The sequence below is a fragment of the Solanum lycopersicum genome, chromosome 6, assembly GCF_036512215.1.
Source record: "Solanum lycopersicum chromosome 6, SLM_r2.1".
In the NCBI taxonomy this organism is placed as follows: Eukaryota; Viridiplantae; Streptophyta; class Magnoliopsida; order Solanales; family Solanaceae; genus Solanum; species Solanum lycopersicum.
In genome coordinates, this window is record NC_090805.1 from 3,112,945 (window position 1) to 3,240,787 (window position 127,843).

General features: G+C 33.1%; 10 protein-coding genes and 1 pseudogene across 12 annotated transcripts; 6 read left to right on the forward strand and 5 right to left on the reverse strand.

Annotated features, from left to right (window-relative positions):
* Positions 1 to 2,286: 2,286 nt before the first annotated feature.
* On the reverse strand, positions 2,287 to 2,766 carry LOC101259638 (uncharacterized protein At5g01610-like). Its single transcript, XM_069298908.1, has one exon. It carries the CDS (start codon positions 2,764 to 2,766, stop codon positions 2,287 to 2,289), a length of 480 nt encoding a protein of 159 aa, XP_069155009.1.
* Positions 2,767 to 4,037: 1,271 nt separating this feature from the next.
* Positions 4,038 to 14,190, reverse strand: LOC101259939 (glyoxysomal fatty acid beta-oxidation multifunctional protein MFP-a-like). Of its 3 annotated transcripts, XM_026031411.2 has the most exons (19): positions 13,493 to 13,651; positions 12,493 to 13,402; positions 12,333 to 12,404; positions 12,188 to 12,253; positions 12,046 to 12,099; positions 11,603 to 11,670; positions 11,221 to 11,302; positions 10,220 to 10,275; positions 9,472 to 9,774; positions 9,309 to 9,395; positions 8,582 to 8,756; positions 8,371 to 8,492; positions 7,272 to 7,435; positions 6,942 to 7,196; positions 6,446 to 6,567; positions 6,235 to 6,356; positions 5,397 to 5,545; positions 5,185 to 5,323; positions 4,038 to 4,603 (listed from the first exon to the last, which is right to left on the reverse strand). In XM_026031411.2, the coding sequence occupies exons 5-19, from the start codon at positions 12,077 to 12,079 to the stop codon at positions 4,568 to 4,570; spliced, it is 1,914 nt and encodes a 637-aa protein (XP_025887196.1). In that variant the 5' UTR covers positions 12,080 to 12,099; positions 12,188 to 12,253; positions 12,333 to 12,404; positions 12,493 to 13,402; positions 13,493 to 13,651; the 3' UTR covers positions 4,038 to 4,567. The 3 variants fall into 3 exon arrangements, 2 of the variants coding, with proteins under 2 accessions (XP_025887196.1, XP_004240549.1); XR_011221905.1 differs by lacking the exon at positions 12,493 to 13,402 and having other exon boundaries at positions 6,717 to 7,196; positions 13,493 to 14,190; XM_004240501.5 differs by lacking the exon at positions 12,493 to 13,402 and having other exon boundaries at positions 13,493 to 14,190.
* Positions 14,191 to 15,794: 1,604 nt separating this feature from the next.
* LOC101260234 (uncharacterized) lies at positions 15,795 to 20,637 on the forward strand. Its single transcript, XM_004240502.5, has 4 exons — positions 15,795 to 16,244; positions 17,509 to 17,691; positions 19,256 to 19,497; positions 20,129 to 20,637. Exons 1-4 carry the CDS (start codon positions 15,960 to 15,962, stop codon positions 20,373 to 20,375), a joined length of 957 nt encoding a protein of 318 aa, XP_004240550.1. The 5' UTR covers positions 15,795 to 15,959; the 3' UTR covers positions 20,376 to 20,637.
* Positions 20,638 to 21,230: 593 nt separating this feature from the next.
* Positions 21,231 to 26,891, reverse strand: LOC101244490 (probable pectinesterase/pectinesterase inhibitor 7; annotated as a pseudogene).
* Positions 26,892 to 29,820: 2,929 nt separating this feature from the next.
* LOC138349069 (uncharacterized) lies at positions 29,821 to 32,978 on the forward strand. The gene is made up of 4 exons (XM_069298909.1): positions 29,821 to 30,272; positions 30,446 to 31,178; positions 31,326 to 31,467; positions 32,461 to 32,978. The coding sequence occupies exons 1-4, from the start codon at positions 29,821 to 29,823 to the stop codon at positions 32,976 to 32,978; spliced, it is 1,845 nt and encodes a 614-aa protein (XP_069155010.1).
* A 4,322-nt stretch (positions 32,979 to 37,300) lies between these two features.
* On the forward strand, positions 37,301 to 43,273 carry LOC101260941 (pectinesterase). The gene is made up of 4 exons (XM_010323554.3): positions 37,301 to 38,072; positions 38,952 to 39,319; positions 41,701 to 41,913; positions 42,399 to 43,273. Exons 1-4 carry the CDS (start codon positions 37,447 to 37,449, stop codon positions 42,884 to 42,886), a joined length of 1,695 nt encoding a protein of 564 aa, XP_010321856.2. The 5' UTR covers positions 37,301 to 37,446; the 3' UTR covers positions 42,887 to 43,273.
* A 1,573-nt stretch (positions 43,274 to 44,846) lies between these two features.
* On the reverse strand, positions 44,847 to 46,278 carry LOC101245064 (uncharacterized). Its single transcript, XM_026031367.2, has 2 exons — positions 46,267 to 46,278; positions 44,847 to 46,037 (listed from the first exon to the last, which is right to left on the reverse strand). The coding sequence occupies exons 1-2, from the start codon at positions 46,276 to 46,278 to the stop codon at positions 44,847 to 44,849; spliced, it is 1,203 nt and encodes a 400-aa protein (XP_025887152.2).
* Positions 46,279 to 52,694: 6,416 nt separating this feature from the next.
* Positions 52,695 to 55,518, forward strand: LOC101260647 (polygalacturonase). Its single transcript, XM_004240503.5, has 5 exons — positions 52,695 to 52,973; positions 53,081 to 53,389; positions 53,474 to 53,763; positions 53,902 to 54,121; positions 55,177 to 55,518. Exons 1-5 carry the CDS (start codon positions 52,788 to 52,790, stop codon positions 55,402 to 55,404), a joined length of 1,233 nt encoding a protein of 410 aa, XP_004240551.1. The 5' UTR covers positions 52,695 to 52,787; the 3' UTR covers positions 55,405 to 55,518.
* A 2,694-nt stretch (positions 55,519 to 58,212) lies between these two features.
* Positions 58,213 to 61,061, forward strand: LOC101261236 (large ribosomal subunit protein eL19y). The gene is made up of 5 exons (XM_004240505.5): positions 58,213 to 58,442; positions 59,601 to 59,723; positions 60,215 to 60,528; positions 60,707 to 60,774; positions 60,855 to 61,061. Exons 1-5 carry the CDS (start codon positions 58,331 to 58,333, stop codon positions 60,877 to 60,879), a joined length of 642 nt encoding a protein of 213 aa, XP_004240553.1. The 5' UTR covers positions 58,213 to 58,330; the 3' UTR covers positions 60,880 to 61,061.
* Positions 61,062 to 62,861: 1,800 nt separating this feature from the next.
* On the forward strand, positions 62,862 to 105,417 carry LOC101261524 (isoamylase 3, chloroplastic). Its single transcript, XM_004240506.5, has 22 exons — positions 62,862 to 63,156; positions 64,750 to 64,907; positions 66,342 to 66,420; positions 68,264 to 68,500; positions 69,209 to 69,313; positions 69,613 to 69,717; positions 75,080 to 75,214; positions 75,339 to 75,425; positions 76,075 to 76,132; positions 77,501 to 77,564; positions 78,458 to 78,557; positions 78,900 to 79,000; positions 80,833 to 80,884; positions 81,885 to 81,947; positions 83,052 to 83,141; positions 83,225 to 83,297; positions 85,249 to 85,328; positions 85,822 to 85,926; positions 86,001 to 86,099; positions 86,932 to 86,993; positions 87,991 to 88,099; positions 105,013 to 105,417. Exons 1-22 carry the CDS (start codon positions 62,941 to 62,943, stop codon positions 105,121 to 105,123), a joined length of 2,289 nt encoding a protein of 762 aa, XP_004240554.2. The 5' UTR covers positions 62,862 to 62,940; the 3' UTR covers positions 105,124 to 105,417.
* A 4,189-nt stretch (positions 105,418 to 109,606) lies between these two features.
* LOC101261822 (cation/H(+) antiporter 15-like) lies at positions 109,607 to 112,478 on the reverse strand. The gene is made up of 3 exons (XM_004240507.4): positions 112,124 to 112,478; positions 111,044 to 112,045; positions 109,607 to 110,954 (listed from the first exon to the last, which is right to left on the reverse strand). Exons 1-3 carry the CDS (start codon positions 112,382 to 112,384, stop codon positions 109,800 to 109,802), a joined length of 2,418 nt encoding a protein of 805 aa, XP_004240555.1. The 5' UTR covers positions 112,385 to 112,478; the 3' UTR covers positions 109,607 to 109,799.
* Positions 112,479 to 127,843: the final 15,365 nt, after the last annotated feature.

Here is a 127,843-nt window from a genome sequence, read left to right on the forward strand (position 1 = left end):
CTATGTTAATTTTTTTTTATATTTCATTATAACAATTAGAATTCTACATGTACATGCATGTAACGAATAACAAAATTCAACAATTACAAATAAAATTATAAAATTATGACAAAAACAATCAGGTGAGGATTCTTATTTTAATGTATAAAATTTATCGAACAAACTGTAAATTTAGAACTTTAGATAGTAACAAAAGATTAACTTTAGCCTAAATAAAAATACAATTAAAGCAATCAAAAATTTATGGAAAATCAAATTAAAGAAGTTTAATCACAATAACATCAAACGGGGAATCTTATTTTAATGTATAAAATTTATCAACAACTGTAAATTTAAAACTTTAGATAGTAATTAGTCAATTTGCATTATATATAGTCACAAAAGATTAACTTTAGCCTAAATAAAAATACAATTAAAACAATAAGAAATTTATGGAAAATCAAATTAAAGAAGTTTATAGAGAAAAAACACATACAAAATAAACAAAGAAAAAAACATGCGACAACATACACATTCTTTTGAAGACTTTAATCATATAACAATGCAAATCTTTAGTGGGCATCTGGGCATTGATTATGGTCTTTATATATTGATTTAACTCAATGATCTCATAATAACCAATATTTTTAATATTTAGTGTGGCATGTAGAATGATTACTATTTATAAATAAATATTTTATAATATTTTAATTTAACACAAAATAAAATGATAATCTAATTTTATACTTTATTATTTAAATAATTTTTTACCCTTCAACCAAAAACAACCTTCATATGGAAAAAAAATATACAAATACAATGACAACTTATCAAACAGTGTAATATAACACCAAAAGATTGAAGAGAAGACACCATATCAGAAAGAAAATTTATGCATTAGGATTGTATCATATATAACCAAAAAGAACATATACAATAAAATTAATTTTATACAGTGACTATTAATCAAAGAAATATAATTTTTTTTATGAACAACATATCTCAAAATTGTAGTCCACCTTACTTTTTTTTTCCTATTAATATATCAACATATTATCTAAATATAACAAAAAATCATTTAATATATAAGGAAGAATCATAATTAACAAAACTAAAACGGGAAAAACAAGGAAAAAATTGTAATCTAAATCGTGACTTACTCTTTCAATAGATTTATTGTAAGTTCATCTAAATGTTAGCATAGCATTTTCAAATGTATTAGAACCATACTGTGTCATCATATAGTTTCATGCAATAGAGAAGACCAAGAAAATTTTCAAAAAAAGGGTTAGAATATGAATTCTTGTGCTTTTGAGTGTTCTTGATTTCTGTTGTTATTTTCTTTCTCTATGTCTTAAATATCTATACATTTCAATAATATGTGAAAGATAAAAATAATTCAAGTTAATTAAAAAGAGTAAAGTAACATATGAAAGTTCAAAAGAGTGATCTTTCATTTACAATACTCATTGTAATTAATGTAAGTTAAGTAGTGCCTTCAAAATTTAAAACTGAAAAAACCTTTCAATTTCAGTAATTAAGTGATGCATGAATAAATAGGAGTAATAGAAAGATTTTAGGAATCTTATCATTGTTTTTCTAATTAAAAGTCATTGACTGAATAAATTTAAACTTTCTTCCTAACTTTAAATACTTATGAAAATTAAATAGATATATATATATATCATTGTGTAATTAAAATATTTATATTTAATTAAATCTTAATTTAGTAAAAGGGCAAAATGTTATATATAAATTATATAAGTTTTAATTTATTAGAGGGGCAAAATGGTAATTCAACTTTTAAGTTTTGAATTTCATGCTTATAATAATATATGATGATGTATGTAATATGAAGAAAAATAGATGATGCACGTTACGTTTAGATTTAGGTATACTATGAAACAAAAAATACAAACATTCTCATTTATATAAAGCTTTGCTTATTCTCAGAATTTAAAAAGAAATATGGTGCATATGCCAATGGAGATGGGTAACCTCTCTGGCATGCTGTGTTTTACCTTTTACAAGTGAAATTTTTCAACACGAATATATTTCGTTTTTCGAGCCTAATAGCCCCACAACTATCTCCGTGACTAGAGGAGTTATAACATTAAATGATACTGCTTACACTGTATACGCCACTATTAAACTCTACAAGGAAGACACAAGAAGCTTTTGCCCAACGAAAACACAATACAATCCACATTTACAACGAGGGTATTTCTCAAAGCAACATCAATTTTGAATAGAACAACACACAGTACTATATGCATAAAATTATGTGTACGCCACTGGTAGAGTAGTCTACGAGGAAGACACGAGGAGCTTTTGCCTTAACTCCCCATTACCCTCGTTAACACAATGCAATCCACATTCACAACTAGGGCATTTGTCAAACCTCTTAATAGGAAAATTTGCAGAAGTAAATCCAACAGAGAATTGGAGATTGTCATCTTTTCTCCTAACCTCAACGATGTTAACCCATAGAAATACAACTTTAACAGTAACACCAGTCAATTTCATTAGCCTTCCTTTTGATATAACGCCTTTTATCACAGGTTTATAAGATAGTTCATATGAACTCAACATGAACTTACATGAGCCATTGAGATATGCCGAGAACTCACCTGTTTTCGAGTTCAACTCATAGTCTATCACCCCTGTAGGAAGAATGCCAATTGGGAAGTCATACTGTTGAAGCTCTTCATAGGCTGATGTCTTCTCATTGGATGAAACAACAGTAGAAAAGAAGAGAAAGAACAAGAAAATGGTAGCTAAAGACATTTGTATTTCTTGAATTTGAAAGGAAAAAAAGTTAATGGTTTATAGATGATTAATTCATGAGTAATGGCTTGTTAGTGTTAATTGCTTTGGCTAGTTGCCCACATGAAAATTGATTCTCTACCAATTTAACAATTCTTTCTAATCAGGAAGTTGCTAGAATAATGCCAATTGTTGTAAGAAATTCATGACTAAAGGACAAGACAAGTAAGCACATAAAACATACTTAACATAACTCATAAGCTTCCTCAATTATAATTTTTTTGAAAAACAGCTATCCATCACCAGACCCCACTTGTAGAATTATATGGAGTATGTTGTTGTTGTTGTTGTTGTTGTTGTTTCATAACGATCAATGTCATGTTCATCTATTTCACCAAGTACCTGCTATTTCCACCAGCACGAGTATTGAATAACTGGTTTTAATCTACCTCAAATTCATCTTTTTCAAACCCTTATCCACAAGGTTTTTTCATATCGTTCCTTCTACCTAGATATATGTATCCAGAGAAGGTATGAATGTATTCTAAAAATTCAGAGATGGTTGCAGCATGAATCATTTAGCAACACAACTCCTAGAGAAGCGGTTGAACAACAGTGAGCCGAGCCACTATTTCCTGGAGAACAGCAGGAGACACAGATTCCATATAGTAGCTAAAGTTTTCTATGAAAACTTAAAGCAAATAGAAAAAAATACTTAACATTTTGTCTCTGTACAGATTTGAACTCTTCCTTGAGGGATCAACCACAAACCAAAAAATGTGACCTAAACCCTGGACCTATCAGCAGAAAATGGAGGTGACTTTTGCATTAAGCCAACTTTTCTCATCCTCGATTATTCTTCTTTACAAAACCAGCAATAATCATTTTGTTTTTGAATAATGAAGCAAGTGATGTGCCAACAACTATTGAAAGAACAGGGATGGGAAGATTTATATAGATGCAGATGAAATTGCAAATAACACCAAATTTTGGAGATAACTACAAATCCTGCAAATAGTAAACAAGTTACAAATCTAGAAATATTATTGCCTTTACCACTCAATCAAGATTTCACAGTATTTAGAGAAGAAATTTCAAGGAAAAGGGGATGATAGTGAAAGTGATCATTGAGCTTAAAAGTGAATGTGCAAGTATGGCGTTTGTTAATTTACCAAGTCAATTTAATCTATATTGGTCCCCTCCCATACTTCACTTTTGTTAAGAGTTAAGACCAAAAAACACACGGTCGAAGTCAGAATTCTTCAATGAGGGGGTGTCAAAATATAAAGAAGTAAACACACAAAGAAGTCCATGGGATTGAGCATATAGCATATTACAACAGCAACATACTCACCTAACCTCAAAGCTAGAGAGGATGTTTCCATGAACATATAGTATACTGTACTTTAAAAAATAAATTGACACCCCTTGAACAAGAGTGGCTCCGCCACTAAACACAATAGTATGCGTCTAAAAGCAGATACTGTTTGACTCCGACAAAGAAGAAAACCAAAAAATGAAAACTGTTGATTGACATGTAAAAACACAAACTTCACCTGAATTACATGTATATTTAATACAGCGATCAGCACCATCTTCCTTTTCATCTTTATCCATTTCAAGCCAACTCTATCCATAGACTTTATACAACACATAACTGCAGTCTCAGTCACTATGATCCCGTTAGGTGAATGATACATAAAGATCAAGCAACTACAGTGTGTGGGTAAATTCCAACTAGCATGAGTATTTACAACATTGCACAAATATCTGACATATGAACTGGGTATTAGAATGATATGTTGTTGTCATCATGACAATCTTACAAAAGCGACTTGGCCTGCTTAACCTGCGCCCCCTGCAGACATACGGAACTCCTCGGTTAGCAAAAGACCAATCTTCATTTATGTGTCACAACACTGACATTAAAAAAAAAATGGAACCCATTTTTGTGATCGAACTTAGCTCTAAAAGAAAGCAATCAACGGATGTTGGTCCACTAACACGCATGCAGTTTTCTGATTGTATAGTTAGGACCAACTAGCATATAGGTCTTATTTATTACTCCCTCAGTTTCAATTTGATTGTCCTGTTTTGACTTGGCATGGAGTTTAAGAAAGTATAGAAGGTTTCTGTACCTTGTGGTCTTAAATTAAAGATACGAAAAATGTACCAAAATGCCTTCTAATCTTGTGGTCTTAAGCATGTCATGTGGAAAGTTAAAATTAAAGAATTGTCAAACAGGAATAGGCATTCTTTTTTATATGGGTAAAAAAAAGGAAAGTAGGACAAATAATTCGAAACAGAGAGAGTATCAAATTGATCCCGTTGTCAGTTGTCAGCAACACGCAATGCAATTTGTCAAACAAAAAGTGTTTATGAATCCACTTTTTCGGAGTTGTTACATTTCAGTAATTCAAGAAAATTAACATTTCTCACCAAAGAACTTCTCTTGGAAGCTTGTTCGACTAAGTATGCACAAGGCTTGAAAAACTCTCCATACTCCTTCGACCATTCTTCCAGTTTTGAACAAATATATTTGGAGCCAACAGAGTGAGACCAAAAAATTATGCCTCCCCTGATTTTCATCAACATATACAATAAGTGTATGAATCACTGCCAAGGCAAAGATGATTTCTAAGCAAAAATACCTGTATCCAGGGAATCCCATACCCAAAACTGAAGCAACATCAAGATCAGAGGATTTCACTATAATTGCCTCTGATATCATGCGACATGCTTCATTCAGTACAGGGAAAAGAATCATCTCAACAATTTCTCCATCGGACAACGTTGCCAACTGTACCAAGTTGATTGTTCAGACGTGCACCAAGTCATAAATTGATAGATAGAAAGGAAACATTCAAAGACCTTTCCAAAAATTTATTTTGTTCAAATGATTGGTAAATGCATTATATTCATTCCAACTACAATTTGGCATTCAAACAATCTGAATCATTTATCAAAATCTACAATCATGAAAGAACGGATAGACAACAAATAAACACAGGTTGAACTGTTTGCAAGTGACCAATTAGAGGAAGAATCTATTTGCCTATATAAAGAGGGGACATAAGCCCGGTGATGTGCACGTCTCTTACATTAGAATGATCAGTTTATCTAGTTACTCTTCTTTTTGTTTTCTTTGTACAAATTAAGAATCCTGTATATGATTACAAAAACAAACATCAAAAGACACTTCCCTTCTCAAAAGTCATGCCATTTTGAGAATTAACTGAACGATAAATAGTCTTAGTGTCATTATCGTTCTTTTTATATTCTTGTTGATTACCATATCTTGGTGTTCCGCTTTATGGTTATATCATGAACATTATTTATGTTTTCTATTTTTTCCCAAAGCCAAATAGTACATAGCAATAAGCCTCATACTTTCTTCAAGATAAGTGCAGTCGGAAGATTACTAGAGAACTTTCAATAGAAGGACCAAAAGACAGTTAACTGAGAGACAGAGAGAGAGAGAGAGAAGACCTTTGATCTAATGGTGATACCAGACATACTTCTCGCCATTTCTATATATTTTGATATTTCGGGATCTGGGCTTGCCTCTTCCTTGTCATTGTATGTGTAGAAGCCCTGGCAAGAGTATTTACCTAGTACACATTCCATTTGTGAGAAATTCAAGAAAATCTGATGACAAAAACAATTCAGGTCCTGATGACAAGAAGGAAGTGCACATTACCTTCACCGTTATTTTTCCTCATGATTGGAATCAAATTCGATTTGTAAGATCTATCTGGAAAAGTCTCAAGGAATTTCACATCATGCACAGCTGCAGACAGGAATCCATCTTGATCAAGCATTCTGCAGTTGACATTGCCAACATCAACCAAAAGAAATGGAAGCAACGACAGAAGATGTCTTGCACTCCAAGTGGAGCGATATAAAAAAAATGCTGAAGATCACATTCATCATTGGTGGATTATCCACATGAGAAATGTGTGTCATATAACCTTTATTTAGTATTTAAATGAATAAGCTTCTCCTTCTGTATGATCAGATTTTGAATCAACATCCATTAGTGCTGGAACATTTTGGTAGCTTTATGTTAAACCATAAGGAAACTCATATTTCTTTTATTATGAGTTCGACTGTATGGAGAAACTGAGGGTTCTATTGAAGAGCACAACTCGATCAAATCGATTTCACATTCATAGGATGTTAAATGGAATATGCACCTAAATGGACCCAGTTTCAACCCAAAGCTGGTAAGCGCCTTATCAATCTGATACACATCAGCACCATGTTCAACAAGAAGCATCGCTGCCTGCAAGTAGGGGAAGCACATATGTCTGACTGCAAAACCTGTACAATTCTGAACTACAATAGGAGTCTTTTGAATCCTCCTTCCAAAGTTTAACAGATCAACAAGCGTTTGAGGGGATGTCCTCTTTGTTCGGACAATTTCCAGGAGATCAGTGACAGAGGGTGAGCTGCAGCCAAGTAACAAGCAAGCCTTAACTCATATGTATCAGCAGATATACTACGCTTGCTTGATTCACCTTTACCTAAAAAAGTGGATCCCAACAATCTCCCTACATGGTTTCATCCTTTCTCCAATCAAATCTAAGTTGACTATACAAGTAGTTGAAGCAAAAATGCAGTGATGAGGGCAACATTCATCAAGATCAGCAAAAAATTGCTGCTTCAAGGACACAATGTCAGGCATGTCCTATTAATCAAGAAGAAGAAACAAATGAGAAGTCTGCATCTGAGTCAATCTGATAAGTATCATTGTCATTTCTACAAGTAATCTGCAACAAACATGTAGGTTCCATTTTCTACTCAGTCTTGTGTATCTATACAACTCTTCTGTTTCAGCCTTTCGTGACTCATGATAGATACTCTTGGAACGGCCATTTTCATGATAAAACATTAACATGACTACTAGATAAAGATTAACACAAAGTTAACACCCGAAAGGACTGGATAAAAGACTGCTTCTCAATACAAAGTTAACACCCGATTTTCCACGTGCTTGGCCCATAAAAAAATCAAGCCCGCACGTGAGGGGGCGCGTTGAGAATATAATTAAATAATAAAAGTGTGCTCTTCTCGCTAACAGCTTAAGCTTTTAGATTAGATGGTTAAACACTTCAATAGATTACTCATCTGAGACTTCTCTGGCATGCCTTTTACTCTCTACCATATCAATGAGAATAATACAGTTTAAAATATTTATTAATTTATATTTATGCAAAGTACTTCTGAGAAACTTCCTGTTTTACATTTATATTACATACCAGCATATAAAAGTTCAATATTTTACCATTGGAAATTTGTCTATGAAGCGGTTACTGGTTAGTAACAAAAACTATCTTGAGAAGTTTTGAACTTCTCTTTCAAATCAAAGAGCCCCTGAACTTTTACATGGATTTGGGTCATTAAAACTTTTACATGGATATGGATAAATTTTTGATCGGTTGATGATTATTACTATCTCCAAGAATACGAATCCATACAAAAAAATAACATATATGCTCGTTACGCAGCAGCACACTAGCAAAAACTGTAGCTTCAACTTAGAAAGAAAGGATAGACTAGAATATCTTTGAATTGATCAAGTGATTCAGTGTAATGCTTTTCAAAAATCCTACAACAACCTACCTCTATGACTAGATCCACATCTTTGAAGTTATCATAGCTCAAAACACCCTTTAAAAGCGTGCACGCTTTTTTATAATGCTCTTGAGTCATTCTTCCTTCCTTAACACGTCCTTCCAAATTGGCTGGAAAGGAAACAAACATTTTTCAAATGGTGAAACCTTCCTTGAACTAATCTAAGAGTAATTAAGGGGACTACTCAATTACTTCTCACCATTAACTCTGCCAATGCCACTCTGCAGAGAATTCTGATCTATATACTTCATGATTACATAATAGTTTGCAAGTACCAGCACTGTTGCTATTTCAGAACTCATCAAGCTCCCACCAAGTATAGCAACCTTGTTAATCTTCCTTGGTACCAGTCCTATATCAGTAATCCCAGGAATCTGAAACAGTAAATGTATAGAACGATCAACAAAGAACACATAGAACAAGAGAATAGCAGCCACCGTAGCAATTTTAAATCATATGGTACAAACGTCAGGAATTGAGCCACAAGAATAGAGAAGAATTAACTGTTATTTGACCTCAAGAATCTCCAAAGCTAGAAAATTGGAAAGACACATTAATTCTGATATGAAAGTGCAATATATAGCTCAATCTTGATAAATTCTCTCAACAACTTTTCTCCTTTTGAATTAGAGCATGATGCAGATTATGTTCATTCGAACCAACAAGAAGATTTCTGTTGAGGTTATAACAGTTTTTCATCAAAATAAGGAAATTTAATTTTCTTTTTTTCTAAATAAGAGATAAAAGAAGTTTCACTTTCCAATTTAAACAATCCCAGATACATTTACTATATAAATACTCAAGAACACATTACATCTTTTTGAACCTTTGGAGTGCATAGAGAAGAAGTTTCACTTTCCAATTACAAACAATCCCAGATACTTCGATTATATAGACATTCAAGACCAGGTTAGATCTTTTTGAACCTTTGAAGTGTTTTGTTTTGCAAAGAATACATGCACTAAGCTCCTGCAACTATCAGATTGTCGAAGTTCATGTAAAGCTTCAGCTTCCTGTCAATATAAGACAAGTCATTGTTAATTCCATTTAGCCAACCATAGCAAAGAGAGATCACAAAGAGTATATCACCTTCCATAGTCCATTACGAGGGCCACAAAGAATACCATGTTCAATGACATCAATACAAACCAAGGGATGGATAACATTTGGATTTTGTTTCTGAATCTGAGCTCTGACAGAATTGAGCAATGTCCTAGCTTCTGCCAGAGGTGCTAATCTATCGGTTCTGAAAAGACTGATAGACCATGGTCTTTGACATTCTAATATATCCAAAGCCCATTGACAAGCTGATCCAAGCAACTGATCTGATGGAGATATAGCATCCACTAGGCACATATTGCAAGCTTCGTCTCCACTTATCCGCTTTGACGTCTGGAAACATTTATAAGGGAACCTACTTAGAAAAATCAGGAAAAGAAAGCTCAAAATGATAACTAGCATTCATCTGAGGGAAGTGATGGCTAATATTGGTTAGGTGAGATCTGCTTGCTTATGAAAAGTGTCGACTGTCTGGTACCTCACTTCACTATAGTCACACTGCTATTTTAAGCATGGATATGTTAAATCCTATCTGTTCTCTTGCTACTTTTCACACTGACAAAGAAATGATAGAAAAGGCAAAGAAGTCAAGGTAACTTGTTATTCTGCTCAATTTACCCAATTTTTAGCACTATGACAACCCATGACAGAGACTCTGTTACAAGGAAAGACGTAAAGATGTTGAGGCAACTCAACCATATATTGTATTACTAGATATGTTAAGCGTGAAAAAGTCACCCTAAGACCAAAAATAAAAAGAGGAATCCAAATAAGGTACCAGAATCATTTCAAGAGCCTTTGGAAGGCCAACCAGCCGAGGAAGCCGTTGTGTTCCTGAGATAAATTAAACTTTAGAATAATAATCACGTATAACTGTTGGCAAAAGTATCATCATTCTGCCTTAGCAACACAAGTTTCAATATGGTCTACAGTATACAACGCATATTTCACATGAAAGATTCTTTTTAAAAGAACGCAATAACAGAAAAAGACAGTTGTAGTTCACATAAATATTTTCTGTGCCAGAGAGAAGGCAAAATAAGGCAGTGTCCAGAAAATAGACTGCGCAATTTGTTTCACATGATTAGAGTGTTCCAATATTTTAAAATTGGTCCATGATGTCTCTAAGCATTTAGACATGGTTTAAGGTTACCCAACTATCTTTTGCCAGGAAACAGAGGTTTGAGTATTCTTTTACGGATTCTGCATCTTGGATCATGCTTACTGTTTAAATACCAAGTGTGTGTGATATCGTATTAATATCTTACTTCTTTTTTTGCAGTAAAGTGTACAAAATTTTGGGAATTTTTTTATTAAGTTAAGAGCAACAATCATTATTTTGACAAGGGATATGAACTCCCATACAATGCATCATGTGTAGCCAGTAAATACCATCTCGATGCAGAGAGATCTCATCCTTCTCAGATTCATTCGGCATGAGAAGACTTTAAACAATAATGTCTGTCATATACATGTCAACCAAAAGTTTTACAGTTTCTTGTTCATATGAAGTACGAAATGCAACATTTGAAACTAAATACTCAAAAAGATGGCATTACCTAAATAATGTTAACTAATTTCCAAAATGATTGGGTAATAACTGACTTAACACAGTAATATGCAATCACAAACATGAGAACAACAATACAAGATATCTCAGTTTTTTTTAAGAATGAACTGGACATAAGATTTGCACAATAACCTTTGAATGACACCAAGTCATAATGGAAAAGTAAATAAGTTAATTAAAAAAAAACAGAAATCTTCTCCTTATGTTACCTCCAAACCCAGGAAGAATCCCATACTGAAGTTCGGGAAGACCTAATTTTGAGGTAGATGTTGATATGCGAGCATGACAAGCCTAACAAATGCATTAGAACATTCGGTCAGATTCAATCATAGTTAGTACAATTGAGGGAACTCATTACACCTCAAAAGTTGTTTATTTCTATCAATATTTTATCCACATTATTTCTAATAAATAAGTCGCCTAGTCAGTCACATGCTAAATTTAACAAAATTAAGAGCCTAAAATCTGAGTCTAGAGATACACCAGTGGCCAACCAATTCTGTTGTTTCTGCAGAAAAGACAGAGCAGAACAGAATAGAAGAACACAAAAAAAAGCATACATTAGCTTAAAATAAACTATAACACACTCACTAGTGCAATTTCAAATCCCCCTCCCAAACAAAAACCTTCAACAGCAGCAACAATGGGTTTCCTTGAAGCTGAGATGCAAAAGAAATGTGGATTACTACGGAACCACAAGTTCATGAATAAAACAGAATAAAGGTTATCATAAGACATATACTCTGGGGACTACTAGTAACAGAGGTTTTTCCCACCGCGAATTAGTGGGAAGTTTGTGCTAATAGAAAATGATTTTCCCACTCATTCTCCACTGAACAAGCTCACAGGAAAATGCATGGTGGGAAACATATTCTCACTGTAATAATGGGAAACTTCCTATTTTTTCTGTATGAAAATATTACTATTTTTTCTTTTCTCACATATAAAATCAAAAAATATTTGTGGGAATAGCCCCCGAACATTTTTGGAAATTTCAATGGGAAAGTAGAGATGTTTTAGTAGTGAGGGAATACCTTCCAATGTGTCAGTGATAAAGTCAATTGACATAAAGCCAAGTTCTCTATGTGCTGCATAAAAACAGGGCTTCAAATGAGACGAAACTCATAACCGAGCACTCTGGAGAGAAACAACTAATCAGATGATGATCTTTCTTACTCTTTCTCTGTTGACTTCCACCAAAAGCTGTTACAACAAATCCTGCTGAGAAGTTTCCTCTTGAACCTGATACATTACAAGTATATTAATTTTCAACCATTAGAACAAGCTGATCTCAAAAAAATGAGAAAAGCCTTAAACATACCAGTAATGACAATTGCCTTCACACTATCTTTACGTATAGCTTCCTCAATCTTCTCTTTCAAGCTCAATACCACTAAGAATAACAAAATACAGCATATGAATAATCTAAAAAACCACGGCAACATCATTTTTCACAAGTAAATTTGCCAACAACAACATACCCTATGTAATCCCACAAGTGGCGTCCAGGAAGAGTAGAGTATATGCAGACCTTACCCCTACTTCATGAAGGTAGAGAGGTTGTTTCAAAATAACCCTCGGCTCAAGTGCAGCACATCAAAGTAGTTATGAGAAGGAAAAGACAATGAAGAAGACATAGCAACTAATAAGGAAAGCACTAGAGAGCATTCCACAAGTAAATTTGTCAACGCTAAACAAAGGAGCAGCACTTGATCACTCAACTACGACTCAATCCCAAAATAGTTCCCCTTAACCACATAAATCATCTATGTTTATTCTGCTCCATTGAGAATTGATGATAAATATGAACAGTTGAAGTTCATTTATTTACATCTTACAATTCAACTAATGAATGCTCGTTCCAATTCAGTCACTGAGTAAAGCTAATTAATGCAAAAGGAGTCCACTTCTACTCCAAAGCAGCTTCAAATCTTCTACAAATATGAAAAGAAAAATCTGCGGATGCAATGAACTTGCAGTGTGCCCACTACTTTCCGCTTGAACTACACATATACAATTAAATAATGACACAAAACATAAACAAACACTCAAAATCAGCCTCAGCTAACATGTAAGCACTCCAACTTCGAGAGTGCACATCTAGACACCTTAAATAGTCTCATTTGGCAACTACACACCCCAACTAGTCTCCTGAAACTTAAGTAACACATAAAAATTTTGAAGATGTTTTAGATGATCATTTTGCAAGTTGTAGAGTTCAACTGACACTATGAAGATGAGTTGAAGTGTGCAGATGTGTGTACTTAACATGGGAGTGTTCAATTCTGCTTTTTCGGACAAATTTGAGCATTTGTTTATCTATACGCCTCAAATAATTCCCCAAAAAAAAGTACTATTTTGCACTGATTGGCTCAAAATTCTGATACGCCGCTGCCAGCATCGACGTGAATTGATGAATTAGAAGGTAAGCAGATTAAAAATTAAAGTGATTGGAAGTATTGTTTGAAGAAAAAGAAGTACCGTCAACAGAAAGCAGATTGAGAGGTGGACGATTGATAGTGATAATAGCTACGCCATGTTCCCCGACCTCCGACAGAATTTTCCGGTCCGTCGATTTGCCGTCGTTTGCTCTCTGTTGCTTCTCCATGGACTGCTACAGTTGTAATGACAGAAGCTGATATTTTTGTGATTATGTAGTGTTTAATGAAATATACAGTAAAAGAATGACTAAAATATGAAAAAAGACAAACAAGTTAAAGTTTGTCAAAGCTTCGGACTCATGTGGGCTTCATTTATCGTAAACTGTGGTAATATATTTTCACATGTGTAGGGGTGGGCATAAAAACCGGAAAACCGAAACACTGAATCGAATTGAAATTTTTCAGAATTTTGGTTTCGGTATTTCGGTTTTCGGTTTGGTATTCGGTTTAATTTTTTGTATTTTCGGCATTTCGGTTTGGTTTTCGGTACATGTTACTTTGGAATTCGGTATTTCGGTTTAAACCGAAATATTAAATTATAATTTATAAATTATATTATATTTAATAATTATTAATATTAAATAATCTTTTTTTAAAAAATAAGAAACCCTAAGTTGAAATATCAAAGCCCATTAAGTTGAAATATCAAAGCCCATTAAGTTGAAAAATCAAACAAAAAATTGAAAAAATTGTTAAGTTTAAAAAGCCCACTAAACAGGCCCATTAAAAAACCGAAATAAAAAACCGAACCGAATTAACAAAAACCGAACCGAACCGAAATATTTCGGTTCGATATTCGGTACGCAATTTACAAAAACCGAAAAAACCGAAAAAAAAAACCGAACCGAACCGAACCGAAATACCGAATGCCCACCCCTACATGTGTGGTTGGAAATATGAAAGTGAACTCTTTCATATATGCTTATATATTGCATGTGTGCTTCTAACTTTCTAAATCTGTGTTTCGCTTCGTAAATAATGTTATTGAAATAGAAAGATTTTTTGACTTGTTTGAAATTGTTCCTATGTGTTGATGATGCAAAACTCCTTTCTTGTTTTGGATTCTTTTTGCTTTTATGATAGTATACCATCTCTGAGAGGTATAACATGATAGCGTTGATCTTGTTCTCCTCTCTTTTTACTCCATTGGACTTGAATTAGTTCTCCCTATGTCAAAGGAAATTATCCAAATCTTACGCATCACGAGCACCATTGAACATTGGTGGCTTGGGAGCCTCAACCTTGGCCCTCCTATCTCCATTGGACGATGTAGATCTTCTAGCTTCAATTCCTTCCTTAAGCACTTTCATCTCGGCCTTCGAGGTTTCAATTGTGTTTAATGCATACATGAGCCAACACTCCACGAGGTGATTGTTTCCTTCATCTCGTAATTTGCATGCTTACGTGTCTTCAACTTTTTGCGGTTATTGTCATTTTTCTCAAGGGTAAAGTCTTCAAGTGTCTTAAATCTGTCATTAACCCTATTCAAGCGTCTGCATAAAATCTTTATAGTTTGTCTTGTTGTATCAACCCTCTTAATCCATTTCATTCCAAGTGTAATGTTTACGAATTTTTTCTCATGTGCATCATCACTCGGCTCAGTAATCGGAAGTGAGTGGGATATTAGCACTTCACTTGGTGTAGGGGCGTGTTACAATTTCTCATTATTTATAAGATTCTTTCTCCCTTTTTTGAGTTTCATTCCACCATCCTACTCGGCGTTAGTAGTCCTAGCAACATTGATGTCTCTCTCATTAGCCATGCTCTTAATATATCGTGCAACACTTGATAACTTGCTCATGAATTTTTTAGGATCTTTTAAGCTTAAGTTAAGATTTTAATAACAAATCGTTGAGGAATGAAGAAAGACACAAAAGAATTATTTAAAGAAGTTTTTGTATTACTCAAGATTTGGAAGATTTGTCTTGTTTGATTATATTACAAAATACTAATAACTTAGGAGATAATATATAAATAATAATCATCATTCAAGTGCCTACATATTTACAAAAGAACTTTTCATGTAATCCATGAAATATTAACGTCTTCAAAGAAAATACTCCACATATCTCAAGAATATTTAAGTAAGAGCTATTTTCTTTTTTTCTTCTTCTTTATGTAAACCCTTCGCATGAACTTTATGACATATGATATTTATGTAATACTTATGTAACATAATAATTCGAGGAATCATCGTACTTGATTAAATTTATTATGTAAATGACAATAAATGGCTTAGCCAAGTCCTAGTCACTCAAAACCATCTACCCTTAGTCAAATTCGAACCACTCAAACTATCTAATTGTATTATATTTTATACTAATCTAAATTAGTCAATTTTCAATACAAGCAAAACGACTAATCAACTAGCGAGAAATAAAAAATAAAGTGCTCATAAGAAACATCATTTTGTTGAACAATTCAAAAAAGGCAATTACTAGTATATATCTTTTTGTTGATCATCTCTACCACAAAACAAAAAGAAAGCGCAATACACAGAACCAGCCATGGAGAATATACAGCACAAAAATCTCACTGTAAACGGCATAAATATGCACATAGCTGAAATTGGTGAAGGCCCATCAACAATACTATTCCTTCATGGTTTCCCTGAACTCTGGTATTCATGGCGTCACCAACTGATTTCACTTTCATCCAAAGGTTACCGCGCAATAGCACCAGATCTACGTGGTTATGGCGATACAGATTCTCCCCCTTCTCCTTCTAGCTATACCGTTTTTCATATTGTTGGTGACCTTATTGCCCTTCTAGATGCTCTGGGTCTCGATCAGGTTTGAGGCGAATCTAGAGTTTAAATTTCTAATATATTTGATAGTGAGTTTACGAAGTTAGTGATATGTATATTTGAGTAATTACAGGGAAATATAGGATTTAGTGAAAGTTAGTGTACTACTTAGTTCTCGTTAAGCAATAGAAACTTGAAGTTTGAGTTTTTGATGTTGTGATTTTTTGAACATGTATTTAAATGTAGTACACTTCATTCTACATGACGTCCTACATGTATCCTGTCACATGGAACATAGAACATGTATATGTATGTGTGTTCGTTCAATTTTATACAAGTTTAAGTGTTTACTCCTGTGATTCCAAAGTTGGAGGACATAGACATCACTTGAGACCAAGTTAAATGTCATATTTATGTACCATGTCTAAAAATAAGGTTCCCCTTTAGTAGAGTTCTGTATATCTAAGTGTATAGTATAGTTCGAGTAATTACAGGACGATCTAGGATTTACATACTGTGGTGCACAAGTCAACTAATTATATATGGAGGACACATCAATTAATGGATGTACTGTATGGATGATTTTGTATTTTTTGTTTTAACTTTTTTATGTAATAGGAAGTTAACCTTTTATAGTAGGTTAGCCAGCATTTTTTCTAGGTTATTAATTGATGTTTATTATTGCTTATCACTCTGAAAAAAAATGCTTATTCCATTTCTTTGATGAACACAAACTTTTTCACAGATTCTGCTTTCACATTTGCTTGAGCGTCAAATACCCTGGATATAATTCATCTTCAAATATGATTCTGTCTATTTGCCACCTAAAGTGAGTGTTTTGTGGCGTTGTAGAAATGATTGTACAGGAAGGAACTAGATACATTAGAGAGAGAAAAAAGATGATAATGATAAATTATTAAAGTTAGGGTATAAGCAGGGGCTTCTAGCGGGGTGGCTTTTCTAGATGTTCCAGATTTAAGCCTCCAACTCTATGTTATAGCCTTCAGGAGTCACATAGGCGCTCCTACCAAGTAGAATAGTTATGATATTTCCATCAAGATCAAAGTCTAAGAAGACATTATGTTGAACGATTCGCACCGACTTGACTGGCATGATAGATGGATTGGTAGTTTCTGTTATTTTCAGTTAGGACCTTGTCTCCTTTTTTATCTTCCACTCTCTTTGTAATTTGCCCGTAATTATGTTAATACTTGACCTGATTGTATAATGATTAGTGCATAGTTGGAGTTCCAAACAGTGGTTGCACATGCATTTTTTATATAAATATTTTATTTGCCTCTTTGAATTAGGTGTTCCTTGTTGGACATGATTGGGGTGCTGTTATAGCTTGGCATGTATGCCTTTTGCGACCTGATAGGATCAAAGCACTGGTTAATATGAGCGTTGTCTTCCACCCCAGGAACCCCAAGAGAAAGCCTATTGAATCTATGCGTGCTGTCCTCGGGGATGATTACTATATTTGCAGATTTCAGGTTTCTTGCAGCATCCTTCTCTCCTTTGTTTTTCTTCTATCAACTGTTACATTATTTTCCGTTAGCTCCATTAATTTCAGCTTGGATAAAGGAGGGGATGTTAAGTTGACCGGAGACTCGAAATAGTCTAATGGAGGAAAATATATGTAGTTCATTCACATAGGGGACCTCAATTAAAAATTGTCTGAAAAAGTTTAAGCTAGTGTTTGACCAGAGATTTTGGGAGTAGCTATTAAAAAAATTATCTTTAAATATCTGACCGTGAAAATGTGATCTTCATATATTTTCTAGTTTTGGGACTTCCACTTATATACTTATAAAAATTCAAGTAATATGCATGTTCAAATATAACTTCAATTTTCAAAATCACAACTTCGAAAATTCAAATTTTCAAGTTTCAACTTCAAAAACAGGAGCTAAGGATTCATATAGCTGCCTGCAACTAATTACGGATTGAAGAGATTTTTTTATGATCTTCCTTACTGCATGCACTTACGGATAAAGTGAAGATTTTGGTGATATCATTGCTTCCAATTATTTTATGTCAAATAACTTTTGTGGAAATTCAATGTTCGAATTGTTTTGAGTGCTCATATAGGTTCTGCTATTCTGGGACTTCAAATATGTGATATCTGGCATAAGGTTTCTGAATTTGCTGTCTGCCTTTCGTAAGCTATGTTATTACTCCTTCGGTTTCAATTTGTTTGTATAGTATTGACTTGATATGAAGTTTAAGAAAGTATGGAAGACTTTTAAATTTTGTGGTCTTAAACTAAAGATATTAGAATGTACCAAAATGTTCTTTAATCTTGTGGTGTTAAATATGTCATTTGGAAAATTGGAATTAAAGAGTTGCCTAGAAGGAAGGAAGCATTGTTTTTTTAAACGAACTGAAAAAGGAAAGTAAGAGTCCATGCTTATGATTATTGTCCAGAAGTAGCTGTTGATGCAATTTTCCACTGCACTGCGCACAAAATTTAAGCATTGTTCTGGTCAAGACGTAAAAGACACTCATCTTACTCTGTTTCTTGAATTGTAACTTAGGATCCACACCATGATAAAATACTATCCTCATGATTAGACCGAGTCCCTTTAGATTTTATAAAGTACTCATTAGTGTCCCCATTCTCACCATTCAGCTTTGTTCTAAAAATTTGTTAAATATTTTTTCAATTACTATGCTATCGTGATTTTGATTGCTTAATCCAAGTAAAGTATTTTCTTTTTTTGTATGCTTATATAGGAAACTGAGGAGAACAGAAACTTTTTTCACTTGTATTTGTGTAAAAAGAACATGCTATTTGCATAGGTAGTTCGCAAATTTTTTGGGAAGCTCTGTGTTAAGAACTTATACTTCTTTAGCACCATCTTGTTATATAGAATTTTTATGACCTTTTGATTTATCATTTGAAGAAAAGGGTCTTATGTTAGAGTTAAATCATAAAAACAAAAGAAAAACCTAGCTGTTACAAATTTGATGAATTCCGGTGGTTCTCCCTCATCGCTGAAGACGTTATTTAATCATCGCTGCTGAAATCACCCTTTCAAATGTGTTGTTTCTTAGGAATATGGAGAGGCAGAAGAGGAGTTTGCTCGTGTTGATACCGCTAGACTAATCGCGAAATTTTTAACATCACGCAATCCAGCTCCTCTTCGTGTGCCTAAAGAGAAAGGATTTGGGGGTTCACCACATACTCCCATTACATTGCCATCTTGGTTGTCAGAAGAGGATGTCAACTACTATGCCAACAAGTTCAGACAGTCAGGTTTTACTGGTGGATTAAACTACTATCGAGCTATGGACCTGTGAGTTGCCTAATCATTTTTTTAACCAAATGACCTATTTGTTCAAGAACTCTTAATTTTATTTTTTGCTCAAATTTTTTGTGGTATTGTTTCTAAATGAGAACTATGAATGGTTCGGGGTAAAATTTATTAACTGAGAACTAATCCTCGTCGTCTTGGTAAATAACTCAACATTTAACCAAGTGCAACATTTAACCTTTTTGTAGCATGAGTGTTAACAAACAATAGCAGACAATATTATGCTGATTTTAGAATATATATACATTAAATACCTAGTTTTATGAAGAGATCACGGGTTCACAGGCCCCATATTTTCGCCTATAAATTCACCCGGGATATCATGGATCAACCTAATAGTTTTATGTTCTGATACCTGCTTATAAGCAAATGTTACTTTACGAAGCTGATGCAACCTAATATACTCACTTCAACTGAACCCGGTATCTTCAACATGCAACATAGAGATACATGTGTATAAGAGACTAACCAACCTCATATTTATCATAGGATTGTTATCTTTTATCCCATCAAACAAACAACCCCGTAAGTCTTTTATGTATACAATTATATACAATGCATGATAGCTGTTTGTGTGGCCATTTTATTATTGTTTTATTTTTAAATGTTTCAGAAACTGGGAGCTGACCGCGCCATGGACCGGTGTACAAATTAAGGTCCCTGTTAAGTTCATCGTAGGGGATGTGGACCTAACTTACAATACACCTGGTGTTAAGGAATATATCCACAAAGGTGGTTTCCAAAAAGTGGTGCCATTCTTGCAAGAAGTAGTTATCATGGAAGGAGTTGCACACTTCATCAACCAAGAAAGACCAGAAGAAATTAATGACCACATATATGACTTTTTTCAAAAGTTCTAAGGTGTCTGTAATTTTAACTTTTTATCATGGATTGCTTTGTTGCTTTGAATCTTTTTTCAAGTCTTTTTATGTGTGTGGGATAAAGGGCACATGGTCTATCGGAAATAGCCTCTCTATCCCAAAAGGTAGAGATAGGTTTGCATTACCATCCTCATACCCCACTTGTGAATTACACTAGATATGTTGTTATTAGAATATAAGACCAGTTTATGTATCTTAAAACTTCAAAGCTTTTACTAAAGAATTCAGCTTTTCTGGACTATTTTTAATTTGGTAACTATGGACAGAATCAGACTTGTTGGACTGGAAATGGAAACTTCTAAGAAATTAAAAGAAAGGAAAATCCGAATGGGATGGTTATTCGGTCATTGAATGAACTAACATTCAATCAGATATTAGTTAGTTGGGTTTTTTTTGTATCTATCTTGTTCTATTCAACATTCAAGTGTGCATGCTTAAGTGAGCATGTTCAGAAGAATTATGTATAATGTGGTGATTCTTGACATAAGATTGAAAAGGAAGAAGAAAAGCAACGGGCATTTTTTTCAAAGTTGCTGCACTCGGAGTTGTAGTGGGGTGATACGTATTTTTTCATTATTAATTAGAGGTCTCAAATTCAAGCAATTTTGTCAAGTAACTCATTCATTTCAATTTGTATCAATCAACTACACTTCGACACCAAGCTAGCTGGGATCAAGGTAATCCATACAAGGTGGGGTACATCGACTGCTTTTTGAACTTTTGATGAAATTTCATATAGACACTCAGATTATGATATGTTCCGATTGAGCAACCAAACAGCCGAACACATGATAAAAGTATTCCTATAGACACTTTCGGCATAGAATGAAAGAACCTTTTCCTGTGTTCTCAAGTCTTATTACGTAGATTAGTTAACTAAATAAAATATGTCACCTTGTTTTATACACATTAACCTCGATTTGAACAGACATGAGGCTTTACAGCTTATCGAGGTCACGTTTATAACAGACCACTAAAATATGGCACTCCAGTTTGTGGCAACCAATAATCTCCTAGTAAGAAGCTAGAAACTGTGATATTAGCAGCATCAGCAGCATCAATAACATGAAAACCAGGCCAAGTGACTCTGGCACTGGTGTTAGAACCTGGCCCTGTATTATTAAACTCTGCATAATAACTCGTATTGAGTGCAAAATCCCCTGACCATTCTCTCCATCCTAACGAATTCACAAATCCATCGATGAAACTTTGTGCATAGATAGTCCTTGAGTACTCCTTCCAAGGCCTACCAAGGTACGTTTGTGTGCTACTGTTGCTGAATTTTAAGTCATCTGCTGGTTTTACAGTGCAATTTTGAATTGAAATTCCAGTATTTTGATTCGGATCTGTTCTGCCTTGTGCTGTGATTGCATTGAACTGATTTTGTAAAGGGAGTTTTGGGTATATGTTGGAATTCTGGAAAACTGCAGCAGCGTTTCCAAATATGAAATCGACTGTGCCATAAATGTCACATTCTCTGTAAAATTGTCTGAGTGAATGTACATATAATGTGTCTTGGTACCCTTGGAAGCTGCAGCTATAAAATGTGGATAAATCTGCACCATTTCTAACTGCAACTGCTTGGTGATTTATTGCTCCTGCTGTGTTTTGGAATGTTATGTTAACTGCAACAAATCCTTGACCAACCACAGCTGTTGATAAAGAAGAAACATGTTAAGAAATATGGATCTAAGTTTTCTTTGGTTTCTCACCCATTGTCTAGTATGACAATACCCCTTTCAGGCCCCGACTAATCTAGATATGCACTGCGTAAATAGCATTGAAGGAAAGGTGGGGTTAAGGTTTGCATACACTCAGCCTCTCTTGAGCCACTTGTAGGTATGTATTTGGTATATTGTTATTGTTGTTTGTATCATTCGAATCTGAGACCTGTGGTGAAAGGATCTTATGCATCCCACGACAATCCTTTGTATGGACTTCAGTCGTTTGTAGTATATAGGAGTGAATTTTAACTCATCATAACAAGTTAATTACTCATTTCGTCCATCTCTACTTGTCCACCATATTATTTTGAGATGTTAACAATACTTGTGAAGTTCATAAAAGCAATGAATAGTTTACTACGTTGTGTCTATTTTACCCTTGCTATTAAATACTTCTTCCTCCGTCCCATTTTATAATGTTAGATGATTTATACTTAATAAGGGTGAATTGGTAAAATTACTCTTATCATTTATAGTTTTTAATTTATGTGTCAAGTCAATAATGGCAACTATTGTTGGACAGTGGGAGTAAGTACTAGTTTACTCATGTTACTGATTAGTGCTTAGTTATTATGAGATTGTACTTCAACTACATAATGAGTGACTTGATTGTATAAATATTTATTACGTTGTTGGTGTATAAAATTTAAACTCCAAGAAAATAGAATTTAAGTTATATGCATTGATAATATAAAGAATCTTTACAACATCAGTTCTTTTAGTTCAATTTAACATGATACAAAGATTATTGCTTCGTTTTAGGTTATTACATTAGCTTTGCTTATAACGAGTTGCCTACCATTGTACATCATTTTAACCTGTAGGTTGCAATTTTCACATATAGCAAATACAAAATTTATATTTGTATATTATAACAAAATTTGCATAATTGTGCTCCATAACAAACATAAATATGTATAATTCGTTATACATATACAAAGAAACCAATTGTATAATTCGCTATACATATACAAAAGAAAGCAGTTGTATACAAATTAATTATATAACTTGTGTATGTATAAAACGAGAAAGAGAGAAAGACAAAATAAAATTGGGTAGAGGAATGTTTGTATTGTATAGTTATAAGTGTATAAGACGAAGATATTTGTATTTGCAAGTGTATATACATTTTTTTTCTCACTTTATATAAACAGAAACACAATTTATATATTTCATTTTTGTTTTTATAAGTGATAGAGGCGAGCGAGATATGGATATGTATATATACAATTTTTTCTCGCTTTATACAAACAGAAACACATTTTATATACTTTTATTTGTATAAAAGTGAGAGGAAACGAGCGAGAGAGGGAAAGTGGCGAGCGAGAGTTTGAGGGAGAGAGGTGACTAAAAAGCAGTTTGCTATAGGATACAATTAAATTAAAGTATGATTATAACATTTAATTTGATTTATTAGTTTGCTATTATATACAATTTTTCCTTATATATATGAGTTTATGTTTTGCTTGTATTGTATATAATATATACATTATCAATTCTTGTTTAATGTAATTTCACAAGCGGAGTGTACGTAGATCTTTTCATGCTCAATATGTTATAACTTGAAAAATAGAGTAATTATGGAGGTACTTACCAAAAGTAGAAGAATTAAATGTAGTATATCCATCAACATTGTAGCTATGGTTGCCTGTAATAATAGTTTGGTTGATACCATCACCAATCATCATCAAATACTTCTTGTTTTTGGCAATTGAAACATATTCCTCATACACACCAGCAGTAATATATATGAGAAAATAGCCTTTGGAACCATCTGTATTATTTGGAGCAATTGCCACAGCATCATTTATGGTACTATAATTCCCACTTCCATCTTGGCTTACAATTACAACATTACTCACCTTAACATGGTCATCATATTCCTATGTCAAAGTTTCAAAAAGTTAAAAAAAAATATTAGGAATATTTTTTTGGAAAAATCACATAAATATGCTACATCAAAAAAATATTTACTATTTATGTCAATATAATTTTTCTAACTAAATATAACAATTTTTTGGAATGAAACAATTGTACAGGCGCTTGCCTCTTTCTCTGCATTTTTCCGCTTACTTCTCTTCTTTTGTTTCTTCTTTTTCTTTGTCGTCTCTTTCTTTGTCTCTTTATCTTTCTCCTTTTTGATTCTTCTTCTTTAAAAATTTATTCAAATATTCGTTTTTGTACACATTTTTTCATTTTTATCCAAAAATACGATAAAAATAGTAACAGAATGATAAAAAATTTGCACAAAATTATGTTCTCAAGCAGAAATTTCAAATCTAGAAAATTAAAGCAGCAAGAACTCATCAATGATGGTTATTATAAAACTTCTAATTTTAAATTTATTATTTGAATTTTATGAATTTGTAATTAATTTTGATAGATTGTTCTAACCAAATAATTGAAAATGTCGTTTGGGGATTATATATCAATTTTAAGTGGGTTTGATTAAGTTTATAAGTGATTTTAGGAGAAATATTAGATTGAAGGTCAAAAAAGGTTAATTTTATGAAACTAAATCACAATTGTATTAAAGTTGTATTATATATGAATTTAAATTAAATTAAAATCATAAACAGTGAATTATATTCAAGAATAAAAGTTTAATTCAGTTTATAGATTATTTTTATGTGTTTCATTTTCATTTATTCTTAAGTTTATCTTCAAATTCAATTTTAATATCGTGTAATACATTTTTAATGCAAATTTCATTCATTTTGTAGTTTGTTATTTGTCACTGTTAGATTACTTATTTAATTTATTATTAATATAAGTTTAATTCACTCTATAGATCATTGTCTTGTCTTCTTTAGTTACATTTTTCATTCATGCTTAATTACCTCTTCTAATTCAATTTTAGTATTTGTATAATACACTTTTAATGCAAATTTCATTCAATCTGAAGTTTATTGGTTGATTTGATACTATTGAATTTCTTGCTTAATTCATTATTGATACAAGTTTAATTCACTTTATAGATTAATGTTTGGTCTTTCATTAGTTACGTTTTTTATTCATGATTAATTCTCTCTTCCAATTCAACTTTAATATTTGTTTATACACTTTTTATATAAGTTTAATTCATTTTACAGTTTATTGGTTAATTTGTTACTATTAAATTATTTGTTTAATTAATTATTGATATAAATTTTATTCAATTTACAAATAATAAGATGCTCTTTTGTTTACCATATTTTGCATTTAATTTAGTTGCTTCTCTTTTTTTTGGGAGATTAAAAAAGAGCTAATAAAAGAAGTGGGTATAGAGAAGAGAGGAAAAAGAGTGCAAGAGAGACAGGAAAAAAAAAGAGCGAAAAGGAGAGAAAAAAAAAGAGCGACAGAAAAGAAAAAGAGCGAGAGTTACAATTTAATAAAATATACAATATTGTCATATATTGCTATAAATGGTAATAATTAATAAATATATTTAAAATAAGTAATTATTTTTTAAAAGAAATTCACTCAAGTAATTAATCCTATTTTTTTCCATACGTAAACGTACACTTAAATTCACATTAAAAGATTGTGATGCAGGCAATTTACCCTAATGCATTTACCGATGGCTATTTTTACAACTTGAAATTCGTGACCAATAGGTTGCACGTGTATAACATTATCATTGTTCTAGCGCTCCTTTCAATGTAGCAAGTATAATGCTTTTTAGAAATTACGATTGGCTAGGAAGTTTTTTTCCCCCATAGCTTGGAACTTAGACCTAAGATCACTTAGAAGGAAGTTATCGTTGAAGACCTAAAATTTATTACAACTAACGCAAACTTAGCTAAAGATAGGGCACAATGAAGGGAAAAAATTTATTACAGTGATATCTTCTAGTCGGGAATAAATTTCAGTCTTGTTAGAGGACTTCTAATATTATTATTAGTATTATTATATATATTTACATATACTTCCACATTTATATTTATTTGTCATTTTGAGCTTAAATGCAACGGAAATTCATATAGCCGATCACAATTTTGATATATATATATATAATGGTATGGGTTACTCACCAAGATTTGGTCAGCAGCTTGTTGCAAGAGCTTTCTCCTGCTAATTGTTTCAAATATAGCCCTATTTCTTTCTGACATTTTCAAAGGCAAGTGGCCATTTCTGAAAACTAACTTCTTTTGAGTAATTTTTGTTCCTTTTTTGTCCTTAGGAACCCAACCTTTTGTGAACAAGGCTAAAGAGATACTATGAAGTTTTGTGTCATTAATAAGAGGGGTTAAAATGTCATTTCTCAAACTCCAAGGATCAAAAGAGGTACTATTAATTTCTTGGAGACCATCTAAACAAGTTTGTGTATTTGTCAAAATGGCACTTAACAAAGTTTACAAATCCTCTGCTTCCAAAATTGGCAAAATCTTTGAAGTTTTATTAACTGTTTTGAATGTTGTTGAGAGATAATCTTTGTTTAAATCAGCTAAAAAATAACAATCTTGGAGGGCGTGAATTGTGGAAATCGATAGATTTTTTGATCGTCTAAGGTATTTTTGAACAATCGAAATAAATTTACGAACGTTAGATAAAGATTTGTGAACTGAATATCGACCATAGTCATAGATATTACTATAATTCCCAGTTGTTGGTAGAATTGATTTGCAGAAATTAGGGAAATGGGTATTTTTGCAAATGATGGAAGGAGAATTATCATCATTAGCAGAAGATTGAGAAAATGATAAAAACAGAAAAAATATCATAAAATGAGCCATGATGAAAATCTTAGGATTATGATAATTGGACATGATATATTGATCTCTAAATTAAATGGTGATTATTGTACATAAAAGTGTACTAGTGAACTTACTATATATATAACAAATAATTGAGATTTGGAATAATTTATTAGTGTTAATTTGTTTATGGGGCAATGGAGAGTCATTCAATACGGATAATTTATAACCTTATATAATGTACATCTAAATTTTGAATTTGTGACTAATGGATAGATTTTAATAAACATAATAGAAAAAAATATAGTTGACTCATATGACTTGAAACTTCTTAATCTTTCAAAACAAGGTTCATTAGGGGAAGGGGTGCATCGATTTCTTGTATGCGTTGATGTATAATTACATCCAACATATAAATATTAACATGGTATCAGAATCGGTAAAAGTTTTGATATCGAATTTCACTGTTATTTATTATCAAAAAGAATTTTCACGTGCTTGCTCATAAAAGAAAATCAATCATGTAGGTAAGGGGACGTGTTGTATATAATAAATATGTGTTATTTCTAGCAACTTAAATTTTTAGATGAGACATCAACACTAGGGGTGTACAAAATCGAATCAAATCGCAACTCGAGTCATAAAAAAAATTCGACTAGTGATTTGGTTTGACTTGGTTTGGTGTTGGAAAAAAAATCCGACTATATTTGGGGTGGTTTGGTTTCAACTAAAAATAACCAATCCGAGACCAAACCAACCCAATAGTATATATATAAATTCAATATTTTATATGTAAAAATATTTATTTTGATATAATTTTTAAATATCTCTTATACTTTTGCATAGTTTTTATCTTTTATTATATTTATTTCATGTTTGGAAGTTAGAATTCTTAATGATCTAAAAATTATAGTTCATATATGTTGGTGATAATTAATAAAGTTTAAATAAAATCAAATTAATACTAATGCAAAAAGTAAATAAATTCAACACTAAGAATGACAATAATATTGAATATTTGTTTTTTTAGTTTTACATAGATTTATACATGATCTAATTTTACTTTCTTTTAATATTTAGTCATGTAACTAATACTTTCTAAACTTATTTTAGCATCACTTCGTACTTTAAATTATGATCAATTTCATTATGACTTATTAATTTGCAATATTTTTTTACGCGATTTTATTATTTTGTTGTTGGATATTTAAGAAGCATCAATCATATCATATTTTTGTTATTTTCTTCAGAAATAACTTAGATAGTTGCATTTTGGTAGGACTAAAGAAATATTTGAAGTACAGGTAAATTATATGTTTGTATGAAAACTTTATCGAAAAAACTTGAAGTTGAAATATCCGAGTTCTATTGGTTTGATTTATAAATTCTAAAATCCAACACAAATGATTTGTTTTTATATTTGAAAAACCCTGAACCAATTCGATCATGTACACCCCTACGTCACACACATCTAACATATATATAGTTCGTATGAATAAATAATTATAATAAATTAATAAAAAAGAATTACTATAATTGAACTACACTATTCCTAGTTGGATACTTAAAATACTAATGTGTATCACAAGACAAGAACATGAAATTTGCCTCCCTTTTTTTAGCCTAAATAAATGCCTTTAAATTTGCCTTGAAATATTAATAGCTCATGATTTTGTAACGTAGAGATCAAATATACGACATGTTATAACAAACTAAAATAAATTGATCATATAAAAATAATTCCACAGTCACAACATATAATTTAAAGAGATGTTTACATTTTAACTTATAACGTAACCAAAATTAATTTTGTTTTTTCCGTTTTTACTCAAATTGACTTAGATTGTATTTAATTTGAAAGGTAGAACACTTCCCATAAATTTCTTCTTCAATCCATTCACAAAGATTGTTGCTTGACAAAGTCGATTTGTTGTTAGCACATGAAGTTCAAATTGTGATTATAGTATTGATTTTAATATTAGAAAGTTAAGCTATCATTATTTGAAAAAAAAAACTTAGAAAAATGGGCTTGAATGTGAAATTATTTGATTTTAACATATTATAATATATAAGTAATATCAAAATTAAGTATATACTTTTAATATATGAATTATCCAACAACTTCTAATTCATACTAATAAATATTGTTTAACATGATCAAATAAGTACGTAGTTTAATTGATTAATTGATCTAAAATTAAATGGACTATACTCATTGAGATGCTAATAATGTCGTAAATCTCATTGAGTAATTCTTTATATGCTTACATTTTAACATTTTATATTTTTTAAGTAAAAGTTCTGATCATAACAAGTTTACAACTTTATGCCTAAAAATATACATATCCACGAGAGTGGTTTATTGACTACTTTTTTTTTTGTTAGTTAGTTTAGTAAATGATCCATCATTATCTTTTTCGTTTTCTATTTACATATTATAACCATTTTATATCACGATCTAAAGATTTTTTTGAGCAAATTAAAAATCTTATGAGAAAATGCTAGCTCACCTTCTAAAATGTTGCAAGTTATTGTAAATTTTTAGATAAAAGACTAATGTATTGTTCGTAAATTTAAGCAATATATGAGTAAATGTAAGATTTTATCAGTCTAACATTATATGAAAAGATAATTTTTCGAGGCCTAAATTTGCACAACTTTTTTTAAAAAAATTAAGGATACCATTGAGGTTAAGTTAGTAATTACACTTAGCTGTTAGTGTAGTTAGTTAGTTATCATTTTTAATTAATTAGTTAGGGTCAGAAGTTAGTTACATTTTTTGTTGGTTATATAACCACTGTGCAGTTTTTCAATTTTGGCATTCAATGAGAAAATAACACACACGTTTTCAATGCTTCTTCTAATCAAGCTTTCATCCATGGAGGTTTTCAGCTTCCTTCAACATTGACATGGTATCAGAGCAGGAACGTTTCTGATTTTCTTGCTTCTTTCTTCTTCAATCTGCGCATCAGATCTTCACATTTCATCTTCTGCAAATTTTTGAATTTTTCCTTTGAGACATAAATGACAAATTCTGCCTCTACGGGCACTGGATTAGACAGTGTTCCTCCTTCTGGGATTGATGCAGGGAGTCCCTTCTACATTCATCCCTCAGATAATCCTGGAGCCGTACTTGTACCAATTCCTTTTAATGGTACTGGTTTTCATTCATGGCGCCGTAGTGTACTTCGTTCCTTGTCACTGAAGAACAAGCTAGTGTTCATCAATGGTGAGTGTAAGAGACCAGAGGTGAATCATTCCAGTTATCATCAATGGGTGAGGTGTGATGATATGGTCACTTCATGGATTCTCAATTCTCTAGATCGAGATATTGCTGGTAGTGTTGAATATGTCAATGATGCTTTGGAATTGTGGACAGAACTGGAGGATCGATATGATCAGGCAAATGGAGCAAAATTGTACCAAACTCAAAAGGAGATAAATGACCTTAATCAAGGTATTCTCGACATCACAACGTATTACACTTGTATGAAGAGATTTTGGGAGGAATTAAACAGTTTATGTGTTTCAAGTCAGTGTAGTTGTGTGTGTGTGTGTGTGGAGCTAAAGCCAACGTTCAGAAGGTAGAGCAAGACAGACGTTTGATTCAATTTCTGATGGGTTTGAATGTGGTATATACTACGATTAGGGGAAGTATTTTTATGATGAATCCATTACCATCCTTGGCACAAGCTTTTGCCTTACTGGTACAAGAGGAAAAACAACGAGAGTTTAAACCAAATAATCAAATGTTTACTGAGAATAGTTCTCTAGCTGCAGTTTCATCAAGTTCAGGAGGTAGGAGTTTTCAAACAAATTATTCTACCTCCAACACAACACCAAGAGGAAGGCCTTTTTGTGATTTTTGTAAAAGTCCAAGACATGTTAGAGCAAAGTGTTACAAGTTGCATGGCTATTCATCTAATGACACAAATGGTCCTGTTCGTGATCAGCACAATCCAAGGCATAACAATAAAGGAAGAGGTGCATCAGCAAACTCTGTAAGACTATCTTGTGATGGAGATGCTAGTGAGCAGACAAAGGAATCAAGTTCAACCTCTTGTAATGATCATCCTCAAGGAAATGAGAATATCAGTATCACCAAGGAACAATATGATCAAGTTTCTCATCTGCTGAATCAGTTTCAAAATGATGGAGTATGTGGTTCTATGAACTTTGCAGGTGCTTTTGCTTGTTCTTTTTCTCCTGCTTATATTAAACTTTCATGTGAGTGTTTCAAAACAAAGACTGACCTATGGATTCTAGACTCGGGAGCTTCTCATCACATGACTTTTAACAAAAATAACCTTGTGAATACAGTAAATCTTCCTTATCCTATGTTAGTTAGATTACCAAATGGATATAGAGTCAAAATCACAATGGTTGGTAATGTACATCTTACACCTCAAATCATCCTGTCAGGAGTATTGTATGCTCCCTCTTTCAAGTACAATTTAATCTCCATCAACTCTCTTGTAAACCATCTTTAATGCACTGTCTCTTTTTCTAACACTTCTTGTCTGTTGCAGGCCCCTTCACTGAAGAGGCCTCTGGAAATTGGTAAGATGCATGATGGCCTTTACTTCCTCTGCTCAGACTGCCTACAAAAGAATTCACATGCTCAACATCATTCCTCTTCTCTTTACCCTCTATCCAGTGATAAAGTACAATGTAAATCTCTCTCATGTAATTCTCATTCAAATGCGATAAATTCTTCTCTTGTTGGTAATAAAGACAATGTTGCTGACAACTCTTTTAGTTCTAATTCCTTTCCTAATGATAGTGTGGATTTGTTGTAGCATTATAGACTTGGACATGTACCTTTTGTGAAGATGAAAAATATATCCTCCATACCAGTAAACTTCTCATCAAAACAACCTTTCTTCTGTCCTATATGTCCCATGGCAAGACAATCCAGATTACCCTTTCCACCAAAAACTCACACCACTACTGGTATTTTTGAACTATTACATGTTGATATTTGGGGCCCATATCAAACACCAACTCATGACAACTTCAAGTATTTCATTACCTTAGTAGATGATTTTAGTAAATCTACCTGGACACATCTTCTAAGTAGTAAAAGCAATGCTTTTCATATCCTTAAAGCTTTTATACTCATGGTTGAGAACCAGTTCAACACCACTGTTAAAACCATCATATCAGATAATGGTTTAGAGTTCACTAGCAACGAAACCATTTTGTTTTTCCAATCCAAAGGAATCATTCATCAGAAATCTTGTCCTTATACTCCTCAACAAAATGATGTGGTCGAAAGAAAGCACAAATATATCCTTGAAACAACAAGGGCTCTTCTTTTCCAGTCTAAACTCCCAGTGAAATATTGGGGTGAATGTACACTTGCTTCCACATATCTTATAAATAGACTACCTTCTTTTCATCTCCAAAATAAAACTCCTTATGAAATTTTATATAAACACAAACCTACCTACTCACACTTAAAGAGTTCTGGATGTTTATGTTATCCTACTAGTCCAAAAGCTCACAGAACTAAATTTGATCCCAAAACCATACCACATGTGTTTGTTGGATATCCTTATGCTACAAAGGGTTATAAAGTCTTGAACTTATCCACTAAGAAAATCCATGTCTCAAGAGATGTAATTTTTCATGAAACTATCTTTCCTTTTGTCATGTCTAAAGATCCTACTCACTTTCCAAAATTTCCTTTTCATTGTGTGTCTCTTCATGATTATCCAATATCATATGATGATCAAAATCATTCCAGTAATGAAGCAACCACTGAGGCTCCTAACACATCACCTCCTCCCTCCATATCACCTGCTCATATCACACCTGAAAATCCACTACCCATACCACAGCTTAGAAGATCCCAAAGACTACATAAGACTCCTGTATATTTGTCTGACTATGTTCACAATGTACCATCCCCAACTGTTTCAAATTCACAACCACCTTTTCCATCCTTGAGTGCCCTTTTTACTCTTAAACATCATGTGTCTCCTGATGTCTTTAATTCTGATAGTCAGTCTTTTGTAATGAATGTCTCTCATGATTGTGAACCTAATTCATATGATGAAGCATCTATCGATCCTGCATGGCAAAAGGCTATGACACAAGAGTTTCTTGCCCTGCATGACAACAATACTTGGACTCTCATAAACCTTCCAAAGGATAAGAAACCTGTTGGTTGTAGATGAGTTTATAAGGTCAAACACAAGGCTGATGGAAGTGTAGAAAGGTATAAAGCAAGGCTTGTATTAAAGGTATATACTCAACATCATGGCATAGACTATACAGAAACTTTCTCACCTGTGGTCAAGATGACTACTGTAAGAACACTTATTGTTGTTGCTGCAAAGAAACAGTGGAACATACATCAGCTTGATGTTAACAATGCCTTCCTACATGGAGATTTACATGAAGAAGTGTACATGGACATACCACCAGGTATAGTCACTCCTCACAAGATTTTGGTTTGCAAACTTAACAAGTCATTATATGGTCTAAAGCAGACTAGTAGGCAGTGGTATGAAAAACTGACTGAAGCACTACACACAAGAGGATATGAACATTCTCTTCATGACTATTCACTGTTTTACAGGAAAAGAGGTGCATCTAATGTCTTTCGAGGTGTTTATGTAGATGATATTTTACTTACAGGAACAAACACTGATGAAATTGATGAGCTCAAAAGGTTCCTTGACAATCAGTTCAAGATCAAAGATCTTGGCAGATTACATTATTTTCTAGGCCTAGAAGTCTTGTACAAAGATGATGGAATTTTGATTTCTCAGAGAAAGTTTGTATTGGATCTTCTCAAAGAGTTCAATTGTGATCACATGGCTCCTTTATCTTCTCCACTAGATCCAAATATCAAGCTAAGATCTCATGAAGGGAAAGTTCTGGATGATCCTACTTACTATAGAAAACTAATTGGCAAGTTGAATTTCCTTACACATACTAGGCTTGATCTTGCTTATGGTGTACAACTTCTCAGTCAATACATGCAAGATCCTAGGGAGCCTCATCTACATGCTGCTTTTCACATGTTAAGATACCTCAAGAAAGATCCCACTCTAGGTGTTTTCATGTCATCTGCTGCAAATTTTGAAGTACAAGCATATTGTGATTCTGATTGGGCCGCCTGTCCTGATTCAAGGAAATTTTTGTTAGTGGTTATATTGTATTGTTAGGAGACAGCCCTATCAGCTAGAAGTCCAAGAAACAAGAAACCATTTCACTTTGTTCAGCCGAAGCAGAGTACAGATCCTTGAGGAAGGTAGTAGGTGAATTAACTTAGCTGCAAAGATTGTTTAAGGAGCTGAATATACATCATACTGCACCATTTCCTGTGTTTTGTGATAGCCAAGCAGCCATACATATTGCTAAGAATCCTGTTTTCCATGAACGTACAAAGCATATAGAAGTGGATTGCCATTTTGTGAGATCAAAACTCCAAGAAGGGCTTGTTACACTACATCATGTTGACACTACTGATCAGTTGGCAGATGTCCTTACCAAAGCACTTACTGGGATTAAGCATTCTACGCTTCTGGACAAATTGGTTTCGATCACCTCTGCTCCGATTTGAGGGGGGTATTGAGGTTAAGTTAGTAATTACACTTAGCTGTTAGTGTAGTTAGTTAGTTTTCATTTTTAATTAGTTAGTTAGGGTCAGAAGTTAGTTACATTTTCTGTTGGTTATATAACCACTGTGCAGTTTTTCAGTTTTGGCATTCAATGAGAAAATAACATACACGTTTTCAATGCTTTTTCTAATCAAGCTTTTATCCATGGAGGTTTTCAGCTTCCTTCAACATTGACAGATACAATTTAAATGGTAACCCTAAGACAAAGATATATTTGTATATATCAACCATTCTGCTCTTCTTAATAAGTAATTTGCTAAGTCAAGAGAGAAAACTCTGTTAGGAGCGTAATGACAATGTTCGCGCAATTCAAATTTAATTAAAATTTTAATATGAATTTCGATCATCGAAGAAAAAAACCGAGAAGACGTGTAAGAGAGTGATAAATAGAAAAGAAGGGGCCAGTCTTTTAAAATTTAAATCCCAACATATACTGGTCCCTCTATTAATGTTTGGCCAGTTTATGTTACTCTTGAAGTCCTAGATTAAAATCTAGATCTAAAAAAAATGGTATGTTTATTGATTTTTCAAAATAATTTTAAATATGAGGTGTTTGAAGTTAAAATTGAGTGCATTTCAATGCATAGACAAAGATGACTTAATTTAGCTATATATGACTCGAATTTAAATAAAAATTAATGATTGAATTTTAGTTATATGTATATGCTTGAGATTCAAACAAAAATAACTTTATTCAGACACTTATATGTGAAATTGATTAAAAGTAAAATAAATTTTAATTTACTTATAATTAAAGTCGATACAAAAATAAATAAACTTTAATTTAATTATATATGCTTAAACTTTAATCACATAAAACTTTAAATATTTTATTTAACAATAGCTTACAAATTTTTTACACGAATACAACTTAAATAATGGTACCAAAATCAAGTAGTTGTGGACTTTAGCCCCTTAGACAAATGCTTTTGGCTAAAAGCTTAATATGGACCACCATCCTTTTCACTATTCTTGTGAGTTTAAGTTTTTTCTTACCCAAAAGAACACAAGTAGCTCCTCAATTTATGTCTGAAATTTTAGAGACACGTTTATATTATACTAAGATCCTATTATTTTTCTGAACTTATTTCATAAGTAATTTTTTATTCCTTTTCGGCCTACGTGGCACTAGTTTGAAAAAAAAAAGTCAACTAGCATTGGACCCACAAGATAGAGTCATGTAGGTCGAAAAAGGATAGAAAATTATTAATAAAATAATTTCAAGAGGTAATAGGACCTTAGTATAATATAAGTGTGTCTTTAAGATTTCGAGCATAAGTTTAGATATATATATATATTATCGAGCAACCCAACACCCCATTCAATTCAGTGGCACTCCATACTAATTTTCTGAAGTACATACATGCTCCTTGGATAATATTTTTTATTTACATTACTAAATGCCCAAGACATTAACATTACTCATTTTTGACATATATTTTCCTAGCCAATTGCCAAACACACCCTCTGTTCCTCCTTGTTCCAAGTGAAAAATAGGCTTGAAAATGAACATTCAAAAATATAGATATATGTCTAGATGATTTATTTAAATCTGAACTTCTTACGAATAGATCAGATCTTATGCTATCCTTCATCATTGTACTGACGTAGTTAATGAGGTTGCTTTTCGATCGCATGATCAAAAGTTACGGTTGAAATTTTAATATGAAAAAGTTCTTAAAAGGGAGAACTACCCCTTGATTGGGGCTCGACGTTATATGAATTTAAAATGATTGAGCTTCAACATAAATATCAATATCTCTTAAATGAGACTTTATTCACTATAAATTTAAAATAATTAAAATTTCAATATGAATATCAAACTTCGAACGAAAAAAATAAAATCCTTGATTTAAGGTTTTGCAGTGTCGGTAGTATGTGCATACATGTGATTTTAATTAGATTCCTACACAAAATATTATTGTTCTTGGCACCTAACCACCATTACTTCTTTTCGTTTATCTTTTACAATTTTCTAATCGATATTTGATAAATATATATTAAAATCTGATTGACTGATTTTTTAATTTAATTTAATTTTTATTTTTTTATTTAATTTTATTTTTATTTGTTATGTTATTTCATTTTTGAGTTCTTAACCTTCTTTCTTATCAATAATATTGACACTGTTTTTGTAGTTTTTCGGTCTTCAATTTCTATTTTTCATCTAATATTCTCCGTTTCTTATTTAATTTGTTATTTTTCCCATATGTATATCCCTCTTTTCAAATTGTTTGACAAGCTTTATTTGTGTTGAGGATTTATCAGAAATAGTCTCCCTATCTCTACGAGGTAGAAATAAAGTATGTATACATTCTACTCTTCCAGACTCAACTTGGAGAAATAAACTCAAATAATGTTGTCATTCTTGTTATTGTACTTCTAAACATTGTCTAAATATAACATATATAATTGTATAGAAATAAAACTTGAACCTAACTTAATTTCATAAGTTAGTCCAAGAGCAAGGATGAAATTTCAAAAGTTAGTCCAAGAGCGAGGATGGAGATCATTCGTCCAATAATTGAGTAAAGTGAGAATTCTTTTTTTAAAAAAAAGAAAAACTCACAATGAGGGCTGAATATCTGGAGTGTGAATAATTTTAATATGAATGTACAATATGAGTCTTGCTCTAACACCATGTAAAGAAATAAATTAAATCCTTGATCTAATTCGACTCCATATTCTAGCTCAATCCCATAATTAACCAATTTTTGAGATAGTATCTTTTACTTATTTATCAAACATCAGAAAATAAGTTTAAAAAAAATCACACATATTTTTTAAGAATATTTGAAGCGGAGAATATTTTCTTCAGACCTAAACGTGTACAAATATAAATTTTGAACAAAATAATTCGAATAATTACTAGATATCTCAATTTATATATTCATAAAATTTTAAATTCTGACTTGATTTAGTGCATCCATTCAAAATATCTTTTAGTGAAACTTCTTGAATTTTCCTATAAAAGAAGCACAACTTTACTACTCATTTCCACCACAAAGTTCCCAAAATGTATATCCAAAAAGAGAAACCTTCACTTTCTCTTGCTCTTTCATTCATTTTCTTGCTCACATTCTTCTTTCCCCCAAAATCATTATTAGTATCAAGTACTCAACAAATTCATGTTCACAAAAACATCCAAATTGCAAATTCACATTGCCAAGACACACTTTACCCTAAGCTTTGCATTTCCACTCTTTCATTAATCCCAAATCTTCATAAAAAATCAATTCCAGAAATCATATCTTCCAATGTCAATGTCACAATGAATGAAGTCAAATCCTCTGCTGAAAATTGCTCTAACATACTTCACCATATGTCCAAATTGGACCCTATTGAGAAAAGGGCATTAGATGATTGTATTGAACTTTTAGGTGATACAACTATTGATGAGTTACAAACAACTCTTAATGATCTTTCTACTAAAAATAGTAGTAATTCACCTTTAAAGCACTATAATGATCTACAAACACTTCTTAGTGGTGCAATGACAAATCAAGATACTTGTCTTGAAGGAATTCACAAAAGTAAACACAAATTGAGTCAATACATTGAGAAGAACTTGCATACAATATCTCATCATATGAGCAACTCTCTTGCCATGCTTAAGAAGTTAAAGACAGGGTCGTCTCAAGGGTAAGGCCACTAAAACCTCTATTTTCGGCCCTCAAAATATTGAATTGATTCAAAAAAAATAGTATATTCCTTCTGTTTCATTTTATTTGACATATTTATTATAACATATTTTTGAAGCCATAACACATTTTTTACTCTAGAAAACACTTTTTAACTTTAAATTTTTCGTCTTTTTCTATATTATCACACAAGAGATGCTTTAGACAAGTATCTAAATTAAACTCGATCTTTTTTTAATTCTTAAACTTTATTTTTTGACATCATACAAAATGAAACTAGTGGAGTTTTCTCATATACAACAAGTATAATTTAACTTGACAACCATAAGATTTAAATGTTTTTTTGTTTTTTTTTAAAATTATGTATCTTGTCAAACTAATACACATGAATTAAAACAAATATGGTATAAGTTTTTTCTTTTTCTTTTAAGGAAAAATGTATAAGTATCTCCTCAACTTGTGCCCGAAATCTCAGAGACACACTTATACTATAGTAAGGTTTTATTACCCCCTAAACTTATTTTATAAGTAATTTTCTACCCCTTTTTGGCGCACTAGCTTGAAAAAAAATTAATGGTATAAAATTATTAATAAAATAAGTTCAGGGGTAATAGGCTTTAGTATAGTATAAGTGTGTCTTTAAAATTTCGGGCATAGATTGAGGGGGTACTTGTGCATTATCCCCTTTTTTTTAAAAGAATTTGTTGAAGTTTAATTTCGTAGCGATGAGTGAGTAAATTACTTTAAATTTCTCTACATAATTAAATAGTTTATCTTTCTCCTTTATGTACAATCATTTTAAATAAGTTACTTTTTTTTTGTCTTCATTTATTTAATCATGAATAAATTTAAAAGGCCTCTTATTATAATATAATTTTAGGTCGTCATCAAACTCTAATGAAGTCTTCCCCGAGTACGGCACCATGAAGAATGGGTACCCAAAATGGTTGCAAAAAAAGGACCGGACCCTTTTACAAGCTCCGTTGAACCAAATTAAGTTCAATTTGGTTGTGGCTAAAGATGGTAGTGGTAATTTTACTACTATTAATGCAGCGTTAAGTGCTGCACCAAATTCTTCTAGTACAAGATTTGTGATTTACATCAAGGCGGGAACGTATTTCGAATATATTGACGTAGAAAGAAAGAAAAGTATGATAATGTTCATCGGAGATGGGATCGGAAAAACAGTAATAAAGGGTAATCGGAACGTCGTAGATGGATGGACTACTTTCCGATCAGCTACCGTTGGTAAGTCCAGAACTCTCCTATTTTAATAAGAGTTTAACTTTTATACGTTGATATAGCTAGCATATGAAATTTAATTTTACGTTAACAATACTCATATTGGAGAAATATTAGTTGAGGTTAATAATTTTAAAATAAGATAGATAATTATTTGGACGAAGGCCACGTTTTATATAGTATCATGAGTTGTTGAAGTTAATTCAATGATTTAGACCTTAATTAATTTCATATTATTGGTGTGAAATAATTTTTTAATCATGGGTCATGTACATACATGACTATGATTAATAGGTTGATAGAATTATTCTAATATTCTTTTAGTAATCTAATTATGTTACATAGTATTTTCTCGATCATTTTTATTTATTCGCTATACTAAAAATAATTGTCTAATAATACTTATTTAATCTAAAAATCAAGAGATTATTAATTATTTTAAGGTGTGTGTCAGGTAAATAGCTAGTGGACAATAATTATTGAAATTTGAACATAGGAAGTAGTTTTTTGTAAAAGTAAAGATCATTGGTACCATCATGAAGGGATGAATGAATATATAAGATTTTGTTCATATATTTAATTAAAAATTTCAAATTCAAATTAAAAGACTGGAAAATAATCATAATTAAGACGCATTTCGCTTTTAATAAGTTAGTCATCCTTTTGGATATTATTGTGTAGATATTTGTGTTAGGCAAAAGTTCAAAAGTATGAATTATTAAAAAGAAGATAGTGAAAGATCTTGACATGAAATATTAGCATTGAACATGTAGGGTTATGAAAAAAATATGGATTCTGTCGGTGAGGAAAAACAAAACTAATATATACTCTGTTTACGATTGAGACAATTTTGAAAAATTTAAATTTTATCATGCATAATGGAGGAATCGAAATATTCATATACTATATATTTTTAAAAAATAAATAATTGATTAATCGTACAAAGTACCTTAAAATAGGAAGGGACGGAGCAGGAAAAATGTCGATATATTCATACAATTTGAATAATTTATAAAATTAAATATCAATATTATTGATCAATTAAAAAATTGTCGTGTACCACAATATTATTAACAAATTTATAAAAAAATTCAATAAATTTTATTTATATTTTACTAAATAAAAATTCATAAACTTTAAATATTAAATTTATCTCTGATTTATAACTAGGGAATTTGTAACTAGGGAATGATTGATATATTTATCTCATTAATTACATCTAATAGATAAAGGACCCCACAAAAACTACCTCAACATTAATTTGGTCCTATCTAATAAGTCTATCATATGAGCTATCATAAAAGTTATAAATTCAATAAATTTAATACGTTGATCTAAATTTTATATTTATATTTAATAAAAAAATATTTTAATTGAATTCACTTCAACAGTGCAACTAAATTTATTTTACAGTACGACTCCTATAATCAATGATCCCATGTCTTCTTGTCTGGTTAGTTCATCCCTCCAATAATTTTTGAATCCACGTCAAAAATTAATTAAATAGCTCGACTTGAAGCAATATGTAGCTTTAGCCTTTAATTTAATTAGGACCACCTAGAGTTATTATACGATAGATATGATAGCTTATATTCGATTAAATATTTTAAATTTTAAATATGAAATATTATGATAAAGTATAACTTTAAGTATAGCCAGGAGTAGAGTCAGATAAGATCAAGAAGTTATTAAAAAAAAAAATTTTGACAAAAAATGACATTGTCTGTAAATAAGTAATTTTTTTATAAATGTTGAACCCCGATGATTTTTGAATAATAATAATAATAATTGAATCCACAACTAAATATTTATGAATACTTACTAGTTAGTTTTCTAATTAAAACCTAGGGTCTACATAAGTTACTTTTTCCGTTCAGAATTATTTGTCATGTTACGCTTATCGAAAGTCAATTTGACTCATTTTCAAAGATAAATTGGATCACATTAATTCGATATTTTTTTTAAAAAATAGATATTCTAAAACTATATGAAAAGTACTATAAATTACAATTTTTTGCATATTAATATGATGAAAAAATATATCTTAAAATGTTAATCAAAGTTTTTATAATTTGACTCTAAAAATAGAAACCATGAAAATAATAATGGACGGAGGGAGTACTGTGTTTACATTACTAATATATATAACTAATGCATTAGATCTAAGTAATTTTTAAAAATAAATAGTGTTAGAGTCAAAATTATTAATTTTGATGATTCAGATCATAAATAATATATCCATGCATCCCTAATAAATTGTTTTCCACTAGCTTTAAGCAGAATCCAAAGAAATTTAAGTCTAGTTTTATATAAAAAGTCAAATTCAATTATCGAATATGATATTATTATTATAAAACTTATTATCTTTGAATTTTTTTAAATTGCAGCTGTGGTGGGAAATGGATTCTTAGCTAGAGGCATTACGTTTGAGAACTATGCCGGACCAAGCAAGCACCAAGCGGTGGCGCTGCGGAGCGGCTCCGACCTATCGGCGTTCTACCAATGTAGCTTTATTGCCTATCAAGACACCCTCTACGTCCACTCACTTCGACAATTCTATCGCGATTGCGATGTCTATGGGACGGTTGACTTCATTTTTGGTAACATTATAGTTATCTCGTTTAAATATTTTAGTTGTTATACAATATTTAATAAATTTACTAAAAATATTTATAAGTCAAAATTTTCAGTTTAACCTGCTCTCTTTCTTGGCCATTAAGTTAATACCTCAGATGGTCATATATTTAAATATGTTATCTTGTCATTAAGTTAATACCTCAGATGGTCATATATCCAAATATGTTATCTTATATAAACTTTTCTCTCATACATTCTTTTATATATAATTGATTACTTATTTTTGCTAATAGAGATACGTAGATTCACTACAAAAATATTGTGAATTACATAGGAATTAGTACAAAAATTTATATTAATTCTCAAATAAAATTTCCATTTAATTCACAGTTTTCCTGTAGTGATCGAGTCATCAAACAAGGTTAACTTCTCTTTCAATATATTAGTATGTTATTAGCTTCTATACGAGACATCTGATTACTTCGATCCTAACAGTTTCTTCAAACAGGTAATGCAGCTGTTGTTCTCCAGAATTGTAACTTGTATGCTCGTAAACCTAACCCGAATCAGAAGAACATGTTCACGGCACAAGGAAGAGAAGATCCAAATCAAAACACTGGAATTTCAATCTTGAATTGTAAAGTGGAAGCTGCATCGGATTTAGTTCCTGTTGTATCGTCATTCAAAAATTACTTAGGACGACCATGGAAACAATATTCAAGAACTGTAATTCTCATATCCAATATTGGAAGCTTAATTGATCCTGCTGGTTGGTTAGAATGGAGTGGTGATTTTGCATTGAACACACTTTATTATGGAGAGTATTTGAACCGGGGACCCGGTTCAAATACTAGTGCTAGAGTAAAATGGCCCGGTTATCGGGTCATTAATAGCTCTAGTGAGGCCAGTCAATTCACTGTTGGAAATTTTATTCAAGGGAGTGAGTGGATACCTGCTACCGGGGTGCCATTTTATTCTGGTTTGACTTCCTCTTGAATACATTATTTTAAATCAGCGACCGCTGAGGGTTTATCTTATAGGGTATTTATTAATATAATTTTTATCAAAAATATCAACAACTTATGGGGTATTTATTAATATATATACCTTGGAGATAACAACCACAATAGTTACTAGTCTGGTTCATTGCTTGCATATGTTCATGTGTTAAGATTTTTCTTAGCATATGTTGTTTTAGCTTGTTTTCCTATTGAGAATATATATATATATATATATATATATATATTATAATATTTCTTTTTGTGAGAAATTTGATGTCAGAGCTTCATTTCTTGAGGAATTGTTAATGTCAATGAATGTAGTGCCAATATAAGTTTGATCTTTATCATGAATAAATTTTGAATGTATTTATTTATATAACTATATTCCCTCTGTCCATTTTTATTTATTGTGTTGCGTTTTTCGTAAGTTAATTTTGGCTAATTTTTAAAGTTGAATTAAATTATATTAATTTAATATTTTAAATAAAATTTAGATATTCAAAAACTATGCGAAGAGTACTATAAATTGCAATTTTTATATATTAATATGATGAAAAAATACATTATAAAATGTTTGTCAAAATTTTTGTAAATTATATTATGTTGTAACCTATATTCAAGGCAATCTATTTGTATTTCCAACATAAATATAACTTTTCTTTGTGCCAATATTGATTTTTTACATACTCCTGCTAACATATTTTGTTCAAGTCTATTTTTTCTATGTTCTAACTCTTGCTCTAATTCAGTTATCTTTTCTATTAGTCTTTGTCTATGTTCTATTTCTTTATCCATTTATATTTTTCTGTACAAAATTTTTAAAAGTTTACTTAATTTGCTTGGATCTTTAATAAATTTTATCTTATAAATATTATTACTTCATTTTTGCCAAATTTCAAACCTTTTTGGTTCAATCATGCTTTTATAATTCTAATTCTATTTCATCATATAGATCTATATCATCTGGTATGATTAATTCTGCCCAACTTTGGGTTGTTTCTTCTATTATCTCTAATATTAATAATTTTTCATAAATTATTCTCTTTATGTCAGAATCAAGGTCTTTTAATAAATAAAGTACTAATATCGTGTAATTAACATCATCATTTAACAAATAGGTATTCATTGGAATGGAGAAGATAACTATGTCCCAGACGTACAGCTGGAATGAACTAAGAAGAAGAAAATAAAAGAAAAAATAGACATAAAGATATATGTACAAATTAGTCAATTTGTATAGTTTTGCGCTTTTAAGTCATGTAAATTGTCGGCCAAGAAGGCCGTTATTATTTTTTTTTAAAAAATTATGTGTCCTATTCATGAATAGTTGAGGACAAAAAGTCACATTCATGAATAGTAGGAGTCAAGTTACTGTGTAAATAGTAAAGGTTAGTAACTGTGTATATAGTAAAGGCCAATCGTCTTTTAGTAAGGATGAAAGGTCATTAGGAACGTGTATATAAGTGGCATTTGCCTTTGTAAATAAATCATCAATCACTAACCATTCATACATCTCTCTTATCTTACAATTCTGCAATATAGTGTGTGTCCTATTCATGAATAGTTGAAGACAAAAAGTCACATTCATGAATAGTAGGAGTCAAGTTACTGTGTAAATAGTAAAGGTTAGTAACTGTGTAAATAGTAAAGGTTAGTAACTGTGTAAATAGTAAAGGTCAATCGTCTTTTGGTAAGGATGAAAGGTCATTAGGAACTTGTATATAAGTGGCATTTGCCTTTGTAAATAAATCATCAATCACTAACCATCCATACATCTCTCTTATCTTACAATTCTGCAATATAGTCGATCACCCCCCCCCCCTCCCCCAAATTGGTATCAGAGCGGCCTTCTTGGCCGACAATTTACATGACTCAAAAAAGCAAAACTATACAAATTGACTAATTTGTACATATATCTTTATGTCTATTTTTTCTTTTATTTTCTTCTTCTTAGTTCATTCCAGCTGTACGTCTGGGACATAGTTATCTTCTCCATTGCATTTTGAACATATATGTTCCTGATACTTATGTCCAATCAGTTTGCAATATCTGGTTAATAATTCTTTCAAAATAAATCCTTGCTTCAAAGCTCTAGTTGTTGGTGGTAATTCTGGCTTTAACAAAGATAATATCCATCTCTGTACTTTTGCCATATCTGTTGTCCTAACTTCTTTGGAATTTGCATATATCGTTAAATGATCTCTGGAATAATAACTCCAACTAGCAATTCCTTGTAGATAATTTGTAGCTAGTTCTTGGATTATAGTTGATAGCCCAATTGTTCTTTTATTTGCATAAAAAATAGGTATCTCAACTTTAGGTATTTCTGGCTGTGCCGATATATCCTCTGGTATTATCATTTCCCGTGTCAATCCCATTTTGACAACTTGGATAGTTGGTTTTATTTCGTCAAAAAGTATTTCTGCTGGTGCTGTATAAAATTTTATAAAAAATAGGTTGCCTTTTGTAATTCTTTTGTATGTTAAAAAGGTTTTGTGGATCTCAGGAATTCCACTTATTTCTGTACCATCATATGTATATACCGTACTAAGTAGTCCATAACTGTAACAAGTTCTAACCAAGTTTGGGTTAGTTTTAGGTTGTGCGATTAGTTTATTGTAGCCTTGCAAATGTTGGGTTACATAATCCTTTGTTTTTTCTGTAGTGGTAGTAGATCTTGGCTTGAGGTTTAAAAAAGTTTGGATTGTATATATGTTTTTGATATATGATTGGGTAATATGGTTATATATCTTCTTTTCTCTGTTTAGGCTTTCTGCGTAGGTAGAAGTTTGTGGACTTGGTGTTATATCTATAATTTGTTTTCTGTGAATGAATGGTTTTTCAAATAGATTGTTTAAATTGATATTTTTTCCCTTACTTGTACTTGCTTCATTTGTACCTGCAGTTGATAATTTGTTAGTATTTTGAGTTTTTAGGTGTTTCTCAACGTCACCTTTTAGTTCTGACCTTTTATCGTCTGCCGGACGACGTAGCTCCGCATATTTAGAGTCATGCTGCTGACCATTATATGCTTTCTTCAATAGTTGCACTTCACTGTCAAGACTTTCCACTTTTTGGCAAAGTGTAGTTATGGCAGCTAGTATTTTTTCTTGTATATTTGGACTAGTTTCCTCGTGAGAGGTAATCTGCAATAATATTTTTGTCAGTTTTTATCACTTCAATTGTAAATGTAAAGTTTAATATATTTAATACTAATCTCCTTATTTCTTTTGTTGTAACTGAGTCTGTTACCTTTTTAGTTATCCACCATTTTACTTGTGTATTATCTGTTCTCACAATAAATTTGTTATAAACAATATATGGTTCAAATGTTAATAAACATTTATATAATGCGAATAATTCTTTTCTATTTACTTTCCATTTCATTTGTGCTTCTGCATAAGATCCTGAATAATATCTGCAATGGTATTCTATTTTTTCTTTTTCATATTTATATTTTAAAACTCCTCCATAACTATGATTACTTGAATCTGTTTCAACAATATAAGTAAATGATCTATTTTCAACATAACTATGATTACTTGAATCGTTAACTCTAAAAAAAGAAATCATAACAAATATAAGTAGACGGAGGGGATATAATATTGTCTGGAATTCTTAAGATCAAAATGAACGTGTTGGTGGACAATTGTCATCGAGTTGTTGGGGTGTCACATACCCTAGTACTAGATTTAGGTTAGAACCTTAAGAATGGAAAATTTTCTATAAACCAACTTTATATTTGAATTTGGGTTAAATTCAAGATGTAATTTGACATAATAATAAAGTTATACCCGATCCACCTAAGATTTGCGGGGGTAAAAGTACCCTTGACCCACAAACGCACACGCACTAGACCAAGCATTAAAACTTCATATAAAAATATATGGATTTAAGCTGACAGGGTAATGAATGGTATGAATCCCACGTAAGTTACTTAAAGACAAGAACTATGAGCTATCCTCCTCCTTTTTTGAGTGTGAATTAGATATATGTCACAAAAGTTGTTGTGACTGTTAAACAAATGAAGTTTAGATTATGATATTTAAGTCCATTAGGTATTTGAGTTGTTAATTTTAGTATTTACTTTCCTAGTCCTTAACAATAGTTATTTTATTTACTTTCCTAGTCCTTAACAATAGTTATTTTATTTATTTTCCAGTCCTATATTTTGTTTTGGAATGAGGACAACTGTCATACTATTGTACTGATCCTAAAAGATTATATATCCTTGTATTACTTTGAGGAAGACATTCAGAAAATTATCAAAACTTCTTTCTTCTTCTTTCCTTTTCTCTTACTGCTTATTCTTAGTCTTAGTAGCAAGAATCACCTCTTGTTACAATGGTATCAGAGCCTCCTGGTCCTTCAACACTTACCGTAATGGAGTTGCCTTTAGAGCTGCCAAGCTTGCAAGACGATATCCGCATGGTGCGCAGTCAACTGTCGATTTTTGTAGAGGATGTGGGCAAACATTTCGAAACCCTCGAACTGAATCAATCCCAGTTTCAGGTTCAGTTGGGTGAGATTTGTGAGACGAACAAGAAGCTTGAGTACATCATTTCGAATATGGCGTTGCAGAACAGTCCGAGCTCTCCCCTCACCACCCCGCCTGATTTGACTCCACGAGCAACACCAACAGGGGCCCATGAAACTCGGGTTCGGTTGGAGATTGGCCAAACTTCGACCAGAAAATCACCAATCGTAAGTTCTTCACCTGAAATTGTAGGTTCTCAACCTCCATTTACCCCATCTATTTTTGAAGTAGGTCGGAGTTTCTCTTTTCCTCCAGCTCCCATTTTCTCTAGTCCTCCCTTATTCAGGAATCCCATGTATTCCTCAGCCCCTACTATACTTCCCACCCCGATTATGCACACAGCGTCCACAGCCCAGCACAGGACAGTTAAACCAAAAATTAATTTCCCTGAATTTGATGGTTGTAATCCCAGAAGTTGGCTCAGAAAGTGTGAAAAGTTTTTTGAACTGTACAACATTTCAGAACATGAAAAACTTGGGTATGCTTCTGTACATTTGAGGGATCGAGTGGATATCTGGTTTGATAGTTACATTGTCAATCAGAGAGAGAGGATGAACTGGCAGAGATTCTGCACGGAAGTGTGTAGAAGGTTTGGGAATATAAGACCCCAAGATATCGTAGATGAATTTAATAAACTGATGCAAGTGGGTTACTGTAGATCAGTATCAAGAGAAGTTTGAAGAACTTACCAGTTATATGACTGTTATTAATCTACTCTTGAATGAAACTCATTATGTAGCTAGTTTTATCAGTGGCCTTAGACCTGAATTAAAGCAATTGGTGAAGTTAGCTAACCCTAACAGTTTTAGATGCTTATGAAGTAGCCAAACTGTATGAAGAGTCATTCAAGACCTTGATTCCCTTTGTCCCTAATAGACAACCTCAAACCACCAACCAAAGACCCTTCGCCATCACATATCCCAGAAATCCTCAAAACCCTCTAAATAGACCAGCTGTCGGAATCCACAATCATCAACAACCATTGAGAATAACCTATCCAAACCATAAAACACAAGGTCGAGCTCCTTTCAAACCAAATACTTTACCACAACACCTTGAGGCATTAAGGGAGAAAGAGTTTTGTTACAAATGCAAGGAGAAATATCACCCGGGTCATCAGTGCAAACAAAGAGCATTACATGCTATGGAAGGTGAGGAAATGGAAGGAGAAGGAGATCAACTTAAAGAGTTTGTAGATGTCCCTGAGACACTAGAGGAAGAAGTAGAAGAACAAGCTGAAGTGTCTCTCAATGCCTTGCTAGGCTTGAGTTCTGCCAGTAGCAATGTGTCTACTATTAAAATCATAGGCCATACCAAGAAACTACCTATTGTAATTTTAATTGATAGTGGATCTACCCACTCCTTTATTGATCCCCACATTGTGAAAATATTAAGATTACCGGTAGAACCCTTGAGGAAGCCTATGAGGATATTAGTAGCTAATGGTGAGCTAATGAGCTGTCAATTTATGAGTTTTGGCTGGAAAATGCAAGATGAATAGTTCAATTTTCAGCTTAAACTAATGAAAGTGGGAGGCTGTGACATGATCTTAGGAATGGACTGGATAGATATGGTGGCACCAGTCATTTTGCATACCAGGCCCCATAGCCTAAGCTTCATGACTGATGGAAGAATGATAACTTTGTATGGTGTTACTGAGGAGTCTGAATTTACTGCAGTAAACAGTGAAACACTAAAGAGGATGTTACAATCTGGTACTTGTGAAGTAGTAGCTGAGTTAGCTATGATACAAGAAGAGAAGGCGACAAAAGAGCAAAAAGCGGTACATCCCGAAATCAGCAAATTACTTGAACAACATGTAAGTATTTTCCAGGATCCTAAGGAATTACCCCCAAGAAGAACTTGTGATCATATTATTAACCTAGTTCCAAGTGCTCAACCTTTTAATCTTAGACCCAACAGGTACTCATATGATCAAAAGAATGTTATTGAGTCTATTATCAATGATATGCTTCACTGTTGTACCAAGCCATTCACCTTTTGCTTCCCCTGCTCTATTGGTTAAGAAAAAGGATTCTACATGATTACATGAGGTTAAACAACTTAACTGTAAAGAAGAAGTACCCGATTCCCATGATTGATGATCTTTTAAATGAATTGTTTGGGGTAGTGGTGTTTTCCAAGATTGATCTTAGAGCGGGGTATCATCAAGTAAGAATGAGGAGTGGTGAAGAATACAAGACTGCATTAAGAACTCACCATGGCCTATGGGAGTTCAGAGTTATGCCATTCAGATTGACTACTGCTCTGGCCACATTTCAGTCTTTAATGAATGTGGTGTTCAAAGACCAGCTGAGGAAGTTTATATTGGTATTCTTTGATGATATACTAATATATAGTAAGAACATGGAAGAGCACATACGTCATCTAGAGGTTGTGTTGAGGCTACTAAAGGCAAATAATCTCTTTGCTAAGCTCAGCAAATGTGATTTTGGACAACCTCAAGTAGAATACTTGGGACATATCATCCCTAGAAATAGTGTAAGTACTGATCACTCCAAGGTTGCTGCTACGATTGACTGGCCACGCCCCAGAACTATTAAAGAACTAAGAGGTTTTCTAGGGTTAACAGGATACTACAGGAAGTTTATCAGGGGGTATGCACAACTGAGCAAGCCTTTAACAAATTTACTGAAGAAAGGAGAATTTAAATGGAATACGGAAGCTGACAGAGCATTTTATCAAATAAAATTAGCTATGTCTAGCGCTCCAGTGTTAGCACTTCCTGACTTCAGTAAACCATTCATATCAGAGGTGGATGCATGCAACAATGGAGTTGGAGCTGTATTGATGCAGGATAAGAGACCCTTGGCATTCATGAGTCAATCATTGAGCAAAAAACATCAGGTACTATCTACTTATGAAAAGGAACTAATTGCTCTTCTACAAGCTGTAGACAACTGGAGACATTATCTTCTTCCTCACCACTTCATTATTAAAACTGACCATTTTAGTTTGAAGTTTCTACAGGAGCAAAAGATAACAACATCATTGCAGCACAAAGGCTTAACCAAGTTGATGGGGTTAAGCTTTGAAATTCACTACAAGAAAGGAGTTGAGAATGTAGTGGCGGATGCTTTGTCAAGGAAGGTGGATCACCAGACTGAAATTATGTCTTGACAGTGCTTACTAATATCTCAATTGCAACCCAAATGGATTGAAGAGATACTACATAGTTATGAAGGTGATCAAGAAGTACTAAATGCAATCACAACTTTAAGTATTAATGTCGGGAATGATCCAGACAATTCCATACAACAAGGAATACTGAGACATAAAGGGAAGGCATGGATAGGGAATAATGGAGTTTTGAGACAAGAGTTGGTGTCCACAATACACAACTCTGGGTTGGGAGGACATTCTGGAGTTTGGGCAACCTATCAGAGGCTAAAGGCAATCTTCTATTGGCCTACTATGATAGAGCAGGTGAAAGTGGTGGTTCAAGAATGTGACATTTGCCAAAGGTACAAGGATGAACAAGTACTATATCTGGGGTTATTACAACCCCTTCCAGTACCTGATGGAATGTGGGAACACATATCAATGGACTTCATAGAAGGATTACCAAAATCAGAACGGTAAGACACTATTCTGGTAATAGTTGATAGGTACAGCAACTATGCTCATTTTATGTCTCTATCTCATCCTTATACTGCATCTCAAGTAGCTAGAGTGTTCATGGATACCATTTATAAGCTACATGGTTTACCTAAGAGTATTGTATCAGATAGAGACAAGATTTTCTTGAGCAATTTCTGGAAGGAACTTTTTAAGAACCTGAAAGTTCAACTAGTTTATAGTTCTGCTTACCATCCACAAACTGATGGGCAGACTGAAAGATTGAACAAGTGTCTAGAAAATTACCTAAGGTGTATGACGGGACATAAGCCAAAGGATTAGATCAAGTGGCTCTTATTAGCTGAGTATTGGTACAACAGCAACTACCATTCATCACTAAAAATGACTCCCTTCAAGGTAGTCTATGGTTATGACCCTCCACAACTTTCATTCGAGTTAATTATGCACAACCTAAAGTATATGTTATTGATCAAGTATTCAAAGATAGGCAAATTATGGCTAAAGTGTTAAAGGAAAATTTGGCAAAGGCACAAAACAGAATGAAAATGAATGCTTATAAGAAAAGAACATAAAGGGAATTTGAAGAAGGGGACTGGGTGTTTTTGAAACTACAACCATATAGACAAGCTTCAGTAGCTATACGGAAGAACCTCAAGTTAGCTTCAAAATTCTATGGGCTGTATCAAATCGTCAAAAAGATTGGACCTGTGGCCTATAAGCTGAGGTTACCCCCGACAACAAAAATACATCCTGTGTTCCACATTTCACAACTTAAGAAAAAAGTTGGGAAACAAACAATTCCATCCATAGACCCTCCTCTTTGCTCATCTAATGGCCAACCATTGGTGGAACCTGTGGCAGTGTTAGACAGGAGAATGATCAAGAGAGGAAACAAGGCGGCAACACAGATCTTGGTGCAATGGGCGAACCTATTACCTGAAGAAGCCACCTGGGAAGATTTCCAGTTTATCAAGTCCCGATTTCCCAACTTTAAAGAAGCTTAAAAGCAAGATTAATCTTTAAAGGGAATGGATTGTCACAAAAGTTGTTGTGGCCGTTAAACAAATGAAGTTAAGATTATGATATTTAAGTCCATTAGGTATTTGAGTTGTTAATTTTAGTATTTACTTTCCTAGTCCTTAACAATAGTTATTTTATTTACTTTCCAGTCCTGTATTCTGTTTTGGAATGAGGACAGTTGTCGTACTATTGTACTGATCCTAAAGGATTATATATCCTTGTATTACTTTGAGGAAGATATTCTAAAAATTATCAGAACTTCTTTCTTCTTCTTCTTTTTTCTCTTATTGCTTATTCTTAGTCTTAGTAGCAAGAATCACCTCTTGTTACAATATAAGATTTAGTTTGATACTTTCCTCTTATTGGTGCCTTCTTACACAAGAAGAATTTAAATTAGTCGAACCAGTAAGTCAAATACCATACGATTCAACTCAAAAATTGAATTACATTTTACAAGAGGGTCTAACTTCTAAAGGCCACAGAAATTATTTTCTCTTCATGATTTAAGGTGAATTTTTAGAACTTCAATTTAGCTAAAATGTAGGAAATAACATAAACAAGAAATAAAACAAACTAAACATTAGCCAATAATTTTTGTATGGCGTAAGAAGATTGATATAAAAATGGCAAAAAATTTGTTTCATCTCCATTCAAAAGGGTCCCTTTCCTTCTTTAATTTCTCACTTTTTTTCTTCTTTATTTTTATTTTTTTCAATTTCCTATTTAGGCCACAACCACAATGGCTATTCCAAAAGGATTAGAAATCAATAATATTGTAGGATTATTCTTACTTTTGGGTATAGCCATTTTATCATCAAAAGTTGCAGAATGTGCACCTTTTGGTTCGCGTCGTGGCCTTATGGAGACAGTTTTCGATGTTACCAAGCACGGAGCTAGACCAGATCCCACTGCAGATAGCACTCGGGTAAAACCCAAACTTATATTTAAATTTCTAGCTCTGCGCACTCTGCCGTAAAGCCAAAAATAAATTGGAGGCCTAACTTTTTTCTTTTTTGTTGTTGGTTTTAATAGGGATTTATGATGGCATGGAGAGCAGCATGTCAATCAACAGGCCCAGCAAAAGTTGTTATTCCACCAGGAACATTTACTACAGGAGAAACTATTTTTCAAGGCCCATGTACATGTCCAAAGCCCATTATTATTGAAATTCAAGGGACAGTATTGTCAAATACAGACATAAGTTTGTACTCACGTGCCTCATGGATATCCCTCGAACACGTGGACGGTGTCGTTATTACAGGTGGCGGAACTCTAAACGGACAAGGAAATGCCAGCTGGCAGTATGCTGACAAAAGCGGAAACTCTCCTCCTCTCCCTACGGTAAGTACAGATGATCACTCAATTTATAGTTGCTCGCTCTTCACTATTAAAAGTTATTAATTATTATTATATTTGTGTGTGTAGTCTCTTGTATTTCAAACTGTGAAGAGTTCTTCCATCAATGGCATAAATTTTGTGGATTCCAAAGGTGTCCATTTGAAAGTTACTGATAGTAATGACATTACAGTTTCAAAAATCAAGATTACAGCACCAGCAACAAGTCCAAATACTGATGGAATTCATATAAGTGAAACAATTAATATCAATGTTACTGATAGCAACATTGGGACAGGTGATGATTGCATTAGTGTTGGACATGGTACTACCAATATTTTTGTCAATAATATTCATTGTGGCCCTGGACATGGAATAAGGTTAGTTTTTTAATTAATAATGATCTTTTCATAGTGTTAAAATAGAAAATCATCAAGAATTGAGGGATTAAATGTACTACTAGCCTTTTCAAAAAAATGTAGGCATTTAAAGATTCTAAATGTAGTTTTTTTGTGCAGTATTGGAAGCCTTGGAAAGAGACCAGATGAGAAGGATGTTACAAAAGTTTATATAAAAAATTGTACATTCCACAGTACAACAAATGGTGCAAGAATCAAGACTTATATGGATTCATCTCCACTACAAGTTTCTGATGTTGTTTATGAAGATATTGTCTTGGAGGATGTTAAAAATCCAATTCTTATTGATCAACACTATAATTCCAAGAACAAGGTTGAGGTAAAGTTATCATAACTACTTTTTACTAACTAATTACTCGACACTAAGGGGGAAAAGGGTCTGATATACCCCCTCAACTTTGTCATTTAGAGCTGATATACTCCTCGTTATAAAAGTGGCTCATATATAAGTTTTAATCTAAGTTTTTATTATTTTTTTCTAAAAAATATAATTCCATATAAATAAATTTAATCCTCGTCAAACTTATTTTTTTAGACTTTTTTTTGTTTCAATGACTAATTTATAATTATTATTTTGATAATCAAATTTATTTATGTTTCACTAATATTCTTGTAAAACTTATTATAGATGACCAAATTTTTTCTTCGAATACGAAATTAAATTACAATACGCACAAAAAAATAGTTTAAATTTTTTTCCTTTAAACTAAGGAATGAAAGAAAAAAACATAATAAGAATAAGAAACCCAAATAATTATAATAAAAGAAGTCAAAAAATAATTTATGTATGAAAAAAATTAAAATATACCTTGAACTTTGATAGAAGAATCATATATATCTCTAAATAATTTTTAAAAAAAAATTAGAAGTAACAAATATAAATTTAAAACTAATTTTTTAACTTCCGTTAAATGAAGGGTATATGTGAGCCATGTTTGTGACGACAGGGGTATATGTGAGCCGTTTTTATAACGGTAAGGACATATATGAGTCACTTTTATAACGAAGGGTATATCAGCTCCAAATGACAAAATTGAGGGATATATCAGACCCTTTTCCCTTTTTTTAATATTCAGGCCTTGCTCGACAGAGTTAATTAATTACTCCATACCTATGTCAATGAGAGATAACAAGTACCTCAAGTTCTATTTAGGACAATAGTGTTAAGATCACCATGAATTGAAATACTAATACAATTTTAAATTGTGATTTTTTCGACTGATCCAAACCTTACTAAGCGGAGTTAGATGAGAGATGATAAATATCATGGTAAGCTATTAGTATATGATCGTAACACATGGATTTGAGTTAATATTACTAGTTTTTTTTTTAGATCAATTTCACTTATACATTATTATATTTTGTTTGGTATAGCCATCAAAAGTGAAACTAAAAGATATTCACTTCAAGAACATAAGGGGGACAACAAATACAAAAGCTCCAGTATCACTTAATTGCAGTGAAGCAGCTCCATGTGAAGGAGTTGAATTGGCTGATATTGATATAGCTCCATCTGGTACAACTGGACCTCTACAAGGAGCAACATGTCAAAATGCCAAGACAGTATTCAATGGAAAAACTAATGTTCCAGCATGTAAATAATTACATTACATTATTAATCAAATCATGTCCATATGAAAAAATGTGTATAAATTTCAATATAACCATGTAATTTTGTTTATGGTTTATTATAATATTTATTTATATTTTTTTTTTCGATGCCTGGAAATAGAAAAAAAAGAAGAAGATAAAATTTAGCGCTTGACGCATATTAGCTAGTTAGGGTTAGTTTCTTAGCCATAATAATGCATGTTATAAGTAGTTAGGGATACCAACCCCTAGCTAAATACATGCATGTGTTCTTGTGTATCCACATAATTTATTTATGGTTAATTACGATGTTTTTTCTTTTTTTCTTGGGTTTTTTGGGAAAAAAATAATTGAAATTTAGCTTGGTTCATATTAGCTATAAAATTATATATAGTAAAGGTTATTTTCTAATGGAAAATATTTCATTCTTTTCCACAAATTTCAATCTATCACCAAATAAGAAAGGTTTTAATTTTTTTTGTTAGAATTGAGAAATTATCTAATCTTATAAGTAGACAAAGTTATTTTTTATTATTAAATAGAAGTGACATGAGAAAAGAAAAGGAAAGTTACATGATTTGGCAAATTTATACTGTTAATTACTCATCATAGCTATAGTTTGTTATAACTATTACTTGTGATTAATATTATACATAAATTACGTGGGCTGACTTTGAGTTTGTATAATTAGTCATGTTTTTTAATAGGGCAACTTTCACATATGGCAAACAAAAAATTCATATTTGTATGCTATAGCAAAGTTTGCATAATTGCGCTCCATAGCAAACATAAAATTGTATAATTCGCTATACATATACAATTGTATAATTCGCTGGCCTATTTCGCTGCAATTGTATAATTTGCTTTGCATACAGTTGAACCGAATTAAAATGTATGTATATTGCATAATTATAAGTGTATAGCAAGAAGATATATGTTTTTCTCACTGTATACAAAAACAGAAACACAATATATACACTTCTGTTATATAAAGCTAGAGAAAATTGTATTTCACTGCAATTGTATAATTCACAATTGTATAATTCGTTGCCCTTTTTCTCTGCAATATTTGAAGTAAAATGTTTGTAAATTGTATAATTAAGTGTATAACACAAAGATATACATTTTTGCATGTGTATATACAATTTTCTCTCGCTTTATACAAAACAGAAACAGAATTATACACTTCTGTGTATAAAGCGAGAGAGGCGAGCGAGAATGGAGAGTGGCGAGCGAGATTTTTGGGAGAGAGACGCTGGCAAATTTTAGCTAATGTTTGCTATGGAGCACAATTAAATCAAACCCTAGCTATTTCATTTAATTTAGGTTATTAGTTTGCTATTATATACAATTTTCCCTTTTTAATATATAACTCGCCAGAATATGCAATTACATATGCATAATATACAATTATTTAACATATATATATATATATATATATATATATATATATATATATACAACTCACCTCTCTCCTACTCTATGCCCTCTCTCGCTCGCCTCTCTCCTCCCTCTCCCAATCTTGCTCGCGATATATACAAACGCATATATAATATACAATTATATACATATACAATTCATCTCTTTCTCCCTCTCTGCCCCCCTCCCCCTCCCCCTTTCGCTCGCTTCTCTCCTTCCTCTCCCAATCTGGCTCGCCTCTCTCCTTCCTCTCCCAGTCTCACTCGTCTCTTTCATCGCTCTCCCAATCTCACGTGCCATGAATGCATATGTATAACATACAATTATCTAACTGATATACATATACAATTTACCTTTCTCCCACTCTTTTCCCCCTCTCTCACCTCTCTCCTCTCTCTCTCAGTCTCGATCGCCTCTCTCCTCCATATAACATGTAGTTATGAATTGTAATTATCAAACTATAGCTATTGAGAATAATTAGACTATTTTTAAGTGGCTATATATGAAAGTTCCCAAGAAATACCAATATATTAGTCAAAAATTTGTTCACTCCCTAATAATTATTTAATCATCATCTTATAATTCTATATTATAAAAATATATAACTTGATCACGTGACTCTAAGGACTCTAGATTGTATATACGCCACGACTAGCTGGTTTTGGGTTCCCTAATGAATTCATGGTCTAAACTCTGAACTATATAATTCTAGCACTTAAGAGACAATTTAATACATATATAACAAATTTGAGAACAAATACATTTTCTAGTAATTTGTATTCAAAGTTTACTTAAATATTGAAAAATTAAATTATAAATTGTGAAATATATATATATATATATATTGAATTTTGTAAATTGCTACATCTTAACGTATTTAGGTGAAAATTAACTAATTCTGGGCCCAGGTGACGTTTCACTTCTAATCACAACTCATTTGTTGATTCTTCCATACAATAGATCACATAAATTCATGTCTATAAGTAGTGATAATTGTCTTATAAAGATTTGCTTTAGTTATGACTTTAATTAAGTCACTGCTTATGAATCACCAATTCATTTTTTTACGATCAATAACCTGGCTCCTCCCCAATCTAACAGACTTATTTTTATCATTTTTCAAATTTTTCTCACAAACCTTCAATAGTGTTCTTATCTTGAATTTTATACTCAATCTTTATTTAATGAGCTATTATTCATCATTACCATTGCATAAAAAAGTTTGTATAACATGATTTCTATATTGTGTTATAATGATAGAAGAAGATGAGCAACAAATATGTTTTTTTTTTGGTCTAAAGTTGGTCAACTATGAAATATTAAAAAATTTGAAAAAATTTCTTAAAACTGGCTACTAGTGCAATTAGTTTTAATCCTCAGTACTAAGAGGCCCATTGGACCAAAGACAGTTTCTAAGCCCATTTCGAAAAACCCTAGGGCATTAATTTCAGAAGTATAAAAGCCTCCTCTCCCAACTACTGTCCATTTCTCCTTCGTTCGCAGCTTCACAAAATCGAAAATGGTTTCGTTGAAGCTCCAGAAGCGGCTCGCCGCTAGTGTCCTCAAGTGTGGAAGAGGCAAAGTTTGGCTTGATCCTAATGAAGGCAATGAAATCTCCATGGCCAATTCCCGTATGTTTCTGTTTTCTGTTTGTTATCAATATCTATTTACGTTTATGCTATCTCTTTTAATCTCTTGTTTGTATGTTATGGCTTCTGATTGTGAAAGATCTATAGTAGGTTTTGATCAGTTTAGCTCCAACGATGCTTAGGTTATGTTACTTTATCGTTTCGCCGTCTTTTCTTGTGTGGAGTGTTTAATTTTGGAATTTGATCAACCGTAGTGTTGTTTTAACCACATATACTCTGATGTCGACCAGTTCAGATCCATAGAAGCATTGATTATTTGTGTTGAGGTTTTAGGTTTGGATTTTGATCAAACATTACAATGTTTCAACTGAATATACTGTTGAGGTATATTTTTGTCGTAGAGTTTGATCAGTTAAGCTCCAGTGTACCATAGATTAATTTACTGTTACTATCAATTTGCCTTTTGTTAGAGTTGCTGTTTTGAATTTGATCAGTATACTCCTTATGCATTGTTCACAAGATTAGCAGCATACTAATGTTTTTTTATTTATGTCTACTGTGTCAGCTTAGAGTGATATTTTTTAGGTTTTTGCATTGAAAACATATTTGTTTTTGGTAAACATGATTAACAAGGATGGTTGTTCTAGTGTTAAATGGATGCGAATAAACAATTATGCTGATTTTTTGGAAAACTGAAGATGTAGTGGATTGAAATTATTGGCAGATGTGGATAGGTTATGTGACAAGTTATATTTGCTGAAGTTTTTGAGTCGTGAGATTGAAATGTAATTGAGCTGTATATGTTCATTACAACACTGTCATTGTAATTTAATCAGTAATGATGATAGGTTACTAAACAGTGGGATGAATTAACTGCAATTATCTTTGTTATTGGTAGATGTCAATATGGAAAGATACCTATTTTGTGGGATTTCATTGGGTATGTTGTTGTATTGGCAGATATTTATTTGGTGTTGCTGCTTTGCGTTATTTGCCTCTTAATCTGATGTTTAGATGACAAAGTGATATTAATGTTTACTCAATCTAGATAACTAGAACATGTTTGCTGGAACAAGCTTATTGGTTGAGCTTGTGCAAGCCAGTTGCAATCCTTGTAGCTCTCCCTATGTCATTGTGCCAACTATTTTTTGTCATATTTCTATGAACTGCCCGTAATCCCTTCCTTTCCACTTAATACAGGTCAAAACATCAGGAAATTGGTTAAGGATGGTTTCATCATCAGGAAACCAACCAAAATTCACTCGAGATCTCGTGCTCGCCGAATGAAGGAGGCCAAGAGGAAAGGCCGTCACTCTGGATATGGTACATCCTTGTCTTGACTGTGATTGCAGAAACTCATTTTTCATGCCCTAATTCAGTTTTTAGGTAGCTCTATCAGTTTGCTGTCAACCATTGGGCATTGGTTTTTTTCTTCTTCCAAATAGTCGTTAAAATGTTAGAAGGACTTGGATTTGATAACTCATTTCTCAATCATAATAGAGAAGAATATAAGAGGTGAACTTCCTATGAGAGTCTTTGGCCATAGATGTCATCTAGGCCAATTGAAGTGAGATACAGGAAATATAAGCCTATATTTAGTGTCACTTCATCTTTTTTGTCCTAACTAAATAGTTTTGTGTACTCCATACCTCAAGAAGTTATTTCAATGTAGGCACCTTTTTGGTTGCTTGGTTTGAAAGATTATCTTGCTCATATATTAACTGGCTAGAACTATGCCATTTCTCTCTTCTTTGTAACTAATGAATATTAGCAGGTGAAATTGCTCTGTTGGCTGATGTCTGTTCTTTTCTCAGGTAAGCGCAAAGGTACCAGGGAGGCTAGACTGCCTACCAAGGTGCTTTGGATGAGGAGATTGAGAGTCCTCAGGCGTTTGCTTCGCAAGTATAGGGAATCAAAGAAGATTGACAAACACATGTATCATGACATGTACATGAAGGTGAAGGGTAATGTTTTCAAGAACAAGCGTGTGCTGATGGAAAATATCCACAAGACAAAGGCTGAGAAGGCTAGAGAGAAAACCTTGTCCGACCAATTTGAGGCTAGGAGGGCAAAGAACAAGGCAAGCAGAGAAAGAAAGTTTGCAAGGAGAGAAGAACGTTTGGCTCAGGTATTGTTTGAAGCTCATTAAAATTTCTAGGGAAAAGTTGGCTCTGACACTTGATGGAGTGCTCTACTCTACTCCATGTTTTATGGTTTTAAGAAACGTTTCATGCAATTATGGGATTTTATGTCCTTTTAAATAACTGCATAGGATTTTTTCTCATCTTTTCTGTTTCAAATTTCAGGGACCAGGAGGAGAGAAGCCAGTACAACCTGCAGCACCAGCCGCTGCTGCACCAGCCCAGCCAGCCCAGTAAGTTCATCTGCTATATTAATTGTAGTTTCTCCTAGGGCCTAGTTTGAACATCATTTGATGAGAATATGTCTTTTCAGGGGATCTAAGAAGTCGAAGAAATGAGCGTGATGAATTGTAAGGAGGGTTGGCGCTATGCCTACTTTTTGTCCTTGTTAGTATGGCAGTTTAGTATGTTTGATCCCTTTGCCCTTTTTGGCCTTTTAACTTTAAAAGACAATGTTACTTGTACTGAATTTGAAAGCTGGTTTAAATTTTTGATACGTTGATCCTTTTATATGTTTTAATCGTTTTTCTCCAGAGTTATTTTGCATTGTATTGAATTCTTCTTCTTGTTGCATTTCTCTCTTTTTTTTGCTAGTTGTGACTATTCAATGGAATATAGTCCTTTTATGGACGAGAGTCATTTGCTCTGATTTTAACTGTTGCAAGACAAATTCACGACTCTTGTTCATCAATGTCTACAAGGAAAGGGACTTGAATTTTAGCTTATTTGCCTGATTTAGTGTTGCAGTTTCCCTGTATGTTACGTAGATTGTTCAACTGTCTTTATTACATTCTCAGTAATGCTATACTCCCCCCTCCCCCTCTTAAAAGGGTGACCTAATTTGACTTGGATCGGAGTTTAAAAAAATAAAAAATATTTTTAAATTTTGTAATTTTAAATTAAAGTTATATTGAATGTATCAAATATTTTTTAAATTTTGTGATCTTAGATAGAGACATCTTTTTTGAAACGGAAATAGAGGGAATATTGTATTTGGGCTTCGCACATGTTGGAAAGAATATCTTTTCTGTTGAAAATGTGAGATACAAAATAGTCATGTTGTGTTGATAGACATCTTAAGAAATCCTTAGATGGTAGATGTTGAGTCAAAATTTGCAGTTTATAAAATGAGGACAGTATAGTTCAGTCACTGTACAAATTTATTGTTGTAGCATACGCGACTCACGAGTATAACCAATGTTCATTGCATATCCGTGATGTTGAGCTTTTGGATGACCTATTGCAATTCATTATCTTTAGAAAGTGATATAGTAAAATTATTTTTTTATTTGTAGTGTTTCAAGAAGTGTGCTAATTTCAATATATTTTAATTTTTTCATCTCAATTTATACCAGGTGGATTCAGAATAATTATTTATTAAAGTTTGAGATGAACGTATGAATTTTTTTTTTATATTTTGTACTTTTTCTTAATGAAGTTCAGAGTTTTTTAGGAGACGAATTACATACTTATTAAGTTTTATTTATGATTCCATAAAGAAGAACAGTAAAAATACAATTTAAATTATATTTTTTAAAATATATATATTTTTGATAAGTATACATTACTTTACCTATTAATTTAATAATGAAATAGAGGAAGTAATTACTTAATAGGAGTAATCATAAAATGAGTAATGTCACCCCATTCTACAGCAAAAAAGTGGTCGATCCAAGACTGTCCAGTCCACTGGTGATAAATCTCACCGACGTCTCTCGCACTTCAAGAAATATAAATATAAATAAAAAATAAAAAATAAAATTCTTGGATTTGTATATTCACACGCTAGAGTAATATTAGCTCAAAAGCAAGCTTTCTAAAATGTAAACTTTGATTTTAGTGATTTGTGGTATGATAAATTGATAATTATAGTTTGCTCAATTTTAATTTTATATATATAAAATATTTGATTCGAATTTAAAAAAGTATCTCAATTATATCACATTAATGAATTATATATGTAAAATTATATATCAAAAAAAAATAAAATATACAAACATCTTTCTTAATTATCAATTACTTATAAAAAAAATCACTCAAAATTCCAATAGTTTTGTATCAAGTTATATATTTGTTAGTATTATATAATACATATAAATTGTTTCCGTATATATTTCTACGCAATATTAACATACTAGTATTTCATTTTAAATATTAAATATCAAATATTTGTTGAATACCTAAATATTTCTATATATCATTAATATATATTAAATATCATAATATTAAAATTATGAAATTAATTTTTTTAATTGAATATCATAATTTATTATTCATCATACTACTCCATATATCCCTACCACCATATTATATATGAGATTGATGCCTTTTAAAATGAAAAAAGTGAGTGAACAGATTTTATTTTATTCCAACGATTCTCTTCTCCAAAATAGGGCCCGATGATAAGAGGACCACCACAAATCGTCCAGAAATGTACCACCGGCATTGTAACTGTTAACCGGACCAATATAGTTCAACGAACTCACCGTCACGATCTCCGGCAGCTTAGCCGGCGTGATAGTCTAAGGCTCTTCTCCTCTGACCACCGGATTCTGAAGTTTTGTACATCGGAGGAGGCGCTCCTACCTAGGTTGGTGGCAGCAGCTAAGCTTCAGGTACGAAATTCTCTTTCACGTGTAGTAACCCAACTCTGGCGAGTTCAGTCAGTTCTTTTTTCAAATCTTACTTAGACAAAGCAGTATAATCTGTGCTGATATCATGTAAATACAGAGCCAATGGATCAATTTCCTTGTAGTTATTATTCGAAGATCCCTCAATATCTCTACCTTTGATTATGCTATGAATACTATGGGTATATGAATGGACTGTACATTTTGTAAACAAGTACAAGAATATTAACACTTAATTTTTTGTCGAGGACTGCGTTTATAATGAGGTTGATACTTTTTATAAGCCTTGATCGGAGCCTGGTATAGGATTGATAATTTTCCTTCTAATATAAAAAGTATGAGTAGAAGGGCTCATTCCAGAAGTTTTTCCTTGAGGTGAAAGGGGAAGGGGCAATGGTACTTATGCAGAGTCGGGTTAAATGAGTTCTGCGGATAAGTGATTCGGTGCAAGCTCCTGCTGATGACATTGATGTAGAAAATCCATCTAGAATTGATTGAGCTAAGTGTTGAATCATAAGTAGGAGGGATAGCGCTTCCTTTTCTCTTTATATGTTCTTTCACTACTTATGCCTTATAGCGAGAAAAATAAGCTTCTTCCAGCTTCTGTCATGACTTCCCTTCCACTTTCCTGAACTCTTGCAGGACTTGATTTGCGGGAGATGAGGTTTAACTCCTATAGCTTTCCTTCTAACCATGCACACAAAAATGCCACATGTTTGATGTTTGAGTAGGGTCACTAAGGTCTATGTCAGTGCTTTGTTTAAGTGAGTGGTATGAGCACCTACTTTAACATTTCATATTCTAACTAATAAGACTTGGAACTTAATCTTTATCAGAAAAGTACACTTAACAGCAGTTCCCAGTACTTGTTACTAACTGAAATCAGAATTCTACCTAGACATATTATGTAAATGATCTTTTTTGTGATATTTACTTTTCCTGATAGCATCAAGAGTGTTATGTAGGAAGTGATGATGGACCAATTGGTCTAGAGAGCTGTCATCTCCTTTTTATAAGGACATGACCAATCCATCCCTCAAGTATATGGTGAAGGATTTGTTCTCTCATTTTCTCATTGCTATATCTTCTTCTTTCTTAGAAGTTACAACCTGAGACTAGATTAATGACCACCTCTCTACCTCCCCCTTAGGATTTATGCTGCTATCTGGCGACCTACCGAAACAGATGATCCTTCTTCCTCTTCCCCTCTCCCCAACCTCCCCAATTATGGCTTTTACCCTGATTTATTGTACACTTGGTAATTATTTCCCTGGTTTATCATATAATTTTGTCATTTTGTGTGGTTCAATTCTGATAGATTTACGTCTTGCATGTAAAGTTACTATGGTCATTTATCCACTGCATAATAAATCGGGTCAAATATCAGAATATAGAATGTCTCACCTATGATCTTATACAATACAAATGAGATATCCTAACTAATCCTAATTTTGTAAACCAAACGATGGCCAATTTTGCTTTCTTGGCTGACCTTTATTTTTAAAAGTGGACAAGATTACTACTGTCCTATGGGAAGCCTAAACTATTTGATTTCTTTATTTGTGCTCATGCTTTTAGGAAGAAGCTCCTCAAATGCTGGACACTTTACCTTCATTCGAAGTTTCCCCTGGTCTGACTCATCCACTAGGAGTATCAGAAATTGAAAGTGGAATAAATTTTGCAATTTTTTCGCAGCATGCTTCTGCAGTTACACTTTGCATAATTCTTCCAAAGAGGTTAGACTCACGCTTTTGGATGGTATATTTTGTTGTCTTTAATTCTGGTCTTAGTTGCAAATTCTAGATATTAAATTCTACTACTGTTAATCCTGCCTATTAAATTTGTTAATGTTGAGATATTATTTGATTTGCAAAATCAGAGTGATTTGATATTACTAGGATTGGTTTTGTAAATATACACCAACCAAAAATGTATACAAGGTGTAATAGTAGTAATCCCATCCAAGCTTAAGGGAACAATCAAGCTTTCCGTTTCTTCTCATTCTTTTCCCAATGTTCAATGGTATTAGACTCAGAGGAATTCTCATATGATCTTTCCTTTCCTTCTTATCCTCCAAATCCTCTGGATGGAAAAGATAAACTTCCGTTCTGCCCAATTTAATCTGGAGGTGTAGGAGTAAGTTGAGCGTCACCTCCTATACAAGAAGTGTGACAGGGCTCGAGTGACCTTAGACCGTGAAGCTCATCACCAACAGCTTTCTTGTCCCCGTCAATGCATCGATTTGCCTCACCAGAGCTTAATCCATGTGCAGATGCGGGAGACAGAATTCTGGCATCTCTTCTGACTGAGCTCACCTGACAGCGAGCCATATCCAGTGGTCTCCTTTTCCGATTCATCACTTGTGACTCCAAATCACCTCAAGGATCTCTGGGAAATACCCGAGGGTCTTTCCGAAGCAACCTCTCTACCTCCACAAGGTAGTGGTAAAGTCTGGATACATTCTACTCTCTTTAGACCTTCACTTGTGGAATTTCAGTGGGTATGTTGTTGTAATATGAATAATTCTAACCTAACATAGATTGGATTATGGAAAGCCAGTGGGTTAGGTTGTTTTCCATGCATACTGGGAGATAAATAGGAGAGGTTGAAGAGAGGGGTATGGGATGCCTTACATTATCTATTCCAATATATTTGAAACGGGAAGGACAACATATGCCCTTCTTAATTCCCCCCCTGTAATTATATCAACAAGGAGGTGGGTGGGATGCCAAATGTAAGTAAAAGCTTTCTGAACAGCATAGGAACGTTTCATCTTAAATTCAACTTGTAGGTATCGTCACATCCCTTCATCTATTGCAACATTTCATCTAAGATGGAGAAAATCTAGAAACTATGTTAATGAAATGGTGTTAAACATTCTGGTGAACCCAGCATAACCTTTTCTGCAGTAATTGACGTTGTATCACCTTGAGATACCATTATAAATTTAGTATGTAGTAAATGTTCAAAAGATTTGTTACACTTAGGATGAAGTACCATATATTTACAAAGACTTTGGAGTATTGAACAGTTTAAAACTACCTGTTCATTCTTCTTGCCAGGGAATAGTACTATCCCTGGTGAGCTCATGCTCATTTTTCTCATATATCATATGCACATCTGCGTAAAGCATGTTGAGTGAATATATGTTACATGGGAATGCTTGACAGTGTTCATGATGGAATGATTGAATTAGCATTGGATCCACAGAAGAACCGCACCGGAGACATATGGCACATATGCATTAAGGTAGTAATTTAACTATTTTATGTACCTTCATTACTGTATTCACTCAGCAATCTTCAAAGATTATATGATTTGGATGCTCATCGTATCATGTTGGCTGTCCACTTTCTACTCTCTTTTTGCTATTAATTGACCTGCTCCCTATTGTAGGCAGTGTCAAATGATTGATCTCCTTCCTTAATGAATACTCAAATGTGTCCATAGTTTCAATATAAAGTAAACATATTGTGGTTTTCTGTTACATTTTTAAAAGAGAAGTTAACATATTGTAGTTAGAACTGAATGTCATCCAATTGTATGTCCAATGATTATTTGAATTTAATTTATCTTTCCTGTTATTCTGTCGAATAAAAACATTTCAAATCCTTTCTGTAGAGTCATTGAGTTGTCCTAGTAAGTCAAATGACCTCACATATTTGGTAGGGTATCTAGCAATTCTTTGACCTTGACCTCACATGTTTCCAACTTTTATTGAGAATATCCCAACTAAGTAAAACACATAAACTAATGAAACTTTCTTTCCTTAAATTTCCATGCTGGAGCTGGAAGGAAGTAGTTCACTTCAGATAGATGCATGGAATATGGATCTTGCTAATCTGAAAGGATTAAATAAAGGGATAAATTAAGATGAAAGAGAAGTAATGTAAATGTTGATTGTGTTAATTAATATGATTTTAGGAGACTTTATTTTTCCTTTCCTAGCATTATTGTAGGAACAAAATATTTTTTTTTTATTGTAAATTGATTGTCTTTCCTTAGTAAGGGTCCATTGCAAACTACCCCTTCTCTTTAAGAACCCTAATTGATTGTAGTAGACCTAGTTAGCATATTAGGGATGATCATGTTTAAGCATATTAGGGATGATCATGTGTACTAGCAGATTCAATTCAAGAACTTGGATGATTGCGATCTAGACCCCTAATTGAATAATTAAAGACAATAATAATACAAGACTAGTTACATTCTCCACTTAATCGAATAAGAACCATATATATCAAGCAAAGAGTTTAATATTACCTCTTAAAAAATCGTTCTTGTAAGGTTGTACAAGAAATCCTAAGTAACCAATACACGAAGATATGAATAAATAAAATCTCAATTTTATTGATAGCTATTCTGTGTCAAAAAGAATGAAATCAACGTGGGTGAATCTAGGGTAAATTTCTAAAACACTATCCCAAATAGCACGAGATTCAATATCTACTTTATGGAAATAATAGATAATAAAACCTAACTAGGAAACTTTAAACTAGGAAAATTGAACTAGACAATTTTTAAACCAGGAAAACATGGAAGATTAATGTCACACTAATTCTAGAACTACCTAACAAAATAAGGAAAGAAGTGTCCAATTTTCTCCTGAAAATACGCCTATTCCAACAGACTTGTGCATGTATTTCAGCCTCTTTTGGGGATCCATACATGCTATTAGGTTGGCTATATGAATCTTCACTGACCATATTTCCTCATTTATGTTTAAGCTCATGTTAATCATATACTAAAATAAATAAAAGTGAAAATAAGTCAAATTTCATTCCAATTACTTCCTTTGTATTTATTTGTTCAGATTGGACTTCTAACTCGTTCAAATGCATAATTATCTTTAAGTTTAACATTCACTAGTATCAATTTTGTAATCACAAATTTCCTTGGATGAATCAATAGTTTCCCATATTTTTGTACTGTTGGAACTGTGTAATGAAGGTATACATTTCTCTTTTCAGCAGGCCTTTCCGTGGTTTCTATTTTACTCACAGTTTATGCTGCTATGTCACTATTATATGCTATTATTGTGCTTGCTATATAACCTTTTCTTACTGTATTATTTTTTCTCCGTCATCCGCAGGAGTTGCCCCGAGGTGGGGTCCTTTATGGTTATCGCATTGATGGACCTCGAAATTGGCATGAAGGGCATCGATTTGACGATAGCATTATTTTGATTGATCCTTACGCAAAACTAATTGAAGGTCGACGAGCTTTTGGAGATGAAAGCAATAAAATGTGTAGATTTTTTGGAACTTATGATTTCAATAGCTTGCCTTTTGACTGGGGAGAAAATTACAAGCTTCCAAATGTACCGGAGGTAGATTGAGAAGAACTACTTGAATAACTTTTTTCCTCGTGTGCAAATCTAAAGATAATTTGCTTGCATGTTCAGCTATTTGACTTATGAGCTATGACTAGTGACAGAGCTGTCATTTTGTAAGTGCTCAAATTGTCTGCCATTTAGTTGATCTTGTTATTTCAAGTAAGAGGAGTTTCAGCTTAATCTTCTGTAGTAATATTATTGGTTCTTTGGTAGATTGAGCTGTAAGATTATAGTACTTAGATCTTTTATAACATTTTACTCTTAAGGATAGTTCGATTTGCATTTTACTTATGAGTGGATTATAATGTAGGGACTGCTTGTGTGGTGATTAATGTGTAACAGATTGCTATGCAGTCATTAACGATCAAGGAATTGTTGTGTAGTGATTAAGAGATTATTGCCATACAAGAATAACCTTTTTTTAGTGACATTCTTGTCTTTGAATAGTCTAATCTCTGTATGGCTAATACACGTATTCTTGTTTCACATTGTATCTAGTATATAATATCACATAGATTCTCGTATAACTGAAGTTGTATTATTTGGATACCACCAACCAAATGTTGCATTACATAATGCGCGATTGTGCAACCAACCAAATGTTGTGTTATTCTATGCCCGAATATTTGCTGGATTTGTTACCACACAATCAACCAAACCAACCATTAACTCCTTGCAGTATATCCTCTTTTCTTTGGGCAGAAAGATCTTGTTATATATGAGATGAATGTTCGTGCTTTTACTGCTGATGAAACAAGTAGTTTGGATCAAGATCAACGGGGAAGTTACCTTGGCTTAATTGAAAAGGTACTTCCATATTCTACTTGTCTATTTTCTCTTTTACCAACTACTAGCATTTCATTTGTTTGTTGAAGTTTGGTGTATCTTCCTTAATAGCAGTACTGCAAGTTACACCACGAGTTAACTTCCCAAATACTTACATTTTTGTTTTGGCAAGGTCCAATTTTAAAATTGCTTTATATGTTCTTTGGCCCTTTTTCTTAGATTAGATGTCTTTGATATTTTCATCATATACTAGTCACTTGCAGTAATCTGTTAAACTTATTTTAGTCTTTCAGTTATCTGACATTCATCTACAAATGCAGATACCACATCTTCTCGAGCTTGGTGTCAATACAGTAGAATTATTGCCTGTTTTTGAGTTTGATGAACTGGAATTACAAAGGCGACCTAATCCGAGAGATCACATGGTAAACATACCTTGTCTTTGCGCTTTTTAGCTGTTTTTTGTCTGGGCTTATTCTTTTCTGGTGATTTCTCTATTCTTAAGCTAGTTTATGATGATTATTCTTTCATACTTGAATTGTTTTTGTATGTGAGCATGCATCGTTGAGTCATATTATGCTTTCTCTGATTTTCACTATTTTGACATTTTTATGGCGTAGTGTATCAGTAAAATACCAATGCTTTGAATGGTAAAGATGGAATTAACATCCCACCTTTACTCAGAAATGCCTGATCACAATAGTAACTCAGATCCTTTCAAATGTGCCCAGGAAACTCTTATAGTGATCTGATTGAAACAAGCGATCAACTTTATATATTTATTTGGGAACCAATTGTGAAAAGAAAGAGGAGATTTGAGAATGAATTGCTGTATAACTCCCTCAAGCATGTTGGAGATTATATAATGTTTACAAGTAATCCAAAAAGAAAAAGAAAATAATGCTCATTCATATTTATACAGTTATACAGATCTGCACCTTTCCTATATTAACAAGGAATGGTGCCACAACCCAAAATCTCTAGCTGCATGATATGATCCTAGTTGGGAAACTAAGGATTCCAATGCGGAAAACAACACAAAATGAGGATAGGGGAAATTGATAGATGAAATAGAAGAAAGAAAAGATTTTTCAACTATATTATGTGATTGATCAACTTAGGATTGGTTACCTACACCTATCAATCAACAATCAAAGATGAATCAATCCAAGGGGGAAGGGAAACTTGAACTCATACATGAAAATCTAATCCTAGATTATCCTAGAGGGGCTCAAAGCAAAGAGATCAGGGAATTCACCCTCTAAACTAACCTAATATCCATAAAGGAGGAACTACACTCTCAAAGGAGTTCTTAAATCTTCAATCTTCAAAATATGAAAAATGAAAACAACTAAGATAACTATTTATACTTTTGCCTTACAAGCATAGCCCAAAAGTGGCATTTGCACAAATAGCAAAAATATCCCTTCCCTATTTGAGTTGCAATGCCACTTGCGACCGCAAGTAAAGAGATGCGGTCACATTTTGTGAGCGCAAGTGATCTCACTTTGATGCGATCGCTTTGGGTAGGATGTGGCGTCACATATCTTGAAATGCGGTTGCATCCTCTTCTACATTTTCTTTTCGAGCTATCCTTCCATAACTTGAGCATCTCCACATGTGAAATTGGGATTTCACCCTCTTCCATCCAAGCTATTTTCCATAGCTTGAATGCTCCCACACATGGGTCTTGAATGGTCCTTTAGGACTCCATCTTCTTAATCAATGAGTGTATAGCTTGAAGATGTTAACTTGAGACTCCTTGAAGCACTTCAACTTTGGTGAAAGTGTTCCGTGGGCCAAAATTGGCTTGATTTCATGCTTCATCATGTATCCTAATCACCATTAAGCTTCTTGTGCTTTCCAAGGTTGTATCATCCTTTCCTTATTGAAAAAGATTCTTCCTAAAATCCAGATTTAGCAAAACCATAAGGAAGACAAACAACAACAAAGTCCTCAAGGCATAAGGGTTAGTGTTAGTGTTAACAATCCTACTACCAACATGTCAAGCATGCACAAACTTGTTATATCATCTAGCATCAACCATTCTTATCAAGAACAAATTTTCAAATAAAGCACAAGGTACTTTATTATTTAAGAGACCTTGACCAAAGGGTAAATCAAGAGAGCCAATACATTTAGGAATCCAAGCATGCAAGTTCTTGTTGGTTCTATTGGCCAATAAGCATATTTATCCCCTTTAAGTCAAGAAACAAGTTATAAAACCAATGGCGAAGGGCAACGTCATAAACAAGGCCAACGTTAAGATTCTACCTAATGTACTAGCCCATCTAAAACTTTGAATCACTACCAAGTTATCACCGGGTCAAATACAAAGGTATTATTCCCCACAAATGGGCAAATATGGCTATATGCCCATAATAGGTAAAGTAATAACATCAACAAGAATCACATTACTAAAAGAAAAGTGTTAATACCATTCTCATCACACAAAGATGTTACATCCATGGCTTTACAAAACCCAAGAATAAGCATGAACCACATATACATACCTACCTTGAAGGAAACACAAAAAGTGGCTTCACACACAATTGTTTTTCCATTATGTTTCTTTAATGGCCATCTTTCTTAAGTTTCCTCCTTGGATAAGACTTCACAAACAAGTCAATTAAATAGTTAAGTTCATCAAAAGAGAGTTTTACCTTCTCTAACACGACTTTGGTCTATCAAGTGGATTATAAAACCTCAAGGACTTGGTCATGGGGAAGGGTGCCAACAACTTCACCCCCGTCTCGCTTGTCTTTATGACCAAGCATCACCTCACAATTAAGGGATCCATGATCCCTCAAGAAGAAAGTTCCTCCACTAGGAATGTGTCATCATCACATAGTGATTTACCAAATACCTTGTAGCCTCTAGAAGTGTCTACATCTAAACATCACACTCATACAACTGTGATAAGTTGATCATAGTCATGTCATCATCAAATAAGATTGTCTTTTTATATGACCTTGAGCAATTCTCTTCTTATGAGCTAGCTTTTAGGCTTAAAATTTATTTATTTACCGAGATGTCTACTTGATATGGAAGGAATTCTGTTAATTCTCCTTTAGGTTAAAAAAATCCTTACTAACTTGCATGCAAATTCGAGTAACATGAATATTTTTGGGTCGTTGATCTTACAGAGAATAGATAACTTCATGGTGTCTCCATGTTTATTACTATGTCTATTACTATAATTACACTTAAATTGAGTTCTTCCAAACTGACCTTTTTCTCAGCGATTCTTTATAGACCAGGACGTTCAATTTTCCGTTATTTGAGATGTGAGAAAAAAAGTGTCAACAATTGGTGAGGAATCCAGTCCGTGACTAGGTTGGCCAGCTTGGCGAAATGGTCGAGAAAATAGTCCATCAACTGTAGAACCTTACGACGAGCCAAAATTTGGTCACACACCGATCAAGGTCATTAGGAAGTTTAGCAAGTGTGCGATCTAGAAATATCGTCAGTGATTGCCCATGTTGCTTCAACACTAGTATTATTTGACATCAATTTCTATAATTCCTTTGTGATTGCCTGTACCCGTCTCAAGTAAGTAGAAATACCCAATTCCTCTTTCTTTAAGTTTATCATTTGAGATATACCATATTATAAAAATGAGAATATGCCATTAGTGTATTAAGAGCAAGCCTTTCTCAAACAAAATAACATGTCTGAAATGGATGAAACAAAGACCTTAATTTGGAATTTGAGTAAGTTGCCATATGAGACTAAATAGTTGAGCATCAACTTTTTCCCACTGTGCGTGGCCCTTTTCACCCCCCTCACTAGATTTTTGTTAAGTGATCTTTAGTGCCTTGACCCTTGCACCACAACTCAACTGAGCTAGCCAAATTTAAATGGTTTCAACTTTTAAATATGGGTGTAGAAGTAATTGTAGGACTTGAATTTTCATTTCCCGCACCCAAGGGTGTGACCTAGTAATCAATGAGGTAGGTTGAGTACCATGAGGTTTCTGGTTCAAATCCCAGTGGAGACAAAAAAACACTAGGTTATTTTCTCCAATCGGTCCAAGCCTTGGTGGACATGGTAAGTACCTGTTGCTGGTGGGGATGGCAAGTATCTTATGAAATTAGTTGAGGTGCGCGCAAGCTGGCCCGGACACAAAAATTATGAAATAACAAAAAAATTCCGATTCCCCATAAGTATCAAAATCCAAATGACATAATACTCCACAAAATATAATGGATAAGGTGACAAAAAGTGCAAAAGAAGATGTGAGAATAAAATGAGGAGATGTCACAGCTACAACCAAGGTACACAACACAAATTAAAATAGTGGGAAACACTGTTGAAATGAAGTGGACTGAAGAGTATTTTCTTTAGATTCTTCTTTTTCTTCTTTCCATCTACTTTGTTCTATCTAGTGGTATTATTACTTTTTTTTTTTTGAGCAAGGTAAAGTTATATTCCTCAGCAATGTAGGTATGCTGTCAACCATCAAAAACATTACAGTGCAAGTAATCATAATTACAGATAGTCTAAGAAGTCTACTGTCTGTTCTACCTCATCTATACCCTCTTCTTTACACCAAAGATATAAAGTATTAATGCAGTTTTCTTTTACTTTCTGCATTGGATTAGTAATATTTTCAAAACATCTATTGTTTCTTTCCTTCCAGGCTGACCACCATATGCAAGAAAGGACTAGGCTTCACCATTTTTTCTGTTTTTTACTCCCACCTCTTCTCATCCAGCAGGTTAGAAGATCTGCCGTATGCTCAGGCATCAACCATGGTTTTTAAATGTGATTAAGAAACATGTGCCACAGCTGAGAAGTCACTCTACAATGGAGGAACAAATGGCTATTTGTTTCCTCCTTTTCCTTGCAAAAGAACCACCTTGCGACAATCTCAAAACCTCTCTTTTTCAGTTTCTCCTGAGTGAGACAGCTCTTCTACAAACCTTCCACGTGAAACCCTTAATCTTGGTAGGGATATTAGATTTCCAAGGTCCAGGGATGTTCCCAGGTTGTGAGATCAAAATTTCTTCTGTACAATCTTCCGACTGAAAATTTTCCATCCCTATCATGTCTCCATCTGATTATCAAGGCTGGTATTTAAACCAGAGAAATCATTCAACCTTTGCAGTAGGCTGGCCACACTCTCAATCTCCTAGTCATTTAGAAGCCTCCTAAAGATGATATTCCATCCTTGGTTAGTCCAGGTCTCAGCAATGGATGCTTCAGGAGTGCCACAGAAAGAAAATAAATCTGGAAAATTGTATTATTACTATCTTTCTGTTAATTAAATTCTTCGAGTAGGGTAGAAGGTTTGAATTTTGGCTCTTTTTTTGGAGGGATTAGGCTTGGTGGGAGTCTAGAAGCACCGCGTATGCCACAGTATTAGCTTTATGCATGTAATTTCTTGCATATGATATCTGTTACCATCTGTTGTCTTTTGTGTTTCAGTTATCGCATTATTTCCTTGCTATTACTATTCTTTTTCTGGATGCCCTATCCTGCTTGCGTATTAATTGACCATTTTTTCCACTGTCATATTTCCTTTTTCATAACTACTTCTACCTCCACGAGGTAGGGGTAAGGTCTGCGCAAACTCTACCCTCCTCAGACCCCACTTGTTCAATTACATTGTATGTGTTGTTGTATCTGCTGAAACTTGATGAAAAGATGCTTTGTGTGTGTGTCTGTTTGTATATGTATTTTTGATTTTCATGTATTGAAAATCTTTATTGACTACAATGTCAATTTAAGTGTCAGAATGCCCTTGGTTTGACTAAATCCTTTTTGGACTCGTGTTAACTTTAGATCAATACATGGGGCTACTCAACAATAAACTTTTTTGCTCCAATGAGTCGATATGCAAGTTGTGGTGGCGGACCTGTCCGTGCTTCCTGGGAGTTAAAAGAAATGGTCAAGGCCTTGCATGGTGCTGGAATTGAGGTTTTCCTTATATCAGTGTGGTCCTTAAAGAGCTTGCTATACATGTCCAATATGTCTCTTCTACCTTTTCAACCATCTTTCTGAAGATGTTAGTTTCTCTTTTTCACGGTTTTTCATTCTACAGGTCATCTTAGATGTTGTTTATAATCACACAAATGAAGCTGATGATGAAAACCCATATACAACCTCATTCCGAGGAATAGACAACAAGGTAAAGGAACTGTTCAACATAATAGTCAGTATTTGGAAAGTTATGAATTAGATCTTTATTGCACACAATGTACCTTGGTAGGTTACTTTGTCTAGGGAAACATCTACATTTTCTGGTAGCAGGTTCTGGGGGTGGGGTGGGGTATTGTGTTCGTTAACAGATAACCATTTTAGTAATCAACATCATCTTTGAACTAAGTCTTGATTGATGCATCCACCCGCCACAAGAAAAGTTGTTTGCGTAACTTTACGGAGCTGCTCAACTGGAGTGGCCTCTGATTATGGAATTTGGCAGTGTTTTTACTTTCTGTTCTGCAGATTATTATGGAGTGCATAATCTACTATCATATGTAGTTAAAATGCTAGAACTTGCTTCTTTTCCCCATTCCTCTGCTATAAATCTTCTCTGTAAATCTGCATCAGACCGATAGTTTAGATGAATTTAACTCAATTCTTTTTTTTTTCTCTATAATGCTTTGTCTCCCTCAAAAACCAGATGAGACCAGGCTTACTTTGTCAAGTTCTAAATCAAACTATTCATATCTGATGTTGTGGATGCAGTCTGAATTTCTGTTATTCTATACAAAAGATTTGTCTCTCTGTTTCCCCACCCTCTCATAAATGATATTTCCTTGCCCTCTCAATGGCAGGTTTATTACATGGTAGATTTGAACAACAATGCTCAGCTGCTGAATTTCTCTGGATGTGGTAATTTAACAATACACTTTTTTACCATTGAATAAAAGGAAAATCTGCAAAGGCAGTTCTGAACACATCTTTAAAATACTCTCCAGGATATTTCAATGGTTATTTGAAATTGTTAACCTGAGGCAGTTTCCTAAGGAGCAATTTTGGCAATGTTATAGGCGAATGATTTACTCAACTAGATTTTTACAAATATCACTCCACAAAAAATATATGTACGGAACGGTACAAAATATACAATAAGGGCCCGAAAGTGACCAAAAAAGACAAATATATACAACGAACCAAACCTCGAACCAAACCTCGGACCTGGTGTCACCGATATAAGAGCATCTAAAGTACAATAATAGGACTACAATCTGTCAAACAAAATACAAAATATATGGACCTACAAAAGAGAGAGAACAACAAGTCCCGAATGCCTAGAGCTCACCACGATCTAAGCAGCGACGGCCTCGTGAGATCAGGAATCAGCGAGGGTGGCTCGTAATAAGCATTGCATCAGAAAAAGATACAGAAGTGTAGTATGAGTACCAAAACACTTCTTACATTCACTTAGAGTGACTTCACTTCACGTCTTACAATGTGAGAACAAATTGGATTTGCTTCAGTACACTTATTACATTCACTAAGAGTGAGTTCACTACCATTAGAACCTCATTATCCCTTGCTATATTATATTTGCACCATCTTTGATCTTCACCCACATCAGTATTTCTTGCCCTGGTATTGCTCCTTGACAGAATAAAACATGTTCTCAGGAAGATCCTTGCTTTCTTTCACCATTCTTGTTGTCTACCCGTCTCAACTAGGTTTATTTTGTTTAACCCTTCTCAAATTAAATCAGGGTGAATCTAAAATTTAGCTCAATTTAACACTATTTAAGTTTAAAGAGTATTTGATTTTTAATATAATGGTTAGAAAGAATTTGTTCATCATTCCAAATGGATTCTTTACAGATTGGTTATTATTCACTTACTTCAACTGGTAATAATAATTGGAAATGTAATGAGGCAGTTATTTACTTATTTTTATGATGTTCCAGAAAGGATGTTGTCGCTTGATTATAAATTGACATATCCTGAAATATTTTCACATGGGAGTGAGGCCCAATTCTTTATTGCAGAAGGAATGTTATGGAGTTGAACCATGGAGGAAAAAGGGGAAAAGGTCTAATTACTAATGTTTATTTTACTCCATACTTGTCAGTTCTTAGTCCATGCAGTCATGGAACTTCAAGATTTATAATTGTGTTTGACGTTTTAATGCATACTCTTGCATATTTGCTTTTTCTTTCTTTTGCTTAAAAAGTTGTTATCTTCATTTAGTCTTTGGTAAGAATTCTGAGATGCAATTCTTTGGTCTTTCCAGGTAATACTTTTAACTGCAACCATCCTACCGTCATGGAACTTATACTTGAAAGCTTAAGACACTGGTACTCACTGATTGATATCAATATACTGTTATTTTAGTCAAAATTAAACTAAAGATTTTCTTAATGGATGCGGTTATTTTTTTTATGGCAAGGGTACCTGTTTTTGTGGATGTGGTTGTTGTTTTCATTTGTTTGCACAACACCAAAAAAAAAAAAACTTGCAAATTTCATTATTCTCCGTACTTGTTCAATGTCCATAAAGTGTGTCACAGGCACCTTTACTCTCCAATTTGTCTTATTCCCCTCTAGGGTCTTTTAGTGATAGCCTGATAGGCTCCACGGGTATTGGACAATCCCGTTTGAAATACTTAGTGGCTAGTGTATTATAATCAATAAGTTCTCTTTTTCTTTTCTGTTGCTGAAAAAAAGTAAATAGATAGACATATTTCTATAATTAGTTTGTTTCTCTTCTATCCCATATATCTATTTTAAATTATGTAATAATACATTTCTGATCTGGAAGCCTAGCTGGGGCAAGAATCTCAATATGTTATGACATAGCCTTGAGCCCTTAACCGACCTTTTACTCGGTCACATACACACAATGGTCTATGCAGACTTGCTGGTTGGTCAGTTGATGAGGATATATACTTCATCTTTGAATGCTTATAGTTTTCTTGAAATGCTGATATGTTCATAAAATTCACTATGTCGGCTTGCTCCTAGTGGATTTGATCGTCAACTGGATTAGTTTTTCCAGTCTTATTATCCCTCTCTTTTCGTCCTCTATTTCAATGGTCTTTTCATATGCTTGTTAATAGATGCGGTGCAGATACCTAACTGAAATTATTACTGGCAGAGTGATTTATCCTGGATGACTTGTTTGTTTCTTGACTAACTTTTTTTCATCTCCATTTGGTATCCTCTTCTACTTTTTGTTGGAGCAAATAAAGGGTCACCGAGTATCATGTCGATGGATTTCGCTTTGATCTTGCTAGTGTTCTTTGCAGAGGGACAGATGGTACTCCCATTAATGCTCCCCCCTTGGTTAAGGTGAAGCGTTTATATGCTTTTGTTTTTGATGGTGCATCAAAAAAGAAAATTGTGTGATGGAAAGTAAGTTAATAGTGAGGTGACTATTCCACTGCCATTAACAATTTTCATGTTCACCTCAACCCCTATCTATCATCATCTAGGATTATCTCCCTTCTTGTTTTATCTTCTTTTTTCTTGTCTCTTTGATTTCCCATGTCACTTAAAAATTCATTATAAATATGCTCAAGTCCAACTTTCCCTTGCTTAAGAAAAAGATGACTCCCTAAATTCAGAGAATGTTGAAAAGGATTACACGATGCATTAATGCTTGAGAATGATCAAGATGCTACATACTTGCAGGCCATTTCCAGAGATAGTGTATTGTCGAGGTGCAAAATTATTGCTGAGCCATGGGATTGTGGAGGCCTATATCTTGTTGGGAAGTTTCCGAACTGGGACCGGTAATATCTAAAAGAACTTTATTACTATATATTATTAGTTGGGCTTTTTTCATTTTTAGCACATGGCAGAAATTTATCACGTGCGCTAGTTGAAATAAACAAAACATATACACCTATATTATATGTATATTTATGTGACAATATGTATATTTATACTACAAAACCTATAAGCCGTATGATAGGGAGGTAACTGTCTTGTATCATTGGGGGGTAATCGGTGTACTCTATCTGCTGGCTATTTTGTAAATTAGATCACTAAAAGACATTTTACTTGATTTATCTCTTATTAATTTATCCTATAGTTGAAAAGGAGTGGAAGATCATCTAATGTGAATGTGAAAATTTGGTCAGTGACCTTGTTGGAGACCTAAAATTACTTTATATTATTAATTTGAGGCTACCAGCAGATCGTTGTTCGTAAACATGTCTGCTTGCAGCTCTCAAGGATGTTTTCGGTATTCTGAATTGTTGGAACTGTAAAGATACTGTATGAGATTGCTTTTGCAATTTTTGACAAAAGAACCAGCCCATATTCTATCTATAACCTAGGTCAGCCAAAAAGATGCAGTTAAGCTTTTCTACGCCTATTGGTCCCATGTATTTTCCTTGCATTTGTTTGGATTTCTGGAACACTTGTGGACCCCATTATTTTACCTGATGTTCATGAGACCAGACGCAGTTCAAATTCGATTTTCTTGAACAATTCTCAGTATGCAAAATTTACTATTACTATTGTATAGCAAAAATTAAAAATTAAAAATTATAACTTAGAACTTAAAACAAAAATTGGAAAAAGGCAATCACATACATATGATATATTTAATTATTTTTGTTTTCTCCTGATTAAAATGTTATTTTCAGAAGTCCTAAATATAAGGTTGCTTTGCGTTATACGTTCAATTTTATTCAATGTAACTACTTCATACAAGGTAAAATCTTCATCGCTTTTAAATTTCTAAAATTTCCGGGGTCTCTACTGTGTTTCAGATAGAGTAATCTTTGATGATTCCATCATCTATGATTGAGATATGAAAACTTCTGGATAGGTATCCTAAAATTTTGAACATTTCTATATATTTCAAATAAGGATTTAGCACATAAAATTTAGTTAATTTTAGAATGCTAATAATTATTTTTCAAATAAGGATTTAGCCAATTTTAAATACTAAATATATGAGTTTTTATATTTTTCAAATAATGAAAGATCTAATAGTTAGAACTTAATTAATTTTAAAATCCTAAATACTTGGATAATGTTTAAACAACAATTATTTTATGAAGTTGTAAATGATAATGTTGTCTATTATAAAGTCTTTTAATGAAGAGAAAATAATTCAATTAACATATCTAATAGTATAGATTAGCAACTCAAAAATCACCTAAAATTTCAAAATATTCAATATATGTACCTATAAAAGCTTTAATTGAAATTACTTTTTTATCGTGAAGTTTCATAGCATGTTCCTTATCTTTTTTTTTTTTAGAAAAGGGTAACCTTGTATTCACACCAAAAGATTCATCTATCCAAAAAATGATGAATTGGAAACTTACATCCCACATAGGGTATTCCTTACAAGTTTCCTTTGAAATCAACTAATTCTATTATCTCCCCTATCAGATTTTGTTTACACCAAAAAAAAAAAAGGTTAAACAATTCATTCTAATTTTCTGTAAGTTAAGTTTTTTTGTCCATCAAAGCACTTTGAGTTCCTTCCTTTCCAAAGAGTCCACCATATGCATGCGTGGATAGTTCTCCACCAGAATTCTTTTCTTCCTCTATTGCCAATACCTTTCCACCATGGCATGTTCCTTATCTTGATAAACATATGCAGGTGGGCTGAGTGGAACGGGAAGTACCGTGATGACATCAGAAGATTTATAAAGGTGACACCAATAGGAGAGAATCTGAATTTAAATTTCATTACATTTAAGTTTGTCAGTACAAACTTTTCCATTATCTGACCAATCAAGTGCATCTGAAAGCAACAGAAAAGGGACTAAATGTTTTCCACTGATATTAGCAGGTTTAAATTTCATATATTCATGATTTTAACATAAAATGGTAGACTTCTAGTTATGAAGCTAAAATTCACTCTACTGGAAACATCATTTTTTATTTAGTCCCTGTTCATTTTTACATTGTTAAGTCGGAACTTTAGTTTCTTTGGTGTATGTATCTTTTTTCCATTTTCAACTATTGAGAACCAAACAAGATTTTACAATTATACCAATTCACGCTGTTTTGACCATCCTACTGTGCCCCCTACCATAGAAAGCAGCTGCTAAAACTACATTTGGTACAGTTACACATTAATCCTCAGGCACTTGACAAGTACATACATATTCATAATCTGGGACAATTGTGGAATTTCCAGAGATGTATATTAGAATATGAATTGGAGATTCCAGGCACTAGTAATTGATATCTTCTAATTCAAATGCATTCATCCTTTAAGTGTAATGATAGTTGGATTTGCCATTTTAGTCTTTAAAATTAAGGCTTTGTTTTTCATGTAATGCGACTCCTAATATAACTTAACTGTTTAAAGATATAAGGAGATACAAGTGTTTTATTCAGTATATTCTAACTTTGACATTACAAATTATACTTAGCATAATCATTGAATGAAACTCTTGGAATTTTGAAATTACACTAACATTTTCTATATATTATGACTCAATTCTCAGGTTTGTTTGTTTATTATATGAAGTTGTGAGAATATAGATATTATCGGATTATCTCAATAATAACAGGAGAGAGTGTGTACTTTTTTTTATTGGAACTGGTAGTGTTGTATTCCTCGGAATTAAGGTATGATGGAGACTTCCAAAAAGGTAACAACAAGCTAAAACAAGAGACTGATTATCCTGAATGATTGAACAGGGCGATGCTGGCATGAAAGGAAATTTTGCAACCCGTATCGCAGGTTCAGCAGATCTGTACAGAGTAAGAGCTACAGCTTCCAGAATTATGCATTGACAACTAGAGAATATTCACAACACTGTTCCATTTGCTCTGCTTCTTAAGTACCTTTTCTTTCTTTACTGATAATATTTGAGAAACATTCAGTTCTATGTGGTAGCAAGTTGCTTCACCAGTCCTATTTGATTAGATAGGTTTAGCAAAGCATCTGATTTGTGTCAATGCATATGGCTAGATTCTATACGATCCTTTTTGTTTATTGAGTTAGTAGTAGTATTTATGTGTCAATTCCTTTATATTTTCATCGTACTTTATTAACATGATCATGCCATTTTACATGTAACTGTGAGTGCTATCACATAATATATCATTACACAGTTTGTTTTCATTTATTACCATCTCATTTAAGCTGATTTCATTTGGAATACCGAGTTTCTATTTATCCTTTCCTTTCATTGTAAAAGAAATCTTGTGGATTCTAACCATTTTTATTTAAGAACATAGTCTATCTTTTACTTGAAGTAAGTAGATAAAACTTCCTATTTATGAAATAAAAGATCAATTGTATTCAGAGGTTCTAGTTTTGTATTTGTGTTATTTACTTAAATATATAATCTTGAATCAAGTTTTAAGTTCTTTTCATTAAACTTTGTAGTCAAGGCACTGTACTATATCACTTTTCTGCACAAAAGTATCACGAGAACAAATAAAAAAGAGTTAATGAGTTCGTAAGTAAATAGGAGTCTTTCTCAGTCAAACTCTTTTTTTTTCCCTCCTCTTACCTCTCTGTGTACCTCATGGACTTCTCCTTTTCTTTTACTCACAAATCACTATTTTCTTCACTTGACATCCCACTCACTTCACACAACACTACCTCTCCTCTTCCCTTTCTTGGGATGTCTACATGTATTTGCTTACTCCTTCCATCTTTTCTCTCTCATCCTTATGTTTTATGATTTATCTCAATCTTTCCTAATCTTTACTAGGTATTTTTTTGTGTAAATCAATTGATTTTCATCAAAAAACTTGAAACATAAGCGGTGTTCTATGCCAAATAACATTGAATTCTTTTTATGCTGCCTCAGTTTCACCAAGCTCATATATTTTATTTTATTTTACTTTTCATAGGTGAACAAGCGAAAACCTTACCACAGTGTCAACTTCGTGATTGCCCATGATGGCTTTACTTTGTATGACCTTGTTTCATACAATAATAAGGTATCAGTTACGTTTACTGCTCTTTATTGTTTTGAAACATGAAACTTGTACATCATCTGGATTCGGAATGGTGAAAATTACAGCACAATGATGCGAATGGTGAAGGTGGCAATGATGGATGCAATGACAATTTCAGTTGGAATTGTGGTATTGAAGGTAAAGATGAGGTTTTGATCCCACTTATTTTTTTTTCCTTTCATACTTCCTGATTTCCCTGGTATGAACTAAAACTTTTGTTGCGCCTTCACGTTCTTGCTTGCATAACAAGCTATTAATTTCCTCTATCATGCTTGGTACTTTAACTGTTTAACTAAGATTAAGTTGTTCTCTCTTTACTTGAGGGAGCATATGCTATTCCGAAGTCCAAGACTTTTAGCAATAATTTTCTTCCAAGGATGGGTGCTGAGGATGTAAAGTTTGTTATATCCTCCAGATATTAAGCCCTACCTGTTTTGTTTCTCTTGCTTTTGTTTAACATTGTGTCACTACCAATTATGTGTTATTTGTAATCTCAAACTCCTGGTCTACTGTATAGTGTTAAATAATAAGGGTCTGCATAGTAGCACCAAAGGGTGTGGCCTAGTGGTTAATGAAGTGATTGAGAACCCCGAGGTCTCAGGTTTAAAACTCAGCGGAACTAGATGATTCTTCCCATCTATCCTAGCCTTGGTGGACAAAGTTACCTGGTACCTGATGTTGGTTGGAGGTGACAGGTTAGAGAGACATGGTTGGTTGAAAAGAGTACTAGCCAAGTATTAGCAAAAAAATGAAATAAAATTGGACCAGAGGGTATATTTCAGAAAATACAATCAGATTCTCTTGATAAATGTCCCTGGAAACTAAACTGGTCTACTGTTGACTCAAAACAAACTCCTGAGTGCAAGAAGAAATGGCAGATGTCACCCGTAAAACAAAGAATTCTCTGGAATTGAATATATAATTTTCCGGTGGACGGAATAAGAAGATATCTTAATGGATAGCCTCAGAATTATCTGTCGAATACGACAGAAGAAAAATTGTCAGAAGTTGGGTGGTATACCAAACACACACCCCATCACGTTAATCACGTGCTCGCCGGAACCCTAGTGTTTATCAACGCGTGAGACTTCATCTGCCTAATAACTCGACTGGGGTTTGATCTCCAGGGCGCTGAATCATGGTAATGTTGGTTTTCACACATCACCGAAAGAGGGATAACATAAATCAGATCTGAACAGTCACTAGACAGAATCCACAGCAACTGACTTTTTGCCCTAGATGTTTCTCACTGTTGCTAGGATATCATGTGAGAAATAAAGGTACTGAAAAATATTACTAAAATGTATGTACATAACCCCTATTTATAATTATATTCTACGCAGCACATATTACATAGTAATGCTTTTCCATGTGAGACACTATATACATTAATATTCCAACACTTTCTTCTAATGATTTAAATCAGGAAAAAGACATAATGGATTGTTGTAGCCAGCAGTGATGTGGCAAATACAGAAGTGTGACCATGAATATGATGTGTTTGCTCATACTAGTAAAACAACTAGTTGTAAGTCTTCTGAATGGTTATGCCTGTCCTCCAAGAATGAAGTGAATACTGTATTGAGGTAGATGTTAGTGGAATACCCAGCTGGACATACCAGCCACGAAAAGAGAGTGCAGGTTCAAAACAAGTAGTGTAGATTATAAAATAATATAACATGAACAAATGATGAATTCATCCTTCCAACTAGATAATAATGCCTTGACTGCGATACATTGATTTTTGGCTTTAATAAACTAGCTTTGTCCACTTGTACACTGAGCCTTTGCTTGCCTATGATATTTTTTTTCTGTAGTATATTCCATTTCAGATCTACTTTGCTGTTATTGTCTTCAGACTTCATTGACAGACTCATATCAGTATCCATTTATCATTTTTTTCCTTCGTTCATGGACACAATGTACTAGATTCAGAATCTAAGGTCAGCCCAAGCCCCAAGCTTTAATCTAATTGCAATCCGCACCTACTAACTGAAACAGTTTCCACACTGAAGTATTTCGTTTATGAGTGATGGTATTGTTTCAAATCCAGTCTGAAAGGCTATCATCTTCTTGTATCTTCTTCCAGGTGAAACTTCAGATGCAAATGTTAACGAACTGCGTTCACGGCAAATGAAAAATTTTCATTTGGCACTGATGGTTTCTCAGGTGTGATGCATCATCCGTTCAGTTAACAGCATATGCGTTTCTTTTCTTGCGTATATTGAGAATTAGTCGGTAGCTTATATACTAGATCTCATAATTCTATTTGTCCTTAGTTCACAAATTCTATTTTTTCTCTCATTATTTTTTTTTTGCGACTATTGAGTTATTTGTTTACAGTATTTCTCCCTCATTGTTCAACCAGAAATAGAACACTGTCATGGAATTTTAGGGCCACACTTTTGACATATTATAGCAAATTTCAGATTTTAGTCTGTTTTATCTAATTTTGGTTGAAGTATTGGTTTCTGAAACCCTCATAAAAAGGATTATTTTGACATACTATGGATACTAATTTACTTGGTTATTATATCTTTCCTGGATTATGCCTGTCTTCAGTAATTTTCTTAATAGTGTCATATGCACATTAGATGTCCCAACCCTATTGTTGTTACTTAAGTTTACCTTCCTAAATTTTTGTACTTTCTTGGATTATAAGGGAACACCAATGATGCTTATGGGTGATGAGTACGGGCATACCCGCTATGGAAATAATAACAGTTATGGACATGATACCGCCATCAACAATTTCCAGTGGGGACAAGTATGATATTATGTTTTCTTGCTTGTACTTCTTTCCTGCTACTGCAAGTAACCCAGTGAACTTTGTCAATCCAGTTGGAAGCAAGGAGGAATGATCACTTCAGGTTCTTTTCCAAGATGATAAAGTTTCGACTGTCCCATAATGTTCTAAGAAAGGAAAATTTCATTGAGAAGGTAATGCTATTGTCTACCTGGTGTCATGCTTAACTTTACTGGCAATTGTATTACTAAGAGGTAATTTATTTTGAAAACTGAATGTTATGTTCTGTGTTTCATTTGTGGCAGTATCTTTGTCTTTAAATATTAATGCATCAGAAAAAGCTAATGAAAGAGTTCCCTGCAAAGAAATGATACCGAGTATGTGATCAAAACGGTAGTATTCCTATTTAGACCTTCCGTTTAATGGTTGGTGCTGGTGTAAGATAACCTGGGGGTACTCCAGGTACTGATCTAAGTTGAATGGTCAGAGTATTTGGGGTTCTCTTTGTGGAACATACTTAAATGGTGTTTCTTCACATGATATACAGTTAGTTTAGGTTGTCTCATCTATGATCCACTGGTCCATTTATTCACAGTATCCTTGTCAATGATCATATGTTTGGAAGATTTGATAAATGTTAGACCCCTCAACTACTGATGGTTCTCTTCAAGATGTTTGAGATTTTTCTAGCTATTTGAATCGTTTGGTGCCTCTGATTTTTCCAAATAGGTGGAAAGAAGCAAAAATTTGATCCAATAGGTGGAACTGTATATTGATTCATTTCTAATACATTATGGGTATTGTTTATCCAATGGGGGGAAGAAGGACAGAATTGATCTAATAGATGTAAGGAGGGCAGTTTTTTTAGCTATTTCAATGTTACGTTAAGGGCATTTTTGACCCTTTTCTGTTTTTTGTTTTTTTGGGTGGCAGTGGGGTTCCATTGTAGTACTTAGTGTTCTCTAGCTCTGCATAATGCTGTCTCAATTCGACTATTCTGATGGATTAGCAATCATTACTTTGCAGAACGACATTACCTGGCTCGAGGACAACTGGTACAATGAAGAGAGTAGATTCCTTGCATTTATGTAAGAATAAACCCTATTAATAATCTCCATCTTATCATCTCTGATTCTAAATCATGAATTCACTCACACACTAGAATCAGTCCTCTTTTTAGGCAAGTTTTTGTACGGATTGCCGCTATTTTGGGGTGGTCTTTAATTTTTACCCCTACTGCTCATTCAATGAAAATTTGTTGTCCAAAGTACCCTTAACTATGACTTAATTTCGCCGGAAAACCTTTTTGTATAATGTTTGCCCTAGGGCATCAGCTCAGTGCTATCAAATTCTTAAGGCAAACTTTATGCTTAATTTGTTTTAAAAAAAATTGTTAGGCATAGGTTATGCCCTATTAGGCACAAGTTCACACTACTGAACTTATGCCCCAAGACATAAGTTCGTGTATGAACTTCTTAAGGCATAATGTTTTAAAACCGAACTTATATCTCAAGGCACAAGTTATGATGCCATACAAGGCATTAGTAAAATTTTAGAACATTATGTTTTACTAGACATAAGTTTCGTGTTTGAACTTTATGCCTTAAGAAGACATATGACTGAACTTGTGCCCCAAGGCATAGGCATAAGTTATGCCTAAGGCAAAATAAATTTGCAAGGCATGGATTATACCTATAAGTTGTAAAAATGAACTTATGTCTTATAGGGCATAACCCGTGCCTAGTAAATTTTTATTATTAGGGGTATTTTCGTCTGCCGTTTTATTACTTTAAGTTCTGAATAGAAGATACTAGAAAGCCACGAATTTGAGTGAAAGAAGTTAAAAAACTACCCAAAATAGGGGCAATCATGTGAATGATCCTTTCTAAAGCTGTTTTCATATGGTCTGTTTCTTTTACACTGAGCTTTTTCGTGTTTTTCTTCTATCCCTTAATTTTCAGTTGCACCTGTGTTCTTGATTTTAATTTGTCAACCAAAAATTTTAATGTGACAAGCTCAAAATTTAGGAGCTTTTCTTTTCGCATGAGTGAATTTGCATATTGGATTCTCTTTTGTACAATGTAGGCTCCATGATGGGAATGGAGGAGATATTTACTTGGCATTTAATGCACACCACTTGTCCATCAAAACAGCAATACCTTCACCACCACGAAATAGAAGTTGGTACCGAGTGGTAAGCTATTCTTATTATTATTTTGTTTTTATTTTTTTTTAAAAACAATTACCCCTCCCTAGGAGCTCCACCTTATTGTCCTGTTATTAGTTAAAGGAATGCACTTCGTTTACACATCCAAAACATGAGATAGCCTCTGATTTTGCTCCTGCTCTGATAGTTTGGTTATTCTTTCTTGTATTTTGGATTTGTGCCTACTGATTTGGAAATTATAGGTCGAAGACAAAGTGTTGTATTATATCCTCATGTTAACACCTTATTAAGCGTCTCTAGTGCTCAATACTTGGCTTATGACCGGGCATGAGTTGGATTTTATGAGAACAAATACCAGGAGGGATTCCAATAATGTCCGCAATAGTCCACCCAATAGCTCTTTTGAACCTTTTTAGCACTTTCACCAGACTCTCAACTTGTTCATTCAGGTCTGATGCAATGATTACCGGCAAAGTGTCACCATTTCCTAAGAATTCATACCTGAGATGAGGTGGGAGAGCGTTTAGTTCTAACCTTAGAGCCTCCTCTATGGATAGTTTCGTGGGTGGAGACTCGCGATTCTTCATATCTAACTCATATTTCTTCGGTTTAAACCGAACATCACCTCGATCAAAAGCCGCGACTAAGACTGGCAAACGGACAGGACCGGGTCAACAGGACCGGTTTTATCGGTAACTGGACCGGTACCGGTTTTTTCTTACCGGATTTTACCGGACCGGTTTTACCGGAAAAGTCTCCCTGTTCCGCTCGATCCATTAGTAACCGGTTTGGAACCGGGTTGGACCGGTTTGGAATCGGGTCTTACCGGTTCTTCCGTTTTTTTTAAATTTTAATTATTTTAATTATTATATAATATTATATATTTATATTAAAACTTCAATTAAAAACTTTAAAGTTTATATAAGTTTGAAATTAAATTTATACTTTAAAGTTTATATTGAATTTAAAGTTTCAAATTGAATTTAAATTTTTATATTGAATTTAAAGTTTTTTAAACTTTATATTGAATTTAAAGTTTGAAATTAAATTTAAACTTTAAAGTTTATATTGAATTTAAAGTTTAAATATAAACTTTTATTAAAATAATTAAAAATTAAATTTATAAAATGACATGAAATAAATAGAAGAGACTATTATAAAAAAAAAATCAAGGCGAATAGCCGTATATTTATTCAAATAAATAAATTATACAATACAAATATTAGAAAGAGAATAAGAGTACATAATTTAGGAGGAATTGAATAGTAAATTAGTAATTATTATACTAACAATTCCATTTTTTTAAAAATTCTTTTTGTAAATTTTGTATCATTTGAAAAGAAAGATTTTTTGGAATTGGCATTTGTCGTTCTTCTTCCATTGCTTCCATGCCATCATCACTATTCTCACCAAATATTTCATCTATTTGGTCTTCTATATGGCTACTTAATAGTGGTAGTCCGGTGTTTCTTCTTTCGGCATTGACCCAATCTCGAAACAACACCGATATTTCCAAACTGTCCTTTGCTAATGAATATCGATGATCTCCAATCATAAATCTCGCTGCACTAAAGGCTTGCTCCGAAGCGACCGATAATGCTTGAATCGCTAGCACATCTCGAACAATCCTAGAAAGGGTCGGAAATTGTTTTTCACGATTCTTCCACCAATTTAATATTCGAGGTTGAAGTTCTCCTTCGTCACGCCTAATCTTTTCCCGTGCCTGGTTGAAATATAAATCAAAATCATTATTAGTTTCATCACTTTCAAGCTCAAGATACTCATCCATCATATCATCCGTATCATCACTTTTAGGCTTAGAAGATGAAGGTTCAACTATTGGAATTCATGTTAAAATTTAAAACAAATAAATATTAAGAGAAAAAAAGCAAAATAATATAATAAAAGAGATAAAATAACTAAATTAATAAACAAATAACAATTAAAGTTAATAGTTGGAACGAATGTACCAAACGTCTATGTAAAAGTAGACGTATAACCAAAGCCGGAGTTGATAAATGCCGATTGTAGCTTCGGAAATTCAAACTTCAACTCAATATCACAATATAATAATTAATAATTTATGAGAGATTTATAATTGAGAGTTTGAGACTTTGAGAGATTGTATAAGTGTTGAATTTGTGATTTAAAATGGAAAAAAATGGTATATTTATAGTGTAAATGGGTTAGAAGGGGGTGGGGGTCATATTTGACCGTTTTGGGCCCCAGCCCAACGGCTAGAAGGGCCTAACGGTCATATAAAACGATAACATTAAAAATATAAAAAAAAAATTAAAAAAACCGGCTAAACCGGTTCTTACCGGACCGGAACCGGTTCTTACCGAACCGGTGTTACCGGATAAAAAACCAGGAACCGGTTCGGTACCCGGTCCTGTACACTAAAAGACCGGTTCCTTACCGGTTCAACCGGTACCGGACGGACCGGTACGGGAACCGGATTGGAACCGGACCGGACCGGCCAAAAACCGGTCCATTTGCCAGCCTTAGCCGCGACTAATGACTTGCACTCTTCAATACAATCGTTATCAAAATTCATTATCACTCCCGCTAATGTTTTTACACCTAGACGTTCTTCTATTTGTGTCTTAGATGTCTCACCAACGTTGTAGGATATAGCAGATACCGATTGGAGCTCACCACTCTGCCTCATTGACCTACAAATGTTAAAGGTCAGTTCCTCATTGTTCAATCGAAATTTCATCTGCCCCTTTTCCATATCTACTAAGGCTCTTTCCGTAGTAAGGAATGACCTCCCAAGAATAATGGACACTTCAAAATCAACTTCACAATCAAAGAATAACAAAATCTGCCAGAAATATGAACGACTCCACTTTTACTAGCACATTGTGGAGTATCCCTATAGGCTTTTTTATTGTTCGATCGACCATCAGTAGCCGCATCGCAGTGGGCTTTGGATCACCCAAACCCAACTTCTTGTAAATCGAGAAGGGCATGAGATTTATGCTTGCCCCCAGATCACATACTGCTTTCGCAAAATGTAATAGCCCGATTGTACAAGGAATAGTGGACGCACCCGGATCTTCTTTCTTTTGTACCAGAGATCTTGTAGCAATAGCACTACAATGCTGCATTCTATCATCATGTTCAAAAGTGACCAATTTTTTCTTTGTAACCAAATCTTTCATAAACTTGGCATAACCGGGCATTTGTTCTAGAGCTTCTACCAAAAGGACATTGATAGAAGTTGCTTCAACATTGTTATAAAACGTCGATATTTACCATCCTCGGTCTTTTTCACTAATCTTTGAGGAAATGGGGGTGGTGGTCTAGGCATGGGAGGTACCTTTTTAGGCACTTCAGCACCTTTTCCAGTGCTATCTTCTACCTCTACCACTTTATCAATATCTTTTGTCACCTTTTTCTCATTAGACGGCATAGGTGGATCAATGGTTTGCTTACCACCACGAGTAGTGATTGCCATACAATATCCGTCATTTTTTGGATTATGGACAGTGTTGCTAGGAAGAGTGCCCGGTTGCCGTGTGTTCACAGTCGCAGATAATTGGGCCAATTGTAACTCAAGCTGCTTAATCGATATTGCATGTGTATCGACTTTCTGCCCAATACCCGCTAAATCATTCTTCAACTCTTTAGTGTGCTTATCACTAGCATCGAACCTCCTCCTCATTTTATGCAACATATCCTCAACTCGCGCCATACTACCTCCACTATCCCTAGAAGTAACTTCACGATTTTGAGGAGGAACATAGGGTCCATTCCTATCACTTCTATTACCGTAGTTATCCCTGTTGAAGTTGTTGTCGTGGTTGTAATTTTCTTCTCGAACATAATGACCCTCACAGTTATAGTTACCATAGATCCGACCTTGGTTCCCTTGACCTTGGCGCCAATTCTCCTGATTAGAGTCTTGGGCACTCGGTCGAAACCCCCCTATCTGCTCATTTACCGCATATGAATCCTCCTCATAATAGCATTCATCATTTGGTGGTGGTGGTTTAGACAACTAGTTGACTGCATTTATCTTTTCTGCACCCCCAATGACATGTTTTAATACCAACCCAAGCTCAGTTCTCATCTGAGCCATCTCTTCACGAATCTCATCTGTGGCTGGGTTGTGAGTGGATTGTACTGCGAAGGTATTTCTCCCAGTATCTGACTTCCTAGTACTCCAAGCTTTATTGTTTTGGGAGATTTTCTCTAACTTTTCAGAAATCTCACCTAGTGTTGTGAATGGCGAGTGCCTCATCGCCTTTGGCGAGAGGCGAGGCTAGGCGAGGCCTCCTCGCCATTCCCTACTGAGGCGAGGCGGTATGCAAAAGGCGGCCCATGGCGACCTAATGGCGCTAGAAAAGGTGGCGCCTTTTTTATTTTTTATTTTAAAAATATTTGACTTAACAATATTAGTCAAAATTAGGGTTTTTAAAAATATTTTCAAAACCTGCTGCTGCACAATATTCTCCCCGACTCTCTTCTCCTCGCGATCTCTTCTCTTAGTCTCCATCATCTTCGAGTTGCTGTTGCTGAAGACATGAGGTATACCTCTTTTTTTCTATTCTTCTTCAATTTTCGTTTCAGACTTCCAGATCTGTTTTCTTCAAGTTTTCTTCACTACTCTTTTTTCCCGCTATTTTCTTCACTCTCTGTTTTGTCCCAGATTACTGTAAAATGCCTTCTGTTTTCACTGTGTTGTGAGTCTGTGATTGCTGTCCATTATTTTTTTTGAAAAAAAATTAATTAATTCTTTCTATATTAATTATTATAGTATTTGTAATATATGTAATTGCTATTAAAAATTTGAATATTATATGTGCAGTTAAATATTTTTAATTTTTGGTATTAATTGGCGCCTCGATAAAAAAAGGCGAGCGCCTCGCCGCTCGCCTCGCCGCATGGCGAGGCAGGCCCTTGTCGCCTCTCGCCGTCCAAAACACTGATCTCAGCATAAGGACACTCCCCATAAGAACCACCTGCTATAGTATCCAACACCGCTTTATTATTATTATCCTGTCCCCGATAGAAGTATTCCTTCAGTGACTCATCATCTATACGGTGATTGAGATGCCCATCGGAGTCTGCTATATTGTCATTACCTTTGTAGTATTCTTGGGGCCGTGGAGCGGGATTTTGTCCCCTTTGTTGGTTTTCACTTGGAGCATCGGGTAACAACTGACCATGAACATCAACGGGGCTGGGATGTTCTGGTTTGGATTATCATCATTAATACCCAAGTTTTGATTCATGTTGCGTAGTGTACGCTCTAATTCGTGATCGTAGGGAAACAAGAGTTCTCTTCCTCTCCGTGTATTTGACATACAATGAAGATAGTTCTGCAAGAATAAAAAAAAAAGAAACAAAGTAAAATTAAGAAAATATCGACTAAACTATAGTAATCAGTTTAAGTTAATCTAAAAGCTACTTTCCCCGGCAGCGGCGCCAAAATTTGATACGCTCAAACTTACTTGTCAAATAAGAAGTAAAACGGTCGTATCAAGTAAAGAACCCAACTAATGAGGTTAGGATCGTTCCCACGAGGAAAATAGTTCAGACTTAACTTCAATCTATTATTACTACTATTTAGTCAATTATTTCCTTGGAAAACAAAGACAATAAAAGGGGGGTTTTTATATCTAAATGAATGAACATAACTAGCTAAATTAAAGGATACAACTAACACATTCAAATGTTGGATTTAATCAATTAATAAAAGTAACTAGGGTTTGCTTGTTCCCTACAGGTTCCTAACTTGATAATTCTAACTATAACAATTCTTTCCTAGCATCTTGCATGCAAAGTGATAAGTTATGTATTTCTAAATTCTTGGTCCGACATCTAGAAAATTTCACTCCGCACCTTGGTCCGGCTACGTGTGTTGCTATACTAACCCTTACCTCTTATTAAGCATTGTATTCGATATTTGACTAAGTTATTACCTCGTGCCAATCAATACTAGCCTATTAGATAGTATACACTAAATCTATGTTGATAATTCTTTTTCTATTATCTACCTCCTTGGTTCGGCAAGCAGCATTAAGGCGAGTTCTAACGTTGGTCATCCGTTAAAAATACTTCTAAGCGAAAGAATTATCAATACATGCAAGACACTATTCTAGAATTGTTATTTTAGTTCGAGTTTGTCTTATTACTAGTTCCAGACACGTGCGTTGCACGTGTTCCCCAAGCTAAATTGCATGAAGTTGTTGTAACGATGTGTTTGTATGACCTCTTTAATATTAAAGATGAAGAAACCACAAATAGTGTGAAAGAAAAATAATTATATGTTAAATTGTGCGTACATTTTGATTTAGTAATTTGCTGATAGAATAAAAATAGATCAACAAAAAAATAATTACGAATTAAAATAATTAATTAAGAAAAATATATACAAAACTTTCACATATATAAGAAAATATTAGGAAAAATAGAAGGCATACCACTATATAAGAAAACTCACATTTATAAGAAAACTTTCAAATTTTCTTTTCAAGAAAATCAAAAAAGTCTTTCTTTTGTAATGGAAGATATATGTACGTTTTTCTTGTAAAGACGGTTTAACTTAACTAAGAGAAAAGTAATTAATTAAATTGGACAATTTGAACTTAAACTTCATATTAGAATTAAAATGAATTAAATGAAAGAAAATGAAGGATAGGAATTAAAGTCTCAAACATCTTTACATATTTCACCAGTAGCTAGAGACTTTTAGTAGATGAATATGGTCAATATATTAAATTAAGTGTATTTAATTATTAAGTAACCCTTCAATTTCTTCAAATTTTATAATTTCAAAGAGTGTTATACTCTATACAAATTTATAGGATAATTCTAGTAATCTAACCTTAACTTTGTTGCTTCACACTTTTAATAGAACTAATAATTCTATTTTTACTGTAAAGTTTGTAAAATAAAATAGTAAATCAAGAAAAAGTACTTTAAAAGCTATACAACTTATGTGGTTATCAAATCAAGAACAATTATCAACCATGCAAAGACTTAAATCATAAAACTCAAAGTCTTATTGTGTACAATAATATTTTATATGTAGTTATTTATTTATCAAATAGGAAAGAAAATAGAAATTCTTTAATGGTAAATAAAAGAACACCTCTAAGAATCAACAAAAATATTATAAAATGAGGCTAAAATTAACAACGTGAAAGAAAAAAGTAGTAATAATGTGAAAGAAAAAGAGATGACAACTTTCTTTATTCTCTTCCAATTATTCAAAATCTCTTCGATAGGATACAATTGAGGGACTCAAAGAATTGTCATGAATATGTCATTAACCCATTTCATGGATGAAAGGTGAAAGTAACAAGTATATTATTATGAACATCAACAAATGTATAATATCTTCATTTCTAATATAATAACACAAAATAAAAATTCCACTTGAACACATAGAAGAAAAATCTTAGCAGATCTTAGTTAATCTACAATAAAATTATCAAACAAATATTAAGATAAAATAAATGAAGAGAAGTAGCTATCATCAAAACTAAGACAATATATATCATGACATAATTTACAGATCGAAAAATTAGTGAAGCACACAATGATATTTATAGCCAAGATATATAAAAACTCAAAAGTCAAGTTAGAATAAGATCATTAAAATATCATTAAATCTCTTTATTAAAGAAGTGAAAGGACACTTTATATTTTATTCGTTAAAAATGGTTAGATTTCCAAAACTATTAAAATCCAAATTCATAGTTATTCTTTAAAGTTAAAACGTATGACTATAGGTATTCAACATATGTACTAATACACATAAAAGAACATGAAGAACCAATTTTGAAACCGTTAAAACATTTATTGTATGGTAGTCAATATGATACTTATCATTTATTTAAACATATATTTACATTTTTTTTACACAAATTATTAAAGAAGTATTTTCTTTATTTAAAGATAAAAATGTTTAATTAATTATATTAGATGAATTTAATTAAATATTTTATAACCTTTTCATTTAATGTAGGGGTAAAATGGTAATTTAACTTTTAAGTTTTGAGCTTCATGCTTGTAATAATATATGATTTACCCATGGTTCCCACAACCCTAGTTATGGAGTTTAGTTATCCATAGTCATAATCACAATATTCATATATATGATATAAGAATTCATGCACTTACTTCAATGAGAAAGAATAAAATCAAGAAATTTACTTGATTAATCGACAAAATCACCAACAATCAACTCCAGAGAAAAGTGTAACAATCCATAGTGTAATAATTAGGCCTGGGCGTTCGGTCAATTCGGTTCGGTTCGTAAGTATCAGTTCGGTTTTTTGATTTTCGGTTTGGCCAAATATGAAACCAAACAAAATCGAAATAAATTCAGTTTGGTTCGGTTATTATAAATTCGGTTCGGTTTATTTCGGTTCGATTTCGGTTTAACCATATTTAATAAAAAAATGGTAAAACGGCCATCGTGATAACTAAATATCGACTCAATCGATAATAATAAAAAAACTATGAAAAGTCAAGACTCAAGACAACATCACAACAACACTAGAAAGAAATTTCAACAAACTTGTGTCCATCACTAAAATAGAGTTAGTTACAAACTAAAGTCATCATTATCTGTCTCATTAAAACTTCCAGCAACAAAGAGATTTAGAAAACAAACAAAACATCGTTGCAACTTGCAACCTCCATTGCAATAGCTCCCATGTTCTAGCATATAGCAACCAAGAAAATAACAAAACATTGATGGACCTGCGAGAAAACAAATCTGTTCAGACAAATGATCTACATTTCATAATAGAATATATAAAACTATCAAGCAAGTTATGTAAATAAGTTCTTTACTTACTCGTTACCGCACATCACTAGTTGATAGTTGAACTTACAAGCTGCAACTATATATCAATTATACTAGATTCAGTCCCACTACAAGCAAAATCTAAAAAAATATGAAAGAATTTGTTAGTTGTTAAGAAACACAACAAAATTATTTTCAATATAGTTAATACAAATATCAAATTCTTACCAAGTTCAAGATACTCTAAATCTTCCTCAATATTGATTGGAAAAGACTCACTTGTAAGCCAATCTTGAACACAAATAAGAGATTGCACAATTTTAGGAGTTAATGAACTCCTAAAGGGATCAAGAACACGACCTCCTGTGCTGAATGCACATTCCGATGCGACACTTGAAATGGGAATGGCTAACACATCACGAACCATCTCCGCGAGAATAGGAAATCTCGACTCATTAACTTTCCACCACATTAATATATCAAAGTCATCACTATCTGACTCAATATCTTCCGCAAGATATCTTTCCAATTCTGATTTATTACCTGAACTTCCACTAACTTCTTTATGCTTCTCAAATTGTTGTTTCGTTCTCAATCTTCCTCTATTTGCAAAGTTGCCACAACCACTCACACTAGATATACTTGATGAATTGTCAGACGAAGTGGGTGAAGATGGTACATGTAAAGAGCTTTTTGGGGATTTCTTGACAAAATACTCGAACAGTTTGTTCATGTATTTTTTCACTTCTGAACATAGCTTTTCCCCAACTTCTTTTCCAAACATGTCCACAATTGCAAATGGAACATAATCAAGCTTGTTATGGGGATCCAACACAGATGAAATAAAGATCATTTTGTTCATTTTTTGTGGTTCACCCCAATACTTTTTGAACTTCTCATTCATACTTTCCGCCATTTCTTTCAAATTACGATCTTCATTTGTCATCATCTCTTTCAAAATAAGATTAAGTTCAGCAATTTCAACAAAGTGTGTATTGCTAGTGACATAATTAGAACCAGAAACCTTCAAAGTTAGTACATAAAAAGTTTCAAGAAATTTCACCATTGACCTCACATTTTTCCAGTCAACACTTGAAAGAATATTTGCAATAGTTCCATCTTCAACACTAAATTCATCTTCAACACTAGTTCCATCTTCAACACTAGTTCCATCTTTGTTTTTAGAAGAATCAGAACCAAAGGTACGAAGATGATTCAAGTATCCAATATCATAAAAACTATATCTTTCAAATGCAAGCTCAAAATGTTGTGCTATATCAAGCATCGAATATGTAGAGTTCCACCTAGTAGGAACATCTAAACATAATGATTTCTTACAAGTTATCAATTCAGATTCACAACATTCTTTAAACTTTCTAAGTCTTGCGGGAGATTGTTTAATGTATTTCACGGCTTGTCTCACTAGCCTGACAGACTTAAGGATATGTGCCATACACCTCACATGAAGATGGTCACCATCCATAATGTTAGTTCCCCAATTGCTCAATTTTTTAGACATTTCTTTCACAGTAACATCATTAGAACTAGCATTATCAACTGTAATAGTAAACACATTATCCAAACCCCATTCAAGCAAACAATTAGTAATGCAAGCCGCCATATCCACGCCCTTATGACTAGAAATAGGACAAAAATTTATTATTCTTTTATGCAGAATCCAATTTCTATCTATAAAGTGGGCTGTCAAACACATGTAGTTTATTTTTTGTATAGAGGTCCAAGTATCTGTTGTAAGACAAACTTTTGGACGTGCTTCTTTGAAAACCTTCTTCAAAAGTTTTTTTTCTTCAAGGTATAATTCATAACAATCTCTCATCATAGTTCGACGAGAAGGAATATGAAATTGCAGCATTGTAACTCTCATGAAGTTTTTAAACCCCTCTCTCTCAACAAAACTAAATGGTAGTTCGTCAACAATTATCATTTTGGCTAAAGCTTTCCTACTTTGTGCTTGGTCAAATTTCCAAGTGCTAATGACCCCTTCTTTTGATCCCGTTGAAGATGGTAGAAAATTAATTAGATTTCGACCTTTATCTACGGTGTCACGAGGAAATTTAGGACATGTTCTCAAATGAGTATTCATTGATGACGTACCATTAGATGATGTAGAAGCTGTATAAGCTTTTGCACAATACTTGCATTTGGCTTTACTACCTTCATTTTCATCAGTGAACTTTTCAAAATGCTTCCAACAATTAGCTCTAGGTTCCATGATTTTTCTTTTCTTTGAAGTATCAACATCAACTTCAACCTCACTTGGAGATGAGGTATAAGGTATGTTCTCATTTGAAGCTCCACTTTCACTTCCCTTACTTCCAGTTTGTGCCATCTATACAAAAGTGAAACAAACAACAAGAACAACAATCAATATCACACAACACTTTTTCACTACACAAAACTCCAAAAAAAAAATATTACCGACACTATTATTTTAATCTATATGAGTATTGAAATTTTCTTTATCTATGGTAAATCATAAATAATCATTCTAATTTTATAATTGTAATTATTAATTAAAAAAAAGTCATAAGATAAAAATCATTTAGTATTAGCAAATAATGGAAAAACAAAAAAATCATACAATTAAGACTAACAAAAATAATGATTTGCAGAGCACAGAAAAGAAAAAAGTATTTTCACAAACTTGGTTATCTTCTTTCTTTCACTACTACTACTACTATTATTATTATTATTATATTTTGGATGTGTTTTATAAAGGCATAATAAACTTACGAGTGACGAAAACGAGAGATGAGAGTTGAGATGAATGAGAGGGGTGGTTGTGGGCCTGTGGAGAGCCGGCGGGCGGCGATTGACGACTGGCAGTGCTACTGGCTGCTGTGGCGGTGGCCTGGGTGGCGGCTGGCGGCGTGGGAGTGGCGACTTGCAGTGTGACGGACGGACGAGTTGACGACGGTGGACCGCGACGGTGGGTCGGACGTCGGTGGCAGTGGACTGGTGTTTCAAAGAAGAAGGTTTCACTTTCAAGTTTCAAAGAAGAAGTTTTGACTTTCAGACTTCATTGTTAATTTAGGGATTTATTATTTAGGGAAATTGGCTTGGGGATTGGGTATTGGGTAATTGGGTTATGGGTATTTGGGTTATGATTTAAGAATTTGAATAATTGGGCTTGGGCCGAGTAATAAAAATTTATGTAATTGCGCTTGGGAGGATTAGAATGTAGGAATGGGTTATGGGGTAACAACAAATAACAAATATGTATATATTTATATAATTTCGGTTTTTCGGTTAACCGAATTTTTAAATTTAAAACCGAAAACCGAACCGAAATATCAAAATTTTAAAATTCAAAACCTTAACCGACCGAAATAACCGAAAAACCGAAAAGTGTCTAATCACCAAAAGTCTAACCCCAAAAATAAGGTTTTTCGAATTATTTATAAAAAACAAAAACCTAATAAAAAAAGGACTATAATTGCTAGAAATCTGTCAAAACGCGGCTGGGTCGACGGACCTCGTGACGAGTCATCGTGGATTCCGTCGTCCCATACTTTGCAAATTCTTCTGCTACTCTCTTCATTACCCTTGACGGTAGGTATGACAGATCGTCACAGGCACAATGGTCTGTCGAGGATCTTCGTTCCATAACACTTAAACTCTTTGGAATTTGGGTACTGGACTACTTCTCTGATCATCACGATGAACCAGCCAGGACAGACCGTCATGGCTACGACGGTCCGTCACGCATTTCGTAACCCCACACTTGGTCAGACTTTCTCATCTTCCTTCAGCAGCTTCACTACGATGCCACCTACGGACAGTCACAAGCTCCGTAGGTGGTACTTTTCTGCATTTCTTGCTCAAAAACTTCCGCGTTCATCTTTAGACAAATTTCCTGCAAATAAAGAGAAACTTACATAAAAATTAATATAAAAAGACTTTTGGACATACACTAAACTTAAAGAAAAACATTAAAAATATCGTGAAACCACGGTATATCAACACCCTTAACTTAAATTCGTTGTTTGTCCTCAAGCGACGCACTATGACTCACTACAAAATCTTTGTACAATAGTATCCATGTTTTATCTTTCGCTATCAATCCCGATTAGTCTCATCATATTTCTGCATGTTATCACTATTAGGCTTGAATTATGTGGAATTAGACCATGACACAGACTCACCACACACTAACACCTATCCTCTTTAATTTCTCACCGAGGTGTTAATATTTCCGGTAGCAACTAGTGTCCTCACTTCAAAACAACATCCTCATTTTTCACACAATGATTTCAATTTGAGTATAAGGATTACTTTTCAACACTCACTCTCAGAACAAATTGACAACTCATTCATACATATTGCCATAAGCTTGCCCTTATTTTCACTGCTTTAAGTTCACTATACAACTCTTAGGATCACGATAGGACTTTCTTAGCTTGTAACATAGGCTCAGGGTCAGGTATATTTAGGTATACTTTAGTGATTTTTTGCCCTCCTTGACATATCGGCCAAACATACCACTTTTTATCATTTTATTTCATCCAGTTTCTCATATTTTTTCACCTTGCTATTTTCCCTTCTTTCGTTATTTGTGTAAGTGATTCTCTTCTTTTCTTACTTGTATTTATTATATTTTTTTTATTTATTTCACTTTTCTTTCAACTGATTCTTGAGTCACTTTACTTTTGTTCTTTCTCTCTCTTTGTTCTTTCAACCTCACTTTCCAGAGCATTCCTCATAATGGTCACCCTCAACTCATGGCTTTGCCATGAGTCAAAGTACACAATACCCAAAGTTGGGTCAGAGCCATAAAAAATTGCTTACTGCATTAGCCACCCTCAACTTATGCTTTTGGCATAAGCTGAGGTGCACATGTCCAAGGCCAACACATAATTCCCAATAAAGATCAGTTGGGGTGAAAAACGAAGGTCTAGTTTAAGCTCAAATCATTTGGATCAAAGAAGGATTAATTTTATTTTTTTTTAGGCTAAAAATGTGTTATATATTGAACAAGGGCTTATGATCATTTTCTAATTGTCTATTACAACTTACTTTTAGCAGGACTAACCAGGCAAGTTCTAGCTCAGTACAAATAGTGGACTATTCAAATCTTCCTCACACTCACTTGACATCTCGTTACTCTACCAGATTATCAGACACCTAGTTCGAATTTTAGACTTAGGGTCATGAAGTGGTGTAGTGTATCTCTATGTCATGCTTAGAGTCACACATTTATCAATTACTATGCCTAGTCATGCATCATTTTCATTTCATCGGGATATCATTTTAGCCATCAAGCTTCAGAGTTAAACTATGTATACAAGATATAGACATGCCGGTTCCACAGTAAAAATAATCAGTCTCTTGGGGAAAAAGAACACAGGCAAGTAAAAACCCAAAAGAGGATAGTGAATTGGGCTACTCAGACTTCACCCTAGCACTCACTTTCCATTTACCCCACCCCCAACAAAAAGACATGCAATTGTCCCCAATGCATAAAAAAATTGAAATACCAGAGTGGTAGGTGAAGCAAACTTGGGGCGCAAAGCGCCGACGATCAGCAAGCTGGTGGGTCCGGTTCACCGGAACCCACTACCTCTGTAATCTGGACACCCTCAGTAGTGTCCTCATCAGCAACAACACTATCAACAGTGCCTCCCGCCATCACCACATCTCTGAAACTAGATGCCCCAGCAACTGACTCTACAACCCTCATCCGACGCGCCTCCTCATCAGCAAGCGAGGCTCTTCTCGCAGCCTCCATCTCACGACGCTCTTTCTTCCGTGCTCTAGCCTCATCCTCCTCTCGACCCCTACGCCTCTTGGCATGCTCTCGAGGGGGAGGTGGTGGAATCTCAAAAGTGGCGAATAAGGCCGCAATCACTGTGTCCTTAGCAGGCTCTGCAGAAGAGGCCTCAGACTCAAGCACCCTAGCCTCTAGGATCATATCAATGTCTGCTCGAAGACTCTCGACCGCAGCCTGAAGGGTCGACACATCCACCTGAGGGGCTGGCTGGGCTAGCACCTGCAACTCGAAAGCGTCCAAGCGCTGATGAACCTCAATGATCTTTCGCTCTGTGTGCTGGACCATTCTCCTCTCCAAGCGCTCTTCTGCCTTAGCAATAAACCTCTGCATCCAAGGCTGGATGTGATGCAAAAGAGTAGCCATCTGTGCCTCTAGTTTCTAGACCCTAGCAAGCGGGACCAGAGCGGGGAAAGGGGCTGAGCGAGAGGAGCTCGGGGCAGTGCTACTACCCGGGATAGACTCGACCGGGGTAGTGTCAGTGGTTCCAGAAGCAGCCTGCGTAGCCGTGCGAGCCCGTGCCATCGTATCAGCCAGATTGTGACCAAGTTAAGGCAACTCTAAACGAGGCCCTCTGCGAGGAGCGAACTCATTGGCCTCATCCCTGATGAGGCCGATATCGACAGTGCCTAGCAGAGTTTTGAGCTGATCAATGTGTCAGATGGGCACACCTGCATAAAGAAAATATCATGCACGGAAAAAGGTAAGTAGTTGTGACCTTAAAAGTCCTCTCGTGCATGACCGCCTGTAGAAGCCAAGCAAAGTCCACCTCAAACCTGACTATCATCGCTGCCATCAGAACTGCACGATTTCATGTGACTATATTATCAGCGGTTGTGGGGGAAAAGCAGTGGCGGACAATCAACCATAAGAACTTAGCCGTGAGGGTCATGTTAGCCTTCTTGATGGCTCCCTTCGGCTCCATTACCCAGTCGGCACCCTCTCTATCAACAGACAAGTGCAGGGCCATCCACTTCTGGCTCACGCAAGAATTGGCCATCTTTGATAATTTGCCACCGGTAGTCAAACTCGGCGGTGAGAGGGGTCGGATTGGCATCAACATCCTCGCCGTATAGATACCGGCGGATGGCAGGCAGGAAGATATCGACCTGAATGCCACGTACTCGGACATGCTAAAGTGGGGCCTGTTTGGCGGGGGCAGCCCGCCTATCAATCTGTGATCTGAGAGTAGCCACGTAGGAGGCGTAGAACTCTCGGACCACTTCACTATAACGGCCCAAAGAACGCGCTCTCCACTCCAGTCGGTGTCTGGTGAAGAGATTGTGGATCTCTTGCATAGTAGGGAGACTTCCCGTAAGGACCCGCCTCTCCAATGTAAGGGTCCGTCATGACTCCTTTCTCATTCAGAAATTTTGCGTCTGAACCCCACACTTGGTTACGACTGTCCGTCACGCACTTCGTAACCCCACACTTGGTCAGACTTCCCCATCTTCCTTCAGCAGCTTCACTACGATGCCACCTACGGACTGTCACAAGCTCCGTAGGTGGTACTTTTCTGCATTTCTAGCTCAAAAACTTCCGCGTTCATCTTTAGACAGATTTCCTGCAAATAAAGAGAAACTTACATAAATATTAATACAAAAAAGCTTTTGGACATACACTAAACTTAAGGGAAAAACATTAAAAATACCGTGAAACCATGATATATCAGCCCCCTAGCATGTGAATATTGAGCAGTCATGGCCGTGGTACCAATATGATGTTAATATGGATACTAGGGTTATGCTTATGTGGGATGTATTATACTGTTTTTGAATAGGAAGATTTTGATAAGTAGGGGCAAAGCTACCATTTGGATATTAGATTGTACTTTTGCTTTTGTCATAAAAAAAAGACTTTAGTTTTGCTTATGTTAGTTTTCTCATCAGAAGAATACATCAATTAGTGATTGTAACAATAATAACTAAAGGGTGTATATGTCAAACAAAACCGAATAAATAAATATACTAACCACCTTATTGTGTTATCAGAAGAATATATGTTTGATAAACAGGATATTTCTCACAAGAAACAAAATCATGATGAAGAACATAAGAAACAACATATACTGTGTTTCAGGCATATTTTACCTTGAACAAATAGGAAACTGATAAACGGTCTATAATGTGATATCCGTGCTTTGTAGAGTATCATTTCCCCAAATATACAAAATGACAACCATTTTCACCTATCTTCACATGATCTTTTAATTTTACTTCATTTTGTGCAGTCTGTTGTCAGTTCCAATATTTAATGAAGTTACTTTGCATTTCTGTTCAGTATAGCTATTTGTTTTGATTTTGTCTTGATATTTACCGTCTCAAGTACTCAAGCTGAAAAAGTCACCTCAAATTTTGTACAAACTGATAATTTTAATTGCAGGTGGACACTAATCTGAAATCACCAGATGATTTTGTTACTGAGGGAGTGTCTGGTATCCGTGAAACTTATGATATTGCGCCGTACTCTGCTATCCTTCTTGAAGCAAAGTAATAATTACCGGAGTTATGCTGCTTTGGATGTTGTTCATGTCTATTACACTATTACGTCCTTCTGGATTGGATAGTTAAAATCGAAATTCAGGTGCTAATATAAGCATATAGTTAGCATATAAATGTAGTATTTTGAGCAGAAACTTTGTGATGACCAACCAGTTTGTTCAGGCTGCCATTGACAGGTGCCAGGTTGTTTGAGACAGGTAAACTTGGTGCCTCAACATCCTTTTTTTTCTAAGGAAAAAAATAATATGCCAATAGGATAGTTTTATTGGCATTTTTTATTAATAAAGTAGAGATCAAAACTGTAGCTTACATCATGTACTAGAGAGAAATACTATTAACTAAAGTAGAGTTCAAGCCAAAATGGTTCTCCCTTCCTAAAACATGATTTGTAACTAACACTTGCCAACACTCACCATTAGGTAAGTCAATCCATAACTTGGAATGACAAGTAACAGGCCCAATGGGCAGAAATCCTATTTTAATGGGATAAACAAACATACAAGGAAATAATAATGGAAGAGAAGAAATGACATAAATAAAAATGATCATACAAAAAGTAACCTCGCGATCTGGTGGACGATGGCACAAATTTCAAAATAAGCAAAATAAGTAAGACTCCTTTTTGAATATAAAAGACTAGATAAAACTTTATACACATGGAGATGAGTCAAACTAGTCATCTGCGCACTCACGTTCTCTGAATGTCCCTGGTGCAAAGCACAAGTCAATGTTGTGTACGAGTTAACTTTTAAAAATTAAATGACTTTCTTGATTTTTGTATGTATTAGCCTATGGATGTGGCGCTTTAGACAATCAAAAAGGTTTTTATGAAAAATTTTATGAGAATCTCCATGATGATTTGGGGAAGCATTGTGTTTATTTTCATTATTTCTAGGCATATTTTCGTATCTACGATCCAACTCTTATGAATGATGCGACTTTCTTGATTTTTCGTGTGTACTAATTCGTGGATGTGACTGCACCTTTGATCTGCCAAAGGAATTTTCTCAAAAAATTTTTATGAAGATCTCACAATGAGTCAGAGAAGCATTATGCATAGTTCTACCATTTTTCTGCTGCATATTGTTACATTTACGAGTCAACTTTTAGGAATTACGTGACTTTTTTTTTGTGTATTAACTCATGGGTTTTGATGCCTTGGAGCACCCAAAATTATTTTTAGAATTTTGTTTTTATGAGAACCTCCAATGAGTTGGGTGAGCATTACATATAGCCCCACCATTTTAAGGCATATTTCGCATTTATAAGTCAACTTTTAGAAATTATACGACATTCTTATTTTCTTGTGTGTATTTGCCCATACATCCGTCGCCTTGGAGTATCCAACTTTTTATTTCTAAAATAACTTCATGAGGAACTCTATAATGAGATGGGGAGCATTTCAGTTCCACATTTTCATGCATATTTTTATTTATGTCCCAACTTATAAAAATTACACGACTTACTTAATTTTTGTTTGTATATTATTGACGGTCAAAATGACCCTTTTGGAAGGTCAAGCAAGCCTGGGAGCAAGTAAACTCCCAATTTTGTCGATTTTCGTGTGTTATAGTCCATGTAATTTTGGTGATCCAGAATTCTGACGTTTTTTTTGCCCAAATTTTTTTGGGCGTCCATTAAGACGTTAGTTATGCAGTCAATTGGCCTTGATGGTCAAAACAACCCATTTTCAAGGTCAAACGAGCCATGAAGCTAACAAAAACCCATTCTACGGATTTTTGTGTACTTATAGTACATGAATTTTTTGTGATCCAAAATTTCGACGTCATTTTTGCCAAAAATTTTCGTGGATGTCCGTTAAGACGTTATTTATGGAGCTAATTGTTTTTGACGATCAAAATGACTCATTTTGAAGGTCAAGCGAGACTTGTAGTAGGTTAACACCTTATTTTGCCGTTTTTATGTGCTATAGTCCACAATTCTTTTGGGTGATCTAGAATTTCGACATCTTTTTTGCCCAATTTTTTTTTGGATGTCCGTTAAGACGTTAGTTATGGAGATACTTAGTCCTAGCAACCAAATCGACCCATTTTGAGGTCAAACGAGCCCCGAAGCAAGTAAATCTCCCATTTTACCAATTCTCGTGTGATATAGTCCATGGATTTTTAGTGATCTAGAATTTCGACGTCGTTTTTGTCCAATTTTTGGATGGATGTCCTTTAAGACGTTAGCTATTGAGTTAGTTGGCTCTGACGGCCAAAACAACCTATTCGAGCGCTGACGCAAGTTAATACCCTTTTTTTTAATCGATTTTCATGCCCATGGATTTTCATGTCCATGGATTCTTGGACGTCCGTTAAGACGTTAGCTATTGATCTAGTTGGCCCTAACGGCCAAAAAATTCCATTTTCAATGTCAAACGTGCCCCGATGCAAGTAAATCCCATTTTGCCGATTTTAGTGTACTAAAGTCCATGGATTTTTGGCGATCCGAAATTCCAACGTCATTTTTGTCCAATTTTTTCTGGACGTCTGTTAAGACGTTATGTATGGAGTAGTTGGCCTTGAATGCAAAAACGACCCATTTTAAGGTCAAATGAGCCCATAGTAGGTGAATCCCTCATTTTGTTGATTTTCGTGTGCTATAGTCCACGATAATTTTCAGTGATCCAGAGTTTTGGCTTTTTTTTACCTCTTTTTTTTATAGACGTCCTTATGGAAGTAGTTGGCCCTTTTTTTATAGACGTCCGTTAAGACGTTACATATGGAAGTAGTTGGCCCTGAAGGCCAAAACGATCAATTTTGAAGGTAAAACGAGCCGAGGAGCAGGTCCATTTAATCGATTTTTGTGTGCTATAGTTCATGGATTTTTGATAATCCAGAATTTGGACGTCTTTTGTGCTAAATTTTTGGGCACGTCCGTTAAGACGTTAACTATGGTTTCAATTGCCCATGACGGCCAAAATGACCAATTTTCAAGGTCAAATGAGCCCCAAAGCAGGTAATGCCCATTTTCCCGATTTTTGTGTACTATAGTCCATGAATTTTTGGTGATCCTCAATTTCGACATTATTTTTGCCCAAATTTCGCGTGGACGTTTGGTAAAGACGATTTCTATGAAGCCAATTGACTCTGATGACCAAAATAATCCATTTTGAAGGTCAAACGAGCCCGTTAGCAGTTAAACACCTCATTTTGTCGATTTCCTTGTGCTATAGTCTACGATCTTATTTGGTGATCAAGAATTACGATGTATTTTTGCCCAAATTATTTTTGGACGTCCGTCAAGACAGTAGTTATGGAGCCTGTTGGCCCTGATGGCAAAAAGGGTCCATTTTGAAGGTTAAACGATCCCCAGAGCAGTAAACACCTAATTTTTTCGATTCTAGTCTGCTATAGTCCATGAATTTTCACTGATCCAGAATTTTGATGTATTTTTTTCCCAAATTTTTTGTGGACATCAGTTAAGATGTTAGTTGTGAAGCCAGTTATCTCTGACGATCAAAACGACCTATTTTCAATGTCAAACGAGCCCAGAAGCAGGTAAATCCCATTTTGCATATTTTTCGTGCACTATAGTCCATGGATTTTGGTAATCTGGAATTCCGACGTCATTTTTGCCCAAATCTTTTGTGGACAACCGTTAGGACTTATCTCAATGTAGCCAGTTGGCCCTGACGGCAAAAACAACCCATTTTGAAGGTCAAACGAGCCCTGTAGTAGGTAAACCCCTCATTTTGATTATTTCGCGTGCTATAGTCCATGATCTTTTTTGGTGTTCCAAAATATCGACGCCTTATTTGCCCAAATTTTTGTGGACATCCATTAAGACGTTAGCTATGGAGGCAGTTGGCCCTGATGGCTAAAATGATCCATTTTCAATGTCAAACGATCCCTGAAGGAGGCAAAACACATTTTGTTGATTTTCATGTACTGTATTCCATGGATTTTTGGTGATCCGAAATTCCAACGTCATTTTTGCCCAAAATTTTTGTAGACGTCTGTTAAGTCATTATCTATGGAGTCAGTCAACCCAAACGGCCAAAATAATCCATTTTGAAGGTCAAGCGAGCCTTGTAGAAGGTAGACCCCTCATTTTGTCGATTTTTGTGTGTTATATACTCCATGAATTTGACGCCTTGGAGCATCCAAATTTTTTTTTTCTAAAAAGCTTTATGAGGACCTCTGTAATTACTTGGAGGAGCATTACATATAGTTTCACAATTTTTAAGACATATTTTTGCATGTACGAGTCACTTTTATAAATTACGTGACTTTCTTTATTGTCTATGTGTATTAGCCTATGGACCTGACGCGCACCCAAAAGTATCAGTTTATTAAAAAATCTTAATGTCCTAAGTATCAGTTTTGTATTTTGGTTAATTACATAAGCCTTGATAGCTCATGTACTAAAATAACCACCTTTTTTTTAACCTTTCGTTGTTTGGAGTAAAGCAGTATTATAATTTCATTTGATCAGACTTAATGAAGTACATTGGACAATCTCATCGAAAGTACGCTTTGAAATTTTTTGTCCCATCACTATTATTTTTAGTCCTGCACACCAAACGATCTCTTAAATGTTAGATCAGTGACAGAAGAAGATTACTAATTTCTGGCATGATTTGTTCCTTTATTGTACAGACTAACACTGCATATTTCTTAAAGAATACAAAATTGATATATTATGTACATACAGTACTCTTTCTCATCCTCCATTGTGTTGTTGCACAACTAATATTGTGGAATTACTTTGTGAATCTTCTAAAGCAAACATGTCTCCTACAGGGCCTAATTCAGACTCTTCAACCCAATCAGTTAGACCAAGTAATAGAGGAGATTGTGAGTCATGACGTCTACCAACAATGATTAGTTCATATTCGTCTTCCATGGATCGCATAACAGAAGCTGTACCTGTTCCATCTCTTATCAACTTCTCCACGTACTTGACACGATAATTACCTGCCATATCCCTCCTTGCTTCACTTAACATTTCATTGTCCATCATCTTCTGTATTCTCTCGTTATTGCTACTATTATTGCTGTGATTACCACTTTCATGAAGGAGTACTAACCGCACTATTGTGAGGCTAATGTTTTGTTTTCCAGCCATACGCTCTCCCAGAGCTAGTGCTTCCCTATCATCTGGTCCTCCCAAGAAAAGAACACCAACACGGTACAATGACCACGCGTCTAGTATTGGCCTTGATGTGTTGACAAGTGACCTGTCTACAATTATTGCAACTGAACAAGGTGTTGTCTGAAGGATCTTGTCATTCATAGTCTTAATCCCTATCTTCGATGCCCTCTTCTGATTCACGGAAGAAGCAGTACTACTTGTTAACCTCTTGTGGAAAGGAATCATTACGAGAGATGCCCTCCTTTGAAGCGCCATTGTACAAACTTCATCATGCATCATTACATAAGGAGATATAGCTGTAAAGGGATGCATGGTTACTGTCTCATAGAAGTTCTTCTCAAACACTTTAAAAGCATTGATGATTCTCTTTGAAGCTGACGCCTCGTTACTATGCTCCATCATTAATGGGAGTTTGTGGTTTATGAGAAGAGGATGTGCACGACCAACCATCTCTATTAAATGGAGCATCGCGATATCCATATGGCTTTGGTTTGACGGGTGAAGTGCTTCCAACAAGTTTATTGTAGAAGGAACATTTTCTTGATCGTGTATACATGTAAGAACCCGAAGCTCAGAGTGGGGCTTCACATGCTGGATATTCCTGTTCTTGTGTGCTGCGTATCTTTTATGTGGATTATACAGGGACTTCAGTATCGGTGTCACGATTGCAGTTGCAATAAGCAGGGATATGCACAACACAACAAAAGCTTCATCCGCTATTGCCTGTACGTTTCATGAAAATGATCATGAGCTGCCTAGGCCATAACGAACGAGTAAAGAGAATGAGGTAAACAGATTGATTGATTGATTACCTCATTTTGCTTCATCATTTTAAACATGCCTAGCTCTAGAACACCTTGAACGTTGGATACGAGGCCAACTGAGATTGCATCTCGGAGGGAAACTTGGTTGTACATTGAAGATATAAATGCTCCAAGGAATTTCCCGAAACAAGCAACGAGAATAATTGATTGCAGAACCAAATAATTCTTCAGTTTGACAGAAAATATGTCAGTAACCAAACCTGTTTTGACAAAATAGATGGGCATAAAGAGCCATGAAACAATGAATTGAAGCTTCTCGACGAGGGCAGAGCCTAGTGGTGGTCCAGCAGGTATGGCTAGACCGTAAACTAGTGGCCCGTAGAAGAGGTTTAGTCCTAAAGCCTTGCTGCAAAATCCAGAGAGCAAGACCCCAACAAATACCATACAAATGAAACTTTGTTTCAATGGCTCTCCTTGAGGATTTCTTCTCGTGTTCCATATAATTAGAGGTCTCACAACAAGAAATACAAACATGGTGAAGCCTATACCAGAAGTAATGCTTTGTAGAAACATGAATTTCTCGACGGTTGGTTGACTTGAGAGGCTGGTGATAGCTATGATTACAAACCCAAACATATTGCTAACAAGTGAACAAGAAAGTGCCATCCTTCCAAAATCAGAATTGACCATCCTAAGCTCGGTGAGATAGTGAGCGATGACTGGGAATCCGAGTACAGAAGACATTGTAGCTAGTACAGGTAGTGATTCAGCTACTGATGGATCAATCTGTATACGACAAGCGATGAGAACAAAAGAGGAACTGATACTTAGCACAAGAGCAGTTGCTACAGTTGATACACCAATTATGAACTCTTTCTTCTCGACTCTTTTGAGAATCCAAGGATCTATTTGCACTCCAATCAAGAAGAAGAAGAACATATAACCAAATAATGCAACAGCATCGATAACTATCAGACTTCTGTAAGGATAGAAAAGCTGTATGAATCCATCAATTCGTCCTAGAAAGGACGGACCTAGTAGTAAGCCACCCTGCATACATGCATAATTACATTTACAACGAACGAAAAAAATAAAACAAAAAATGAACATACATATATATATACTTACAAAAATTTGAATGACATTAGATGGTTGACCGAGGGGTTTGAGGAGGGTAGAAGTGAAAAGAATGAAGAGGGAAGCCAAGGAGAGCTGAGAGAGTAGGAGAGGAACAGAGTAATCTAATGGGTTCGTGTTATGGAATAAGATGGAACCACCATTCGATTGAATTTTGCTAATTGACATGCAAATTGATGAATCATTTTGTCCATGTCTAAATATTTTACCATACGTTACTAAGTCATCTGGTTCCATCATTTGTGAACCCATTTCAACATCCCTCGTCTTCGCCCCCCGACCACCTTAATTCCTCTCTCTCTAAATTTATATACTTCCTCCCTTTCTTCCTCATGAAGAGATTAGAGAATAGACAAGAAGGAATCATGTTCATGGTTAATATGGAATTAGTCTCCTCTTTTTTCGCTATATTTAATTAATTATTCGATTTTTTATAAATAGCTTTTCAAAATATCCTTAGTAATTTTCCAATCATACATTTCACACGAGTAAAAATAATTAACTAAGTGTTGAAAAATTGACTCCATAAGCAACCATTTTGCGAACAAGCTATGTTTCAAAAAAGGCAATATGAACATTTTTTTGTGTGTGTATTAGTACACTAGTTTCTAATAACGTGCGTTGCACGTTTATTTTTTACTATTGTTATATAATTTAAAATTGTGCTATCAAATAGAAAATGTTTAAATTAACAATATTAGTTTTACCAATTATATTTCATGTATCAACAAAAATAAATAGAAAGGGATTCCGCATTTGACATAATATAGTCTCCTTTAACTTTGTATAAGTCTTTTTTATGATCTAAATATCAGTGATAACCTTTTATAGCCATAAATGGATATTAAAAATACATGCACACTTATTAATAAGATTGCCTATTTTATTTTAATGAGAAAAGATAGAGTGAAATATTTATATTATTTAAGTAAGGTTCTAAAATTAAAAGACAATACTATCAAAATTATACAAGATTAAAAGCAATTACATATAAAATATAAATTGACAGATATATAATTTAAACACTGAACTTCATACATACATCTATTTCAAAAGCTCATAATAATAGCTAAAAGATTACAACACCACAATGAGTTTATTAGAAATGCAAAAGAAATTAGAAAAAACAATAATCTTCGTGATGGAGAATATATATCGAAAGAGATATGAGGACTTAGGCATGTTTAAAAAGAAGTCTTCAAGTTCTTCTCCTGATCTCATGTATTCTATTTTTTCATGTCTTTTTTGCATATCATAGATGGAATAGTTTTTGATTATCAGTTGAATGACAATTTCTTTCATTTTTCAATAATTATCACCTAGTTATTAAAAAGTAGTAAAAATGTTTGATCAAATTCTATATTTTTCAGTTCTAAATAATGGTCTTAATATGTAGATAGATGGAAAGATGAAAAATACAAATCATAGTTAGACTTAATAAGAGAATTAACATTACCACTAATAATTATTGCTTTGAACTTGGAGTCTAGTCTAGTTTGAATGAGTAAAAAAGATAAAAAATACAAATCATAGTTAGACTTAATAAGAGAATTAACATTACCACTAATAATTATTGCTTTGAACTTGAAGTCTAGTCTAGTTTGAATGAGTAATTAAAAAGATGAAAAACACAAATCATTGTAATTAGTAATAAATGAGACAATTACAAGTCATCTCAATAATTTATTACTAATTCATTCATATATAATAACACACTTCTAATATCATAGTAATAATAAGTCAAATAAATAAAATCAGTGGCATTAATCGAATAAATGCTGGGTCACTCTTTTCATATGCCAGTAATTATTCTAGAATATATATGTACAATTAAAATATATCTTTTCACATTCTAAACATTTAATTATTTGCTATATTTTAATTAAGAATTAATTTAAGGAAATGCAAAAGTCATCTACATTTTTATTAAAATGATAGAATTTAACATTTAACTAAATAATTAAATGCTTTTATAACACTTTAATTTATAGTAAGGGTAAAATTGTAATTCAACTTTTAACTTTTTTTGTTCCCTCTTATAATAATACTAGTTTCTGAGGACGTGCTTCGCACGTGATAAAATGTGAATTTTTATAGATACGTTAGAATGACTAAAGTTTCATAGAAATATATATGTAAATTGTAATGAATAATAAAATGTAACAATTACAAAATAAGAATAAAGACTTACACAATAAAACATTCAGAAAAAATTAAATTAAGAAGTCTAATGAAGAAAAAAAAAGACAAAAAGAAACAGATTTAAGAAAAAATATAATGTAGACATTATTCTTATAAGACTGGTGTATGTATAGATGAAAAAATAAGTACAAAATTGGTACATAACTCTCTGGGTTCTTATCGACTTCTTCCATATCCTATCAAAATTCAAGAGGCTTCTTCATCTACTTTAACTATAGAATAAAAATGATAGTCTAATAATCTTGGTAGGAGTTTCATGAGATAAAGAAGTTGAATTTATATAGATAGAATAGAAGGAATATCAAAAGAAATCTTAAAGTTTTAGTTTAAATATTTGGAGGTTATGAATATGAAAGATGAGAGTTATGAATATCAAGAGTTAAAAGTTGAATAAGTAATTAACAAATAGAATAAAAATGATAGTCTAATAATCTTGGTAGGAGTTTCATGAGATAAAGAAGTTGAATTTATATAGATAGAATAGAAGGAACATCAAAAGAAATCTTAAAGTTTTAGTTTAAATATTTGGAGGTTATGAATGTTAAAATATGAGAGTTATGAATATTAAGAGTATAAAAGTTGAATAAGTAATTAACAAATAATAATAAATAAATGAAGAATATGAAAAAAAAATTAAAATTAGCAAACCATGTAGAAAGAACAACTAAAGTTCTTATCACGTAATAAGTGTTAATAAATTTAAATTTGTGAAGATAGAGTCATTCTTTAATAATAGTCAAGAGGATAGTATCAATGTGTGTCTCCATTTTGCAGATTGTCGAGACCTTTTTTTTCAAAAAAATTATAATTATTATATACATATAGATTATAAATGATAAATATTAATTAATTAGATATTTAATTAGAAATTAATCTTAAAAAGTCTAAAAGTCATTAATATTTTAATTAAATTTATACAATTAAATATTTAAATATTTTATAATAATTTAATTTATAAAAGGGGTAAAATTGTAATTCAATTTTTAACTTTTTTTGTTCATGCTTTTAGTAATACTAGTCCTGGACATGTGCGTGTGTCTCATGTTAATCAACATATAACACAGACAAGTCCAGCATTTTCCAGAGACGTGGATCACAACAAGTCAATTGCCATGCACGACAAACTTTAGGAATTGCATATATCAACTGGAAAAGGCCAAAGGACAAGAATGCCATCACCAAGATATTAATATCAAGGACCTCACATCTCCTTCCAGAAGAATCTTCGTTTTCCATAGCAACAACTTCAATCTTTCTTTTTTTCTGAAACTCCATAAGTCTCCAATCTCCTAAACTCCTGCAGAAACAAGAAAGATTATTACTTCTCTAGATCCATGAATAATATATGAATTTCTGACTACTAGTCTTGGACACATGCGTTGCACGTGTGTCTCATGTTAATCAACATATAACACGGACAAGTCCAACATTTTTCAGAGATGTGGATCACAACAAGTTAATCGTCATGCACGACAAACTTGAGGAATTGCATATATCAACTGGAAAAGGCCAAAGGACAAGAATATCATCTCCAAAATATTAATATCAAAGTCCTCCCATCTCCTTACAGAAGAATCTTCTTTTTCCATAGCAATAACTTCAATCTTTCTTTTTTTCTGAAACTCCATAAGTCTTCAATCTCCTAAACTCCTGTAGAAACAAGAAAGGTTATTACTTCTCTAGATCCATGAAGAATATATGACTTTCTGACGTCAAATTCATGATGTTGATTGAACTTTTGTATCTTATCATGAAGAATAAGAAGTCAAGACCTGCAATACGATGAAATATAGAAGAGTGCACAAATACGTCTGAGGGGTGCTATGATGCCTAATATTTCAGAAACTAGGAATATATAACTTGGAACAGTTGGTTGCAGTTAACGACATAGAACTATGTTCTTGCTGGCATAGTTGATAGAAGTATCACATTTCCGATAAAATAATCATTACTAAAAGTAAAATTATACAAAAATGGAGGAAGTAACATTAATTTGCAGAAAAATTTCATGTAGAGGAAAATTGAATGTCCGAAACACGAGGGTTGAAAACTTGAAGGCTTGTTGTATGTTTTGAAGAGCAAGACAAGCACAAATTAAAGAAAAGTGGTATGGTCTTTTTGTACACATCCTCTCTAAGCAAATTCAATTTTTCAATACTACTTTACAATAACTAAATGAAGTTACATGTACATTGAGGATTCATATAGCTATTATTTTATGTACAAATTAAATCGTTCTATAAACAAAATGAAAATTCAATAAATGAAAACCAACCTTGGCAAATAGTTAAACATTAATAACAAGAAAACACACATTTTATCATACCACATTAAATTGCTAGTAATTGAAATATTTTAGAAACCTTGAATTCAGATCTATATAAGCAAGAATCAAATAACTAAAAAAAAGAGAAAAAATTTCACAAGATGTTTACCAAATTTTTTCAATACCCACAATAACTTTTATAATCAAGATGTGACATGAGTGAAGAATTAATCAGAAAAACAACCATGGAGAATGTAGGTAGAAGATAAGACAGAGAGAGATTAAGGACATGCCTTTAGATTGGTTAATCACTTCAATGTGCGTAAAAAATATTGGGTGAAATTGTGGGATGTTAGTGTGTTTTGATGTGGAGTGAGAGTCTTATATATACGAAATCTTGGTCAAATAAAAATTGAAATGTCATCCACCTGTAATTGATTCTGGTCAACAACCATTAATATTTTTTTCCTACTAGTTCTGGACACGTGCGTTGCACGTGTGTCTCATGTTAATCAACATATAACACAGACAAGTCCAGCATTTTCCTAAAACGTGGATCACAATAAGTCAATCGCCATGCATGACAAACTTGAGAAATTGCATATATCAACTGTAAAAGTCCAAAGGACAAGAATATCATTACCAAGATATTAATATCAAGGTCCTCCCATCTCCTTAAAGAAGAATCTTCGTTTTCCATAGCAACAACTTCAATCTTTCTTTTTTTCTGAAACTCCATTAGTCTCAATTCTCCTTAACTCCTGTAGAAACAAGAAAGGTTATTACTTCTCTAGATCCATGAAGAATATATGAATTTCTGACTACTAGTTCTGGACACATGCATTGCACGTGTGTCTCATGTTAATAAACACATAACACGGACAAGTTCGGCATATTCCAAAGACGTGGATCACAACAAGTCAATCGCCTTGCACGACAAACTTGAGGAATTGCGTATATCAACTGGAAAAGGCCAAAGGACAAGAATATTATCACCAAGATATTAATATCAAGATCCTCACATCTCCTTACAGAAGAATCTTCGTTTTCCATAGAAACAACTTAAATCTTTCTTTTTTTCTGAAAATCCATAAGTCTTCAATCTCCTAAAAACCTGTAGAAACAAGAAAGGTTATTACTTCTCCAGATCCATGAAGAATATATGAATTTCTGACGTCAAATTGATGATGGTGATTGAATTTTTGTATCACATCATAAAGAATAAAAAGTCAAGCCCTGCAATACGATGAAATATAGAAGATTGCACAAATATGTTTGAGGGGTACTATGATGCCTAATATTTCAGAAACTAGGAATATATAACCTGGAATATTTGGTTGCAGTTAACGACATAGAACTATGTTCTTGCTGGCATAGTTGATAGAAGTATCACATTTCCGATAAAATAATTATTACTACAAGCAAAATCATACAAAAATGGAGGAAGTAACATTGATTTGCAGAAAAATTCCATGTAGAGGAAAATTTGATGTCTGAAACACAAGGGTTTAAAACTTGAAGGCTTGTTGTATGTTTTGAAGAGCAAGACAAGTACAAATTAAAGAGAAGTGGTATGGTCCTTTTGTACACATCCTCTCCAAGCGAATTCAAATTTTCAATACTACTTTACAATAACTAAATGAAGTAATATGTGCATTGAGGATTCATATATCTATTATTTTATGTACAAATCAGATTGTTCTATAAACAAAATGAAAATTCAATAAATGAAAACCAACCTTGGCAAATAGTTAAACATTAATAATAAGAAAACACACATTTTATCATACCACATTAAATTGCTAGTAATTGAAATATTTAGAAAACCTTGAATTCAGATCTATATGAGCAAAAATCAAATTGTTAAAAAAGAGAAAAAAAATTTCACAAGATGTTTACCGAATTTTTTCAACACCCACAATCACTTTTGTAATCAAGATGTGACATGAGTGAAGAATTAATCAGAAAAACAACCATGGAGAATGTAGGTAGAAGATAAGACAGAGAGAGATTAAGGACATGCCTTTAGATTGTTTAATCACTTCAATGTGCGCAAAAAATATTGGGTGAAATTGTGGGATGTTAGTGTGTTTTGATGTGGAGTGAGAGTCTTATATATACGAAATCTTTGTCAAATAAAAATTGAAATGTCATCCACCTGTAATTGATTCTGGTCAACAACCATTAATCTATTTTTTCTACTTGTCCCGGACACGTGCGTTGCACGTGTGTCTCATGTTTATCAACATATAACACAGACAAGTCCAGCATTTTCCAGAGATGTGGATCACAACAAGTCAATCGCCATGCAAGACAAACTTGAGGAATTGCATATATCAATTGGAAAAGGCCAAAGGACAAGAGTATCATCACCAAGATATTAACATCAAGGTCCTCCCATCTCCTTACAGAAAAATCTTCGTTTTCCATAGCAACAACTTAAATCTTTCCTTTTTTTTCTGAAACTCCACAAGTCTTCAATCTCCTAAACTCCTGTAGAAATAAGAAAGGTTATTACTTCTCTAGATCCATGAAGAATATATGAATTTCTGCCGTCAAATTGATGATGCTGATTGAATTTATGTATCACATCATGAAGGATAAAAAATTTAAGCCCTGCAATACGATGAAATATAAAGAGTGCACAAATACGTCATAGGGGTATTATGATGCCTAATATTTCAGAAACTAGAAATATATAACCTGGAACAGTTGGTTACAGTTAACGACATAAAACTATGTTCTTGCTGGCATAGTTGATAGAAGTATCACATTTTCGATAAATAATCATTACTAAAAGCAAAATCATACAAAAACAGAGGAAGTAACATTGATTTGCAGAAAAATTTCATGTAGAGGAAAATTGGATGTTCGAAACACAAGGTTTGAAAAGTTGATGGCCTGTTGTATGTGTTGAAGAGCAAGACAAGTACAAATTAAAGAGAACTGGTATGGTCCTTTTTTACACATCCTCTATAATTGAAATCAAATTTTTCAATACTACTTTACAATAGCTAAATGAAGTGATGTACATTGAGGATTCTATAGCTATTATTTTATGTGCAAATTAAATCATTACATAAACAAAATGAAAATTCAATAAATCAAAACCAAACATTTGAAATAGTTAAACACTAATAACAAGAAAACACACAATCTATCATACCACATTAAATTACTAGTAATTGAAATATTTAGAAAATCTTGCATTCAGATCTATATGAGCAAAAATCAAATAGCTAAAAAAGAAAAAAAATTACAAGATGTACACCGAATTTTTTCAACACCCACAATAACTTTTGTAATCAAGATGTGACATGAGTAAAGAATTAATTAGAAAAACAACCATGGAGAATGTAGGTAGAAGATAAGACAGAGAGAGATTTAGGACATGCCTTTAGATTGTTTAGTCACTTCAATGTGCGTAAAAAATATTGGGTGAAATTGAGGGATGTTAGTGTGTTTTGATAATGAGCGAGAGTCTTAAATATACGAAATCTTGGTCAAATAGAAATTGAAATGTCATCCACCTATAATTGATTCTGGTCAACAACCATTAATATTTTTTTCCTACTAGTTCTGGACACGTGCGTTGCACATGTGTCTCATGTAGTCCATGTTGACTCATTTGAATATATATATATATATATATATATATACCCAAAATAATTTAATAAGTTAAGTTAGGCTTGCACAATGTTTAGAGAGTCTATTGTTTGTATTTTAAAGAACAAATATGTGGTATAGATGCAACAAACATTATGATATATTTATATTTAATATAATATTTATTACGATTATTATTATATTTAATTTTGTCTTTCACAAAATTATTATATTAGTATGTAATAAAATGATTATCGCTTTTGAAGGCCCTCAATATGATGATGGATTGCTAGAAATTTGATATTAAAGAATGATATATATACATGTGCATATAGGAATAAACTCTTATTTATCTATAGCAAATTTATAAGTGGTTAGATATTTGAAATGTTATTTCTCGTATACTCAGGTATAAGATAATTCTGTTGAATTTCATTTGCCCTAAATTTCTTATCATAAATAGGTTTTTCTTTTAGAAAAAGGTTTTGGATTGACTAATCTTTTTTCTTGTAGGAAAATGCTTAGTAGTCTATAAATAGAGGCATGTTCCTTCTAACTTAATCAACATTCACAATGTAGTCTTAAGGGTTTTGACAACCTCCCATGTATTCCGAGTGAATTGGTTGAGGTTGTTTCTCTCAGTATTTTGCACTCTCATATTTATAGTGGATTGTTCATCTCCTTTGTGGACGTAGGTCGATTGACTGAACCACATTAAAACTTTGTGTATTTTTGTATATTTCTCGTTGTCTTCTTACTCGTGGTTTTTTGAGGTTTACTTTGCTAGCTTCCGTGTTTACACCTGCTTATTTCTGATACTAACAAGTGGTATCAGAGCCAGATTTAATGATGGAGTCAGGTTTTGTGGTTCGATTAACGATGATTGAACCAGGTTAGAAAGAGGTGTTCATCTTGACGGGTGTAGTTCTAGCCGCATCCTTTTTGACAGTAATGAAGATTTTGTTGGAGAAATCTTTTCAGAGTGGTTCTCTGTGTTGAGACATAAATTTTGCAAAGGAGATTATGGAGAGGAGAAGCAAGTTGTTGAAGATTAAGTCAAGAAAGTGGACAAATTTATTTTGTCAAAAATTCAGGCCAAGGGGGAGATTCGTTGGGTTTTATTTGCCCTAAATTTCTTACCATAAATAGATTTTCCTTTTAGGAAAAGGTTTTGGATTGACTAATTCTTTTTATGGTAGGAAAATGTTAAGGACTCTATAAATAGAGGAATGTTCCTTCTAACTTAATCAGCATTCACAATGTAATCTTAATGGCTTTGAGAGTTTTGGTTAGCGGGAGAATTTATGGGTCACAAGCTTGATACGTTATCACTTGTGTGAATCTCCCATGTATTCCAAGTGAATTGGTTGAAGTTGTTTCCCTCTGTATTTTGTACTCTCATATTTATAGTGGATTGCTCATCTCCTTTGTGGACGTAGGTCGATTGACCGAACCACGTTAAATCTTTTTATCTTTTGGTATATTTCTCGTTGTCTTCTTATTCGTGGTCTTTTGAGGTTTGCTTTGCTAGCTTCCACGTTTATACCTGCTTATTTCCGGTCCTAACAAATTCCTCATTTTAAACTATAACCCCCTTCTTAACTTCACAAAATTAAATCGTTAATGAGTGACACCCCTTCAATATTTATGATGTCATAATGATCCAACACTTGAAAGCTGTAAAAGTTATTTAAAACTCTCATCTCAGATTGCAGATTTGTTAATTTGGAGAATCATAGTTAAAGGATGAATTTTAAGAAATTGTTAGATTAGTTTAATTTTAATTATATTTCTATTTTATAAAGTTTGTATTGAACTACTAATAGATGTTAAAATTGAAACATGATTATCGTGTTATGTTTTGTAAGAACTATATTTAATCAAATAAAATAATTAAAAAATTCTTTATAATGAGATTTAAGAATAATAGAAAATTTTAAATTGCACTTGAAAAAATCCTTTCTTAATCATGAATACGAGCTTACTATTTAAATCACGAACGACGATTTCTCATTGCCTATTTAATAATAGATTCCTCAAATAGAAACTTAAACACATTATACAATCTACAAGCTATAATTTTCTTTAAATTGAAAATTGTCAAACCAAAAATAATATAACATGCAACCAAAGCTAAAAAAAATTAATTAACATTGCATCAAACGGTTGGTAAGATGTGAATTACACTCCTCTAGTGGTATATTGTGTTAGCTGTTGAGTATATATATTAGATCAAAACATCTTCAATTACAAACTTCGATTGCAATTTCTTAATAATTCTCTTTTGATCTCATGACAAGTTAAAAACAACAGGAAAAAATATAATATTTAATATGATAATAATGATTTTTTTAAATAAGAGTAATTATACATAAAACGAGTAACTTATCTAAAGCATGAATATAATATGGAAATTAAAATTGATTTCAACCTTCAGGAAGACTTGAACATCCGTTTTCTCGTTGTAAACTACATTAGAAGATCTAACAATTTGTATACATTTCCTTTCAATAAACAACAAATGAAGATAAGGAGAATTAGTAATCATGTTATGAACGAAAGCTAAAAGTGATTTAAATATATACTAAAGGATAAAAATAATAGAAATATAGACATTTTTTTATTTCTTTCAAACTGTACCTAAATATCTTCAAAGTGTATAGATTGTTGTGTCAAATACCACAATTTATAGGATATCTTTGAGTAAAATCAAAAGGTCTCATAACTATGCCATCAACTTCTTGAGTGTGGGAAGATTATGAAGGTGTGAAGATTGATGATGAGATAGTAGAGGTGTGGTATTAATACACATTATGACAAAATTACACCTAAAACTGATCAGATAGAGAAATGAAAAGTTTCTCTAATACCTTTTCGTAATAACTTTATAATTAATTATTGTTACAACTATTCATTCTCCTACTTTATTTTAACAATAAGTGAATCAACTTAATTAGCAATTTAAGCATATTTAATATTTAATTAATTAGATATTTTTATAATATTTTAATTTAGTATAGGGATAAAAAGGTAATTCAACTTTTCAACTTGAGGCTTCCCACTTTTAATATATACTAGATTTAGGAACGTGTGTTGCACGTTTATCCCAAGATACTTCATATAAATTTTGTATCGTAAAATTTATCATTGTTTTGGAAAAAAACTACATATATCTTCATAGTAAAAATATTATATCTTTAATTATAAAATTGACTAAAAGTGCATAAAGTAAAAATAACTATCACACAAATTTAATATTCCAATGAAGATATTAAAATACAACATGATAGGTTAATGTAAACAAAGCAACAGGCCATAGTAAATTATTAATAACAATAACACAACAATAGAAAGTACGTTGTACAATAACAAGAAGCAAGAAACATAAATGTTAAACTAAATAAACAAAAAGAGATGAGAAAAGAGAGCATAGAGATTTTCTCATTTTTTTCAATTGGTTTAAGTTTATATATTATTGTGTGAAATGTCACTATTTATTATTGTATAACATTGAGAAGTACAAAGAGTTGTCATAAATAAATATTAATCCATTTGAGATTATCGATGAGAAATGAGAGTAATGAAGTAATGAACATAATGAATATAATTAGTGAGAGTCACATACATTTACAAGTTGATGGTAAGTTATGTATACTAATATGATGATTTACTATTTAATATTTAATATTAATATTTAATTTATTAAACAATTTATAAAATTTAAATGTACTGTGTAAATAAAACTGTAATCTAAGAATAAAATATATATATAATTCAAATATACTAAATCTGTAATGGAAAATCATTATGACTAAGTATTAAAAAATTTATAAGAAAATACACCATTCAATCAATACATTCTTAAAATAAAATTACAAATACAAAAAAAAAATATCAAATATGGAAGTAAGTTTAGCACAAGGCTACCAACAAAAATGCAAATTGATAATGTAAATTGAAGACATTCCTTTCCCTATTTTTAAGACATTTCTTTCCCTGTTTTTTATTGATAATGCAAATTGAAAAAAAGTTATAGTAATAAACATTCAACCTTTGACCATAAAAAAAAAGTTATAAGTTTTGGAAGAGAAGTTAACGAAAGCGACATTCAACTACATAAATGGAGGGGTCTTATCATAGTTCTAATCTCGGCAAATTACAAAAACAAATACATCAAACTCCGATATTCTAGTAATTGAAGTGTTATTCATCCTTATAATCACATTACGCCTTGTAATCTTGACAGAAATCCTCTTTGCCTTGAAATTTTCTTCACTTGATTAAAGCTTCTCTAGTCTTCCACACACAAAAATTGTATCACATATAAATCTTTCTATGAAAAAAAAATTCATAGAAAGATTTGTATTTATAGGGAAAAAATATAGTTTTGGAATATGAAGATTCACTTACAAAGTTGAAAGGTCAAGTATTATTACAAATTAAAGACAAATATTAATTAAAAATATAAATTAATTTGGAAGATGAAGCACATACATGTATCTATTCAAAGGGACAACTCTTATTTTTAATTTTTGTTCTATTTAATTTACTCACATGTGTATACCAATTAAATAAAAATATTATAGAAATTCTACTATTTACTATTTAATTAATTATTTATTTAATAACATTTGAATTTAGCATAAGGGGTAAAATTTTAATTCAACTTTTCTACTTTGGAGCTTTCCACTTATAATAATACTAGTTCTGGAAGTATCTTGCACGTTTGACCTCTGTTACTGTTATATGTCTTTTTGTGCATATAAAATAAACTTTTTTTAGTGTTTACTTTTTGCCTAGAACTTAAATATCAACATTTTTTTTTTGTGAATGATGAGAAACTTGTAAGGCTAGAACTAAGCCCCAAGGCTGAAATTCTTTGGATATAAATACTCCAACAATCATTAAAAATAAAAAAATTAATGAAGGACACAAACCAATAAGAAAAATACTGACCAATAAAAAAATATTACCAGAACTATTAGATTATGTGTTTCTCTAACAACCATGAAAATAAAAATGAACGAATGCACAAATCAATAAGAAAAATAGTGACCAATAAAAAATACTCCTTACAGAAGAACTATTAGATGATGAAAACAAAGTGTTGTGGATTAATATTTTTTATCCAATTTATAAAGGGAGAAATTAAGTATATGAAAGGTTTGTGCATGAATGTGTCAAATGGTAGAAGCTAAAAAGTTTTAACAACCAAATTCATTAAGAAATGGAAAATGATAAGTTGTAACATCTAATCATGTATTTGGTCTAGTTTAATTGTCATTATTGATTTGATCTTAAAAATTAGTAAAAGATTTTTTAATTTAAAAAATTGGTGAAGGACATTTTTGTAATCTAACTTTAAACGTAAAATCTTCCAACTTATAATAATACTAGATAGTTTAGGACCGTGCGTAGCACGTTTATCCCAAGATACTTCATATAAATTTTGTATTATAAAATTCATCATTGTTTCGATAAATACTACATATATCTTCCTAGTAAAAATATTATATCTTTAACTATAAAATTGACTAAAAGTGCATAAAGTAAAAGTAACTATCACACAAATTCAATATTCAAATGAAGATATTAAAATACAACATGATAGGTTAATGTATATAAAGCAACAGGCCATAGTAAATTATCAATAATAATAACACAACAATAGAAAGTATGTTGTACAATAACAAGAAGCAAGAAACATAAATATTAAAGTAAATAAATAAAAAGAGACGAGAAAAGAGAGCATAGAGATTTTCTCATTTTTTTTCAATTGGTTTAAGTTTATATATTATTGTGTGAAATGTCACTATTTATTATTGGATAGCATTGAGGAATACAAAGAGTTGTCATAAATAAATATTAATCCATTTGAGATTATCGATGAGAAATGAGAGTAATGAACATAATGAATATAATTAGTGAGAGTTACATACATTTACAAGTTGATGGTAAGTTATGTATACTAATATGATGATTTACTATATAATATTTAATATTAATATTTAATTTATTAAATAATTTATAAAATTTAAATGTACTATGTAAATAAAACTGTAATCTAAGAATAAAATATATAAAAGAATTTAAATATATTAAATTTGTAATGGAAAATCATTAAGACTAAGTATTAAAAAATTCATACGAAAATACACTATTGAATCAAATGCATTCTTAAAACGAAAATACAAATACAAAGAAAAAATATCAAATATAGGAGCAAGTTTAGCATAAGGCTACCAACGAAAAATGCAAATTGAAGACATTCCTTTCCCTTTTTTTAAGACATTTCTTTCCCTATTTTTTATTGATAATGCAAATTGAAAAAATGCTATTGTAATAAACATTCAACCTTTGACCATAAAAAAAAATTACAAGTTTTGGAAGACAAGTTAACGAAAGCGACATTCAACTACATAAATGGAGGGGTCTTATCATAGTTCTGATCTCGACAAATTACAAAAACAAATACAACAAACTCCGATATTCTAGTAATTGAAGTGTTATTCATCCCTATAATTACATTACACCTTGTACTCTTGACACAAATTCTCTTTGCCTTGAAATTTTTTTCACTTGATTAAAGCTTTTCATAGAAAGATTTATATTTATAGGAAAAAAAATATAGTTTTGGAATATGAAGATTCACTTACAAAGTTGAAAGGTCATGTATTATAACAAATTAAAGTCAAATATTAATTAAAAATATAAATTAATTTGGAAGATAAAACACATACATGTATCTATTCAAAGGGATAGCTCTTATTTTTAACTAGGGAACATATCCGCGCTTCGCACGCGGATTAATTAATATGTGGTAGGAAGTTATTTCTTGTGGATGTATTATATGATTATATTATTTGAGCATATCATTTTGTTTTCATTTGAAATGATCATACATGAGAATAATACATCGTTAATGAATAAATTTAGAATATATACTTTGTTAAAAAGTTTTTTTTTATTGCTAAAATATATATGATTTACATCAAATACGGCATATCATTATTTATTAGATGATAGTTAGAGAATATATTTTCTGATCATAATTTATATTGATTATTTGGGGGCGATCCTTATTTGTCTTATCCATTGTAGTATTTCTGTATAAGTTTCACGAATGGAAAGAAGGTTAATGTTGAACGATGATGTTTTTAACCTTAGAAACTAAAATAAATAAATAAAAAACACTTGTTTTTGCGAAGGTGAGTACTCTAACTTCTGAGACAGATTAACTTTTAAGAATCACTGAAAATATCATGTTTAGTTGCACTCATCATGTCGAGCTCCAACATAGAGAATCCAAATAAGTAATAACGCATAAAATATAACACAACTCCTCCCATTTCCATCTTGTTAAGCATGAATAGGTCTTTGCAATACTCAATGCAGTTCACTTAATAAGATTCCTTGTTGCCTTTCCTATCCGACTGCCTGATTTTTTTTAATAGTCTGCAATATGTTGTTATCCTCTTCAACAACATAAACCCAAAATTGATTGTAACAACAACTACTTATACGTGTTTAGTCTTCGTCTTAAGGCAACTTATAGGCAACTTATGGAAGACAATTATAAGAACTAAGTCATCCATGAGTCAACACCTACTTGAAACTATTCCTCAAATGCAACTGGC

Coding starts and splice junctions, on each gene's coding strand:
- LOC101259638 (XM_069298908.1), bottom strand. CDS start 2,766: ATGTCTTTAGCTACCATTTTCTTGTTCTTTCTCTTCTTTTCTACTGTT.
- LOC101259939 (XM_004240501.5), bottom strand. CDS start 13,619: ATGGAGAAGCAACAGAGAGCAAACGACGGCAAATCGACGGACCGGAAA. Junction 12,254..12,332: donor GAAGGCAATTGTCATTACTG/GTATGTTTAAGG, acceptor GTAATGTATCAG/GTTCAAGAGGAAACTTCTCA. Junction 5,546..6,234: donor GTATCACCATTAGATCAAAG/GTCTTCTCTCTC, acceptor AACTTGGTACAG/TTGGCAACGTTGTCCGATGG.
- LOC101260234 (XM_004240502.5), top strand. CDS start 15,960: ATGGAGAATATACAGCACAAAAATCTCACTGTAAACGGCATAAATATG. Junction 16,245..17,508: donor ATGCTCTGGGTCTCGATCAG/GTTTGAGGCGAA, acceptor TCTTTGAATTAG/GTGTTCCTTGTTGGACATGA. Junction 17,692..19,255: donor ACTATATTTGCAGATTTCAG/GTTTCTTGCAGC, acceptor GTTGTTTCTTAG/GAATATGGAGAGGCAGAAGA.
- LOC138349069 (XM_069298909.1), top strand. CDS start 29,821: ATGACAAATTCTGCCTCTACGGGCACTGGATTAGACAGTGTTCCTCCT. Junction 30,273..30,445: donor GGTATTCTCGACATCACAAC/GTATTACACTTG, acceptor TACTACGATTAG/GGGAAGTATTTTTATGATGA. Junction 31,179..31,325: donor ATAGAGTCAAAATCACAATG/GTTGGTAATGTA, acceptor TGTCTGTTGCAG/GCCCCTTCACTGAAGAGGCC.
- LOC101260941 (XM_010323554.3), top strand. CDS start 37,447: ATGTATATCCAAAAAGAGAAACCTTCACTTTCTCTTGCTCTTTCATTC. Junction 38,073..38,951: donor AAGACAGGGTCGTCTCAAGG/GTAAGGCCACTA, acceptor ATATAATTTTAG/GTCGTCATCAAACTCTAATG. Junction 41,914..42,398: donor GACGGTTGACTTCATTTTTG/GTAACATTATAG, acceptor TTCTTCAAACAG/GTAATGCAGCTGTTGTTCTC.
- LOC101260647 (XM_004240503.5), top strand. CDS start 52,788: ATGGCTATTCCAAAAGGATTAGAAATCAATAATATTGTAGGATTATTC. Junction 52,974..53,080: donor CCACTGCAGATAGCACTCGG/GTAAAACCCAAA, acceptor TGGTTTTAATAG/GGATTTATGATGGCATGGAG. Junction 54,122..55,176: donor ATTCCAAGAACAAGGTTGAG/GTAAAGTTATCA, acceptor TGTTTGGTATAG/CCATCAAAAGTGAAACTAAA.
- LOC101261236 (XM_004240505.5), top strand. CDS start 58,331: ATGGTTTCGTTGAAGCTCCAGAAGCGGCTCGCCGCTAGTGTCCTCAAG. Junction 59,724..60,214: donor AGGCCGTCACTCTGGATATG/GTACATCCTTGT, acceptor TTCTTTTCTCAG/GTAAGCGCAAAGGTACCAGG. Junction 60,775..60,854: donor GCACCAGCCCAGCCAGCCCA/GTAAGTTCATCT, acceptor ATGTCTTTTCAG/GGGATCTAAGAAGTCGAAGA.
- LOC101261524 (XM_004240506.5), top strand. CDS start 62,941: ATGATAAGAGGACCACCACAAATCGTCCAGAAATGTACCACCGGCATT. Junction 80,885..81,884: donor ACATCAGAAGATTTATAAAG/GTGACACCAATA, acceptor ATGATTGAACAG/GGCGATGCTGGCATGAAAGG. Junction 83,298..85,248: donor TTGGAATTGTGGTATTGAAG/GTAAAGATGAGG, acceptor ATCTTCTTCCAG/GTGAAACTTCAGATGCAAAT.
- LOC101261822 (XM_004240507.4), bottom strand. CDS start 112,384: ATGGGTTCACAAATGATGGAACCAGATGACTTAGTAACGTATGGTAAA. Junction 112,046..112,123: donor CTAATGTCATTCAAATTTTT/GTAAGTATATAT, acceptor GCATGTATGCAG/GGTGGCTTACTACTAGGTCC. Junction 110,955..111,043: donor AAATGATGAAGCAAAATGAG/GTAATCAATCAA, acceptor TGAAACGTACAG/GCAATAGCGGATGAAGCTTT.